Genomic DNA, 144,179 nt, shown 5'->3' on the forward strand with positions numbered 1-144,179 from the left:
ACAGTCATAGGGTTGATGCGGTGGAAGGGTCTCCGCCGCCTTTTTGGAGAACACGTCCGCATACTGTCGATAGTGTTTGGGGAGAGATCAGCGGCAACCTGAACGCACTCCCTCAGTCATCTACCCTCACATATTTACTCCACCCAATAATGGGAGACCGCTGGGTGCAAGGCTCTGGATTTCTGCTGTGCAGTGGCAGGAACCCGACACCTAACACTCTCATTAGGTAGGCTGGTGTGCAGTTGGTGGAATTCACAGGAATGTGATTGTAGAGGTCTACCAGATCTGGTAACTTCTCTGGCCATAGATTCCTCTCTTCCAAAGGCAAGGTCTTCAGTAGAACGATCACCACCTGATTCATCTTTTCACACATGCCATTGGCCTGTGGATGGTACGGTGTTGTCCTGATCTTCTTGCAACCATACAAGATACAGAATTCCTGGAACACTTCTGCCTCAAAGGCTGGACCTTGATCTGTAAGCACTCGCTTGAGATATCGGTGTGGTCGACAAAAGTGCTGTTGGAAGGCTCTGGCTGCTGTCCTGGCTGTTTGATCCTTGACAGGCACGACTACCAGGAATCTCGAGTAGTGATCAATGATGGTAAGAGCATAAACGTAGCCTGAACGGCTTGGGACCAGTTTCACATGGTCCAGGGCTACCAACTCGAGTGGCTGTTTAGTTATTATTGGCTGCAGTGGAGCTTGCTGGCTGTTACGGTCCTTCCGGCGCAGGTTGCATTGTCCACACTCCCAGCACCAATTTTCAATGGCCTTCCTCATACCAGCCCAGTAGAATCTCTCTCGGAGCAAGGCCTCCAACTTGTTCCATCCAAAGTGTCCTGCTCCATTGTGGTACACTTCCAAGACCATTGATGCCTCCCTCTTTGTATTTGTAGCAGCCTGCAGAGCTCCTTCATTACCCATGACATAAAGGGAGTCCCCTGGTTGGTGAGTATCTGTTTTGGAATACCGACCTGACTAAACACATGCACCAGTTCCTTGGCAATCGTCTTGGTGGCCGTGTTACGCAAAGGGATGGCCTCCGGGTAACGAGTGGCATAATCCAAGATGACCAGGATATGTTGGTGACCACGGGCAGACCGTGGAAGGGCCCCAACTAAATCCATCCCAATCCTCTCAAACGGGACTTCAATAATAGGTAGGGGTACCAAAGGGCTACAGAACCGGGATTTAGGTGCAGAGGCTTTGCAGTCAGGACAAGACTCACAATATACACAAACATCATGATGCATGCCTGGCCAAACAAAACAGTGTAATATCCTTTTGGTGGTTTTCTGGACTCACAGGTGCCCTCCCATCACATGTCCGTGGGCCAGGTCCAGCACTTTCCGCCGGTAGGGTTTTGGCACAACTAATCTTTGCACCGTGTCTTCCCCCTTTTTTCTCTATCTGATATAATAAATCATTCTCCAGGACCATGTACGGATATGCCAGCCTAGTGCCAGGTTCTACGGGTACCCTATTTATCATTTTTACATTTGTCCTAGCCTGAGAAAGGGTAGGATCCTTTATTTGCTCGCTATGGAAGTCATCTTTCTGGACTTCCACATCCAGCAAACGGGGAGGTGGTCGGCTGCCTGCCCCCTCCTCTTCCCTGGTCTCCTCCGTATCCCCCGCCATGACTGAAAATGGGAACTGAAGTTCATTTCCAGTAGACTCGTCACTAGAGTCTCTCTGGGGAACTTCCTCCAGGGGTTCGGGACCCACACGTGCCCTGGGAGAGGAATCCTGTACACTGTTACCCTGGGTAAAACGAGAATGTGGAAACCACAAAATATTGCAACCAAAAATCCGTATTGTTGAATATATAAATCACTTTTTTATTAAACAGACAAAATTTGACAAATGAGGGACTTGTGCAAACAGCAAACAAAGTGCAGCAGTGCAAAAACGCGCAGGACTTAGCCACAGTTAAACATAGGCGGTAAACATAACTATTACCAAGATATTCAAGTCTATTTAAAGAGGCATATATTACACCCAAATGGGCTAAGAAGATTTAAATATGGTTAAATAGTGTGAAGGATGAGCTACCATACATCACTAGGACAGCTGCGCATGTCCAATTCAATGATCATCACACTAAGAGAACTAATCCCCATCAGATATTATCCACATGTGCTGTATACATCGTCCGGCTACATGCCAGAAAAAATCTAATACTGCTGCCACAAGGCACGACCGACTATACCATTGAAACACATATTAAACAGAGCAGCTAATTGTTCCTACCACTGAGGGATATATGTACAGCCCACCCAGATGGGGTTAATACCCCGAAAAACCATTACCTCAGAACAGCCTACAGGATTACCGGGCTGTCCGCTCGAGTCCCCGATGCGCGTTTCAGAGCGCTGGGCTCCTTCCTCAGAGGGCGTGGATAACTGGCACATAGTGCACATATTTATATGCGCCTACCGGATGTGCCGCGGATGCGTCGCCCGCATGACTCGCTGTAGATAGCGCCTCCCACCACTGACGCGACCGGAAATATGTGGGCCCACGTAATCCGGCACCCGACACTGGCAGGGCACATCTCACTGCGGGAACAGCAGGCGCGCATGCGCTGCGCTTATGAGACACTGGCGGCCATAATACAAAAGGACAAAAGAGAGGGAAGGTAAACGTACACCAACACTTATAATTAAAATTGAATGGATTAACACCTACTACTCCGGACATACCAGAATGTACCATATGGCTAGACCATAATACATCATCACTCCTGGGAACACAGAAAAAAGACAAGTATAAAGAAAACGCATATACTATGCCCATACTATAAAATCCCACATCTAAGCAACATCCATATGCATTTTTCAAATATACTCACATACAGGTATTGATCATGTATGCAGTACCTTGGTCACCCTATCTCAATAACGTCCATAGATCAACCCCAATCGGGGAGGGGGCAAAGTCCCCAAAGATTAATAGTCCCACACCTATATACCCACCAAATATGGTCATGACCTTATCAAAGATTGGGCTATTTCATGTGATTGACCATGGTAGATAGTATGGTGATCATCCATCAATCAATATCCCATTAGGGGCAAATACATGAATACGTATATCTATACATCTCATTAACAAAAAATATCATAGACCCAACAAAAAATACACTGCCCTGGGACTGTAGCTTCACCTGTGGGGAGCTATTACATCTTTGCTGCACCATACCATCAGTCTCAGCGGATCTGACTGCAGCGTCGGCTTAACATCTCTCTTGCCGAACACCACAGGTGGCGTCACAAACTATTCCATTACACCATTACATTCCCCCATTACTTGGGCGCCCAGGGCCACGGACCGGGTCACTGCTGCTGTGACACATCCCACTGACACCGGCCCGGTTCCGAGTACCCCACAGCCCTGGGAGGGCGACACAATTTGGCGTCACGAACAGGATTACGGAGCCCGGTATCCCAGGGTCCTGTGTGCCTTAGACTGTGTTTGTGCAAAAAGACTGTGTGTGAAATTGGCGCCAGTTGTCACCATTGCCGCGCTGCTTGGCGCGCACGGGAAGAAAGAGGTGGGCCTTCGTGGGCGGAGCCTGCTGCAGAGCACGAAGAAGCGAAGTGCCGCGCGGGAAGAGAGGAGAGCGCGTGAGAGGAGGAGGAGCTGAGGCCTACAGCCCTGAGCGTCGGGCCTGTGAAGCCGCCGCCGGTGAGGTCACACAACCCCCGGCCCTGGCTAACGTTAACTGGGGGGGAGAAGATGTCCGCGCCAAACGGCGATGCAGCGGCAGGCGCCGTTGCTAACCCCGCAGTACCGCCAGGAGGAGCGCCCGCCGCAGCGGTCCCCCATAATGCTGCTATCTATGCCCTACATACCGGGAGCGGCCTGGCTTCCTCTGTACTCGGGTGGGTCACATACCCTGAGTGAATTTAAAGAGAGACTGTGCAGTTTGTTAAAAGTATACTCTCTGTCTGAAAGCCAGAAAGTGAATATCCTGATTGGACAGCTAACGCGTGCAGCACAGAGAGAGGTGAAAGCCTGGCAGGACACTGATAAAGAGACTGTTGCAAAGATCCTGGCCAAGCTGAAGAGCACCTTCGACACCCGCACTGCAGCTGAGATCAAGATGAGGTTCTTTGGCTGTAAACAGAAAGCGCAGAACAGTATCAGGGATTATGCTCTCAACCTGCAGGAGGCGCTGCGAGCAGTTAAGCAAGTTGATCCTGACAGTGTAAAGGAAGAAGATAAACTGTTAAAGGAGCAGTTCGTTGAAGGACTCCTATCCAGTACCCACAGAGGACAGCTGCGCATTATAACCCTGCAAAACCCTGATCTGAACTTTGCTGATTTTAAGGACAGGGCTATTCGGGTACTGCAGGAGTCCACTGACAGCCGTCCAGCTCCCCCTAGGCGCCTAGCGATCACCTACCATCGGGATGCAATATCTTTTCCTTCCATCCCTGTGGAGGCTGATTCACAGACTCTGGATAAAGATCCAACTGAGGAGCTGCGTCTTCAAGTCCAGGAGCTGACCAAAGGGATGGCTGCACTTACCAAAACCATGCAGTCCCTGCAGGTGTCCTCCAAAGACAAGATCCAGCATGCTTCCAGTCCAGAGGATGTCCCGTGGCTCCGGAGGAGGAGAGCCCCGCCACTTCGAGGAAGGAACAACGATCGCTATGACCAGGATGGACGTCCCATTTGTCGTCGCTGTCACAAGGCAGGCCATCTTGCAAGATATTGTCCTTTAAACGAGCAACCCCTGGGGCAGAGGGTCAACCCCTAGGAGTAGGATCCCCAGGCCCAAGGAACTGGAGAGCCAAGTATGTGGGAGGAAGACCAATCCTTCCTGTGGTGATTGACGGCATCCCCATAAATGCTTTGCTGGACACTGGCTCCCAGGTGACCACTATGCTGTACATTCTGTAGAAGAGGTATTGGGCTGATTCAGAACTTACCCGTGGCCCAACTGATGAACTGACAGTAGTTGCTAGTAATGGTCAGTCTTTACCGCAGATAGGATGTAAAGAAATTACTGTTAAAGTGGGGCGGGTAGAGCTAAAGTCTCAAGGTTTAATAGTTGTTGATATTGACCGACGTGAATGTAATACCATGATGACTCTTGGTACAAATGTAATTGAAAACTGTCTGTCAGAGGTTATTGTCTTGTTGCAACAGGTGGCTGAGACTGCTGGTTCCGGAGAACAACGAGTCCTGCAGAAGGAGATCCGAGCCCTGATGCAAAGGCAACAGGTAGAACTCTCTGGCGGAGAGATTGGCAGCGTCAGAGTGAGTGATGCTTTTCCCATTGCAATACCCCCCAGATGTGAAATGTTGGTTTGGTGTAGGGCAGCTATAGGTCTTAGAGGGAGAGATTACCAGGTGTTGGTAGAACCAGTATACTCCGAAAGCAGGCCCACTGTCCTGACAGCCAGAGGGGTGGTTGATGTACGAAAGGGGAGAGTATCTGTACGCCTTTTGAATTGTGGGGAAGAGGAGGCCACATTACCTCGGTACGCCACAATTGCTAAGCTGCTCACCGTTAATAACAACTCTTTGCAGGCAGCAGAACCCATGGCCTCATTCTATCCGGTGGAGGACAATGGCTCTGTGAAGCAGCCAGATGAGTGGTGTCAGCAACTGCAGGTGGGAACTGACTCTACACCTTCATACCAGAAAAATGGGGTTTACAGAGTGACACAAGAGTATGAGCGGGTATTCAGTAAACACCCACTAGATTTTGGGCAGGCAAAGGGGGTTCAACATCATATCCCCACGGGAGTCCATCCACCCATAAAGGAGAGGTACAGACCTATACCCCCAACACAGTACCAGTGTGCTAAGAGTATGTTGAGGGAGATGAAGGAGGCAGGGGTCATCAGAGACAGTTGTAGCCCCTGGGCAGCTCCAATAGTGTTTGCAAAGAAAAAGGATGGTACCATGAGAATGTGTGTTGATTACTGGAAGATTAACAGCATTACACATAAAGATGCCTACCCATTGCCTAGAATTGAGGAATCATTGGCCGCACTTAAAACTGCTAATTACTTTTCCACCTTGGATCTCACCAGTGGGTATTCGCAGGTTCCAGTGGCAGAGGCAGACAAGGAGAAAACCGCATTTACCACTCCAATGGGTCTCTGTGAGTTCAATTATATGCCATTTGGGCTCTGCACTGCTCCAGGAACATTTGAACGGCTGATGGAGTGCTGCCTGGGACACATGAACTTTGAGACGGTCCTGTTGTACCTGGATGATGTCATTGTTTTCTCCAAAACCTATGAAGATCATCTGGAGCACCTGACTGAAGTGTTTGAAGCTTTGTCCAATTTTGGCCCGAAGGTGAAGCCCTCCAAGTGCCACCTCCTGAAGCCCAAGGTGCAGTACCTCAGTCATGTGGTCAGTGCAGAAGGTGTGGCACCAGATCCTGATAAGGTCACAGTTATCCGGGACTGGCCGAAGCCCAGCAACCTTCATGAAGTACGCCAATTCCTTGGACTGGTAGGCTACTACCGAAGATTCATCAAAGGCTTTACTGAAATAGCCACCCCTATGCAAAACCTTCTGGTGGGGCAGTCCAAGAAGACCAAGCAGAAAAGTTCCACCTTTGAATGGACTGAAGAGTTGGAAAGGTCCTTCACCAGATTGAAGATGGCTCTCAAAGGAGATGAAGTTTTGGCCTACCCAGATTATGACAAACCCTTTGTGCTGTACACTGATGCCAGCAACGTGGGACTAGGAGCAGTACTGTCGCAGGTACAGAATGGGAAAGAAAGAGTGATCTCCTACGCCAGCAGGAAGCTGCGCCCCACTGAAAGGAACCCTGATAATTACAGTTATTTCAAGCTGGAGTTCCTTGCCATAGTCTGGGCTGTCACTGAAAGGTTCAAGCACCACCTAGCCTCTGCCAAGTTCACTATCTTCACGGACAACATCCCGTTGACGCATTTAGATACTGGAAAACTAGGTGCACTGGAACAGCGTTGGATGGCTCGGCTATCGAACTATGAGTTTGCCATCAAGTACCGGGCAGGGCACAAGAATGCCAATGCTGATGCGCTGTCCAGAATGCCTAACCTACCAGATGCCAGAGAAGACCCTGAGGCTCTTGAAGAGATAGAGATACCTCCCTTCCACCGGCCACTTGCGGCCCAGCGTGCTCAAGGAGTGAGAAACAGATGGTCTGGCTTGAAGGAGGTCACCCTGAACCCGTTGCCCCATCATGATTGGGCAGAAACACAAGATAGTGACCCTGCAGTCCGCCTGGTGAAAGAGCTGCTGACACGAGCTGACTCACGTCCAGAGTCGGATGCTCATGAAGAAACTCAGCAATTGTGGAAGGAGAGAGGCCGGCTGTTCATTTATGAAGGGAAGCTGTGTCGGAGGAGTATCAACGCCCGCACTCATGAGCTGGTTTAGCAGGTGATAGTCCCAAAGAGAGAGGCATCAATGGTCCTGGAAGCATACCAAAATGGAGCTGGACACTTCGAATGGAAGAAGTTGGAAGTATTGCTCCCAGAGAGGTTCTACTGGGCTGGTATGAGGAAAGCCATTGAGAAGTGGTGCCGGGAGTGTGGACAATGTAACCTGCGCAGAAAGGATCGGGACAGCCAGAGAGCTCCCCTACAGCCAATCATCACCAAACAGCCCCTTGAGTTGGTAGCCCTGGACCATGTGAAGCTGGTTCCTAGCCGGTCAGGCTACATCTATGCACTTACCATTGTGGACCACTACTCAAGATTCCTGGTAGTTGTGCCTGTCAAAGATCAAACTGCCAGGACAGCAGCCAGAGCATTCCAACAGCACTTCTGTAGACCACATGGGTATCCTGAAAGAGTGCTGACAGATCAAGGTCCAGCTTGAAGTGTTCCAAGAATTCTGTAACCTGTATGGTTGTAAGATGATCTGGACAACGCCGTATCACCCACAGACCAATGGCATGTGTTATGAATGAGTCACCGTAGGAGGCAAAAGTAGAAATACAAGCTAAGTCCAGAAAACCAGAGAAGTTGGCAACTATCAGATTGCAGACCCCTGAACCTATCAACACAACTAGCAGTAGCCGTGGGGGGTTCCTACGATGCCCTAGACCCCTCGATCACAGCCGGAGAATTACATAGGCCTAAAGAAAGAAAGGGGAAATCTAAACTGCCCCAGAGCAGACCCCAAAGCAATAGGCAGCCCCCAACATATAATGACGGTGAAGCAAGATGAAAATATTAACACAGACAGAAAGATAGACTGAGCAAAGACGGGGCCCAAAACTACCTAGATAGGAAAGGACAGGAAGGCTGCTGTCTGCAATCTGTCAAAACCCTATCAAAGACATAAGCCAACAAGCTGATATGAAAAAGGCCCTGAAGCAGCTAGGCTTCAAAAACTAAATCAGCACTCAGGTATTTTCAGAAGACAGAGCTAAAGGAATTCAGCACACCCCAGCAGGGAATGGCAGAAATCCAGAAAAACAAAGCAAAACAAAGTCAAAGCACCAAAGCAAAAGGCCGAGCAGCAAACTTAGCTTTAGAGGAGCAGGAATTCAGACTGGTCTCCAAGGATCCCACAGAGAAATCACCCGCAGGGCAGAAGGGCGTCGGCAGCCTTATATCCAGTCAGTAACTCCACTCAGCCAGTCATCATCATCAGCCTCAGGTGTTTGATAATCAGGCTCACTACCTTTTTTTACCAGAAAAGGGAGTTCCTCGGGCCTCAGTAATGAAGGGGAAAATGAACTCACAACAGGCATGTGTGAGAAGATGAACCAGGTAGTGATTGACCTCCTGAAGACTTTGCCCTTGGAGGAGAGGAATCTGTGGCCAGAGAAGTTGCCCGTTCTGGTGGACCTCTGCAACCATATCCCAGTGAACTCCACCAACTGTACCGCAGCCTATTTAATGAGAGCCAGACCTGGTAAACTGCCTATTGACATAGACATGGGAGTCCTGACGCCTGAAGTAGCGTCCCCAGATGATGATTGGGACACGGAGAGGCAGCAATAGTACAAGAGAGTTCAAGAATGCATGGAAAGGAGTCTGGCTCAGGCAAGGCAAAAGCAGGAGAAGCTTTACAATCAAAATGCACCTGCTGTTCCTTTGTCACCGGGGGAGCAAGTCCTGAAAAGGAAGAAAAGTTTGCACAAGTTGGATGATCAGTGGGAAGCTGAACCTTATACCATTCTGCCCTTGAACTTTGATAATACTAAGGTATGCCTTGTGAGTAAAGATGGAGGAGAGACCTCAGCAGCGGTATCAAGAGATTATTTGAAGTTGTGTCCTGACCAGTTGAAGGAAAGGAAAGAGGAACCAGATAACATCCAACCCATAGTGGAAGAAGAGAAGGTCAGCACAGTGCTTGGGGAATTCCCTGCGAATTGGACTAAAGTGAACGATGCTATAGTGGTGCCATTGTTGCTGTTTCCCCAAGTGGTAGCACAGGAAAATGTGACTCAAGAGAATCAGGAAAATCAGGTAGCAGATGCCACACCAGCAGTGGAGCCAGAGAACCCTCGCCCTGCAAGTGATGAACCTGTTATGCCCCTGGTGAGTCTAAGAGTTGGTAGGTGAATGCTACCCAGTTTGCCCACACTAGAGTTACGCAGGTCTACCCGCACCACACAAGGTATACCACCCCTTAGATATCGCATATAGCAAAGTTAATGTAAATGTTGAAATTTTGTAAATATGTAACTGTTTTTCAAGTTTTGTGCCTACAGGTAACCTGTAAGAGTTTCCTTTGGAATTTGTTTCATGGACACTGAACCACAGGACTTGTGTGTGGTCAAAAACTTTTACCATTTGCCCAGGAATGGACAATGGACATTGATGCTGGACTTATTATCATAGGACCATTTTTGAAGCACTTGGTTTTTGTACATTTTTCATTTTTAAATCTTGTACAATTATTATTGTTCAACTGTTTATATGTTATTCATGTTTTCTTTTGTTCAGCCAAGGAGTGATGACTTGCACTAGGGGGGAATGTGGCGCACCCAGGAGTATGGTCGCCACAGTGGCTTTGCCTTCCTCCAGGGGAGGGTAATGCCAGACTTGGAGGCAATGATGGGTCTCTCTCGCAGTCAATCCATACATGCAACACAGTTCCACTCCAGGCCAGCAGGGGGAACTCGGAACCAAGATTAAGGTGAGGAGTGTTCTCTGAGGGCCAGGAGGAAGAGAGTTCAGTTAGTCTGCGGAGGGTGAAGTGTGCAGACGTGCGGAAAGAAGCTGGAGGTGGTTGAGCTAGGAAGGAGAGCTCCCTCAGCTTGAGAACGCACGAGCTGGAGCCTGGTCTCCACGGCTATACGGATACTAACGGTCCTACAGCAGATACCAGAGGAGTATGAGGCTGTAAATTCCCTACTCCCATCTAAGACTTGAGGCACAACAGCAGCTTGGATAGAGAGCCAAGACTAGAGAGGAGTCCCCGAGAGAGGCTACAGCTGTCTGCCGTGCAAGTGAGGTTCTTGGGAACATCTGACAGGAGGAACTCTAGAGTAACTAAGGACTGGAGTGCTTCACACCTCAAGGCGCTAGGAAGGAGACTGCACAGCCCGTCTGTGAGAGAGAATCCTTGAGTTGCTTCCAGGCTAGCCTGCTCCGTTACATCTGTAATCAGGACCCTGGACTGCAGTTATCAAGTAAAGGTGCAGAAATTGCACCCCACTGTGTCTTGTCTGCTTCCTACCCTTACGGCACTGCTACATCACCGTGCCAACCACATCTACACTGCCATGGGACTATAACTTCCCCTGTGGGGAGCTATTACATCTTTGCTGCACCATACCATCAGTCCCAGCGGATCTGTCTGCAGCGTCAGCTTAACATCTCTCTTGCCGAACAACACAGGTGGCGTCACAAACTATTCCATTACACCATTACATTCCCCCATTACTTGGGCGCCCAGGGCCACGGACCGGGTCACTGCTGCTGTGACACATCCCACTGACACCGGCTCGGTACCTAGTACCCCACAGCCCTGGGTGGGCGACCCAAAGCCAGATTGGAGCCTTCAGCCATTGCGCCGGGGAGGTTCAGCTTAACCTCCCTTCGCTCTTCAGGCCTCCTCTCTCCTTCCATCATGGCGTTCTCCCCTTTCTCTTCCTGTCTGGCCTCTTTTCCCGCCACCGGCTCCCGCTCCTCCTTCTGGGGGCGGCGTCTTCTTCCTACTCCTTCATACCATGCCAGTATACGAACCCCTCGGGGGGTGGGCCATGCTGCTGTCACATAGAAGTTCAGACAGGGGAGGCCCAGGACAGTTCGCGGTCTTTTCTTAGGACCACCCATGTTATCATGCCCTTCTTCTCCGCGCTGGCGGTCATTTTTAGCATTCATTTTACAGTCTATCAAATTGGGTCTTTTGCACATTTCCACAAACTGTTAAGTCCAGTAAATCGTAGGCACACAGAACCCGGTGGCACCGGGCTTCGTCATCCTGTTCGTGACGCCAGGTTGGGTCGCCCTCTTAGGGCTGTGGGGTACTTGGTACTGGGCCCGATGAGCTTCAATGGGAGATGTCACGGCAGCGGGGACCCGGCTCGTGGCCCTGGGCGCCCATTGTAAAAAGGGGAAAGTTTATGAATGATTCGTGACGCCACCTGTGGTGTTCGGCAATGAAGATGTAAGCCGACGTTGCAGACAGATCCTCTGGGACAGATGGTGTGGTGCAGCAGTGATGTTATAGACCTCCACAGGCAGGGCTGTAGTCCCCGGGCAGAGTAGGTGAAGTGACACTTAGATGGTGTAGTGTCGGGCGCAAAGGATGTAGCAGTGCTGGGCGGGTTGGCGCAGGAATAAATGGAGGACACCAGGGCATGTAGTTCCAAAGCTTTACTCACAGTCTGTTGCAGGTACAGGTGCCCGCATCCTTGCCGTGTCCTCCGGGTCAGGAGATCATCCCACTTCCAGGCAAGATGAAGTACTCCTTTCCAACACTCCGCCAACATATGTGCCTTTTCTGAACGTCTCCTCTTATAGCGCCTTTGAATGAAGTACTCCTAGTACTGAGTTACACTGGAGTTCCTCTTGTCAGATGTTCCTATGAATTCTACTTGTACGGCAGACAGCTGTAGCCTGCTTCGGGAACTTCTTCTACCTAGTCCCGGCTCACTATCGTTGCTGTTGTGCCCCCAAGTCTTGTGTGGGAATAAAGTGGTGACAACTTCTATTCCTCCGGTGTCTGCTGCAGGACCATTGGTATCCGTACAACCTCGGGGACCGGGCCCCGGCCTTGCGCTGTGAACTTGGGAAGAGTTCTCTCTTCCAACCCTGATCCTTAGTCCTCCTATTCTCCTTACGTTCCGTGCTAATCCTTCTTCCCAATGGAGAATCAAGCTTCCTTTCTCTGTCTCTTTCCTGTGCCAGCAGACCCAGATGACTGTGGCCTGCTGCAGCACTTCCTTCTTCCATCCCTCTCTCACTCACTGAATTAAGAACTGAACTGAACTGCCCGACTGACTCAACTCTTCCCGCTCTTTTATATAAACTAAGCTCCACCCACCTCCCAGCACGTTTCGTGTTCTAAGCAGGGAGCCACCAAGGGGTGCTATGCTATACTCCAAGCAGGGAGCCGCCGAAGGTGCTTTGCTACACTACTTTGTGGTGTGGGGTGCAGGTGTTGGAGTGTGGTCAGGTGTCTCCACCTTACCTGGATGGTGGGGTACCACACCTCAGGAGGAGGTGCAGTACCTCTGTGGCGACTGAACCCTCAGGGGCGCCACACTTGGTCCAGCCCGATTGTGTTAATTCCTAAACCGGATGGCACCATCTGGTTCTGCAATGACTTCAGGAAACTGAATGCGGTCTCAAAATTTGATGCTTACCCTATGCCTCGGGTCGACGAGTTAATAGATCGGTTAGGGAAGGCCCGGTATATTACGACCCTAGATCTAACAAAGGGATATTGGCAGATCCCTTTGGCGGAGGCTGCCAGAGAGAAGACGGCGCTTGCTACACTGGAAGGTTTATTTCAGTATGTGTATATGCCGTTTGGACTGCACGGAGTGCCGGCGACATTCCAGAGACTGATGGATCGAGTCCTGAGGCCACATAGGCAGTACGCTTCTGCCTATTTGGATGACATTGTCATTTACAGCTTGGACTGGGAGACTCACCTCCGGAAAGTGCAAGCTGTGATTGAGGACCTGTGGGGGGCAGGTCTAACCGCGAACCCCAAGAAATGTCACATCGGGCTAGAAGAAGCCCGGTATTTGGGTTATGTAATTGGGAGGGGTATTGTTAAACACCAGCTCGATAAAATTCAAGCGGTTCAGGACTGGCCGCAATCAATTAACAAAAAGCAGGTGCAAGCCTTTCTGGGGATCGCCGGCTATTATCGCCGGTTCATCCCCAATTTTGCAGCCATCTCTACCCCCCTGACTGATCTTACCAAAGGGAAAGATTCCGTCATGGTTAAATGGAATTTAGCGGCTGAAGAAGCCTTCCATATCCTAAAACGGGCACTCTGCTCTCAACCCGTACTGGTGACTCCAGATTTACGCAGAGAGTTTGTGGTACAAACTGATGCCTCTGAGACCTGTATTGGGGCCGTACTGTCACAAGCGAGGGACGGTGTGGAACACCCGGTCCTCTATCTCAGCAGGAAGGTGAATAAACATGAGCAAAAGTATGCGGTAGTGGAAAAAGAGTGCCTAGCCATTAAGTGGGCTATAGAGGCCCTCAAATATTACCTGGTGGGCAGAAAGTTCAGGCTGATCACTGACCATGCCCCTCTCAAGTGGATGCACTTGCACAAGGAACGGAATAGCCAAGTGCCCCTGTGGTTCTTTGGCCTGCAGGCCTACACTTTTACGGTGGAGCACCGCCCAGGGATGCAGATGGGGAATGCAGATGCCCTGTCCTGAGTGCACTGTTTGGCGGGTGTCATTGCTCGACCGGAGTGGTCTGAGCAGAGGGGGGGATATGTGAGAAGCATGGGGGAATCGTGGATGAGGGCAGGTATATCTCACCCAGATACCTTTCCTATGTAGCCTAGTCTGGGCAGTATCTCACCTGATGACAAATGAGTAAGGGGAGGCGGATATAAAAGGACGCCAGGTGGTGTGTTAGGCATGTTTCACACGTCCGTTTTTCAGATCAGTTGTAATTAGTGTTGAGCATTCCGATACTGCAAATTTCGGGTATCGGCCGATATTCGCGGTATCGGAATTCCGATACTGAGTTCCGATACTTTTTGCATATCGAATACCGGAATCGGAAGTTCCCATAATGCTATGAGCCAGTTTGATTTGATTCAGCCAATGACAATCCTCAGAAGCGTGGGCACATCCTGTTAGGCATGTAGGCATGTTAACTAATGGCATGGCTGTGATTGGCTGCTGAAATGATGTCATGATGCACTATAAAAGCCGCCGCCATTTAGGGTTCACTCTGCTGTGAATTCAGTTAGGGACAGGCTGCTGTTCAAGACTCTGAGGGACAGTTAGAGATAGCGATTTTCTATATAATATTGTGCTTTACCCAGGCTACATTATCAATCACTGTAGCTTTCTTTTGCCTTGCAGCGCTGTTCACAGCTGTCTGCAAGGTCTGTGTGAGTGCAGCTCACGCTGTAGAGTGTCCTGCAGCCACCTCTGGTTGTAGGCCGCTCAGCGTGCATCACTGCTTCATACATATTTATTTTTGTTTTTTTGCTGCTCATTTTTCATTAATTCTCCTATTAGTGTGCATCCATCCGTATCCATCTACATTGGTTGCAAACACTATAGGAGTAGACAGCGGAGCATTTCTGCAGCCTTTCAGTGCTAGTGCCCAGTTCTTTGCACTGTTCACGGCTGTCTGTGAGGTCTCTGTGTGTGAGTGCAGCTCACGTTGTAGTGTGTTCTGCAGCCACCTCTGGTTGTAGTCAGCTCAGCGTGCGTCACTGCCTCATACATAGTCCTTTTTTTGTTTTATTGCAGCTAATTTTTCCTGATTTTTTTTTCTCCTATTTGTGTGCTTCCATCCGTATCCATCTATATTGGTTGGTTGCAAACACTATATAGGAGTAGATAGAGGAGCCTTTTTTCTGGCTTGTGCCCTGCAGCCGCAGCCAGATTAGTATTAGCCTATTTTTTGGAGCCTCATCTATTGCATTGTAGGTTACCTTCCTGCATTGTAATAGCTCCAAAAAGTTTGTGATAGTATCGCTTTCACATCTTTGGTCACATCCTTTTTGTTTTTTTGAAAAAAAAAACACGTAAATAAAGTTCACCAAACACTCCACTTGACAGTTGTGTAGGCCACATTAGCTCATATTAAAGTGTAGTCCACACACTTTATAAAATTAGTGTTTCTTATACCTGTTAGCAGCTGTTCAGAAATAAGCACACTAAGCCCCCCTTTGTAGTTTTCCACCCATCTTTATCAGTCTACCAAGATGAAGAAGGCAGGGAGTAAGGCACGTGGGCATGGAGTTTCAGCAGGGAGAGGATGTTGGGATTCTGCAGGGAGAGGACGTGGGGATTCTGTGCCTGCTGCGGGCACCAGTGAGTCAGCATCCCCCAGTTTTACCAGGCAACAGTCCTTTATGCGCAGCTTTGTAGGACCTCGCCGTACCCCACAGCTGCGGGACGAACAAATTGAAGTCGTTGTCGGATGGATGGCAGCTAACGCATCGACTTCAATTACTTCCACATCCTCTCAGGGCCAGAGCACTGAAGAGCAACCATCTGTCTCTTCACCACCTGCCAAATTGCCCAGGCAGTCAGAGAGCCCTGGACAGGAGCCATCCCTACTTCTGCTCTCTGAATCTCTTGGCTTGGAAACACAGGGCCAGCCAAGCAGCATTCTAGAATGTGAAGAAGAGGGAGTATGCAGTGATGCGCAACTGCTTTGTCCTTCTGAATCTGAAGAGGCGGGTGGGCCAGTGCCTATGGTCAGCACACCTCAGTACGCATCAGATGATGAGACTCAGGTGCCACTTTCTAGTGCGTACTGTGCTGGTGAGACTACCCAGGAGAAGCAGGTGTTTGAAGAGGGGAGTGTAGATGATGAGGTCCTTGACCCATCATGGCGTGAGGAACAGGAAAGTGGTGGGAGCAGCTCTGAGGAAGAGATTCCCCGAACGGCCAAAACAGGAGGGAGAGGGAGGGGGCAGACTTGGTTGCCTGTAGCCTCCACTTCGGCACCCGTTAAGAGCATTCCTCTTCTAAAACCCAAAACGGGTGCTCCCAGGACTTGCAGTGCGTGGTCCTTTTTTGACACAGTTGCAGATGACATTTGCTTTGTCAAATGCAAGCTGTATAATCATAAAGTCAAAAGAGGGAAAAGTGTCAGCAACCTCAATACCACAAATATGTGTAAACATGTGCGGACCAAACACGTGGTGGAGTTACAAAGACACACTGAAGACGTAGGCCAACCTACAGCACCACCTACCACCTCTTCAGCTTGTGTTGTAGCCTCTTCCTCCAGCTCACACACAGCTGGTTCGGCTTCCTCACAGGATCGCCATGGAAGAACCTCTGGCACTGTTGTCCAGAGACCCAGTGACATTCCACCCACAGCACCACGTTCCCTGTCATCCTCACACTCCCAGACCACTCTACAGCCATCGGTAGCACAGGCATGGGAGAAAAGGCGGCAATACTCGGCAAACCATCCCCGAGCGCAGGCTCTGAATGCTGGCATTGCAAAACTACTGGCCCTTGAAATGCTCTCATTCAGGCTGGTGGAGACTGACACCTTCCGTAACTTCATGGCATTGGCAGTCTCACAATAGACCATGCCCAGCCACTTTTATTTCAGCAGGCAAGCCATCCCTGCCCTGCAAAAGCATGTGGAGGGAAAACTTAAACATGCGCTACTAAACGCCATCAGTAGCAAGGTCCACCTGACCACCGATGCATGGACCAGTAACCATGGACGATACCTTTCCCTCACTGCCCATTTGGTCAATGTTGTGGAGCCGGGTACAGATCTTGAGAGTGGTGCTGTACGTGTTCTGCCAACTCCAAGGATTGCAGGAATCCAGTCTGTACACATTGACTCCTCCTCATACTCCAGTTCCTCAGAATCAGCGCTGCAGGAGCCGTCACGGTCTACCTCCACATGGACAGTGAACGCTTACCCGATATGAGCACAGCCGTGGCCAAACGTCAACAGACCGTACTGAAATTAATTTCTTTGGGAAATCGAAGCCACACAGCGCAGGAGCTCTGGAATGCCATCAAGCAGGAGAGCGACGTGTGGTTTGTGCCAGCGAATCTCCAGCCAGGCTTGGTGTGTGTGACAATGGCCGAAATCTGGTGGCAGCTCTGGGCCTAGGCAACCTCACTCACATCCCATGTCTGGCACATGTGCTCAACTTGGTCGTGCAGAGCTTTCTGAGGGACTATCCGGATCTTGATGCACTGCTGCACAAGGTCCGCATAGAGTGCGCTCACTTGCGGCGTTCCAGCATGGCAAGATTGCACATTGCAGCTCTGCAGCGCCGATTCCGCCTTCCGGAACATCGCATCATATGTGACCTACCCACCAGGTGGAATTCAACGTTACATATGTTGGAGCGGTTGTGTGAGCAGCAGGCAGCAGTAATGGAGTACCAGCTGCATCAGGCGCAAACAAGTCGCACTGTGCGCCGGTCACACTTAAGCACCACTGAGTGGGCCTCTATGAAGGACATCTGCCACGTTTTGCGTGCCTTCGATGATTCCACGCGGATGGCGAGTGCAGATGATGCACTAGTCAGCATGACTGTCCCCCTTATCTGCCTGCTTCAAAAAACACTGCAAGCACTAAGGGAGGAGGTTTTGGAAGAGGTGGAGGATGAGGAGTCACAAATGCCATCTGCTTCTGGACAGTCTGTGCAACGTGGTTCCTCACAAAGACCTAGGCAGGGGACACTTTGTGAGGAGGATGAGGAGGAGTCAATGGAGGAGGAAGACATCTCTCCAGAGGAGGGAGGTACACAATGCTCTAGTAGTCAGTATGTAGAGCGAGGGTGGGGTGATGCAGAGCAGGCAGAGCTGACGCCTCTAGCAGGGGACAGCGTTTCTTGGGCAGTTGGGAGTCTGCAGCTCATGGTTGATTTCATGCTGCAGTGCCTGAGAAACGACCGCCGCATCGCCCACATTCTCAACACGGCTGATTATTGGGTGTACACCCTCCTAGATCCTCGCTACCGGGACAACTTACAAAGCCTCATAACACCGTTGAACCGGGAGCGTAAAATGCGGGAGTACCAAGACACACTGGTGCATTCCATCATGTTCTCCATTCCACCCGAGAGCAGTGCTGCTGGTGCTTTACAAAGCAGCTCTGTGCGTCGAGGCAGTGGAGGAAGCTCTGCACAAAGAGGGAGCAGAGGCAGCACCTCAGCACAAGGCAAGACCAGTATGGCCCAAATGTGGCAAAGTTTTGTGTGCCCGCCACAAAGGTCTACACCATCACAGACGGCTCCAGTCAGCAGGAGGCAACGTTTCCGTCAGATGGTGACAGACTACATGTCTTGCCCTATCAGTGTACTCCAAGATGGCTCTTCCCCCTTCAAGTTTTGGGTCTCTAAGCTGGATACATGGCCAGAGCTTAGCCAGTATGCATTGGAGGTGCTGGCTTGCCCTGCTGCTAGTGTATTATCGGAACGCATCTTTAGTGCCGCAGGTGGTGTACTAACAGCCCGTCGCACGCGACTATCCTTCGATAACTCTGACCGGATTACTTTTCTGAATTTGAACAAGGCCTGGATCTCGCCGGAATTTGCCAGTCCTCTTCTAGAATAAATAATTGGTTGGCAAAGGTATCCAGGTCTCCTGTTGCGTTCATGTTTCTACCACCTGAACTGTAATCCCTGGGCTCCAACACCGCCAGTTGTTGCTCAGAAGTGCTGTCTGCACAGAGAAAAACACTAGCTCCTGTGTTAGTGGGGTTCAGGAACGCCAGCTGCTCGCCTGCTGTGTGTCCGGCAAAGTCTCCTGCTGCCTCCACATTCATCCCAACATCAGATATTAAACTTGCTCCAATTTGGCCTTAGCCTACTCCATAAATGACCCTGGGCTCCAACACTGCCAGTTGTTGCTCAGAAGTGCCGTCTGCACAGAGAAAAACACTAGCTCCTGTGTTAGTGGGGTTCAGGAACGCCAGCTGCTCCCCTGCTGTGTGTCCGGCAAAGTCTCCTGCTGCCTCCACATTCAAACTACATCAGATATAAAACTTGCTCCAATTAGGCCTCAGCCTAAACCCTGATTGACCCTGGGCTCCAGTAATACATTTCATAATGGCTTTTATAAGGCATATCAAATATGAAATAAGTGAAATATGAATAGCATAATGGCTTTTGGAATCTTGAAAAACATATGAGATACTTAGCACAAAATTTGGCCAAAAGATGTGAGCCCATTCACCAGCGACAAGGTGATCTCAGATTGAATGGGTCCCTATACTGACTGCCTGGTGTGAACTGACCTCTGGCTAGTAACATGCTAAAGCCTGTATATATAGGACGATAGAAACCAAACATGTGATTGAATGCGATTAAAATCACCACTTGATGAAGGGCGGAGTGCTCAGTCAGAAAAATAGTATACAAGTAATAAAACAAACTGACGGCACATCTAGAACTAGTCTGAATAGGTGCATACCAAAATGCAACTTACATATTAAATAGAAAATGGCAGCACACCAAATATGAAATATGTGAAATACGAATAGCAAAATGGCTTTAGTAATACATTTCATAATGGCTTTTATAAGGCATATCAAATATGAAATAAGTGAAATATGAATAGCATAATGGCTTTTGCAATCTTGAAAAACATATGAGATACTTAGCACAAAATTTGGCCAAAAGATGTGAGCCCATTCACCAGCGACAAGGTGATCTCAGATTGAATGGGTCCCTATACTGACTGCCTGGTGTGAACTGACCTCTGGCTAGTAACATGATAAAGCCTGTATATATAGGACGATAGGAACCAAACATGTGATTGAATGCGATTAAAATCACCACTTGATGAAGGGCGGAGTGCTCAGTCAGAAAAATAGTATACAGGTAATTTTAATCGCATTCAATCACATGTTTGGTTCCTATCGTCCTATATATATAGGCTTTATCATGTTACTAGCCAGAGGTCAGTTCACACCAGGCAGTCAGTATAGGGACCCATTCAATCTGAGATCACCTTGTCGCTGGTGAATGGGCTCACATCTTTTGGCCAAATTTTGTGCTAAGTATCTCATATGTTTTTCAAGATTGCAAAAGCCATTATGCTATTCATATTTCACTTATTTCATATTTGATATGCCTTATAAAAGCCATTATGAAATGTATTACTAAAGCCATTTTGCTATTCGTATTTCACATATTTCATATTTGGTGTGCTGCCATTTTCTATTTAATATGTAAGTTGCATTTTGGTATGCACCTATTCAGACTAGTTCTAGATGTGCCGTCAGTTTGTTTTATTACTTGACCCTGGGCTCCAACATCGCCAGTTGCTGCTCAGAAGTGCCGTCTGCACAGTCAACATATGCTCCAGTGTTATTGGGGTTCAGAAATGTCATCTGATCCCCAGCTGTGTGTCCGGCAATTTCTCCTGCTCTGTCCACACTCACACAACTACAGATTTTAAACTTGCTCCAATTAGGCCTCTGTCTCCACTCTGTTTGTAGTCTTTTCCCTGGGTTCCAGCATCGCCAGCTGTTTCCCAACATTGTCTTTGGCACAGGTACTCCCTCCTACCCAGCCTGGTTCCAGCACGCCTGCTGTTTCCGGGTAGTGTTGTGTTGCGGTCGGGTTAGCCGAGTCTATGGTGCCTGCAGTTTATGGGCTTCCTATGTGGGCTGCGGGATCTGGCAACAAAGGTTGGTTCCGTAGTGCAAATAGGACAAGCACCCCCTGTAGGACTGTAGGTTTTGGTAACTGCAGCCGGCTCGCAGCCTTGCAACTTTGTTTTTCATGGGTACCTTCCGCTACCCATCCAGGTTCCAGTACCGTCAGCTGGTTCTCGGCAGTGCCTTTGGCTTAGGTGCCTCCTTCTCGGTATCCGAGTTCCAGCAACGTCTGCTGGTCCTTGGTAGTGCTTTCTAGCACAGGTACCTCCTGCTTAGTAACCATGTTCCAGCACCGTCAGCTGGTGCTCAGTAGTGCCATTGGCTCTTGTTCCTTCTGCTGCCCCTCTGGGTTCCAGCACCATCAGCTGGCCTCGGTAGTTCCATTGACTCTTGTAGCTTCTGCTACCCATCCGGGTTCCAGCACCGTCAGCTGGTTCTCGGCAGTGTCTTTGGCTTAGGTGCCTCCGTCTCAGTATCCGAGTTCCAGCAACGTCTGCTGGTCCTTGGTAGTGCTTTCTAGCACAGGTACCTCCTGCTTAGTAACCAGGTTCCAGCACCTTCAGCTGGTCCTCGGTAGTGCCATTGGCTCTTGTTCCTTCTGCTGCCCCTCCGGATTCCAGCACCGTCAGCTCGTTCTCGGCAGTGTCTTTGGCACGGGTACTCCCTCCTGCCCAGCCTGGTTCCAGCACGCCTGCTGTTTCCGGGTAGCGTCAACGTCACTTTGCCACCAATACGTTGTCCTGTCGTGTTGCGGTCGGGTTAGCCGAGTCTATGGTGCCTGCAGTTTATGGGCTTCCCATGTGGGCTGCGGGATCTGGCAACAAAGGCTGGTTCCGTAGTGCTAATAGGACAAGCACCCCCTGTAGGACTGTGGGTTTCGATAACTGCGGCCGGCTCGCGGCCTTGCAACTTTGTTTTTCATGGGTACCTTCTGCTACCCATCCAGGTTCCAGCATCGTCAGCTGGTTCTAAGCAGTGCCTTTGGCTTAGGTGCCTCCTTCTCGGTATCCGAGTTCCAGCAACGTTTGCTGGTCCTTGGTAGTGCTTTCTAGCGCAGGTACCTCCTGCTTAGTAACCATGTTCCAGCACCGTCAGCTGGTGCTCGGTAGTGCCATTGGCTCTTGTCCCTTCTGCTGCCCCTCCGGGTCCCAGCACCGTCAGCTGGTCCTCGCTAGTTCCATTGGCTCTTGCAGCTTCTGCTACCCATCCGGGCTCCAGCACCGTCAGCTGGTTTTTGGCAGTGCCTTTGGCTTAGGTGCCTCCTTCTCGGTATCCGAGTTCCAGCAACGTCTGCTGGTCCTTGGCAGTGCTTTCTAGCACAGGTACCTCCTGCTTAGTAACCGGGTTCCAGTACCATCAGCTGGTCCTCGGTAGTGCCATTGGCTCTTGTTCCTTCTGCTGCCCCTCCGGGTCCCAGCACCGTCAGCTGGTCCTCGCTAGTTCCATTGGCTCTTGCAGCTTCTGCTACCCATCCGGGCTCCAGCACCGTCAGCTGGTTTTCGGCAGTGCCGTTGGCTTAGGTGCCTCCTTCTCGGTATCCGAGTTCCAGCAACGTCTGCTGGTCCTTGGTAGTGCTTTCTAGCACAGGTACCTCCTGCTTAGTAACCGGGTTCCAGTACCATCAGCTGGTGCTCGGTAGTGCCATTGGCTCTTGTTCCTTCTGCTGCCCCTCCGGGTCCCAGCACTGTCAGCTGGTCCTCGCTAGTTCCATTGGCTCTTGCAGCTTCTGCTACCCATCCGGGCTCCAGCACCGTCAGCTGGTTTTCGGCAGTGCCTTTGGCTTAGGTGCCTCCTTCTCGGTATCCGAGTTCCAGCAACGTCTGCTGGTCCTTGGTAGTGCTTTCTAGCACAGGTACCTCCTGCTTAGTAACCGGGTTCCAGTACCATCAGCTGGTCCTCGGTAGTGCCATTGGCTCTTGTTCCTTCTGCTACTCATCCGGGTTACAGTACCGTCAGCTGGTTCTCGGCAGTTCCTCAGCCTTCTTGTACCTTCTGCTACATTTCCAAGTTCAAGCTTTCGGAAATGGTTTTTGGTTATCACTCTGGATCTTCCTGACGACGACCATGAAGACCACCCCGAAGAAGACGACCACGAAAACGATGACCCTGAAGACGACGACCCGGAAGACCACCCCAAAGAAGACCAAAAAGATGACCCTGAAGAAGATGACCAAGAGGACAAAGAACATGAAGACAACCACCAAGATACAGAACAACAAGAGACAGAAGACCAAGAAGCAGAAGACCAAGAAGCAGAAGAACAAAAAGCAGAAGAACAAAAAGCAGAAGAACATTAAGCATAAGACTAAAAATCAGAGCAAAAGATATTATCTAAATTATAAGAAGAAGAAGACTAAGCAGTGTATGGGGGTGAGTCCATTCCTCCTCGTGGTGCCCCTGGAAAATGCCTGCTGCTGCAGGCCAAACTGAACGCGGACAAATCCTGTTGTAAATATTTTGTGACAGGCAGAACGGAAGGTGTAATCTTCAAACTTTTATAGATAACAACTACAGGAATGCCTGTCACAAATAAGAATATGATGAAGAAAAAGAATAGGAAGAAGATGAAGAAGTAGGATATGAAGAAGAATAATAGTTGAATAAGAAGAATATGAAGAATGTAAAAAAAAAGAATAATAGGAAGAAGGTGAAGAAGAAGATGAATAAGGTGAAGAAGTTGATGAAAAAGATGCCGCTGCTGCTGAGGAAACAACGTAAAATACTTACATATTCAAATAAAAAACACACTATACTCACCTAACATCAAATCCCCGATGCCCTCATCTCATAGAAGTAATCTAAAATAATAAACCAACATATGCTTACCTGTCCGTTGAAGTCTACATAATCCCGAGTGTTCCATGGCGATCTCACGTGTAGAACAGTCACATTGAGGGATGTGACCGTGGAGCGCCCCGCGGGGCCTGGGGGTACTTGGTACCAGGCCCGTCGACTTCCATGGGGGGCGGTGTCACGGCGGCGGCGACCCGGTCCGTGGCCCAGAGGCGTCCAGTAATAAAAATAGGTGAAAGTTGTGTGGTATTTATGTGGTAAAAATGAAGATTAAAGTTATTAGATTGTGAAATACGTGACGCTACCTATGGTATTCTAGTCAGAGGTGACCAGCGCTGCGGTGTTGCTCCTCTGGGATGGATGTTGGGTGCAGCTATGATGTTGTAGCCCACCACAGGTAGGGCTGTAGTCCCAGGGCAAAGATGTTAAATAAATAGTAAAAGTGTCTGTAAACGTTGGGGTGCAGATAAATGAAAGACACAGAGAGGTGCAGTTTCTTTACCTTTTACTGGTAATAGGTTGCAGTCCGGAGTACCATATACAGGTGATGGAATGAGTCCGGCTCGCCTGGAGGCATTCAGTGGATTCACCTTGCCAGGTGGGGATTTAAGACCTTCCTTTCTGCGCTTTGTGTGTGGGTCTCCGCTGTATATAACTATGCTGCGACCCTCTATTTGTGATGGTTTCACTAACCTGTACGGCTGTCAGCGTGAGCCTATTCCACGGGTACCGTCCTTTTCACCATTAGCCCTGGGCTCCTTATCCGCTGACGTGCCCTCAGGTGTTCAATGTGCACAGGAATTTACAATCCCCTGTACTTTCAGATTCGGCTATCAGGGTGTACAGCTCCTGTCAGCCTAGGACTCTGATGTCCCTTTTCTCTTTATTAGCGCATCACTCAGGGGTCTGCTATATGCAGTATTTTAGCTTCCCTAGAGTCTCTTAGTCTCTTCTATTGTCCTTTCCCTCTTCACAGATCAGCTCCCTGTCTTCATCTGACAGGATCTTCCAGAAAGATCTCTTTACCTCACGTCCTCACATTGTCATTTTTCCTCACAGCTCACAGCTGTTTCGTTTCCATGACAACTACCTCAGCTGATTTCTAGCTGACTCACCAACCCCCCCTGCTGGCCAGAATTTATAAGGCATCTATCTCCCTTTTCTGACATGCAGCAGGAAGTTGTGATTAAATCTATGCTGCCTGGCATGCGGGTCCCTTTCTGCCTCCAAGCATGACTTTACCCATTAGAGGGAGGTAATGTCACTGTGACAACCGGACTCTGGGGTGTCACAACCGCTCTTGCCGGCAGCCGGCAATACACTGCAGGAGCGATTACCTCCTGTCAGTGTATCACTGAGCTGCAGTGAGAGAGTTCACCAGAGTTCATCAGCTCTGGTAAAATAAATTAACTTTTTGATGATGATCTAATTTTGTGAGAAGTGGATAGGCACATTCTGTCCCGTGCAAAATAATCCTTTATTGTGGCATCAAGTTACCAACAGCAGGCAGATAAAACCATGGAGCAAGTACAGACGATGATCGTTTCGCACTTACATTGTGCTTCAACAGGTCCTGTTGATGACCTGTTAAAGCGCAATGTAAGCGCGAAACGATCGTCGTCTGTACTTGCTCCATGGTTTTATCTGCCTACTGTTGGTAACTTGATGCCACAATAAAGCATCATTTTGCACGGGACGGAATGTGCCTATCCACTTTCTTCTCTATGGATATGCAGACTATTTTCCTTGGAAGTGGCACCCGTGTTCCCTGATGTGTGTGCAGCTTCATTAACCCGAGGTCATACAGCTGTGCCTTTGTCCTGCTTTTTCTCTTCTATGGTATGTAATTTTATGAGAAGCACTTGTAAATCGGTTGGTGGAGAAGTAACGTTATAGCTCTCAGTATATGGCGATGCAAAAATAAATAATTCTTATAAAAAGCAGATTTTACTGTGCCAAGGTAGTGTAAGACAGCGCTTACTGCATGTGTTGGGGGACACTCGCTTTGCAACAGGATTAAAGCTCACAGGACCGGTTTTCTCACACAAACAGTACATCCGGTTTATTCAGACATCATAAACCGCACCGTAGGCCATGTTACACATCACAGACCTCACATAGTCCATAGCACTTCAAAATGTATGGCTTTACCTCGCAGTCACTAAACATGCCGGACTTCACACTTTGACCCGTTACCGTGGGTGACCGCACGCTGAACAGTTCATTACATATATCAACGGAATAATAATAAACACCGACAGTCTGTTCCAATGGCAGAGACTTCTCTGCCGTTATTATAACCTGCTTTCTGGAGTTACCTTCCTGGAGCTCCTGCTCCACACACTGACATGTCAATGTCAGTCATGGTTCACAGGGAAGCTGCCGAACTGGGATCACTGTCCCAGACAATGCCTTGCTCACCAGGCCACTTGACAGTTCCAGACCCTCAGACAGACAGTAGTTTCCCCAACGCAGTGGCGTCACAGACTCTGCCAGTCCATGGTCTCAACCTGTGCTCTTCAGGAAGTCTGTCCCCTCCTGGGACCTTCCAACACAGAGACCTTTCAGGACCTTAGAACAACAAACATGTGACCCAAACCCTGGTCACATTATGTAGCTGTAACCACCCCCCATAGCTGGGAGTTGTATGTGTGGTTAGCCAGTCCCACCCAAGTCTCCGAATAACCCTGTAAGCCCCTCCCCTCATAAGTAAACAAATGAGTCGCCCTCCCAGGGCTGTGGTGTACTTGGCACCGGGCCGGTATCAGTGGGATGTGTCACAGCGGCGGTGACCCGGACCGTGGCCCTGGGCGCCCAAGTAATAGGAAGATGTGAATGGTAGAATGTAGTTAATGGAATAGTTCGTGACGCCACCTGTGGTGTTTGGCAAGGGAGGTGTTAAGCCGACGCAGCAGACAGATCCTCCGGGACAGATGGTGTGGTGCAGCAATGATGTTATAGCCCTCCACAGGCAGGGCTGTTGTCCCAGGGCAGTGTAGATGTGGAGACACCCAGATGGTGTAGTGTTTGGTGCAGGGGATGTAGCAGTGCCAGGCGGACGGACGCAGGAAGGAATGGAGGACACCAGGGCATGTAGTTCCAAAGCTTTACTCACAGTCTGTAGTGCCCGCTTCTGTGCTGTGTCCTCCGGGTCAGGGTCTCAGCCAACCTCCAGGCAAGAAGGAATGCTCCCTTCCACACTCCGCCAACTTATGTGCCTTTTCTGAACGTCTCCTCTATAGCGCATTTAAGTGTGAAGATCTCTTAGTACTGAGTTACACTGGAGTTCCTCCTGACAGATGTTCCCAAGAACTCTACTTGTACGGCAGACAGCTGTAGCCTGCTTCGGGGACTCTCTACTCCTGAGTGCCGGCTCTCTATCCGTGTTGCTGTTGTGCCCTCAAGTCTTAGATGGGAGTAGTGCATTTACAGCCCACTACTCCACCGGTGTCTGCTGCAGAACCACTAGTGTTCATACAACCTCGGGGACCGGGCCCCGGCCTTGCGCTTAGAACTTCTAGGCAGGGTTCTTCCTCTAACCCATGTCCTCTATGTTCCCTTTTACTCCTACGTTCCGTACTTGTCTTTTCCCTTCTATGGAAGATCAGGATTCTGTTCAATGTCTTTCTCCTCCTTTCCTTTCCCGTGCCAGCTGGCTCAGATCACTGAGGCAGCTGCAGCACTCCTTCCTCGATCCCTCTTCCAGGGATCCCCACTCCTCTCCACGTGGCTTCCTCTCCCAGACTCTCCGTCTGACTGACCTGAATCCTGGAACCGTCCCGCTCTTTTATATGTATTCTAAACTCCACCCACCTCCCAGCACGTCTAGTGTTCCAAGCAGGGAACCACCAAAGGTGCTCTGCTTCTCTCTAAGCAAGGAGCCGCAATGTGGTTTTGCTGAACTACTCTATTGTGTGGGGTGCGAGTGTTGGAGCGTGGTCAGGAGCCTCCAACTTACCTGGATGGTGGGGCACCACACCTTAGGAGAAGGTGCAGTACCTCTGTGGCGACTGAGCCTTAGGGGCGACACATACCCCCTCGTTAAACACAGCACGTCCGCGGGCTGCAAGGTAAACAAAGTTGACAACACAGGAACATACACATTTTTGCAATGCTGAATAAACATTTCTTATACTAAATTTTACAATGTGAGAGGCACTCATTCTTGAACATTGCAAACAGTTCTTAATTAACTATCTAAAATCCTAAGTCAAAGTGCAATTTTCCATACAATACTTAATTCAAAGTGCTATTGTCTGTTATTCACTATCACTTCAGTATTCTTCATCAACACATTTCTTTTCTCTCTTTAGTGCACACTTTCTACTTTCTTTCAACTGTGAGTGACAACCGTGGTGCCTGGTTCATTATCTACATTTTCAATTCTTTATTCAAATCTCTCTGTTCAAATCTATTATCTCTTTATTTAAAACATTCTTATTTCTATATAAAAGCCATTTCCTAGTTACCAATACTCTCATAAGACACATCATTATCAAATACTTCACATTAAACTTTTCAATAATTCTTGTAAGTGCTGGACACCGCTCCCAGCCGGGATCTCTTGCAGTGTCCTTTGATTGGAGTCATGCTCCAAATGAGGTAGACATTATCTTCGCAAAGTGTCCTATGTAAAACCAAGTGAGGGCACCTAAAGAGGTGCAACTATTTACAAGCAAATGTTTTTGGATCACTCCAAGTTCATGATCGCTCAGTTCAATAGGAAGGCTGCCAACAAAACAGGGCAATACTGTGCAAATACCCTCCTGGGCAACGAGAGTTAGCTGTAGGTTACTAGAGCTGGTCCCCTCCTGGGGTTCTGGAAGCTGCTGATTGGGAACTACTACCAGATGTGAGAAACGCATTGGCGGTCTGCAGGTACTCTTCCTCCAGTGGGGTGAAGCTTGCGGCTTTCTGTACCTTTGGCACACCTTGGCACATGGGGGCAGTAGGTGGTTTCTGCCTGCAGATCCGGATGAGATCCTCTGGGACTCGCCTGATGTTCATCGCGTACCAGCCTCTCAGACCTTCGTGTCTGGTAAACGTTACGTGATCTCCCGGGCTCAGGTTCCTGGCAGGGTGCCCTTTTCTCAAATACGGTTCTACGTCTCTCCAGTTGAAAAACAGATCGGAGATTCGGCTAGGGTCATGGATCTTTATCCATGACCCTAGCCGAATCTCCGATCTGTTTTTCAACCGAACCCCCTCTCGTGATTCACGTTCAGGACGTGGCCCCAACCTGCTGCATCTCTAGGACCATAAAGACCGGCACGGACTCACTCCTTCCGGTCCAGATCTGGGCCTAGTACCGCTTGCCGGCACTGCTCTCTCTCCCGGTGTTCAGCTGCCAGTTGCCGGATGGTAGCTTGACAACTAGTCCAGTTCTCATCACGGTCCCACTCCTCCCGGGACCGATCCAGGCTGGTTTGGTACCGCCGCGCCACCTCCAGGGGTTCCGGTGTTCCCCCCGGACTGGTATCCCGGTCCCAGACCAGATCTATCACGACCTGGCCAGCCGCTGCGACCGTGGTACACCCCAGGGCCTTCCCAGGTGTCGGGGCATCGGACGTACCTGGTGCCTCCTGGCGGCGTGGTCTCTGCTCCGGTGCCGGTGTAAGCGGGCCGGTGACAGTGGGTGGTGGTTCCGGGTCCGCGGGGGCCTCCGGTGGGACCTGCGCAGCCGCGTCAGGTCCAGGCGGGAGCTCCTCTTCCTCTGCTCCGGCCTCCGGTGCCTCGTACAAGTCTTCCTGTGGCGGCAGCAAGGGGGTTTCGGATGCTGCCAGTGGTGTGATGGCGGTGGCAGGCTTCACGGAATCTGCCTGGGGAAGCTTCGATGCAGCAGCGGCAGTTACCGCCGGTGTAGGCCCCTCCCGGGCGTGCTGCCAGTTCAGCCTCCACAAGGCCTCCTGCTGCAGTTGCAAGTTGCGCGTCAGCTGGGCAATTTCGTCCTCCAGCTGCTGGCGGTTCATCTCAGCTACTGGGTCGGAGCCTTCAGCCATGGTGCCAGGGAGATCCACTTCCCCGCGCTCCGCAGGCCTCCTTCCCTCTTCTTCCAAGATGGCGTTCTGGCATTCTTCTCCCTCCTCTCTCAGCCTCTTTCCCGCCACTGGCTTCTGCCCCTCCTTCTTGGGGCGGCGTCTTCTTCCAGCACCTCCATACCAAGCCAGTATACGAACCCCTCGGGGGGGTCTGCCATGTTGCTGTCACATAGTAATTCAGACAGGGGAGGCCCAAGACTGTTCGCGGTCTTTTCCTAGGACCTCCCATCTCGTCATGCCCTTCTTCTCCACGCCAACGGCCATTTTTAATGTTCATTTTACAGTCTATCAAATTGGGTCTTCTGCACATTCACAAAAGTTTTAAGTCCAACAAATCTTAGGTGCACAGAACCCGATGGCATCAGGTCTCGTCATCCTGTTCGTGACGCCAAGTTGGGTCGCCCTCCCAGGGATGTGGGGTACTCGGTACCGGGCCAGTATCAGTGGGATGTGTCACAGCGGCGGTGACCCGGACCGTGGCCCTGGGCGCCCAAGTAATAGGAAGATGTGAATGGTAGAATGTAGTTAATGGAATAGTTCGTGACGCCACCTGTGGTGTTCGTTAAGGGAGGTGTTAAGCCAACGCTGCAGACAGATCCTCCGGGACAGATGGTGTGGTGCAGCAATGATGTTATAGCCCTCCACAGGCAGGGCTGTTGTCCCAGGGCAGTGTAGATGTGGAGACACCCAGATGGTGTAGTGTTTGGTGCAGGGGATGTAGCAGTGCCAGGCGGACGGACGCAGGAAGGAATGGAGGACACCAGGGCATGTAGTTCAAAAGCTTTACTCACAGTCTGTAGTGCCCGCTTCTGTGCTGTGTCCTCCGGGTCAGGGACTCAGCCAACCTCCAGGCAAGAAGGAATGCTCCCTTCCACACTCCGCCAACTTATGTGCCTTTTCTGAACGTCTCCTCTATAGCGCATTTAAGTGTGAAGATCTCCTAGTACTGAGTTACACTGGAGTTCCTCCTGACAGATGTTCCCAAGAACTCTACTTGTACGGCAGACAGCTGTAGCCTGCTTCGGGGACTCTTTACTCCTGAGTGCTGGCTCTCTATCCGTGTTGCTGTTGTGCCCTCAAGTCTTAGATGGGAGTAGTGCATTTACAGCCCACTACTCCACCGGTGTCTGCTGCAGAACCACTAGTGTTCATACAACCTCGGGGACTGGGCCCCGGCCTTGCGCTTAGAACTTCTAGGCAGGGTTCTTCCTCTAACCCACGTCCTCTATGTTCCCTTTTACTCCTACGTTCCGTACTTGTCTTTTCCCTTCTATGGAAGCTCTGGCTTCAGTTCAATGTCTTTCTCCTTCTTTCCTTTCCTGTGCCTGCTGGCTCAGATCACTGAGGCAGCTGCAGCACTCCTTCCTCCATCCCTCTTCCAGGGATCCCCACTCCTCCCGAGAGGCTTCCTCTCCCAGACTCTCCGTCTGACTGACCTGAATCCTGTCGCAATGTGGTTTTGCTAAACTACTCTATTGTGTGGGGTGCGAGTGTTGGAGCGTGGTCAGGAGCCTCCAACTTACCTGGATGGTGGGGCACCACACCTTAGGAGAAGGTGCAGTACCTCTGTGGCGACTGAGCCTCAGGGGAGCCACACAAACACTTGTGGAGTTCCAGAGCAACAACATTTCTGGCTTACAGCGCAGAGGACCTCCTCTGCGACGCATATCGGCCATTCACAATACATTAATGTTGGTCACTGTCTCACCATCACAGTTACGTCTCCATGCGTATCCTGAGGAGCACAAACAGCGCCCCCTAGCTGTAACAGGGGTCACTGCCTCACAGTAGCAATACATAATAAAGATATACATGTGATATACTGACACAAAAAATTAAGCCGCCGTATCACTTTACCGCACAGTGAACTGCATAAGAAAGCTATAATTCCCAAACTGCTGTTTATTTGTACATTATGCCTCTCAAAAATAGGTATAAGGGCTCATTCAGATGTCTTTCAATCGCAATATAGGGGGATTCTATGGTACTGGTAGCACAAATTCTCTGTAAAACTGAAATGGAAGAATCACATGAAATGTGTAATTTTCAAACTGTGATCCCTTAGGGTACGTGCACACGCTGCGGAATCTGCTGCGGATTCATCCGCGCAGATTTTGCAAAATCCGCAGGTCAAAAGACCTGCGGTTTATCTTGCGGTTTGGCCCTGTGGTTTCACCATTCCACAATGGTGGAGATAGGAAACCGCTGCGGAATCCGCAGAAAGAATTGACATGTCAATTCTTTCTGCGGTTTAGAAACCACAGATAATCGCGCGGAAAATTCTGTAGCGTCTGCACAGCGGTCTCCATTTCCCATAGGGAATAAAGGTACTGTACACCGCAGCAGAAACTGCTGCGGATCCGCAGTGGCCAAATCCACGGCGGATCCGCAGCAGAATCCGCAGCATGTGCACACACCCTTATGGAGAAGAGAGGGATATACACGTGTTTATCACTAAATTAGAATATCATCAAAAAGTGAATTTATTTCAGTTCTTCAATACAAAAAGTAAAGCTCGTATATTCTATAGAGTCATTACAGAGTGATCTATTTCAAGTGTTTATTTCTGTTAATGTTGATGATTATGGCTTACAGCCATTCACTATATTAGCTCCTAACATTGTTTTATCCACACTTGTATCACTTTTGTGTATTCCATCTCCACTATTGTAATGGGTAAGAGGGCAGTCGGAGTGGGAGTAATTATAAAAGTATGTCAAAGAGCAGATTGATGCAGAAGACAGATCCAGGGTCAGACAGACCGCAAAAGATAAGTGAACGGAGGTAGACAGAAATAGAGGGATGTGAGCAAAGGAATATGCAGCGTTAAGGACATTACATCTAATAACCAGACAGCTGCACGCATACAAGAGAACAGAAGAGACGGTGTAGCCAAATAAACTGACAGAACCAGAAAATAGGATCTATGGAAATGTGCTCTCTCTTCATCGGGTTAATACTTCTTGGAATCCAATGGTCTCTGGTTTACTTGGACAATACGGCTGACACCAAACGTTTCGATGAAAACCAAGCAGACACCGAATTGGGCACCCTGCGACGGAGAATCTCCTCTGGCACGCGTCCTTACAGCCTCTCCCGATCGCCACTGGATTACCACTATTCTCCAAAACCCAAGCACTTAAAAACCCCTCGTCTTCTCCGAATACTAGGATCCTCATTTGATCCATTCTGGATGTCGGTGGACAAACCTGCAGAAAACGATACTAACAGCCAGTTATCTGTGCTCAGCCAGGATCTTTTCGATGGTGCCAGTCGTTACCGTAGGAAGCTTACCCAGGAGGCTCAAAACATCAATTTTGCTTCACTGAAACTTCCGGCAGAACTCTCTGCCAACAGCAGCCATGTTGTACTTGATGAACTGCGGCGCTGGTTGGTGCAGCGAGCAAGCTGCAAGCTAACGTCCACATGGGTGGATCTAGGTTCCGTTTTTTGGCCACGATGGGTGAGGCACACAGACTGTGATGAGAGTAACACTGTATGTTCCTGGCCACCAGGCATGGAGTGTCGCCAGGCGCAGATTACTCATATTAAGTTATTGGCGTGGCACTGTTGGATGCAGGATGCCGGTAAAGGCTGGGCATCCCAGAATTGCATGTGGAGGCAGGTACCTTACCCGGTGGTGGCTGCTTGTAAGTGTGCATGTAGGTAATAATGTGTTAGGTTGCCTGCTGAGGTTATTTGGGGCTGATTTCCCACCGCCATAAAAGGTACAACTGGTACTAAAGTTTTCTGTAAGATCATCAAATAAAGCAGCTTTCCAAACTTTTACTTTGTAAAGTTTTTATATAGGCATGGCTATGAAAGGATTAAATCTGGACAGCATGAGCCCCTGTAGGATGTTTGCTAGAAGTCAGTGAGACAGGCTGTCTGGGATAAAAGTGAAGGTCACAGGGGAACCCAAACAGCTGGCAGTACACAGGGTGCAAGCAAGCAGGGCATGTATGCATCAACTCAAGCCTATCATTCTTTCCTGCATATGACTACAGACATCATGTACTGATGAGGAGAGTAGTCCCTACTAGTGATGAGCGAGCATGCTCGGGTGCTAACCAAGGGTCTTTGGTGTGCTCGAATATATTCCAGTCCCTGCAGCTGCATGTCTCATGGCTGTTTGACAGCTGTAACACATGCAGGGATTTTCTGTTTGTTAGGCAATCCCTCAATGCGTTGCAGCTGTCAAGCAGCCACGAGATATGCAGCCGCAGGGACATGAACATATTTTTTGAGCATGCCGAGCACACAAACACGTTCGGATAACACTGTATCTCAGCACGTTTGCTCATCACTAGTCCCTACTAGAATCAGAGTTGCACAAAGCTGTTAGAGTTTGCAGTAATGCCAATGGGCACAGTCTTCCATGGCAACTAATTGTTCAGGGATCGCAACAGAGGTCCTAAAGGAGCAGCTAGAAGTACAGGTCTATGCGATCTGATAAACATGGATAATAATATATAGTGGTGCAAAGCAACCGAGAAGAAACTGTGTACGTATAAGAGAGCTCTGCGTACACAGCAAGATCCCTGAGAACGGGGTAATATGGCGCTCGACATGTTCATATTTACCTCCGCATGTAGATGCTGTGTATAGACTGTTTTATTCCAAATAGCTTTTATCTAGAATATATGATAATGGTCTATCCACAGAATGTGTGAGCGATGGGGATCCCAGTCCCCAGAGCCCCACAGAATAGCAGTATAATAAGGGTAAGTCGTCTATATCACTGGGAAGAGCTCTTTGAGGCTGTAGCTATACAAAACATATTTGCAGCAGAATTTCTAGCCAAATTATCCAGAGCGAAAATCCACAGTGTGTCACCGTGCCAGCCCCGAGGATGGGAGGTCATGTAATGTCACCCACAGAGGCAGAGAAACCCTGCAGCATAAACTGAGCCGCGCTCCAGATCTGACAGCTGCAGTCTGTACATATGTGCTGTGGATAGTCACTGCAGATTTCACCCTTTGCTGTGCACTGCAGTGTGCAGAGGAATCCACAGCGATATCTGCACTTCATCCAGAAAAGTGGGACTGATTTTTTTCTCACATATCATCCGTATGGCATCTGATTTTTTTTTTCTTGCGCACCTATAGATTTGAATGTGAGTCGCATCCGATTTACCAGGTTTATCCAGTGACATAAATCCTGAACAGGAAAAAAAGTGGCAAAATGGCACTCACCGTCCATTAATATCCTTTATTGGTAAAAACAGATGAACATAGAGTGGAGAAGTGCTGGACGACGGCCGCTTCGCACACACACTGCACTTCCACGGGTAGTGCGCGCAAAACGGCCATTTATTTTAATGCTCAGGATCCAGGACTTACTCTGCTGTTTTCTGTGGCAAGGCACCTACGGTATATGTCCTGATCCAGGTGTCGTACTACAAGTCACAGGAATGCTGCAGCAGTGCTCATCAGTTTCCCTTTTCCAGTGACATAGAGGACTTAGGTCGGGGTCACACTTGCGAGTACGATGCGAGAAATTTGCGTGAGTCTCTTACATCAGTACAAAGCACTGCTGCCGTCACTTGGACCGGAGTGTGCAGCTGCATGTATTTCTATGCAGCTGCACACTCCAGTCCCGAGTGCCAGCGGCAATGCCGGGTACTGATGCGGGAGACTAGCGCAAGTTTCTCGCATCGTACTTGCAATTGTGACCCTGGCCTTATCCATACATACTGCCAGATTCGGAAAAAAATATGCTCATCTACATTGCTCCACTGAATAACATTGGTCAGAGTACGGTCTTTTTTTTTTTTTTTACGGACAGCATTCGGACCGAAAATTCGGTCGGGTGTACAAGCCCTAATAGTGGTGAAAACAGGAGTGGATCAGAATATTGGGAGACTCCATGTGCCACCACATAACCCCACATCATGTAAACATTATGCTGTTGAACCATCATAAAATATTGCCTTGGATTTCACACCCTGTGTTTGCACTGAATGAAAAGCTGTGAAGATCCTGAGCATGCCCTATCTGCTGCTGATTTTCCCCCTTAGGCCAGAGTCACACTGTAAGGTGGCAAGAGTGGTCATCGTGGCAACAGCCTGTACGGTTCCCACACCCTGGTGCCCCACAGATAAAACACAGCGTCCCTTCTTCTGCATGTGCAGCGTGCCGTCCTTTCAAGTTCTGTCATCCCAGCTCCACGTTTCCGAGCTCCACCAAACATCTCAGTCACAGTTCTTTTCCGACAGTTGAACTTTACTAAACGGCAGGGCATCCATCACACTTTCAGCACAGATTTCACACAGGGACATCTTCTGAGCTTTCCCTGCCTTCCGGGCAACCTCTATCTTCCCTGTCAGCTTTGTCTCTCTTCTTCCAGCAATCCCTGCCTTATATCTAGACAATGTATGTCTCATTTGTACTTCCAATGTCACCAGCTCCCTGCCATCCCCTCGTCCGGTTCCAATAGTGAAAGGTGCCAGGAACACCATCTCAGCTACTCCTGCCCTGGTGGTAGACCCTGAATTCTTCTTGGGATTGTCCTTCCTAAGCTGGTACCTTCCTGCACAATCCTAAGCCTGGGGCCCCTCCTCCTATAGCAACTCCATCCCCACAACTGGCAGACTGTCTCCTTCACTGCTCCTTACACCTTGCCCTGGGCAAGGCTGCCCGGGCTCTGCTGCCTAATCAGGAAATGTCCTGACTATATCCCTAAGCTTTGCCCTGCTCTCCTCTAACTCCTCCCTACTGACAAACCCCTATGGTAACTGCGCTAACACTCCTAATCTATTCTATTTCCTATCTCTATGATGCCCCCACTATTCTAATCCAATCTCCATACGGTCCTATACTATCTCCTAATCTATCCAAGTCAGCAGTCTTCCCCATGATAGTGGAGCTACTGAAACAGACTAAGGGACCTTTTTGAACGCTTAGGAAGCCTTTACAGGTGTTTTTTTGTTAATTATTCTAATTTACTGAGATAATGACTTTTGGGTTTTCATTGGCTGTAAGCCATAATCATCAACATTAACAGAAATAAACACTTGAAATAGATCACTCTGTCTGTATGACTCTATATAATGAGATTTACTTTTTGCATTGAAGAACTGAAATAAATGAACTTATTTGATGATATTCTAAGTTTGTGAGAAGCACCTGTATGTGACGGCTTTATTTTTAGAGGGATGAGGAGTTGTTTTCAGTAATGCCACATACAATTTTTTAAGCTGCCGCTTTCACACTTGACTGCGGCATCGGGGGTATCTGTCTTTCATTTTTTGCTGGACTCATAAAATGCTCATTATAGTAGCAGAATTATACCACCATTCTGGAGGGTTTTCACAATAAGTACACCATCTTCGTCAGGTCTAAAAGATCTGATAAGGGATACAGTCGGTATTTTAAAATCCTTCAGCTTACACAATGGCTGGGACTAATTACTGACTGCAAAGTTTATGTCGCTGCTTGTGAACTACATTGCTCTATCACACCATTTTGGCAGTGGGATTTACCAATGCAGATTTTATTGCATTATTATGGCAGCACGGGGTCGGCGCAGCAGCAGACGTCACTCCATACTATACCCTAAGGATATATCATACATCTTTCTACAGCAATACCCAAGTAGTGTGCTACACATGCACAATTTGCTGCACATTTGACACCCTAAATGATTTAGGAGTCCAAATGTGAGGGATCTGCAGAAGAGGCAACTTAGAGAACAGCTGGCAGGAAGCCTATGGGAGGCAGTGTGCAGCAGTGACCGCCAGAGGGCGCCATACGCTTAGCAATCACACTGCAGCGCTATCCATTACACAGCCTTCTGTGAGGCACTCACTAATGCAGGAACCGATGATACACGTGTAGTTTCTGTGTCTGCCCTCGCTGCTGGTAGCAGCCATTTTTAAGAAGCCTCAATGTCTTCACCGCAGTGCCGTCTCCAGCGCAGGAGGCAGAGCGCAGTGTGACCGGCGGTGAGTACCCGTGCCCGGGAGCGGGGGGCAGGCGCTGCTGCGGAGAGAGACGCGCGCTCCGCTCCTGGTTAACCCGTCCTGTGCTGGAGGCAGACGTGTCATGTGTTTGTCACTGACTGTTCCATGTTCGGTATTTAGTCATTAATGTTCCATCATAAAGCTGCAGTCTCCTGCCCTGTTAGGTGATAGACGAGCAGGTCATGTGCTTACAACAACAAAAAGCATGTGCACACAATCAGAGGTTTGGGTGCTGACTATAGGAAGTAAAAAAATAAAGGTTAAAGCACTTTTTTTTCACATGTCCACTAAGTTTGCCATTTTGTTTTTTTATATATTGCCTGAAATATTATTTATCTATTAGTACAATTGTTTTGATGACCTGAATCATTTGGTAACGCCGGCTGCTCCCAGACAAGGTTTAGGTACCTCACATGTATGAGCGGTGACCGGTCGAGAGCTCGAACCGGCAAGGAGAGCGGAAACCTGATGCAGTGTTTATACGGCCATGTTCACACGGTCAGTATTTTATCTATTTTTTAGATACTTTTTGCCTGACCGTTCCGATCTACTGCATCTATTAACAAGCTCGTAGCGTTCGCCTGTCATTTTGCTTGTCTGACCTCCAGCTCCTAGACCTTACTGAGGTGATACAGAGGATATGAGGAGCTGCCATCCATTGGCGCTGGTACCAACAGATAATGACACGTTCTATGTCCGGAAATCATCCAATCGTAGCTGTCCTTTTATTTAGAAGTGGGCCATCCCCTTAGGGTGGTTACATACTGCGTTTGGCACCATTCTGAGGCCCTATTGGGGCTTACATCCGAACCTCCCTCAAATCAAGATTTGGACGTATGCCCCAACGGGGCCATAGACTGTAATGGTGCTGGCAGAGCAAGCATGCGCTATGCCGTGCATCCTGTTTGGGGCATATACGTCTACTGTGGAGGCAGACATCCAGATATATTCTGCTATGTCTGAGTATCCGCCTCCAGTAGGTATACACGCCCAAAAATGATGCACGGCATAGCGCACGTCGACTTCATTGCAATCTATGACCCCATCGGTGCACACGCCCGAATCCAGTTTTTCAGGTGGTCAAATACAAGCCCCTACAGGACCAACAAACGGGTGCTTGAATGCAGTGTGAGATCACCCTTGTGAGTTTGTACACCTTGCTTTCCCTGCACTTACACAGATAATCTAATTCTCTACAGCTCACATAATATGGACGGGCATGAAGGAGACTCCACTGCTCAAGAGCCAAAGAAAAACCTCACACTTGACCGTAAAGTAAAAAGACGGACAAAGAAAGAAGGTGTGAGAGCTTGTAATGATATGAGGGAGATGATGACGCTCAGGGTGAACGACTGGCGGCACCTACCCTTCTCCAACATGGAAGTAATGGAGAAAGGATTTGTAAATAATACTTGTGTCTAAATGGTATTCAGTAGACATAGAGATACAACCTCCGCATATTTAAATGTGAAGTATGAAAAAAAGATTCTTCGTTCTTACTCTTTTTTTTTTTTTTTTTAACTCAGAAAATCTAAAATCGGAGCCTTACATGAGGCGAAAAACAAAGAGTACAGAAACTGCAAGCGAATCCAAGACGCAGAATACAGAATTTGTACCAACAGATCAAAAACCTGTTAAATGTAAGTGCTACCAGCAGGCTCTCCGATCACAGAACCAGCGACATCACAAGACTGGTGACAGTCGCCACTGAGCACCACCAGAGACGATCTCTATAGCAGAGGTGGCCAAATAGTAAGTTATTAGTCATGAGCGAACGTGCTCAGATCACGTGTTATCCAAGTATCCCTGGCGTGCTCGAGTAATATGTTCAAGTCCCCGGCGGCTGCATGATTCACGGCTGTTAGCCTCAATGCATACAGGCATTACCTGTTCGTTAGGGAATCCCCGCGTGTTTTGCGGCTGTCTATCAGCCGTGAATCATGCAGCCGCGGGGACTGGAACATAATGTATGAGCTCACCGAAGATACTCTGATAACCCCTTATCCGAGCACGCTCACTCATCACTATTGGTTTCCAGTTGACTCCAAGAGGAGTAAATTAGGTCTTGATGTCAGGCCACGATTGTGTGTTAGGGTACCGTCACATATAGCGATGCACCAGCGATCCCGACAACGATACGACCTGGTCAGGATCGCTGGTGCATCGCTAAATGGTCACTAGTGAGCTGCCACACAGGAAAATCTCACCAGCGTTGCAGCGGCGGTCGTTACTTACCTGTCAGACGAGGCGATGAAGACGTCCTCCCGCCCGCGTCCATGGTCCAGGCCGTTCTCGCGCGATCAGCGATGAGCAGCGGGGGAGCCGGTCGGAGGTAAGTATCACACATAGCGATATCGCTAGCAATATCGCTGCTGCGTCACAAAATCGGTGACGCTTAAGCGACATCACTAGCGATCTCGCTTAGTGTGACGGGGCCTTTACTAGTTTCTGTAGAGAAAAAGAAGACCCCATTGATTGTGTGTGCCGGCTATCCCTTGTTTCCCAATGAATTGTTTATTGACAAAGCAAATTGGGACTTGTGATATTAACTGGTGTGAGGAATGATCACAGTCTCCCGGATGGCTATATACTGTAGATCAGTGCAGAGGAGATGGATGGTCATAGATTAAAGGCGTTCTCTACTTTTAAAGGAGTTGTATCAAGTTTGGAAGTTATCCCCAATCAATAGTAGGGGAAAGCTTCCTGATCGATGGAGGATGGAACCTCTGGGACCACCATGATCCTGAGAACTGAGCTTGTGACACTGCTCGATCATGCACACCAAAGTGCTATTAATTCTCTATGAGACTGTCGGAGATGGCAGAGCCCTGCGTTCATCTTGTCTTTAGCACTCCCATTAAGAGTGAATGGAGTGCAGTGTGCATGCTCGACCACTGATTCAGTCACGTCGAGCTCCTCAGAGCCCTGATTCTCTCGATCAGTGAGGGTCCCAACCGTCAGATCCCTACTGAATCGGGAAGTTATTGCCTTGCTTAGGGATAACTTTTAAACTTGGTACAACCCTTTTGATGGGCCAGGGCGATGTAAGAAAAAAAAATCGCCTACCTGTCAAATAGGAAGAAACTATTCTGATAGAATATTCTAATAGACTGGGACAGTGACAGCCATTTAACGGCAGTGGTCACGTGACGTTGATACTAGTAGAGGGTTGGGGGATACACTGTGGAGTGCACTGGTCTGGTAGGTGGGTATAGTTTTATTTATTTTTTTGTTACCAAAAATATTTTGTATTTCTTGCATTTATTTTTTATTTAACTTTTATTATCTTGGACTCCTATAAGAAGATATAGCTTTGAAGCGAGTCCAATAATTAACTTACTGTGGCTGCTAACACTTGGGGACTTCATAAAGAGGGCTATATAATACTTTATCCGTGTGGCTGTCCCTGCGGCTGAGGTAGATTTTCTAATTGATGATGATCCCTTTACAGTAAATCTCATTCTAAAAAAGTTTGGAAACTTTCTTTGGTTTTGAAATTGCGAGCAGGTCTCAGCAAAAAGACCTCCGCTATTTTCAACTTCTCAGATGACTATCTTAGTTGCCTTTCCCCCTGAGTGACCGTATAGTAAGGCGTGTTGGCTTATGTGTGTATCTGTCTGTATACTGTAGGTATTACATGTGTATGTACAGAGTACGTGCCCTTTAAATGCCTTGAGGTTTCCTAAAAGTGGACATGATGTAGGCGCTTATTAAGGAGACATGCACTTTGGTGGTTTAAAGCTGATATTGTTTCTTTGAGTAGCGATAGATGAGATTAGAATTGAACCAAAGGATTTGCAGGACCCTGGCCCAAGGGTCACGATGGAAGTCTGTGGCTGCCGCACCAAAGACCTGTGAGTTTCCTTCTCCCTGCTGGCATCCCTGGTGACTCTTTTTACTAGTAAGCCCAGACGTCATGCTGGACCTAATAATTGGAAGAGGCGCATGAGATGCTGGCAGTAGGAGGAGGCTTGCAGGGCTCTCATTATAGTTGAGCAGAAATATTTAGAGGATCCTAGCCCGGACCATGTTGGTAGTCTGTGGCTGCCATATCTGGGTCCTGCAAATCTTTATGCTCCACACTACATGAGACATTCCTGTGTGTCTGGCTAGAGAGAGTGTACAATCAAAGTTGTGAATTTAGTAACAATGTGTCCTCCTTGCCCAATCTTGTGTGATCTTGTTACTTATTTTTCTAATCCACTTTGGCAAAAATCTAACACAGATCATAACAATATTGAATCGTTCTCTCCAAGACAGTTTTGATACTTGAGGCCCAAAAATGTGTATAGAGGTGTTGTTGGCCGTGATGGGGAAGACTTGCTCATATATATTGCACCTTTGTATAAGGATTATTGGGGCTGGCCTGGCTTTCAATAACCATAGATGGGGTAAGGGTCACAGTATTGACACAAAGGTGTTTTTTTTTTTTTTTTTTAATAAGTGTTTTTAAAGTTTTGGATTAGTAACAACCATGATGTGAATTAATATGTTGCTTTTAGTTCTTCCTGAGGTTATGAATGAGAAAGATGGTTCCATTGCTGGCAAAGAGGACAAGAAAAAAGACCCAGATGGCGACAGACCAAAAAGGCGAAAGAGAAAAGATGGTATCTAAATTGATAATATGGAATAGTTTAAAAGGGACCTGTCACTTAGAGATGCTGTGTAATCTATATGATGCACGTCATAGAATTGGAGACACCAAAATGATTGAGCTACAAATTTGTGTGAAAAGTTTTAGTATAACTTACTGTTTATTCATCAAAATCAGCAAATTATTTGTGATGTGTGTCCGTATTCCAGACTGAAGGCTCTCAATATGGCTGATAATGTCTGTAGGGCATGCATTAGAGGGGCAAATTTGGGCATTTGCAATTGCCAAAGACTATGCCAGGTATTGTTTCCCATTTCTGCTCAGGGAAACTGTGCTTCAACTCGCCTATTAAGGGGAGTCAGTCACCCCAAAATGCATTTTAAATGGGCGATACAGCGTTGTAGAGGACTAAGCCCATATACCAACAATACTAGCGCTGTACCTGTTACTGGTACAATGCCTGAGAAGGTAACTTAATTCTCATGCCAACAAGAAGGTTTCGGTGCCCCCTTGGTGTGACCAAGAGTTTGGTGCACTGTTAGGTCTCCTCAGTTGTATATTGGGACCCTTCCACCGCTTCTGATTGACAGTACTCACTTTCAAGAGCAAACACTTCATGCTACTATGGTGTGTGCAGTCGCGTCCCTCATCCTCCCTGCTTCCTTTCTTCTAATGCCACTCACTAAACTAATGCATCCGGAAGTGCAGCTTGAGAAGAAAGAAGACCAGGAAGAGATGTGTGGCCATTGTGTGCACTTGCTGTCGCACACCCGATGGCGGCATTCAGACAGTGTTCACTCTGGGAAGCGAGCGATGTTAAACAGAAATGGAGGAAGAGCTCTAATGTGCAAATGAAGAAGCGTAATGGTCCTCCCAGTCCCTATAGCCCATTTAATATGCATATTGCGGGTGACTGAGTCCCTTGAAAGATCAGTTGTAGCGCCACGGTACAATATATGATGCAATTAAAAACTATAACTAGTACTGCAAAAAAAAAAAAATCTGTTCATAGAAAAATAAATGTTATAACTATGGAAAGTGAGATTGGGGGCAAAAAAAGTTGCTGCCAAATACAGCTAAGTTAGGAACAGGTTGAATAGTCACATGCCCTATCCGTCACAGATTAGCTGTAAAAGTTGTGATCATGGTCACAAGCAGTGGCTATTGTGTTTTGTTTGTTTAAGCGAGCTGTATGAATTGCCAACTAATATTTAGACTTTACTGATAGAGAATATCGGGTTGGATGACAAGCCTAAATCAGGACCCAATAGAAAGCAAAAGTCAAAGAGAAAAGAAACTTCAGTCGAAGTCCGGCAACAGAATACAGACGCTGACATGACACCAGAAACAGGTGCGTGAGTGGAGCATCTAAGTGCTGCCCTGTGCCACTATTAGCCAAAACTGCATCAAAAGATAATTTTGCTCCAAAAAACATTCAGATGTCAGGTCTGGGTTAAGAAATCTTCATTACTGGCACCAATGAGCAAAATAGCAATATTCAATATTCCATTTAGCAGTAGCTCTTGGATGGCGCACATCATCATTGATACATGCTGGGGGAGAAAATGGCTAGAAGGTTGGAGGAGTGTTTAAACTAGGGACGGGGGGGAGGGTATTCCTTTTATAGGAGGGGAAGACAGTGCAGCTAGAGACCTGGGCACAAATAATGAAATTGGGGGTGGCATGGGGGGTGGGGTTAGAACAGTTAATAATTTAAGAAAGAATAGAGGTACAGAGAGATACATAAAGTGCATGTATACTAATGCCAGAAGTCTCGCCAACAAAATGCAGGAATTGGAGTTAATGTTGTTGGAACATAATTATGACATGGTGGGGATATCTGAGACATGGCAGGATGAGAGCCATGACTGGGCAGTTAATTTACAGGGCTATAGTCTGTTCAGAAATGACCGTACAAATAAGTGAGGGGGAGGCGTGTGTTTATATGTAAAATCATCCTTAAAACCCATCCTTCGTGATAATATATATGAATCTAATGAAAATGTAGAGTCCCTGTGGGTAGAGATAAGGGGAGGGGGGAAAAATAATAAATTACTGATAGGGGTTTGTTATAAATCTCCAAAAATAATGGAAGCTACAGAGAATATCCTCATAAAGCAAATAGATGAAGCAGCGACTCAAGGAGAAGTCATTATTATGGGGGACTTCAACTACCCTGAAATACATTGGGGAACCGAAACCTGCAGTTCCAGCAAAGGTAATAGGTTTTTGACTACTATGAGAGACCATTACCTATCACAACTGGTTCAGGACCCAACAAGAGGGGGGGCACTGCTAGACCTAATATTATCCAACAGGCCAGACCGCATATCAAATGTAAGGGTTGGGGGTCACTTGGGTAATAGTGATCACAAATTAATAAGTTTTCATGTATCCTTTAATAAGATGTGTAGTAGAGGGGTTACAAGGACACTAAACTTCAGGAAAGCAAATTTCCAACGGATGAGAGATGATCTTGGTGCAATTAACTGGGACGATATCCTGAGACATAAAAATACACAAAGAAAATGGGAGACGTTTATTAGCATCCTGAATAGGACCTGTGCACAATATATACCGTATGGGAATAAACATGCGAGAAATAGGAGGAAACCACTATGGCTAAATAGAGCTGTAAGGGGCGCAATAAGAGATAAAAATAAAGCATTTAGAGAATTAAAGCAAGTAGGTAGTGATGAGGCATTAAATAAATACAGAAGATTAAATAAATTCTGTAAAAAGCAAATCAAGACAGCAAAGATTGAGACAGAGAGACTCATTGCCAGAGAAAGTAAAAATAATCCCAAAATATTCTTTAACTACATAAATAGTAAGAAGCTAAAAAATGATAGTGTTGGTCCCCTTAAAAATAGTCTGGGTGAAATGGTGGATGAGGATGAGGAAAAAGCCAATATGCTAAATGACTTTTTTTCAACAGTATTTACACAAGAAAATCCCATGACAGATAACATGATCAGGGATAAAAATTCTCCATTAAATGTCACCTGCTTAACCCAGCAGGAAGTACGGCGGCGTCTACAAATCACTAAAATTGACAAATCCCCGGGCCCGGATGGGATACACCCCCGAGTACTGCAGGAATTAAGCACAGTCATTGATGAACCACTATTTTTAATCTTTAAAGATTCCATAATAACAGGGTCTGTACCACAGGACTGGCGTATAGCAAATGTGGTGCCAATATTCAAAAAGGGGACAAAAACTGAACTTGGAAATTATAGGTGAGCTTATCCTCAACTGTGGGTAAAATCCTGGAGGGTTTTCTAAGAGATACTATACTGGAGTATCTGGATAAGAATAACCTTATGACCCAATATCAACATGGGTTTACAAGAGACTGTTCCTGTCAGACTAATCTGATAAGCTTTTATGAAGAGGTAAGTTCCGGACTGGACCAAGGGAATGCAGTGGACGTGGTGTACATGGACTTTTCAAAAGCTTTTGATACGGTGCCACACAAAAGGTTGATACATAAAATGAGAACAATGGGGATAGGGGAAAATATGTGTAGGTGGGTTAAGAGCTGGCTCAGGGATAGGAAACAAAGGGTGGTTATTAATGGAGCACACTCGGACTGGGTCACGGTTAGCAGTGGGGTACCACAGGGGTCAGTTTTGGGCCCGCTTTTTAACATATTTATTAATGACCTTGTAGGGGGCATAGAGAGTAGAATTTCAATATTTGCAGATGACACTAAACTCTGCAGGGTAATTAATACAGAGGAGGACAATTTTATATTACAGGAGGATTTATGTAAACTAGAAGCTTGGGCTGATAAATGGCATATGAGCTTTAATGGGGATAAATGTAAGGTCATGCACTTGGGTAGAATGAACAAGTTGTATAATTATGTGCTTAATTGTAAAACACTGGGCAAAACAGTCACTGAAAAAGACCTGGGTGTATGGGTGGACGACAAACTCACATTTAGTGGCCAGAGTCAAGCAGCTGCTGCAAAGGCAAATAAAATAATGGGATGCATTAAAAGAGGCATAGATGCTCATGAGGACATAATTTTACCTCTATATAAGTCACTAGTGCGACCACACTTAGAATACTGTGTACAGTTCTGGTCTCCGGTGTATAAGAAAGACATAGCTGAACTGGAGCGGGTGCAGAGAAGAGCGACCAAGGTTATTAGGGAACTAGGGGGTCTGCAATACCAAGACAGGTTATTACACTTGGGGTTATTTAGTTTGGAGAATCGAAGGCTTAGGGGTGATCTTATTACAATGTATAAATATATGTGGGGACAATACAAAGACCTTTCTAATGATCTTTTTACTCTTAGACCTGTGACGGGGACAAGGGGGCATCCTCTACGTCTGGAGGAAAGAAGGTTTAAGCATACTCACAGACGCGGATTCTTTACTGTAAGAGCAGTGAGACTATGGAACTCTCTGCCATATGATGTTGTAATGAGTGATTCACTACTAAAATTTAAGAAGGGACTGGATGCCTTTCTTGAAAAGTATAATATTACAGGGTATATCCACTAGTCTCCTTAATATTGCGTTGATCCAGGGAGCTAGTCTGATTGCCGTATGTGGAGTCGGGAATGAATTTTTTTCCCTAATGTGAAGCTTACTGTTGCCACATGGGGTTTTTTTGCCTTCCTCTGGATCAACATGTTAGGGCAAGTTAGGATAGGATATGGGTTGAACTAGATGGACTTAAAGTCTCCCTTCAACCTTAATTACTATGTTACTATGTTACATCCCATCTCGATTAGCTAAATATGTTTTGGAATAACCCTCCACCCCTGACTGTAAATTTGACTATACATTTCTGATGTACAACTACAAATTTGGATTTATCTATGCTGCAGGTGCCTCTGTGTAGTTTTTTTTTATTTTTTTCCCCCCAAACTGGGTAACTCTGTGGCATTATTTTGAAGGAGGCCTCCTGTGGGATGGACACAGCGAGGAGGTTATTAACACCGGTCCCACACATGGCAGAACACAAGCAGGGTACAAGGATGTCTGTACTCGCTCACATGGAGGTTTAAGAAGCCAAGATCTGGGATGCTTTTTAGTCGCTTCTTTTCCTCCCCATTTACATGGATGGGACATAATGAATGGTTACCTTGCTTCCAAAGTCGTGGCTCTGTAGGGTTATAAAAAGTTTGTTTCTTCCCTGCCCACTTTCTACGTACAATAATTACTCAGGACTCTCCCGTGTTAGCCAGTGTAGTGTCCCTCTCAATGATTTCAATTTGTACAGTGAGGACTTGGCTGCAGTTTCTTCTGCCATTAAGGTTAAGTTCACACAAGCGTGAAAACCCAGACACATTTTTTTCTCATTTGTCATCTGTATGCAATCTGTTCTAATACATCAGCAGTTACTATAAATTCACAAGAATAAATACAGTTTATGTTACAGAATTGCAATGTATCCATAACAATCGGATGCTATATGGTGGCTCTGTATGGAATCTGTTTTTTTTTGTTGTTTTGTTTTTCGAGCACCTATGGGCTTGAATGGGTGAGTCTCATCCTGCATAGACAAAAAAAATGCATGCTGTGATTTTATTTTTTTTAACTTAAGAATTCAGTCTGTGAAAAAAATTGCTCATCTGCACTACCCGACTGAATACCATTGGTATGAGTGCTGTCTATTTTTTCACAGACCGCACCCGGACTAGCAATACGGCCATGTGAACGTGGCCTAATTGAGGTCTGCAGCAAAACCCATACAAACGGCTCCTAATCGGGGACTGGTTATCTTGTAAGGAGTAATCCAAACTGGACAACCGTGGGTTTTTGACATTAGAATTTTACACTCTTGGAAAAATTCTAATTCAAGGTGAGATGATCAGATCACACAAAATGATACTGAAAAAATTCAAGGAGGTGAAAAGTATAGATGATGTTATATGTGCACCATATTGTGTCTGAGTTGAATAATAAAAGTTCTAATATTGAATTAACAAACATGTAAACTATTACAAAACCTTGTGATATGGGTTGGGTAAGATTTTTGTAACTGTTCTCTATTCATTTCATCATTTAGATGAGTTCATAATTCAAACATCAGAGAGAAGAAAAAGAGCAGGGAGGAAACCTAATACTGCGACCACCAAGAAAGAAGAGGAAGAAGTCAAGGTGGCTGAGACGGCGTCCAAGCCTCTCCACCTCAGTTTGAGCCCTCACAAGTATGTAGGAGCACATGTGTCCATTCAAGGTATATGAAAGCAAATCTCATTCATGGAGTAACTGACATCAGATTTCCGTACATCTCGTGTACTGTATTTTCTTTTATGAGGGTGCAGGGGGACTGTGGAAAGCCGCGCTGGAGGCCAAACGTATTGGAGCCAGAGCATTTGGTCTGTTTCTGAGGTCGCAGAGAACCTGGAGCAGTAAACCCCTAGAAGAAGAGGCTGCTGAGAAGTTCAGGAGAACATGTGATGAGTTGGGCTTTGAGTCCCGTTATATACTGCCACATAGCCCTTATCTTATGAACCTTGGCTCGCCTAAGCCAGGTATGCCTAGAATTACCATAGTTCTGATACGGGTTTTCTTTATGTGCATGTTTTACTCTCACATTTTATTTAAAGATGTGTTTCAGAAAAGTCGTGCTATGCTGGTTGAAGAATTAGTCCGGTGCCAGAAGCTTGGTCTTACATTATACAACATTCACCCTGGATCCCATATTGGTGAAATGCCAGTCAGCAAGTGCCTGGAACTCATTGCTGATGGGATAAATTATGCCCATTCACAAGTGCCAGGAGTAGTCGTAGGTACACTTCAACTGTGAGAGACAGTCTAAAGATAAAATACATCTAGATCATCACATCACACGGCAGTGGCAACATACTGCCGTGTGATCCCAAATGTATGTGGTACTGTAGAGTAGGCCTCCCGTATCTTTTTACCATTATTGCCTGTCCTACTTCTTTCTGCATTTTCTACAGAGCTTTCTTTTCCATTTACCATTTTAGTTAGTTCTTTATCACCTCATGTCGCCAAGCTGTTTATTATTCTGTCATCTCCCAGTGTTAGAGAATATGAGCTGTCAAGGTAACACGGTTGGAGGTCGCTTCGAGGAGCTGCGGGGAATTATTGACCACATCAAGGATAAGTCCCGTATTGGCGTGTGCCTAGACACTTGTCACGCCTTTGCTGCCGGTGAGTTCTGTGCCGTGTATATCCTGTCTACAGCCTCTTCTCTGTCTCAGTCACAAATGCTGACAGGGTGGTGTTGAATTTCTGTCCTTTAATTTCAGGTCACAATTTGTCAGAAAAAAATGGACTCCAACATATGTTAGATGAGTTTGAGAAGATTGTTGGGCTCTGCTACCTTAAAGCTGTCCACCTGAATGACTCAAAAGGTCAGTCTTTAGACTTTGTCCATCACAAGGATAATGTATAGCCAATGTTTCTTTTCTTTTTTATGTCCACATTGATGTGTCCTGCAACTTGAAGTACATGTACCTCGGGAAGCAGGTGTATGGAGCTGGCTCAGGGGCTGTGTCTGCACCATACATGACGTGTGGTAGCTGTGTTATACAGCCAGCAGCTGCCTCTAACAGCAGCCACCAGAGCTAGCTCCAATTGCTGCTGTTTTAAAAGGAACCTCTCATGTCCCTAAATGTTAATAACTTGCAGATATAGCGTTCATCTGCAAATAGTTACAATGCTGCCTGGCCAGGTGGATACCCAGAGAAAATTAACTCTTTCTCTCCCAGAAACTACTGTCTTTCAGTCATTTGGGCAGTGCAGTGCGGTGCAGTCAGCATTGTGAGTGGCGGCTGTAAGCATGCGCAGGCATTTTTGACAGCTCTTTCTGCAGCGCATCTGTGCAGAGCGAACTGTCAAAGTTCTTGGGCATGCTTACAGCCGTGGCGCACTGTGTGCTGAGCGGTGTCTGCAGCTGCTCTGTGTATGCCCCTATGATTGAAAGCCAGCAGCTCACAGGCGGAAATAGGTTCCATTCCACCAGCTAGCCACACTTTCAGTAAGGTGCCCTAAACCCTATATCTGCAGGATAATCGTGTTTGGTGACATAATGGCTTCCCTTTCACCATTTAGATGCCCCTGTCCTCTTGCTATAACCCACGTATCCCATTATACTCTGGTCCACCACAAGGCAATTGCAAGGTGCTGATGGGGTTACCATGGCAGCTGGGGGCCTACTAAAGGCCTGTCACTGCCATCTTTGTACTCACATGACTCCCTGTGGCTGGGCTTCACAGGAAATCAGTATTTCACTATAGCCACAGTTTAGTACTGCATTATATACTGTAGTATAAGCGGTCAAACAATTGCAGGTTCTAGTTCGCAAGGGGAAGAAAATTATTAAAGTAGAAGATTCAGTGCTGACCTCCTTTTTATATAGACATGCTCCTGTTCTCAAAATGGCTGATAGAAGAGCATGTGACCAGACTATCAAGCTTTATCAAATTGAGAAAAGGCTTTTAAGTGCACGGTGTTCTTGTATGGGGCTGATGGACACGTCTGGTCACATGCTCCTCTCTCTGCGGCCATTTTAATAATATGAACGCTATGTAGTCTTGTAAGGAAGGCTGAACTAATAGTGATGAGTGAATGTGCTGGGATAAGGTATTATCTGAGCATGCTCGTGTGCTGAGTGTCTTCGGCGTGCTTGAAAAATGTTCGAGTCTCCGCAGCTGCATGTCTCTTGGCTGTTTGTTAGACAATCCCTGCATGTGTTGCAGCTGTCAAAAAGCTGCAGAGAAATACAGCCACGGGGACTCAGACATATTATTCAAGCACGCTGAATACACTTGGTTAGCACATGAGCATGATCAGATAACACCTTATCCGAGTACGTTTGCTCATCACTATGTATTGTGGTATGGCTACTGGTCATGTGATTGATGGGCGGTATGTATCACAGAGGTGGGTGGCCCTGTGATGGAAGCCTGAGCTTGTTTGCTCAGCAGATCTACTGCTGATGGTTTTTTTCTATACATTGGGAGGCTTTCAGGTGACTAGGAGAGATGGGTGGGTCCAGTCCCCTACATACCCCACCCAAGGGGTGTGTGTCTGAATACCCAAGATGGAGTCTGTGTGTTGGGAGGGAGAAGGCCTCCTGTGTGTGGCTCCAGACTGACAGTGACGCCAGCGGTGATTGGGTACGGACGTCACGTGTCAACACCGCACGAGAGCCCCAGGGAGAGCAAGTGCCGACACCACGAGAATGGCCCTGGCACAGGAGGTGAATATAGGCTTTATTATTTATCGGGGACAAACCTTTTGATCTAGAAGGGATCGTCCTAGTAGTGGACAACCCTTTTAAGCTCAGCGGTCAGAATCAGGCATTCATTCATTCGGACGCCCACTGGCTTCCTTGCAACACAGTTGTTGAATACTGATGGTTTTCTGTGGAAGCCAGGGGCCTGCTTGAAGGCCCCCATGCCTGTCATAATAATTCTTTTGTGATATCCAGCCAATCCAAAAACTATACATGTTTGATATTGCCATAATCGTTTTACATGCACAATTAACGCTGTAAGAGTGAAACTCAAAAAAAAAAAATGGCAGCACTGCGTTATTTTTCACCATTTCATCGCACTTATATTTTTTTTTCCCGTACACTATATGGTAAAATGAATGGTGTCTTTTTGATACAAGACTCACGCCGCCCCCCCAAATTAATGAAGCCTATATACGTCTATGCCGATGAAAAAATAAAAATGTTATGGCTCATTTTAAGGGGTGATCAATAAATGGAAAAGCAAAAATAAAAATTTGCTGTGGAGGTGAGAGGTTAATGAGAAATTGTGGTTTAATGCAAAAATGAAACTATCAGGCTATGCAGAAAATTTCTGCATGAAAACCGGACTCCTTCCCAGAAAACGTGCGTTTTTTTTCCCGCACGTTTTTTTTCCGCGCCTTTTTTTTATGTGTGTCCCCAGTCTCATAGAAAATAGCTAAAACCACTGACTTTTCCGCAAAATTAATGAGCATGCTGCGTTTTTACTGCAATGCGTTTTTCTCTCTCACCCATGACAGGACCACGGAGAGAGGGGATCCGCCCTTCAGGGACAGGAAAATACCGATAAAAGGGCGGTACCTCTCCTCCGCCTTCAGTTGGGTTCCTGTCCCTGACGGGCGACCCACCGGACGAGCGGTACCTGTATCTGGTCCGGAGCCGACCTGACCGGGGGATGGCAGCGGGGAGGCCCCTGCCACAGCGGGTGCGGTGCCCGAAGCAGTCACCGTTGGGCCGATGCGGGCTGCCAGGTGAGCGGGGGGGGGGATTCGGAGCTCCAGAGAGGAGGTCGGGGCTCGCAGGGACCCGGTAAACGCGGGCAGCGCCATGGAGCAGAGGTGTACCAAAATGGCCGCTGCCCCGGAAGTAGATACCGGCTTCCGGGAATCGGCGCATGCGCAGGAACGCTCTCCCCGGCAGAAGCGGTGCAGGATGGGAGCGGTGACGTCACACGCCGGGAAATGTGAAATGGTGGAGCTGCAAAAACACTCTTGGCTGGAAGCGATCCTATGCATGATGGGGGACAGCGACCAGCACCAGGAGCAGCAGCCCAGGCAGCAGCTTAATCAGCAGCAGCACCACCACCATCATCGACAAAAGGAACGAGACAGGAATAATGGCCGTTACAGCAGTCACTCCATGCAGCACATCAGCCGCAAGGAGCAAATCGCCACCAGGAGATCAGCCTGTACAGGACCTGACTTCGTCTCTCGAATCTGTACCTGCAGCCGCGTACTTTCGGGTGAGTGATCTTCGTGAATGTTTAACATTGTAATAGAATTCCTTTCCCTTATTAGGTAAAGAAAGAGGGGAAAAAGAAGAACAGGGAGTGCCCTACTTGTACTAGTCCCCTACCTATATCATGGGAGAAAAAACTCTGCGAATCTTGTACAAAGGAAGTTCTTTGTCAGGAAACCCCGGATTTCGCCTCTGACCTAAGAGCCGCAATTAAATTGGAGGTTCAGAGTGCCCTTAAATCCCTTAAACACAGGGATAAGACAAAAAAGAAAGACACGATAGTGGCTTCCCAATCTGAACCCTCGACGTCGGGGGAGATCACTTCTAGTACCTCGGAATCCGGCTCCTCATCCTCTGACGAGGAAACAGGGGGACGTCACTGTTTTCCCCAATAAGAGGTAGACATGCTAGTGAGGGCTGTAAGGTCTACCATGTGGGTGTTGGACCCAAGCCCGATAAAACAGTCCAGGTCATAATGTTCAGGGGACTAGGCCAAAAAAAAGCGGAGAGTGTTCCCACTAAACGAAAATGTTCAGGGCCTAATCAAAAAAGAATTGGAGAAACCGGATAGAAAAAACACCACCGTCCATTCCCTAAAAAGGAAATATCCCTTCGATGAAGAGGCATCTACGTCTTGGGATAAAGCCCCGAAGCTCGACGTAGCAGTTGCAAAGGCCTCAAAGAAATTCGCTCTTCCCTTTGAGGACATGGGTACCCTCAAGGATCCCCTAGATAAAAAGGCAGACACCTTTCTTAAAGGGGCATGGGAATCAGCAGGAGGTAATCTCAGGCCAGCTATAGCGACGACATGTACCTCAAGAGCCCTAATGGTATGGGTGGACCAACTTGAGAAGCAACTAAGGGAAGGGACACCAAGGGATACGATCCTGGATTTCATCCCAGTAATAAGGGGAGCAGCTGCCTTTTTAGCGGACTCATCCGCCGACTCGGTACGATTATCGTCCAAGGCAGTAGCACTTTCAAATGCAGCCAGAAGAACACTATGGCTCAAAAGTTGACCTACAGACTAAAATGAAACTGTGTTCGATCCCCTGTGAAGGGAAGTTCCTTTTCGGGGAGACATTAGACGACATCCTCCAGAAGGCAGGGGATAAAAAGGAGGGGTTTCCAATCCTGGGACCTGTAGCATTCAAGAGGCCCTTTCGGAATAGGAAATTCTTTTAGAGGAGACCACCGAGCGAACAAAAGTAGGACGACAGGAGAAGACATAGAGGATTTCTCTTCGGTAACTCATCCCGAGACAAAAAGCCCCCTAAGTGACAGTTTGCCCAGGGTGGGGGGAAGGTTAACCCTTTTCCTTCCAGCCTGGAAGAAAATCTCAAAACCCCTGGATATTAAATCTAATCCAGGAGGGGTTAAGAATAGACTTCCTTTCTCTCCCACCTCAAAATTTCATAGTGACCCAACTAAGATCCAGTACGCAAGAGCAGAAAGCTCTAGAAAGCGAGGTCCTAAGCCTGGTAAAAAAAGGAGTCCTCCAGGAGGTTCCCCTTCAGGAGATGGGCAGGGGGTTCTACTCCCCTCTTTTCCTGGTGACCAAAACTGACGGCACCTTTCGGACAATCATAAATTTAAAAAAATTAAACAGATATGTCAGGAATCAAAGCTTCAAGATGGAGTCAATCAGGTCCACCACCAAAATCCTGTTCCTGAACTGCGTTATGACGGTATTAGATCTCAGCGACAGCGATGCCTATTATCACGTCCCCATTCACAAAGACTCCAGAAAATATCTCAGATTAGCTGTCACAATAAATGGGCAAGATAAAAGAATTCCAGCCTTGAAGTTCGGAATATCTGTAGCTCCATGGGTTTTTACAAAAATAGTAGCGTAAATGATGGCCCATATAAGGGAGCAAGACATAATAATAATCCCGTATCTAGAGGACTTCTTAATAGCGAGCAGCTCTGCTTAAAAATGCCGGGAACAGTGGGACAGGGTGATGGACACCCTACAGAGCCTGGGCTGGCTCCGAAATCTGAAAAAATCAAGACACGAGCCCAGCAGAGTGCAGGAATACTTGGGTCTAACGCTGGACTCAAACATTCAAGAGTGTCGCCTCCCAGACCGCAAGAAGGAGAAAATTGCTCAAATAATAACAAGAGCAATCCAAAATCCCTCCATGACATTAAGGAAAGCTATGTCACTGCTGGGTTCTCTCTCCGCCTGCTTGCCAGCAGTTTAATGGGCTCAGTTACACACGAGAGATCTCCAATGGGACGTTTTAGCGAACCAGTCAGTAGTAGGGGGCCACCTAGAGGGTCGCATTACCCTAAATTCAAAAACTATTCATTCCCTAGCTTGGTGGGGGAACCAAGACAATCTCTCCAAAGGAATCCCTTGGGTAACAAAAACAACACACGTAGTTACCACGGACGCCAGTCCTACGGGATGGGAAGCGCACATGAACAGCGAGGAGGCTCAGGGTGCGTGGGGAAGTCAAGAATTAGAAGCCTCCTCAAACCAGAAAGAAATCTTGGCAGTAGGCCATGCGTTAACACACTTCCTACCCCTGCTCCAAGGTCATCATGTCCGCATATTTTCGGACAATCAAGTCACAGTGGCCTATATAAATCATCAGGTCCCGAGCCCTAATGGACACATCTTCCAAAGTCCTCAAACTAGCAGAAACAAATCTGCTATCTCTTTCAGGGCTACACATCCGGGGCATAGAGAATCAAAGAGCAGACTTTCTGAGCCGCACCCAATAGCGGCAAGGGGAATGGGTCCTAAAACAGTCTGTTTTTCAGCAGATTGTAAAAATGTGGGGGACCCCGGACATAGATCTGTTTGCCGACTTCAGGAACAAAAAAGTGGAAACATTCTATTCCCTAGACCCCAGGGGGAATCCTCTTGCTCTGGATGCATTTATGCTCCCATGGACACAGAGCCTAACATATGCCTTTCCCCCGATCATTCTTATTCCGGCAGTACTGAGGAAAGTCAGGGAAGACGGGACAAGAATGATATTAATAGCCCCCTTCTGGCCCAAAAGAACCTGGTTCTCCTGGCTAAGAATGCTCTACAAAAGGCCTAGAACAGGGTCTGGCGGTCAACACACTACAGGTACAAGTAGCAGCTTTGGGCACCCTTTATAACAAGGATGTGGCAGGTAACCCTTTGGGTGGTACGATTCATTAAGGCGGCAACCAGGTCTAGGCCAATAGCTAGTCAAAGGTCATGGGACCTGAAACTTGTACTGTCCACACTGACAGGGCCTCCGTTCGAACCTATTCACTCAGCATCCCTAAGAATCCTGTCATTAAAAACGGTACTTCTGGTGGCACTAACATCAGCTCGCAGGGTGAGCGATTTTCAAGCCCTGTCAGCGGGGCCACCTTTTACAAAAATTCTAGAGGATAGAGTCATTTTAAAACCTGACCCGGCCTATCTACCTAAAGTGTCATCACATTTCCATAGGCCCCAAGAGGTAGTCCTTCCTCCTTCTGCCCCAATCCTAAGTATAGGGGCGAGGAAAAATTCCACACCCTAGATGTGAAGAGGTGCCTAGTACAGTACTTAGAGGCCACTAAAAAATATAGGAAGGAAGGTTCTCTCTTTGTGTGCTTCCAGGGACCTCGGAAGGGACTCAAAGCATCTAAGAGTACCCTGGCAAGGTGGATAAGGGATGCGATTGCCCTGGCATATTCATCCAGTGGAAATACCATCCCGGAAGGGTTGAGAGCCCATTCCACAAGAGCGATGGCGACCTCATGGGCTGAAAGATCTGAGGTATCGATAGAACAGATCTGTAAGGCGGCCACCTGGTCATCACCTTCAACCTTTTTCAGACACTATCGATTAGATCTAGCCTCTACATCTGACCTGACCTTCGGGAGAAGGGTTCTTCAGGCGGTGGTCCCTCCCTAAGCTACCAATCTCTGTAATTCTCTCCGTGGTGCTGTCATGGGTGAGAGAGAATAGCTTAGTTACTCACCGATAATGGTGTTTCTCGGAACCCATGACAGCACCTGCTTATTCCCCTCCCCTTCACGAGTGTGGTGAGCACATTTTACTGTTTGTAGAGTGTTTCCGTTTAGGCATGGTGCTTCTTTGTAAATAAGCAATATTATAATGTTGTGTATATATTTCTGTTATTTAACTAACTAACCTGGAGACCCTCTGATGCTCTGTAACCAACTGAAGGCGGAGGAGAGGTACCGCCGTTTTATCTGTAGGTTCCTGACCCTGAAGGGCGGATCCCCTCTCTCCGTGGTGCTGTCATGCGTTCCGAGAAACACCGTTATCGGTGAGTAAGCTATTTTCGCGGAAAAAAACGCATCAATATGCACAAAGTGCAAAATGCATTAAAATGAATGGGATGCTTCTTTTAAGCGATTTTTATGCGTTTTTGCCGGTGAAAAAAAAACACTTATGTGGGCACACAGCCTCACAGTTCCTGGTGTTTCCTTAACTATGACCAGTAGGGGGAGTGCTGTCATTATATTTTGGGTTTTTCTTCTGTGACACATTAGCAAACAGTCAGTAACTTACAAGACACCTTTTTAACCTAACTTTCTACAAGTGATGAGAAGTGTTGCAGGGCAGCATGAGTGACTGCTGAATGTGTTGACTTCAACTATCACAATAGTTTAAAAAAAACAAAAAAAAACCCTAGAGAATCAAGTTAAGGTATTTTACAGTATATTCTTTTTTTGTCTTTGGCCAAACATGAGAGTTGAAAACCTTTTATAGACATCATCTTACACCCGCTCTCAAATTCCAGGCTCTCTGGCAGTAATCACAGCACGGGTGACAGAGGGCCTCGCAAGTGAGTATGAGGCCTTACACTGAAAGCAGCAGAAGAGGCACACAGAGCGAGGGCGGTTTTAGCACCGGCACTGTGAACGGAATGAGCGCTGCAGGGAGACAGTAATAGTAGTAGCGGTAGTCCTTTACATCGTATGCTATGCATGGTCCTCTCACCCCCCCAATCTTGGAATGCATGCTACCTCTCGTCCCCCAATCCTGGTATGCATGGCCCTCTCACCCCCCAATCCTGGTATGCATGGTCCTCTCACCCCCCAATCCTGGTATGCATGGCCCTCTCACCCCCCCAATCCTGGTATGCATGGCCCTCTCACCCCCAATCCTGGTATGCATGGCCCTCTCACCCCCAATCCTGGTATGCGTGGTCCCCTCACACCCCAATCCTGGTATGCGTGGTCCCCTCACACCCCAATCCTGGTATGCGTGGTCCCCTCACACCCCAATCCTGGTATGCGTGGTCCCCTCACACCCCAATCCTGGTATGCGTGGTCCCCTCACACCCCAATCCTGGTATGCGTGGTCCCCTCACACCCCAATCCTGGTATGCGTGGTCCCCTCACACCCCAATCCTGGTATGCGTGGTCCCCTCACACCCCAATCCTGGTATGCGTGGTCCCCTCACACCCCAATCCTGGTATGCGTGGTCCCCTCACACCCCAATCCTGGTATGCGTGGTCCCCTCACACCCCAATCCTGGTATGCGTGGTCCCCTCACACCCCAATCCTGGTATGCGTGGTCCCCTCACACCCCAATCCTGGTATGCGTGGTCCCCTCACACCCCAATCCTGGTATGCGTGGTCCCCTCACACCCCAATCCTGGTATGCGTGGTCCCCTCACACCCCAATCCTGGTATGCGTGGTCCCCTCACACCCCAATCCTGGTATGCGTGGTCCCCTCACACCCCAATCCTGGTATGCGTGGTCCCCTCACACCCCAAATCCTGGTATGCGTGGTCCCCTCACACCCCAAATCCTGGTATGCGTGGTCCCCTCACACCCCCAATCCTGGTATGCGTGGTCCCCTCACACCCCCAATCCTGGTATGCGTGGTCCCCTCACCACCCCCAATCCTAGTATGCGTGGTCCCCTCACCACCCCCAATCCTGGTATGCGTGGTCCTCTCACCCCCCCCAGTCCTGGTATGCGTGGTCCTCTCACCCCCCCCAGTCCTGGTATGCGTGGTCCTCTCACCCCCCAATCTTGGTATGCGTGGTCCTCTCACCCCCCCCAGTCCTGGTATGCGTGGTCACCTCACCCCCCATTTTGTGGTATACATGGTCCCCTCACCCCCCAATCCTGATGTGAATGGTCCCCCTCACCCCTATTAAACTGCACACATTAAAAAAAAAAAAACATTTATACTCAACTTTCTTCCCTGTGTCCAGCGCTGTCCTGTTCTGGGCGTGTTCTGGTGTCGGACTCGGCGCCTGCGCATTCCTCGCTTTCCGCCACCATGTTCTTGAAGACACACTGCAGTGTGTGTCGAACAAAATGGCGGCGGTAAGCGCGGACTGCGCAGGTGTCTATTCCGGCGCTACAACACGCCCACTCCAGACACCTGAAGACGCAAGACCCCGCCGGCAACAGCCTCACCGGGTTCGGTAAGGTGTTGCGGGGATCGCGGTATGCGTTCAGTGCTTACGCATTACCGCGATCTCCTGGGGGTCTGCGTCACTCTGAGGGGGATGTGTCACTCTGGGTTCAGACTGCGCAGGCGCGTCGCGCTTACGCAGTCTATAGGGGCTTCAGACAGAATGACGCTTAGCCCGTTATATTATAGATGAAATTTACTGGAATATCATGGTTTTTTTTATTTACTTGGGGGACTACAGGATTTAAGAACGATTGTGCAATTTAGTAGACAATACTTTGAAAAAAAAAAAAAAAATCCCCCTTTCTGACAAGTGTTCTGTTAATGGACTTCTGATATGGCTGTTCAACATCGAGTTCTTCATTTAAAGCAGTTATTGTTGCAGCTCAGTTTTCTTGGTTTTGGATCACCCTGGATGTGTGTTTACTCTATCAGGGTCATGTTTAGGAAAGGATTAGCTATTGTTTAAATCCTTCTTTAGAACCGAAATAGGATACAAATGTTTAACCAGGAAGTATTAAAGGAATACTTCAGCCTAAAATCATAGTCTGCACCCCTATTGCCAATGTGAGCAGACGATTACGTGAAACCGGATGAGACTACTTGGCATGTGACCACAAGCATGTAACTCGCATACATGCCATCATGTCACCATGTTTACACTCTGTGCATACAGGGTATTTATGACCGTGATTGCATCGCCCACTGTCGCCACTCAGCAGTCTGCAGTAACATAGTGACTGAAGACTTTTAAGATGGGAAAACCCCTTTAATGGTACAAATAAAAATGCAAACAATACTATAGTTTGACCTGTTTAAGATGTGTGTGTATTTATGTATGTTATATCCTATTTTAAAGCTTGAATCGGATCTGTTATTATATTTCACAATGCAAACTGCCTACAATATAGAGGTCTTTTTGACCTGAATAACTGATGTACTTGCTTTGAAAATCCACATCATAATGGCTTTATAATCTTTTTTGAAATGTTAAACTTATTCTTCCCCTTTCTATCTTGATTGACAGCTCCTCAGTGTCCCTCCTGGTGGTGAAATCTCCTACTGCTCAGTACAAGCTGCAGCTGTCAGGCTCTGTGGGCAGAGGCTGAATATACTTGGACTCATGAGTAGAGCTGAGCAAAGTTTGGAGTTCGTACCGGACACCCAGTGTCTGGTGCTGAACTCCAAACAAGGACTTCTTTCAGAAGTCCGTTTTGCAGTTGAGAATTCTGGGAGAGAGGCCATTTTACAGCACCAAAGTTTGGGTCCCACAGACTTCTCTGGGGTTTGGGTAGAGTTCTGGTACCAGAACCGAACTTTTGGCTAAAGTTAGGACGAACCCAAGCTTCCACGGGTCCGTTCATCTGTACTCATGAACTATTTTACTCTGTAACTGGACTCCTAAATTGCTCATTTTAATATCAAGATTAAACAGCCACTCTGACATGGATTTTCACAGTAAGTGCACCCACTTCATCAGGTCTAAAAGCTGTATTTTTAAAGTGAACCGATCAGGTCTGATAACACTATTAACTTGCAGATATAGCGTTCATCTGCACGTGAATGGTCTTATGGAGATGCCCGGCCGCTGTACTGAAAATGCCGCACCCAGGAGAAAATAAATTTATTTTCTCCCAGGAGCTGCCGGCTTTTAGCCGTTGCTTAAATAAATCATTGTTTTCGCCCGCACTTTGTTTGTAAACAGGATATATCGTAATCAGGACATATGCTGCTGAGAACAGTGATAGTTTAGCCATCATTCTGTTTGCATCCTGCGGTCGGCCTGTATAAACAGGCTATTAATTGACCATCGGCTCCTACTGATTGACTGATCGACCAGCGTACATCCACCTTCCCACTGCAGCTTCCTATCAGGTATTGATGGCACATCGCTTGATAGCTAGAATAAATTAGTGGCAGCACTACATAGTCGTCATTGTCTACTGTTTGCTCCATGTTTCCAGGGCACTTGTGTGATGGGACAGTGGCTATAATCACTGTCCATGTGGCTGACTGGGAAAAGCTGACAGTGGCACAGTGATTTATTAAGAATTGATGGCAAATCTACAAGTATTTTTAATACCATAATTTCTGTCCTTGTTTCCACTAATAATTTTCAGGTGAAGTTGGCTGTCGGCTTGACCGTCATGAAAATATTGGTAGAGGTCACATTGGAGTAGAGGGATTCAGGAAGGTGATGAATGAGCCACGGTTTAATGAGATTCCCATGATTCTCGAGACGCCTGCCAGGTTGGTGCCTTCTGGCTATATCATCCTACTTACTCTTATAAAAGATATTCGAAGATGTGAATCTGATTTAGCAATGATAGAAGTGAAACTTTCTAAAATATCTAAAGAGACTCTGTCAGCAGTGAATGACTGTTCAAACCAAGCACTGGCGATCTGTGCATAATGGCGAGGCCAATCATTTACATACACCTTCCCGCCTGCTTGGTTTCCAGCTATCTCCGCCCTTCTCCTACCCTATGAAGCCAGAGCTGCCAATCAAATAATGGGGGTCGATGGAAAACAATCAGGTGGGATGGTATATAAATGATTGGCCTCACCGTGAAGCACCGAGCGTCGGGGCTTAGTTTGAACGGTCATTCTGTGCTGACAGTCCTTTTTAAAATACTGTCTGATTTGACTCCTTAAACCTAAAACATTGACTACCATGTGTGACTCGGCTGTACACATAAGTCCATGTATGCAGCACAACCATAGATGTACTATATGGTCACATAATTACTTGGTCTCTCCACTTATGTTGCTGACACAGGACCAATGTGTTAAAAGGGGTTGTGCCCTTTCAGAAAATCTATCTCCTCTGGTGCAGTTTGCTGTAAGAAAAAACATCTGCACCTTACTTGCCATCCCTGGGTCCAGCACAAAGTCTGGCGCTGCTCCCAGTATTGGCTGCGGCACTGACATCACATCACCAGCACAGCTGCCAGTCAGTGAGCTCATCGGCTCTGCCCATGTAGATGGTGTGCTACCAGCCGCTGAGCTCACTGAGACTCGACGCTGGATCTAGGGGCAGATAGTAAAGGAGACAACCCCCTTCAACTATAAATCTGTAAAGAGAATGTGTCATCAGAAAATGACCTACGGTTATATTCCACTTTTTATGTTCAGTGTATTAAGGAAAAATTTTTATTTTTTTTCTCATACTCCTCCAAAAAATCTTGTAATTTATTCACTGGCCACTCAAGCTATTCTACACCCATACATCCTGTTCTTTCAGGAAATAACACATGTACATTAGCAACAATAGACCGACTCTCACCCTATGCAAAGCTTATTGTGAAGGGAGAAGGAGTAGGTGAGCTGTGACATCAGCTATTGTATTTGGATCCTATATTATCCACTGAAGGTATTACCTGTCATTGCAATCCTGCCTCTGCTGATAATGAGACTTCTAAAAAAAATATTCAGTAAAAACTAGGAAGTGTAAATCCAGTGTAGCCCTAGTTAGATCAGTATGAAAATAACAAGATTTATAATAATAAAAAAATACACAAACGCTGACTTAAATAATGGGTAATTTTCTAACAATAAATTCCCTTTTTACAACACTTTAATTTTGACAAGCCCTTCATAAAATGATTTTGCAGTATGCTTTCCTTCATTACCACCTTAGCAGCAGCCAGAAGATACATGGTTTTTGGCACAGGCACACAGTGTCTGCACGCAAAAAAACAATGGGAGGGTGGCATAAATCTGCAGCTGTGATCATTGTAGTCATAGTTTGTGAGCAAATCATTCCAGAAAAACAATGTTGTGACTAAATAAAAGGACTTACATGGGACTGTTTCGTCATCTGTTTTGTATCTTGGATTGCAGAATGACCCTATTCTGATCAGACCCTTATGACCTATGCCGACATTGTCCTACACATGTCTGCGGATGAAACTTCTGTTATCTAAAAAAAAAAATGCTCCGTACATAACATTCCAGAGTTCTACTTAAAAAAAAAAAAAAAATAAAAAATCCTAATAATGTTTAATTTTTCATAATTTCATTTACTGTAAGTACATGCGAGTATGACTGATCTCAGAATACACATCTGTTGTGTTTTTTTTTTTTTTTTAATAAACCATTTCTGTCGTTTGACACATGGCTGCCTCTGTTGATATATACAATACATATCACATTGACTTGAACCTGGGTGAAGAAGTGGACTGGTGTGTGTGTGTGTGTGTGTGTGTGTGTGTGTATATATATACACTCATTGGCCACTTTATTAGGTACACCATGCTAGTAAGGGGTTGGACCCCCTTTTGCCTTCAGAACTGCCTCAATTCTTCGTGGCAGAGATTCAACAAGGTGCTGGAAGCATTCCTCAGAGATTTTGGACCATATTGACATGATGGCATCACACAGTTGGCGCAGATTTGTCGGCTGCACATCCCTGATGCGAATCTCCCGTTCCACCACATCCCAAAGATGCTCTATTGGATTGAGATCTGGTGACTGAGGAGGCCATTTGAGTACAGTGAACTCATTGTCATGTTCAAGAAACCAATCTGAGATGATTCGAGCTTTATGACATGGCGCATTATCCTGCTGAAAGTAGCCATCAGATGCCTGTTCTTAGCTGAGAGGAGTGGTACCCAGTGTGGTCTTCTGCTGCTGTAGCCCATCTGCCTCAAAGTTCGACGCACTGTGCGTTCAGAGATGCTCTTCTGGCCACCTTGGTTGTAACGGGTGGCAATTTGAGTCACTGTTGCCTTTCTATCAGCTCGAACCAGTATGCCCATTCTCCTCTGACCTCTGGCATCAACATGGCATTTCCGGCCACAGAACTGCCGCTCCCTGGATTTTTTTTCTTTTTCGGACCATTCTCTGTAAACCCTAGAGATGGTTGTGCGTGAAAATCCCAGTAGATCAGCAGTTTCTGAAATTCTCAGACCAGCCCTTCTGGCACCAACAATCATGCCACGTTCAAAGGCACTCAAATCACCTTTCTTCCCCATACTGATGCTCGGTTTGAACTGCAGGAGATTGTCTTGACCATGTCTACATGCCTAAATGCACTGAGTTGCCGCCATGTGATTGGCTGATTAGAAATTAAGTCTTAACACACAGTTGGACAGGTGTACCTAATAAAGTGGCCAGTGAGTGTAGATCGTCAGCCTGTGATTTCAGCTCCAGGTTTGATCCTCAGTCCCAGCAGGAAGCTGAACCGCTGATCTCCTTACAAGTATATCCAGTCTGAGATGATGCTGTATAGTCATTAGCGGAGATACCCGAGGTGGGGGCGCATGCAAGTGAGCCGAATCATTCTAATAATAATTAAAAGCACAACATATTAAGTATCAGGTTGTTATGGCGATGGAACGTTAACACTTAACACCTTCACAGCCCAGTAAACAATAAGCATTTTATCTGATTATTGCTACTTAATGATGCGTTTGAACAGTGTTCACACTTCATATAATTAAATAAAAACTAGTTAAGGAAGAGAAGTCTTGGTGCCTATTTAGGCCTGTTTCACACTTCCGTTTTTGACAATCAGTCAAAATCCGCCGTTTTTAAAAAAAAAAAAAACGGATCCGCCATTTTTTTTGGCAGATCCGTTTTTTTCACCATTGAGTTGCATTACCGGCGGATCTTGACGGATGGCCATCGGTTGGATCCGTTTTTTTGCAGATCTGCCAAATTTTTTGCGTCCGCCGACATGCCTTTTTTTGCTGCAGGATCCGCATTTTACAGTGCGCATGCCCGGAGGAAGGAAGTCAGCCAGAAATTTAACCCTGAAATCCTTTCTGGCGGACGGAAAAAAATTTCTCTCTCTCTCTCTCTCTCTCTCTCCCTCTCCCTCTCCCTCCCCAAAAAAACGGTCCGGTGGCATCCGTTCACATCAGTTACCAACGGATCCGCTTTCCGCCATTTTGGCGTATTTTAACTTACACAAAAAAAATGAAGTGTGAAACAGGCCTTAGCCTGTGAATCCCCATGATCATTACTGGCTACTCCAGGACATGCTGTGGTTGTATGATGGACTCTCGAATTGAGAGGTCCGAAAGTCTGGATCGAATAGGGACATCTTATATAGAAGGACACTAGATCTCAGTTTTACCAGTCCAATAACATACTTGGGGCTCATTCAGGCGTCACGTGTGCCACAACTTAAGAGAAATGAATATTCTCCGCATTCCACTGCCATGGGTGTGGAATGCGGTGAATATTCTCATTCCCTTTAGTAGTAGTACATGTGACCTCCAGCAGCCGCAGGAAGGCTGCGGCTGGCACTGTTTGCTATTAAAGAGCAATGAATGCTCACTGCTCTCCGCACACATACTCCTGGCATACAGAGCAGTGAGTATTCCGGCAGCTGCTCTTCGGCTTGCAGGCAGCGCGTGACGTCCCTGCCATGCACTTCTTACAAGCATAAAGCAGCTTCTGGTATCGGAATAAGATGCTGCGAGGGAGCGCCGGGAAGTTAATTGTAATGGCTTGTTTTTTTAATGTTTTCTGCTTTGGCCGGATAAGGCCATACATACCAGGATGGGGATGGGGGCAAGTCATACCAGGATGCTATTAAAGAGAAATGAATATTCATTGCCATCCACGCCCATGAACATGGAATACAGTGAATATTCATTTCTCTTTAGCAGCGGGCACAGGAGTTAGCCGCAGCAGCCAGCTCCTGCCTCCTGTGATCTGCTGCTTTGCCGAAACCGCTCCCCCCACCTCCCCACCACAGCCAGAGGCTATACATCTGGACTAATAAGATGCACCCCCAATTTCCTCCACATTTTTGGAGGAAAAAAGTCCATCTTATAGTCTGAACAATATGGTACATACAGTAAATACTCATAGAATACATAGATATATAGGCATTATTCAGTCGCCATGACTGCACCACGAGAGAGGGGATCCGCCCTTCGGGGACAGGAAACCTACAGACATAAAAAGGGCGGCCCTCTCTCCCGCCTCAGTTGGTTTCCTGTCCCTGACAGGGGACCCCTTCAGACATACCTCTCAGGAGTCCGGATGAAACCCCATGCCCGGCAGGCCGATTCAGGCAGCGGGGGTCCCCTGCCTCGGTCTGTCCGGAGTACTGGAAGCGCTGCACGGCAGGGGGACTGTTGGTGCAGGTGGCAGCAGGTGGAAGAGGCCTTCAGGGGGAGAGCCTGCTTCTGGAGGCCGACGCCAGTACCCGGTAGGTCCAGGCAGTCCCTCCTCGTCCGATCCCGGGGGCGATCGCCTTCGGGGGGGGGCGCGGGCCCGGGGGCATTCGCCGCGCGGCCCGGGGCGTTTACTTCTGCCGGAGGTGGGGGCCGCTGGCTAGCGGGCGCGGACTGGTGACGCTGCCTGGTCGCACCGTATGACGCGCCGAACGGGCGCCGTGGGCCGCGACTGTGACTTCAGGGGTATGCGCCTCTGGGGAGGCTGGGCGGCCGGGGCGCACACACGGCGTGTGCCTGGTCGGGGGTTTCTGGTCCCCGCTGCGGGCTCGGTCGGTGTGGGGGGGGGGGAGCCGGACATCAGGGGGTACTTGGCAGGCCTGGATGAGGGACACCTGTGAGTCCCATAGGGGGCGGTTCTTGGGGTTCGCCGGCTACTTAGGTACCTCAGATCAGCTGCGAGGCACTTCTGGCCCTGTGTTGTTGGAGAATGGCGTCGCAGGAGCGGGCAGAGCCTTTGGACGAGCATCCACAGATGCAGCCTCAGCCTTCAGAAAGACCCCAGCAGCGGTCTAGCAGCAGCAGCCGCTCTGAGAAACATAGGTCTACTCGGAAGGCGAATATTTTCCTCAAGGGAACCTGGGAAACATCAGCTGAAACCCTACGGCCAGCGATCGCTGCCACGTGCACTGCCTGGTCCTTAATAATATGGTTGGACCAGTTGGAAGGGCAGCTTAGAGATAAGGTCCCAAGACAGGACATTCTTTCCTCTCTACAGCCCAGGGAGCGGCGGCCTTCCTCTCAGACGCGTCGGCAGACTCTGTGAAGTTAACCAGATCCGCAGCCCTCTCCAATGCGGCCCGTAGGGCCTTGTGGCTCATATGTTGGCCGGGTGACATGCAGGCCAGATCAAAGTTATGTGGTATCCCATGCGAAGGGGTTTACTTATTCGGTAAAGTGCTAGATGAACTCTTAGGGAAAGCGTTTCTTGCTGTCGCCAGCTTTCTCTATCTGGGAAGACCGCCTTACAGAAGAGACTCCTCCAGATGGTGGTTTGACCGTAGGAGAACAACAAGAGAAAGACCCAGATATGACACCAGGAGAAGAGGTAGGGGGGGTATATGTTTACTACCCCTCGGGACCGTAGCGATCCGAAATGACTGCCGGACCAGGTGGGGGGTTGGTTGTTGTCCTTCTACCCAGCCTGGTCATGTAGTTCAAAAACATGCAAAACACAGGCCGCGGAGACACCATCACATGGTTCTCAACGCAAGCAATGACTAGCGTTGAGAAACATGTGATGGTGTCTCCGCAGTGTTGGATGTTGATCTCCATGAGTTCATTCATCCTCATTTTTCAAGGTCATGTATTTCAAACAGTCCTTGGATACAGAGCATCATCAGAACAGGACTGAGGTTTGAGTTTCAGCAAGCTCCTCGTGAGAAGTTCCTTCTAACCCCCATCCGTTCTTCACCTACAGAACAGAAGGCGTTGGAGGTGGAGATCCAGAATCTTCTCCAGAAGGGTGTCTTGGTGAAGGTTCCTGAGCTACAAAGAGGTAAGGGGTTCTACTCCCCCCCTCTTTCTAGTTACAAAGCCAGACGGCTCCTTCCGCACCATTATTAATCTCAGAAGCCTCAATAAATTCATTGAAATTCACTGTTTCAAAATGGAGTCTGTGAAATTGGCGATTAAATTGGTGTTCAGTGGGTGCTTTATGGTAGTCTTAGACCTTAAAGACGCCTATTATCATGTCCCAATACACGCAGATCATCAGCAATTCCTAAAGGTGGCTGTTTCAGTGGGCGGAGTTATAGGCCATTTTCAATACAGGGCACTTCCCTTCAGGGTGGCGGTGGCACCCCGGGTCTTCACAAAGATAATGGCAGAGGTTATGGCTCATTTGCACCAACAAGACATTCTCGTGATCCCCTATCTAGACGATCTACTAGTTGTGGGGCACTCGGAATCTCACCGCACCACCCAATTAGGGAGGGTAATATCCAGCCTTCAGGGTCTAGGTTGGATCATTAATTTTAAGAAGTCACGTCTGCAGCCCCTAAAAGTACAACAGTTCCTCGGCCTTATCCTAGACTCTGATATTCAAGAGTGTCGGTTACCAGAATCTAAAGTATTCAACATTCAGCGTCAGATACTCAGGGTAATAGACAATCCATCGATTACTCTTAGAGGGGCAGTGTCACTGTTGGGCTCACTTACAGCGTGTATACCAGCAGTACTCTGGGCCCAATTCCACACCAGAATCCTGCAGTGGGACATTTTACACAATACCCGTCAGCTAGAAGGTCGCCTCGAGGGTAGAGTTACCTTATCCAACGATACCATTCAGTCCCTACGTTGGTGGTCACTAATTCCAAATCTGCGTAGGGGAGTTCCCTGGGTAAACCAGATCTCCCGAATTTTAACCACGGATGCTAGCTCATATGGGGGATAGGTGGGTCCAGGGAACGTGGACACCGTCAGAACAGAAATTTTCCTCTAACCTTGAGCTGTTAGCCGTGGAGTGGGCTGTAAGTGCTTTCCTTATGTCCCTACAGGGCGAACACGTCAGAATATTCTCAGACAACCAGGTAACTGTAGCCTACATTAACCACCAGGGAGGAACCCGGTCCAGGCCCTTAATGGATGTGGCGAATCGTATCTTTCAGATCGCCGAGGTTCACCTTCTATCCCTTACAGCCCTCCATATAAAAGGGAAACAAAATCTAACAGCCGATTTCCTAAGTCGCAACAGGCTCAAACAGGGAGAGTGGGCACTAAAGAGGGCAGATCGTACACAGATGGGGGCTCCCAGAAATAGATTTGTTTGCCAGCAGAAGGAACACACAACTCCCTATGTTTTGTTCTCTGGATCCCAGAGAAAACCCGTATGCAGTGGACGCTCTCCTGATCCCGTGGAACTTCGACCTGGCGTATGCCTCCCCCCCCACTGAATCTGATCCCAATGGTACTGAGGAAGATCTGGGAGGACAGGGCTCACATTATCTTAATAGCCCCATTCTGGCCCAGAAGGCCATGGTTTCCTTGGCCGAGGAAGATGTCTGTGTCCCAGCCATTGATTCTCCCAGAGCTCCCGGACCTTCTGTCCCAGGGTCAAGTATATCACCCACGGGTTTCCAACTTACACCTAGCGGCGTGGAGTTTGAGGGGGATCTGCTAAGGAGGAGGGGGTTTTCCCGGGGGTTAGTCAACACCGTATTAAAAAGCAGGAAAGCCTCCACGACTAATATCTACGCCAGAGTCTGGAGAAGATTCTTATCAGTCTCAGGGGCGGAGGTTGGTCAGAAGATCCGCATTGACCAGATATTGGAATTTCTTCAGAAAGGGTTGGAGATGGGTCTAGCCACAAATACGCTTAAGGCCCTTTTACATTTAGCGATGCACCAGCGATCCGACCAGCGATCCGACCCGGCCAGGATCGCTGGTGCATCGCTAAATGATCGCTAGTGAGCTGTCACACAGGCAGACCTCACAGCGATGCAGCAGCGACGCAGCGCACGATGCTCACCTTTCACACACAGCGATCCTGACGTCCTCCCGCCCGCCTCCATGCGTCGCTCGTCGTCACAGCAGGAAGTCTCAGCAGGAAGCGCCCGACGAGAAATGGAGCCGGACATTCTCGCGCGATCAGCGACGGATAGCGGGGGAGCCGGTCGTTGGTAAGTATCACACATAGCGATATCGCTAGCAATATCGCTATAACGTCACAAAACCAGTGACGTTTTAGCGATATTGCTAGCGATATCGCTTAGTGTAAAACCCCCTTTAGAGTCCAGGTTTCGGCTCTAGGGGCATTTTACAACTGCAATCTAGCAAACAATTACTGGGTGGCAAGATTCATTAAAGCAGCAGCGAGATCCAGACCCATTATTAAACATAAGCTGGTTCCATGGGACCTAAACTTAGTTTTATCAGCTCTAATAGAACCCCCCTTTGAGCTTATTGATTCTATCCCCATAAAAACCCTTTCCCTCAAGACTGCCCTGTTGGTTGCCCTAACGTCAGCCAGGAGTGTGAGTGATCTACAAGCCCTCTCTAGGATACCTCCATACACCCAGTTCGGAGAAGATAGGGTCACTTTAAAGCCAGACCCCTTGTATTTGCCCAAGGTTGCCTCAAAGTTCCACAAACTACAGGAAATAGTCCTCCCATCCTTCTGCTCGAACCCCACTAGCCCGACCGAGCAGAAGCTCCATTCCCTTGATGTAAGACGGTGCCTCCATAGTTACATTTCGGCCACAGAACCATGGAAAAGGGACAATGCCCTATTTGTATCTTTTCAGGGAGCTAGGAAAGGACTTAAGTGTCCAAAAACACCCTAGCTAGGTGGATTAGGGAGGCGATTTCTTTTGCTTATACAGCAGGTGGGCTGGAGATTCCGGAAGGCATAAGGGCGCACTCTACTCGGGCCATGGCAACATCCTGGGCAGAGAGATCGGAAGTATCCATCGAGGACATATGTAAGGCAGCCATGTGGTCCTCTCCATCCACGTTTTTTAACCACTATAGATTGGATTTAGGCGGGTGCGCCGACCTCACGTTTGGGAGAAAGGTGCTTGAGGCAGCTATCCCTCCCTAAGTTCTCTTCATCTCTGTAAATCTCTCGTGGTGCTGTCATGGCGACTGAATAAATGCTCAGCTACTTACCGGCAGCGGTGTTTTTCAGGAGCCCATGACAGCACCTTTACATTCCCTCCATCTGCTCTCACGTCTTGGATCAGCACCTTTTCTTTCAGTTAAACGTTAGTCACAGGGGTGAAGAATATTTACTTTGACTGTGTATATATGAATTGCTACTAACCAGGGAGGTCCTCTCATGCTTTGTAATCCAACTGAGGCGGTAGAGAGGGCCGTCCTTTTTATGTCTGTAGGTTTCCTGTCCCCGAAGGGCGGATCCCCTCTCTCGTGGTGCTGTCATGGGCTCCTGAAAAACACAGCTACCGGTAAGTAGCTGAGCATTTCCCTCTGCTGGGTAAGAAAATTATGCGGGAGCCTACGCCATTTTTTTCATAAAAATAATCTTTTACTAATTAAATACATGTACAGTAAGCTGCACACACACTGTACTATGTCACTGATCTGTATATATCTACCTATTCTCTGTGTACATACTGAATGTAATCCATCTCTTCTATCCTGTCGGCTCCTGCTTTGATTTTACACTACGCAGCTGCTGAATTGCCGGCTTTTCCTCTATCTATCTATACATATATATATGTGTGTGTGTGTGTGTGTCTGTCACAGACATCTATATATCTATCTATTCTATGTGTGTATATCTATTCTATTCTTACCTATCAGTGTGATTTTACTGTACAGCCCCATATGAATTGCCGGCTTTTCAAAGGACACCGGTGCATAAAAATCGGACAGCACTCGCATAGTCCGAATGCTGTATTATTATTTTTTTTCTCGCACCCATAGGCTTGCATTGGCAAGTCTCGGCCAAGTCTTGGTGACAATCGCAGCATGATGCGATTTTACACCCACGCCGAATACGACTGAGAAAATAAACGCTAATGTGAGCTGACCCATAGATTAACACTGGGCCGAGTGCTGTGTGATGTTTTATCGGATAGCACTCGTCAGTATTCTACGGTAGTGTGACCCCGGCCTTACAGTGTGATCTGTGCATCTACCTTCATAGCGGGATTCAGAGAGGTGAATAGAAAAACTGGACACAGTGTTATGGAATGAAACTAGTGTGTGTAGCCACGAAACCAGAATCCCATTCATTATAGCAAACATATAAAGAAAGAATATGCCACGCTACCATGAAGGCCAAATGGGAAAACTTCAAACTATAAACTTACCAGCGCGGAGAGCTCATAAGAGAATTGGATGAAAAAGTCCATGCGCTAAAGTACCTCTTTGTTATCAGGTCTTTTGTGCTTGGGCATTTTTTTCAACCAATTCTCTTTTACAAATTTTCCGCGGGGGTGAAATTGTATCTTAATCTTTTCCCGTCTGCCCTTAGAGGTAGGCATATTCTTTGCAGGCTTATGCAACATCTAAACTGTCCTTTCCTGCCAGCTAGGTCTCTGGATAAGTTGTCATTGTGCTTGGTGATGTAAGGTTTTCATGCAGCTGCTTCAGCAAGATAGACCCATGTAGTAAAGCTGCCGGCGCACCGTTTTTGAGTTGATGTTCTTTCCCTAGATTAGAGCTGTGCTGTTCTTGAGCGTTGTCCACTTTTATGTTCTTTGTGCCTCAGCTTGCTTGATCAGGATTAGTCTCCATTAATGACAGCCATCTTCAGCCTCTCCCTCTCATTCTCGACAACTCTTGAACACCTAAGATCAAATATGATTTGATCTGATCTTAGATGCAAAATCAAAAGAGAGGGCCTGGAAATTAACCCTCAGGGCTCGTGCACATGATCGATTCTCTCGTACAAGTGCTATCCGTTGTTTTCATGGGCAGCACTTGTATGTATGATAGTCTATGGGGTGGTGCACACATCCTATTTTTTTTTTTCCTAGAGATGTCCAATTTTGATCCGGGAGGTCGGATCAAAATCAACAGTATAAGTCTATGAAAAAAATTGGACTTCCCTCCGACAACATCAGAATGCTGTACAATTTTCACGAACTGGCAGAAAAGACAAGGTGTAAAAACTTTTTGTTTTCACTCTATGTATACAAGAAAAACTGATGCCAGTCTGATTGGAATAATTGCTCCATTTTTCTTGTATGTTGAGAAATCGGCTGTGTGAACCTCCCCTAATTATCAATACTCCTTACAGCCTGGTGGGCATCAGTGTGGGAAACACGGGACTCCGGTGAAGGCTTTTCTGTTAGAACAAAAGAGAACGCCCTGTTCTAGCCACATGTACAATATCAATTTCCGTCAGTAGGTCCTGTAGCTTTTTATGACTCTGTATGTTCAAAAAGGAGTGTCCCTCCAAAATTAATATTTAATAATCCTTACAGTGTTATACCAGACCTGGCCCCTATAAAAATCATGCTAGCAATGTACCTGTAATGGTACGGTGCCTGAGAAAATTGCGTAAGTAAGGGCAGCCTTCAATGCACTACTTTGGGGGCTTCCCCTTCATTTTGCATGTTGCTGCTGACTGACAGTGTGCGCTGTCTGAACTACGCCCGCTTGTGTAAGCGTGCACTCTGACACCGCCTGAGCCTGATGACACATGCACACAGTGTTATTGTGGGTGGGCACATAGTGGCCAACTGTGTTCTCCTCTCTGGTTCCTCTGTTTGTCCACCATTTGCTACACTAAGACACCCGGAAATATACCGTAACTGGCGAGAAGCTTTAGAGAAGAGAGGGCAGAGAACAAATGCGTGTGGCTCCTGATTTTATTCCATCACCGAGTAGGTGATGGTCACCACTGCCACCAACCTTCAGGCAGCAGGCACCCCGAGAAACAGCACTGACAAGAAGTGGAGGAAGCCCTCAACATGCAAGATAAGGGGATGCAACGGTGCATTAACCCTTTGCGCCCAAGCCCCTTATTTGCCTACAAATTTAACTGAGATCTGACATATTAAACACATGACCAGTCATGGAAGTTTTGTGTTTTCATATTGTCTTTCTTTTTCCCCTAGCCCTGAATTTGAAGACTATTCAGATGAGATTGATCTTCTGTACTCTCTCTGTGAATGAGGACCACAGTAAGTGACATCAAGAGGATGTGAAGGACACGGGTGGTGTGGTGCTCGCTATGCTTCCAGCATGCTTTTCACATACAGTTGATGGATATGTTTATAAGCCCCAAATAAGAGCTCAGCATAGCGCGTGTCTGTAGTGTGAACACGGCCTAATAAACTTGGATCCTGCTGCTTATTACGACTTCTATTATTACAAAAAAAGCAGTGTATGTCTGGGTACTGTTTCTTCATATGATGGGAAACCCTAACAATCTGCACTTTTCTATCGGAAATGGTATGTAAAAGTATGTTTTGTTACAATAGTAGGTATAGGCATCCTACTCTGCATTTATTTTAGCAAAATATATATATTTTTATAGTTGGTAGTAAATAAAAAAAAAAAAGTGGTGTGAATGTATATTGCTGTCATGGAAGTATAAGTAATCACAGAACATTTTTTATCTCCAACTAGGTTGATTTCCAAGACTATTTTAGACATCTCAAGCAAGTATCCAGTGTACAGTTGTTGCTGTTTTTTGGGGCACTCCATTTTCTTTCTCTCGCCATAAATACCTCCTCTGTACTGACAGATTTTTTTTTTCTTGCGTAGAAAAGAGAAAAAATATTTTCCACCATACTTGATAAAGACATTGGAGCTGCTGCTTCACTTCTTCAGCCTTTCCATTACATTTGTTTTAGGATTTTTGAGATACCAAATGATGGAACGTTGTAAACATTTTGCAGCTTTATAACTAATACAATTGTGTAGTAATGTTCCTGCAGGGTTACATTTATATATAACAGGTATTTTGTAATAAAAACTAAAAGCATCTATGTTTGCATGCAAGTTATGATAAGCTGGCTTGTGAGACACATTTACCTATGACAAGCAGCAAATCTGGAGCGGCGCAGAAGTCTCCGGGCAGTTTCTGGAGCTGCAGTTCCTGACATTGATTGTCTAATGCCTTACACAGAGATATTCCCACTACAGGTCTGTCTGCTGTCTGTAGCCATTGTTGCTCTCCCATTCTTCCCTGTCCAGTCTGAAATGCAAAGTGTGCGGACACCGTGTGCCTACATCATGTGACCTGTATTTTTGCTTGTTCCAGTACTTTGTGACTATCTCCATAAGAAACTTTGCAGCATAATTATTACAGAAATATGTTTGCTTAGTCTCAATTCATTAGCCAAATCTATCCTCCGCAAAGACAGGTTTATATTTACAGAGCTATAAGGTATGAAAAAAAAACAAACAGAAAATACGGTATAGGAAATCTAAAATTCAAGTTTGTATTCCATTAAATTAAAAACTAGGATATCCATAGTACAAAGTTAAAATCATGTTCACTCTGACACCGTTTCTGGCCGAAGTATATATTTCTTATATGATTTTTTTTTTTGCATACTTGCCCTCATGTTTGAGTCATCTATTACGTCCCTTTAGATGGAACCTTTAAATAGCGTTTTCTGTGATAACCTGATATACTCTATGATGACGGACATCGTCCAGAAACGCGTCGGTGAACACGATTTTAACTCTGCGCTATGGATATCTTTTTTGTTTAACTGAATGAAATGAAAATTAGAATTTTACATGGTCTGTGCTGATCCATTTTCGCTTGTGCTTTTTTTTTTTTTTGGCACAATTTACTAGTGTTCAGTGGTTGATGGATTGATGCAGTCACTTAGAAGAGCAACCATACCATTCATCACGCGGTGAAGCTTTTCCAATCACCTTTTACGTGTATAAGAGATGTAACATTCTAAAAACTTCCTTTCAGAACATATAGTGGTATGTAAAAGTTTGGGCACCCTGGTCAAAAATTGGATTATAACTCAGAACCTCTTGGTTTGAAATGCATAAAGTCATCCCTATTTACTCCTTACCTTTTTTTGAAAAAGATCAACATGATTTAATAAAGAAAATATTTTATTTTATCCATGGACATGATGCTGGATATTTCTCCTGCCCGCTGCCGACACAGCTCTCCATGCACCGTCCAAGATTAACTCCACAAACAGAATTGAATCTACACTGTGTTCCAAATTATTATGCAAAAATATTTCCTCATATTTTCTCTAAATTACCTATATGAATTGCAGTCATTGTTATTTTCCAGTCATCTAATATTCTAGTATAATTGCAATGTTTTTGAACAAACTGCCTATGAAAACAGTATATTTTTAAAAGTAAGAAATACTCAAAATGCATGTTCCAAATTATTATGCACAGCAGAGTTTAACGTTTTCATTTTGATCAAAAAAATGGTCAATTGTGAAATTATAAGCATTATCAGCTTATTACAAAATGAAATCAAACAGTTTTCAAGTCAAAACTTTATTCTAGGTGATGTTACATTTGCACATAGGACCCCTTGTTGGAAAGAAGCTTCTGAACTCTCTCGTCCATTGAATTTGTCAGTTTTTGGATGGTTTGTTCTTCCAGTTGTTTTGCATGTGGACAGAATACCCTCCCAGAGCTGTTGCTTAGATGTGAACTGCCTCCCGCCATCATAGACACTCCTTTTGATGATTCTCCAGAGGTTCTCAATGGGGTTGAGGTCAGGGGAAGATGGTGGCCACACCATAAGTTTGTCCTCTTTTATGCCCATAGCAGCCAGAGATGCAGATGTGTTATTTGCAGCATGAGACGGTGCATTATCATGCATGAAAATGATCTTGCTGCGGAAAGCACGGTTCTTCCTCTTGAACCATGGCAGGAAGTGCTGTTTTAGAAACTCCACATAGATTATGGAGTTCATCTTTACCCCTTCAGGGATACTAAAGGGGCCGACAATCTCTCTCCCCATGATTCCAGCCCAAAACATTACTCCACCTCCTCCTTGTTGGCGCCTTAGCCGTGTTTTCATGGGGTGTCCATCAACCAGCCATCCTCCACTCCATCCATCTGGACCATCGAGCGTTGCACGGCACTCATCGGTGAACAAAACAGTTTGGAAGTCAGTCTTCATGTATGGTTTGGCCCACTGGAGCCGTTTCTGCTTGTGTGCAGTGGATAGAGGTGGTCGACAGGATGGCTTACGCACAGCTGCAAACCTCTGAAGGACCCTGCATCTTGTTGTTCGGAGGACGTTGGAGGCACCAGCAGCTTCAAAAACTTATCTGCTGCTATGACAAGGCATTTTTGCAGCTGCTCTTTTAACCTGACGCAATTGCCTGTTGGAAAGAGTCCTCAATTTTTCCTTATCAGCACGCACACGTGTGTGCTGGGAATCAGCTACATACTTCTTGATTGTGCGATGATTACGATGAAGTGTCTTGGCAATGTTGATTGTAGTCATGCCTTGACCTAAATACTCCACAATTTGTTGCTTCTCAGCAGCCGACACATCCTTTTTCTTTCCCATTTTGGCAAAAAATGTAGGCTGCTTAATAATGTGGCACAGCCTTCTTAAAGGGAATCTGTCACCCTTTTTTTGGCCTTTCACCTGCTGGCATAGACATCGGGGGCTTATCTACAGCATTCTGTAATGCTGTAGATAAGCCTCCGATGTAACCTGAAAGAGAAGGAAAACACGTTATATTATACTCACAGAGGTGGGCGGTCCGGTCCGATGGGTGTCGCCGTCCCGTCCGGCGCCTCCCTTCTTCATGCGATGACTTCCTCCCATCCTGTAATGCTCCGGCGCACTGCTCTGCCCTGTTGAGGGCAGAGCAGAGTCCTGCAGTGCGCAGGCGTCGGGAGAGGTCTGGCGCCTGCGCACTGCAGAATTCTGCTCTTCCCTCAACAGCGCAGAGCAATGCGCCTCAGCCGGAGCCATTTCAGGATGGGAGAAGAGGACGTCATTGCATGAAGAAGGGAGGCGCCGGACCGGACCGCCCACCTCGGTGAGTATAATATAACGTGTTTTTTGTTATGATTGAGTCACCGAAGGAGGAAAAAACAAAAATACAAGCTAAGTCTAGAAAACCGGAGAGGTTGGTAGCTATCGGATTGCAGACCCCTGATCCTATTCACACAACTAACAGTAGCCGTGGGGGGTTCCTACGGTGCCCTAGACCCCTCGTTCACAGCCGGAGAACTAAATAAGCCGAAAGAAAGGGGAAATCTAAACTGCCCCAGAGCAAACCCCAAAGCAATAGACAGCCCCCAACATGTATTGTCGGTGAAAAGCAGATGAAAACACAGACAGAAAGACAGGTTGAGCAAACGATGGGGCCCAACTAACTAAATAGGAAAGGACAGAAAAAATGCTGGCTGCAATCCGCAAAAATTCTGCCAAAATAATGTCCAACACGTCTGATAGAAAAAAGGCCCTGAAGTCACTAGACTTCAAAATCACTATATTAGCACTCAGGTATATTCTGAAGACTGAGCAAAAGATCAACTTGACCAGAGACAAAAATGGAGCTCAGCCTGTACCAACAAGGGCAGGCAGAACACAAACACTAAGTAAACAGACACAATCTCATGGAAAAATAAGAGAGCAAAAACGTAGCTTTCAGAAGACAGGTACTGAACTGGATTGCAAGAGCTCAGAGCAGAAAGGATCACCAGCAACCCTGCAGGGCATCAGCTGCCTTATATCCACTCAGTGATTCCGGGTGTCCAATCACGCTCCGCCTGTTCAGATGACAGGTTTTTCCAATCCCAATCAATTTTACTACCTCTCTTCACCAGCAGAGGGAGTTCATCATACAACGGTGAAGGGGAAAATGAACTCACAACAGTTTTTCTTCTCTTTCATGTTACATTGGGGGCTTATCTACAGCATTACAGAATGCTGTAGATAAGCCCCCGATGTCTATGCCGGCAGCTAATAGGGGAAAAAAAGGGTGACAGATTCCTTTTAAGTAGTCTTGCCTTTATTTGGACACACCTGCCCAACTAATTTGCACAGGTATCTGCAATTGCTTTCAGTGATATAAAGAGCCCTGACACACATCACCATCAATGAGTTTAAATGACAAAAAAATTCTAACCTTATCACTCCTAAACTCTTTTTGCATAATAATTTGGAACACAGTTTAGGTGAGCTGGATTCCTTTCTCCACAAATTGGACTGGATTAGGGTACCATTCATGTTTGCTCAATCATTGGTTTAACCCCTTTCTGACATCAGACGTACTATTCCGTCCATGGGACCCGGGCCCCTATGCCCATGGACGGGATGGTACGTCTAGCGCGATCAGCGGCGCCCACGTGCTAAGCGCCGCTGATTATCACAGTTGAAACCCGGCACTATGTGTCAGGGGCAGTCACGGACCGCCCCTGACACGTTAACCCTCTGCACACCGTGATCAAACACGATCGCGGTGTATCGGGGGTTAAAGGGAAGCATCGGCAGGGAGGGGGCTCCCTCCGTGCTTCCCTGAGCCCCCCACAGCAGCGCAATGTTCAGCGCTGCTGCGGGGGGCTCTTTCCCTGCAGGTCCCAGGATCCAAGATGGCGACAGGGACCTTCGGGGGCCTGCAGGGAGCTGACTTCCTCAGTGCCTGCAAAGCGCAGGCATGAGGAAGTGTGCGTCTATTCCTGTGACAGATCGCTGACAGTAATTTCCCCCCTGGGACAACCTAATAAAGTTAAAAAATAAAAAAATAATTTAAAAAAAAAATCACTAAATAAAAAAAAAATATTCCCTAATTCATTTTTTGGAAATAAAAAAAAAACAATAAAAGTACACATAGTTGGTATCGCCGCGTTCGTAATGACCTGCCCTATAAAACTGTCCCATTAGTTAACCCCTTTAGCGAACCCCTTAAAAAATAACAAAGCAAAAAATAATGATTTATTATCATACCGCCGAACAAAAAGTGCAATAACGCGCGATCAAAAAGACGCATATAAATATCTATGGTACCGCTGAAAATGTCATCTTGTCCCGCAAAAAACGAGCTGCCACATAGCAGCATCATCAGAGAAAAAATAAAAAAGTTACATCTCGTAGAATAAAGCGATGCAAAAATAATTATTTTTTATATAAAATTGTTTTTATTGCATAAAAGCGCCAAAACATAAAAAAATGACATAAATGAGGTATCGCTGTAACCGTACTGACCCGAAGAATAAAACCGCTTTATCAATTTTACCGCACGCGGAACGGTATAAACGCACCCCCCAAAAGAAATTCATGAAATGCTGGTTTTTGTTCATTCTGCGTCCCAAAAATCGGAATAAAACGCGATAAAAAAAGTCATGTGCCCAAACATGATACCAATAAAAACGTCAACTCGTCCCGCAAAAAATAAGACCTCACATGACTCAGTGGGTCAAAATACGGAAAAATTATAGCTCTCAATATGTGGTGATGTAAAAACTATTTTTACAATAAAAAGCGTCTTTTAGCGTGTGACAGCTGCCAAACATAAAAACCCGCCATAAATAGTAAATCAAACCCCCGTTATCACCCCCTTAGTTAGGGAAAAATAATAAAATAAAAAAAATGTATTTCCATTTTCCCATTAGGGTTTGGGCTAGGGTTAGGGCTGCGATTAGGGTTAGGGGTGTGTTGGGGTTAGGGTTGGAGTTAGAATTGGGGGGTGTCCACTGTTTGGGCACATCAGGTGCTCTCCAAACGCAACATGGCGTCTGATCTCAATTCCAGCCAATTCTGCGCTGAAAAAGTCAAATGGTGCTCCTTCCCTTCCAAGCTCTTCCATGCGCCCAAACAGTGTTTTACCCCCACATATGGAGTATCAGCCTACTCAGGACAAATTGCAAAACAACTTTTGGGGTCCTATTTCTCCTGTTTCCCTTAGGAAAATAAAAAAATTGGGGGCAAAAATATCATTTTTGTGGGAAAAAAATATGATTTTTTTATTTTCATGCCCGGGCGTTATAAACTTCTGTGAAGCCCATGGGGGTTAAAAGTGCTCACCACACATCTAGATAAGTTCCTTAGGGCGTCTAGTTTCCAAAATGGTGTCATTTGTTGGGGGTTTCCACTGTTTAGGTACATCAGGGGCTCTCCAAAGGCAACATGACACCCGCAGACCATTCCATCAAAGTCTGCATTCCAAAACGTCACTACTTCCCTTGCGAGCCCCGACGTGTGCCCATACAGTAGCAGTAGTTTTCTCCCACATATGGGGTATCAGTGTACTCAGGACAAATTGGACAACAACTTTTGGGGTCCATTTTCTCCTGGTACCCTTGGGAAAATAAAAAAAATGGGGACTAAATGATCATGTTTCTGGAAAAAATACGATTTTTAACTTCTGTGAAGCACTGGGGGAGTTCAAAGTGCTCACCACACTTCTAGATAAGCTCTTTAGGGGTCTAGTTTCCAAAATGGGGTCACTTGTGGGGGGATTCCACTGTTTAGGTACATCAGGGGCTTTCCAAACGCGACAGTGTCCGATCTCAATTCCAGCCAAAAAAGTCAAATGGCGCTGCTTCCCTTCCGAGCTCTGCCATGCGCCCAAATAGTGGTTTACCCCCACATGTGGGGTATCAGCGTACTCAGGACAAATTGCACAATAACTTTTAGGGTCCTGTTACCCTTGGGAAAGTAAGAATTGAGGGTGAAAAGATCATTTTTGTGGAAAAAATATGATTTTATAATTGTACGGCTGTACGTTATAAACTTCTGTGAAGCCCTTGGGGGTTGAAAGTTCTCACCAAACATCTAGATAAGTACCTTGGGCGGTCTAGCTTCCAAAATGGGGTCACTTGTGGGGGGTTTCCACTGTTTAGGTACATCAGGGGCTCTCCAAACGTGACATGGCGTCTGATCAGAATTCCAGCCAATTTTGCATTGAAAAAGTCAAACGGCGCTCCTTCCCTTCTGATCTCTGCCATACGCCGAAACAGTGGTTCCCCCCACATATCAGGTATCAGCGTACTCAGGACAAATTGCACAATAACTTTTGCAGTCCATTTTCTCCTGTTACCCTTGATAAAATAAAAAAAATTGAACCTGAATTATTTTTTTTTGTGAAAAAAAGTTCAATGTTCATTTTTTTTTTTAAATATTCACAAAATTCCTGTGAAGCACCTGAAGGGTTAATAAACATCTTGAATGTGGTTTTGAGCACCTTGAGGGGTGTAGTTTTTAGAATGGGGTCACTTTTGGGTATTTTCTATCATATAGACCCCTCAAAGTGGCTTCAAATGTGATGTGGTCCGTAAAAATGGTGTTCCAAAAATGAGAAATTGCTGGTCAACTTTTAACCCTTATAACTTCCTAACAACAAAAATTTTGGTTCCAAAATTGTGCTGATGTAAAGTAAACGTGGGAAAGTATTAAGTTACGTACCGGTAACGGTATTTTTCGGAAGCCCATGACAGCACCACGAGAGAGGGGATCCGCCCTATAGGAACAGGAAACCTACAGATACAAAAAGGGCGGCACCTCTCCCACGCATCAGTTGGATTACAGAGCTTGAGAGGCTACCATGGTTAGTACACAACATATAATATATACAACCTATCTACCCTATTTACCAGAATTATTTTATACCATCTCCCCCATAAGGTGACTTTATGAACAATCTTCTAAAGGAGTGCACCCCTATATGTGAACAAGGGAGGGAACTAAGGGTGCTGTCATGGGCTTCCAAAAAATACCGTTACCGGTACGTAACTTAATACTTTATTCGGACTCCCATGACAGCACCACGAGAGAATTACAGAGATGTAAACTAACTTAGGGAGGGACTACAGCCTGCAGCACCCTTAGCCCGAAGGTGAGGTCTGAGGAGGCCCCCATGTCTAACCGATAGTGGTTAAAGAAGGTGGAAGGAGATGACCAGGTGGCCGCCTTACATATTTGATCAATTGATACTCCAGATCTTTCTGCCCAGGATGATGCCATGGCCCGAGTGGAATGCGCCCTCAGATTCTGTGGAGCTGGCCCGCCACCTGCTGTGTAGGCAAGAGAGATAGCCTCCCTAATCCACCTTGCTAACGTGCGTTTTGATACTCTGTATCCTTTCCTGGGACCTTGGAAGGATAGGAATAATGCGTTTTCCTTCTTCCAAGGATCCGTGGCTGCTAGATATGTAAGTAAGCACCTCCTAATATCTAATGCCTGAAGTTTCTGCTCTTTAGGGTTGGTTGGATTAGGGAGGAAGGAAGGCAGAACTATCTCCTGTGTCCTGTGGAATTGTGTTGCTACCTTGGGAAGGTATGCTGGATCTGGCCTTAGGATTACCCTATCTTGTAAGAACTCTGTGTAAGGGGGCAATCTGGAAAGTGCCTGTATGTCGCTCACCCTACGTGCGGATGTTATCGCTACCAGAAATGCTGTCTTAAGAGATATAATCTTTAGTGAGGCAGAATCTAAAGGTTCAAACGGACTTTCTGTCATGGCTGTAAGGACTAAGTTTAAGTCCCACAGCACACATCTCTCTTTGTGTATAGGTCTCGATCTGGCCGCTGCTCTGATGAACCTTGCTACCCAATAATTTTTTGCAATATCACCTGCAAACAGGGCCCCTAAGGCTGAAACCTGCACTTTTAATGTACTTGTGGAGAGACCCAATTCGAAACCTTTCTGGAGAAATTCCAGAATATGTTTCGTGGGAATTCCGTCTCTGACGTCAAAGTGAAAGGTGGACAGGAAACGTTTCCAGGTCCTAGCATAGATGTTAGTGGTAGTTAATTTTCTGCTCTTTAGGAGGGTGTCAATTAAGTTCTTGGAGAACCCTCTATCTTTTAATAGTGACCTTTCAAACACCACGCCGTCATATGAAGTCCCGCTACTTGTGGGTGGCTGACTGGCCCCTGGTAGAGGAGATCCGGAAGGTTCGGCAGTACCCAGGGATCGCATACCGACATGGTCCTCAACCATGCGAACCAGGTCCTCCTGGGCCAAAAGGGGGCAATTAGTATGACTTTTGCCCGATCCTCTCTGATCTTCTTGACTACCAGAGGAAGAAGATTCAATGGCGGGAAGGCGTATGCCAGAGAAAAATCCCATCTTATCAGGAGGGCATCCACCGCCAGGGGATTTTCCCTGGGGTTCAGAGAGCAGAACGATCTTTCTTTTCTGTTTTCTCTGGTGGCAAAGAGGTCTACCTCTGGCTGACCCCATCTGCGGACAATCTGGTGGTAAATATCTTTGTTCAAAGACCATTCTCCTTGTCTTAGAGCCTTGCGGCTTAAAAAGTCTGCTCTTACGTTGTCCTTTTCGCTGATGTGGAGCGCGGTTAAAGACAGAAAATTTCTCTCTGCTATCTGGAGGAGCCGTTCTGTTATCTGCATTAGCGCGCTGGAGCGGGTTCCACCTTGGTGGTTGACATATGCTACCGCTACTTGGTTGTCCGAGTGTATCCTCACATGATGGCCCTGTAGATACATAATGAGTTTTTTGACTGCCCGTTCTATCGCCAATAGCTCTCTCTGGTTGGATGAGATTTCAGAATCAGAATCCCACTGTCCCTGTAACACTATGTCCCCCATATGGGCTCCCCAACCAAAGGAACTTGCGTCTGTGGTTATAATACGGGTTATCTGTGTTATCCAGGGCACCCCTGATGCTAGGTTCTCGCTATCGAGCCACCATCTCAGTGATGTAACAGCTGAGGGGCTTAGCAACATTCGACCTTGTAAGGAGCCTTCCAGGGCCCTGCTATTAACCTAGACGTCGTTTTGAAGGGCTCTGGTGTGGAATTGTGCCCACCTAACTGCTGGGATGCATGAAGTTAGAGAGCCTAACAGGGACATGGCCTGTCTGAGGGTCATAGATGGATTATCAATTGCCCGAAGAACCTGCTCCTGTATCTTTTGTAATTTATCTAGTGGCAGCAGGCACTGCTGAGTCTCTGAATTTAGTAATAGGCCTAGAAACTTCTGTATTTTCGAGGGCTGGAGTCGGGATTTCTCGTAGTTTAAAATCCATCCGAGGTTTTGTAACCTGGATCTAGCTTTTTCTATCTGGGATCTACAATGACCCACTGATTTTCCCACAATCAAGAAATCGTCTAAATATGGAATGATTAAGAAGTCAACCTCCCGTAAATGAGCCATAACTTCGGCCACTATCTTTGTAAATACCCTGGGTGCTGCCGAGAGACCAAAGGGAAGGGCTCTATACTGTTGACGCACTGTGCCATCTACTGAAACTGCCACCCTCAGGAACTGTTGGAAGTCTGTATGGATAGGTACATGATAGTACGCATCTTTCAAATCTATGACTGCCATAAAACAACCTTTAAACAATATTTTTATTGTTGTATTAATGGACTCCATTTTAAATGTACGATTAATCAAAAACTCGTTAAGGGAACGAAGGTCTATAATCGTTCTGAATGTCTTATCAGGTTTCTGGATTAGAAACAGGGGAGAGTAAAACCCTCTTCCTCTTTCAGCTTCTGGAACCTCTACCAGGACATTTTTTTGGCATAGGCTCAAGACTTCCGCTTCTAAGGCCGCTTGTTCGAGATGAGAAGATCTTAAGGGGGTTAGTTTAAAGGTATCCCGCGGGATCTGGGTAAATTCCAATCTAAGCCCGGTGGATATTACCTTGCGCACCCAGTCACTATTTGTCACTAATATGTGACCATGCCGGGAAGAAGGATGACAGTCTACCCCCCCACGGGAATTGCTAGTCATTGATTTGGTCTCTTGATCTCTCGACGAGCGTGTGAACATATAGCCCGTACCTCTTCTCCTTCTGTCTTCCCATCTGGGGCGATCTCTAAAAGGCGAAGAGTTGCGCCTTCTCCCCTGGGCGAATCTCCTACCAAATGGACGACGGTAGGACGCAGACGAAAGGTTTGGGAATTTTTTCTTATCGTCTCCCGCCTTCTCAAGCAGCTCGTCTAGGACAGCGCCGAACAAATATTCGCCCTCACATGGAATCGCACAGAGCTTTGCTCTGGACTGAATGTCTCCCTGCCAGCACTTTAGCCACAGGGCATTAGAGAGACCTGCTGCTCTGGCGGCCATTCTCACTGCATCCGCTGAGGCATCTGCTAGGAAGGCTGCTCCCTCTTGGATGGTCGGTAGGGCCCCAAGAATTGTCTGTCTTGATGTACCCTGTTTTAGTTGTGACTCCAACTGGTCCAACTAGACCATCATGGACCTGGCCGTGCACGTTGAAGCCACTGCTGGTCTTAAGAACCCGGCCGCCATTTCCCATGTGTTTTTAAGGAAAGTATCAGCCTTTCTGTCTAGGGGATCTTTAAGGGATCCCATGTCCTCAAAGGGCAGCGAGGATTTTTTCGATGCCTTTGCGATGGCTGCGTCTAATTTGGGGGCTCTGTCCCACGTATTCACTGCCGGATCGTCGAAGGGGTATCTGCGTTTGAGGGCTGGTGGTAGGGACCCTCTTTTATCTGGCTTTTTCCACTCTCTGTGGATCAGATCCTGGATTTTTTGATTTAACGGGAAGACTCTCCGCTTCCTCTGTTCCAGCCCACAGAACATGACATCCTGCATGGACAATTGGGGCTTAGGCTCCTCTACCTCCATTGTCCCTCTGACTGCTTTGACCAGCTTGTCTACCCGGTCAAGAGGCAGACAAAATCGCCCCGAGTCCTCTTCTCCTGAGGAGGACGAGGGAGATGAAGCCTGGGAGTCTCTGCTTTTTCTCCACTCTACCGAGGAATCCGACTCCGCCAGGACCTCGCCCCTTAGACTTTCCGGCTGGGATAAGGACTTTAGGGTTTCCCTCATTTCTGCCCTGACAATGTCCCTTAAACTCGCCGCTACCGCGGGCGACTCTTCTGCCACTGTCTGCTGAATACAGGGGGGCACAATTTTTTGAGGCACGCGTCCGGTAACGGGCATGCACAGAGTGCGCATTCCCTATGTTTGGTCTTACTTGTAGCTTTTTTCCCCTAGAAAAAAAAAAAACACAGAAGGGGGGTCCCGTCACTGAGTGAACTTTCACGAAGATCACTTACCAGTGCCACAATCAAGTACCGGAGAATGAGGGGGATTTCTTTCAGCCGATGCTACTGTCTGCCTGGAGGAGCTCTTACGAGTGGACTGGTCACTTCGTCCCGGCCGCTCATTACTGTCACGGGACACTTTCTTTTTCTGTTTGACCTGCCGAAGGTCATCCAGGGGCGGCAGTGATGTTTGCCGCTGCTGTCGCCCTTGCTTCTGCCGCTGCTGCTGCTCTCGATTACTCTCCATTACCACTGCTGCTGCTGTACGCTGCTGCTTGTAATAATGTGGCCAAGGCAAGGTACCCTGCCGGGGTCCTGCCTAAATACCCCTCCTCCGGTCAGCAGTATCTATGCCGCGCCCCTCCCCCCCCTTAACAGGGCTCACTACCCCAGCTGGCGCCGGACCCGGTCCGAAAGCCGACGCCATCGGTGTTTCCGATGGGCGCCGCCATCTTGGAGCCTTCGCGCATGCGCAGTGGCACGCTGACCCGGAAGCGCATCCTCCGCCCGCCCCCTGACGTCACCGTTACCTCGGGAAAGACCGGAAGCCACGCGGGACGCCCGGGAGCCCCGGAAGCAGCGCCACCCGGTCACAGCCCCCTGCAGCCGCGCTGCCGTCGTACCTGCGCCGCCGGAGCCGGGAACCCCCGGGGGGAAAATACTTACCGGCGGCGGCCTAATCCCGGAGACGGACATCCTCCGGACGCCGCTCCCTGCTGCACACGCCACCGCCGTGACACCCATCCTGGGCCACCGTGGCGTCCTCCAGGAGATCCGCACCAGGCCGAGGTAGGAGACCCCCTCGCTACGGGTATCGGCTGGCCGGCCTGGGATCCGGTTCTTCTGTAGGATCCCGTCCCCTCAGGAACAGGAAACCAAACTGATGCGTGGGAGAGGTGCCGCCCTTTTTGTATCTGTAGGTTTCCTGTTCCTATAGGGCGGATCCCCTCTCTCGTGGTGCTGTCATGGGAGTCCGAATAAATGTTAGTTATTAAGTTTTTTGTGTGCCATATCTCTGTGATTTAAGGGCATAAAAATTCAAAGTTGGAAAATTGCGAAATTTTCAAAATTTTCGCCAAATTTCCATTTTTTTCACAAATAAACGTAAGTTATATGAATTAAATTTTACCACTATCATGAATTACAATATGTCACGAGAAAACAATGTCAGAATCACCGGGATCCATGGAAGCATTCCAGAGTTATTACCTCATAAAGGGACAGTGGTCAGAATTGTAAAAATTGGCCCGGTCATGAACGTGCAAACCACCCTTGGGGATGAAGGGGTTAAAATGGTCTTGGAGCGTAAAGGATTTCTCTTCTACTTGGTTCGGGGATACATTTCTACATTTTACCATTGATCGGATCTGCCAATTTGTTCATCCGTCTGGAACCAAATTGTATCACTATTGTTTTAATTTGGGGAGTGATAAATGGTTAAAATGTAATTTACATTGGAAGGAATATTCCTGATTTTGAATAAAAATTACTTGCACATGAGCTCTAGAAAAATACTTGGCAGGTTTCTTATGGCTGCAAAAAGCTTATCCATAAAAAGCATAAAAGTGACCCAGTTTGTCTACAGAGCATCATTGCCGATTTTATTTATACAAAGATATATACAAGTTTAGATGCCAAATATATTGGATTATCAGGAAAGAGACCAAGATATAAAACAAGGAAAACCACCCCCTTATCTAACCCACATTTCCTGTGTCTGATTGTCTGTACCAGCAAATGTTATGCATCATCTTCAAGAACTCTACTGTCGCTGCACCCCCCCCCAGAAGAGCAATTTTAATGCCCTCTTGGTTGGCCGTCTCACAGGCTTCACTCCTCGCCCAATTCTGGAATGAGTATTAATGGCATGTAGAGTAAATTCAGATTGAACCTGTCCTTCCCTCAGTTCACGGCTTGGTCAATGTGTCATTAGAGTCCTGGCATTAAACTGGCATTGGGAGACTCAGCTTCTTGCCACGAAGAACTGTTTAATGAGACAAAAAATTATTCATATTTATTGAGCAAAATATATCTAAAATATAGTCTATATAAATAAAATATATATATTTCTGTAAATTAATTACATTAGTATCTGCCGACAAATAGGAATCAGATAGTTTCTATGACCTGATTTGATACAGTGTACTATCATTTCAGCCTCATTCAGCCATCTGTTTTTTATTATTGTATGTGAAAAAAAAAGGGCCGATGTGCTAGACCAAATTTTCATCAGTGTTTAGTCGGTGTGTCATTTTTTTCGCACCATCAATAAAGTGTAATGCTTTTCCAACCTATTGCAATATTAAAAACGGACAGCACACGGATTTTCCGACTTCTAAGTTTGATTTTGATCTGTAACTCGCATCAAAAACGGTTTGGGAAAACCCCCCAGACCCACCGACTATCACAGGTACATGTTCTATCCATGAAAATCACAGAACACATATGAAAAACAGACGTCTGAACGAGGTCTTGTAGGCTAGTTTGCTCCCCCCAATTTAGGATTCTTACCCTTAGTGATGTAGAGGTAGAAAAAGTCAAAGTAGAAGATGGTCTGCACAACTCCTGACACCACGGCGATCTGGTCATAGAACTTCTCTGTGTGGTAGCGCCAGATCCAGTTGGCCAAGTAAAGCACACGATATAAGCCCAAACAGAAGAGGTAGTGAGTGGTGATGGATTCTGCTTCTCCTGTCTTACTGATCATAAAGAGCTGGGGCAGAATTGCCACAGATTCCAGGTAAATCGAAAAAGTCCAAAGTATCTAAAAGAAGCAAACATATATTATAAATATAGCAAAAGATTTTGTCAGCAAACTACTCAAATGTCACAATTTTCAGAGTAAGGTCTGATTAAGGCTACGGTGACACTATCAGTATTTGGTCAGTATTTCACATCAGTATTTGTAAGCCAACACCCGGAGTGGGTCAGCCATGCAGAATTGGTGCACTTGTTTCTATTATACCTTGTCCTCTGATTGTTCCTCACCTGGTTTTGGCTTACAAATGCTGAGAAAAAATACTGAACATACACTGATAATGTGGCCGTAGCCTTACTCTAACTTGATGTCTGCATAGATAAAAAAAAAAATGGAATAAAATTTCATGAAAAACAATGGTGATCACAAAGACCTATCCTGTGTATGTAGACCATCCATATTTTAGGCCCAGACAAGTCATTTTGCCACAGCTACTATAAGGAATACAGTGTTGACAGCAGTTTAAACCCCAAATCTTAGCTTTAGATTATGCCCAGTCCCTGGTGGCATTACTTGAGAAGGAACACTCTTTTTAAAGTCTTGGATAGCAGTAAAAGTTTAATTTCCTTGCTCTGTGTGCCATGTAATAGAGAGGGGAACTGAAAAGACAGAAAGATCCCAGTCTATTAATGTCCATTCCTTCCTCTGTTCAGCCTCAGGGGGCAGTCAGATGGCCGGCCGCATTGCTCGCACTGACCATGCCTCCCCCGACCCGAGAACGACAGCTGCATATGAGCCAGTGTTGGGCAGAACAGGCTGGTAGTTAGCAATGATCTGCCTTTCATGTCTTAGGCCCATGAGAAAAAAGTAAAAATGTAGTGGATAACCCCTTTAAAGGGAATCTGTCGTCCGTTTTTTGCCACCTAATCTGAGAGCAGCATAAAGTAGAGTCTAGAGACCCTGATTCCAGCAATGTGTCTTACTGGTTTGCTTAGTGTAGTATTGATAAAACACTATTTATCAGCAAGAGGTTATCACTGGAGGACCTGTAAACCTGTGGCCAGGTAGTTAAGCATATACATGAGCTCTGTATAGCTTTGCCCCCTCCAAAGATTGACAATTTTCTGCCTGTGCAGTGTACACGTGAAGCAGCCAATCAGTGGTGTGGGCGGGATTATACAGAGCTCAGCACTCAGAGCTCTGCTAGATCTCCAGTCGAGGAAACAGTGATTTTATCAAAATGACAGCAAGCAGCCCAGTAAGTGACAAATTGCTGGAGTCAGGGTCTCTGAACAAAAAATAGGCTGCTCTCAGATGGAGCAAAAACCTGGTAACAAATTCCCTTTAGGGTGAGTGCACACGCTGCGGATTCTGCTGCGGGTTTTTTCCCGCGGAAACGCAGGTAAAACCGCAGGTAAAGTGACCTGCGGTTTTGCTGCGGTTTGGCCTGCGGTTTTGCCCTGCGGTTTCACACCTCTACTATGTTAAAGGTGTGAAACCGCAGCAGCTTTTCCGCAGGTAAAAAACCACAGCGTGAGCACTGCGGTTTTGAAAACCCATAGGCTAACATGGTAAAGTACCATGTCTGCGGAACTGCTGCAGTTCTGCAGGGCCAAAACCGCTGCGTGTGCACATACCCTTAAGAGAAAAGGATCAGAGGTTTTCGGTTATTGAGTAAATATTGATGTTTTATCTTTGCAAATAAACTTAAATATTTAACAAAGGAAGTCTGACCCTGATAATCATAGGGGCAGTGACGCTCACTGGAGGGCCGTGGACCCTTTATTGTTTACCCATGCACTGTGGCTTGCGGGCTGTAAGTTTGGCTATGCTTAGGCCATGTGCACACGCTGCGGTTTTTGCTGCGGTTCTGCTGCGGTTTTGGCTCTGCAGAAATGCAGCAGTTCCGCAGACATGGTACTTTACCATGTTAGCCTATGGGTTTTCAAAACCGCAGTGCTCACGCTGCGGTTTTTTACCTGTGGAAAAGCTGCGGGGTTTTTTCCGCAGCATGTCAATTATTTCTGCGGATTCTGCTGCGGTTTCACACCTTTAACATAGTAGAGGTGTGAAACCGCAGGGCAAAACTGCAGGCCAAACCGCAGGTCACTTTACCTGCGGTTCCGCGGGAAAAAACCCGCAGGTGAATCTGCAGTGTGTGCACATAGCCTTAGTATTACAATGCAGCCCCATTTAAATCAGGGGTGCAACCCCAGACACTGAGGCAAATAAGGAGAACACTGCGTGTATCGGGGCGTATGTTTTGGGGAAAATGTGTCAGTTTAAGGGTGTGTGCACACGCTGCGGTTCCGCAGCGGTTTTGGCCGCTGCGGGTCCGCAGTTTTTGCTGCGGTGTACAGTACCATTATTCCCTATGGGAATACAAAACCGCAGTGCAGACGGTGCGGATTTTTCTGCGCGGTTTTCCTGCGATTTTGAAACCGCAGAAAGAATTGACATGTCAATTCTTTCTGCGGATTCCGCTGCGGTTTACCATCTCCTCCATTGTGGAGATGAAAAATCGCAGGGCAAAACTGCAGAGCAATCCGCAGGTAAAACCGCAGGTCTTTTGACCTGCAGATTTACCTGGGGATTTTACAAAATCCGCGCGGCCAAATCCGCACCCCAATCCGCAGCGTGTGCACGTAGCCTAAGAAGTTGTCATGTAACGTTTGTCAATGAACAGAGGCACTTTGTTGTTTTTCCCAAGGACTGTATGAACCGTGCCCCATCACAGTGTATTATGTAGGTATCCTTCCCTGGAAGTATTGCTTTGGGGTATAATACAGGGGCATGGCACAGAGCACCTACAGGTTCTCAGGGTTACATGTACGCCCAGCCATGGCAGATTTGTGTGTTTGAGCCCCATGTTTTATTCGACAGACTGGAGGAGCTATTTATGCTGAAATATAGAAGGCCCTATAGGGAGATAATGTAACTCTGAGATTTGGTTCTGCACCAATCTCACCTTCCAACTAGCAAACATCAGTAACACCTTAGTCAATACTTATAAAGGTCACGAGTCTGATACTTGCAGGATAATCACTGTACACTTTCCATAGTGTGTGATCCTATGTAATACAACTAAAAGCTCAACACAATGAACATGATTTAAGAAAGGCATTTTACACTTTCAGAAGACTTTCTAATCAGGTTCAGTTCCTTGTTTGACAGTGACTTCACGTCGACAGCGCTGCAGCCAATCTATGAACTAGGCGGCTTATGCTGTCTACATCAGCAGAGCTCAGTGATTGGTTGCAGCTCGGTTGTCCTTAGGTAGATATACTTTTTTAGATTTCTTCAACAGCTGAAAGGCTTTATAATTCTATAGTACAGACTGCATTTGGTGCACTTGTGATTACAGATGAGCGAATTTGTTCGGATTCGGTTCCGAATACAATTGGCGGCAAATATTGTATTTGCAATGTTTGTTGAACACAGCTGAACATCATTAGAGTCAATGGGAGTAGAAATTACCGAATACGTGCGAAACCGCCCATCAAACATAAATTCGACACGAATATGGCAAATTCAGATTCAGCAACCGATTCCGAACAAATTCGCTCATTTCTACTTGTGATACAATTTTTTCAGCTGATTGTATGGAATAGTAAGGCTATGTGCCCACGTAGCATTTTAAAACGCTCACTAAAAACCAGACTCCTTCCCAGAAATCGCGCCTTTTTTTCCCGCGCGATTTCACCGCGATTATGATCGCGATTTTGCCGCGATTTTCGCGTGCGATATTCAAGCACTTTCCAAGCGATTTGAAGCATCGCTTGGAAAGTGATTGACAGGTTGGTCACACTCGTCAAACATAGTGTTTGACAAGTGTGACCAGGTTTTTACTATTGAGGCTGCCTATGCGGCATCAATAGTAAAAGATAGAATGTTAAAATGCTAATAAAATAAAAAAATAGGGGTATATTTACCTTCCGGCGTCCCGCGCTGCATTCCCGGGCCACAGCGTTCCCAGTAATGCCTTGCGAGACCTGTGATGACGTAGTCTCGCGTTGCTATAGCGATCTCGCGAGACCACGTCATTACAGGGCCGGGAATGCAGCGCGGGATGCCGGAAGGTAAATATACCCCGATTTTTTATTCTTTTTTTTACAGGGGTATGGTACCCAGGGCCTGGAGGACAGTCTCCTCTCCTCCACACCATGGGTACCAACCGCACATGAGACGCTTAACTTCCCGCATGGTGGGCATAGCCACATGCGGGAAGTAAGCGATTCTCATGCATTCCTATGGGTGCGGAATCGCGGCAATTCTTTGCGATTCCGCACAAAAGAATGAGCATGCTGCGATTTTTTCCGCGATGCGATTCCGCCGCGGAAAAAAGCGCAGCATTAGCACAGCATGTGCGGAATGCCATAGGAATGCATGGGGGGCGTTCTGTACACGATTTTTAAGCGTTTTCGCGCCGAAAATCGCGGCAAAAATGCTTAAAAATCGCTACGTGGGCACACAGCCTTATACTTTGTTTCACTCATTTAAGAATAAAAAAAAAGACAATTTGTGTCGGATGCGATATTAAACTATTGGAGACAGCGTTCCTGCAGTTTCGGATTTCGTCTCTTACCTCCAATGGTGTAAACTCGTAGTTTTCCAAGAAGGAAAGTCCAATAACGGGCACCAAGAGAAATTCCAGTCGGAAGGTATCGTTCTCACTATCGTACGTCTTTCGAAACCTTATGTAGATTAGATAAATTGTGATATATGCACAAAGCAAGAACACAATCTGTGAAAAAAAAGAGATATGTGGTGTTAAAGGCCGTGGTCGGCTTATAGGAGTTATCCACTACTTACTGCTGATCGAGCCATCAGTATCTATCTGATTGGTGGGGGTCTCACATCTGGCACCCCCTGGTGGTGGCTGGATGTAAAAACTACACATTGTTCTAGCTTCATGACATTTTTACACCTGGATTGTTTTTTCTGTTCCCCTCTGAGAGAAATTGATCCCACTCTGATCAGACTCTGATTAGCATAATTGGACCTTTTTTCTCAGATGTACCTTTTCACTGCCATCTGTACTCCAAATGAGCTCCTTACCTGGGTAACCGGACACTCTGACTGATGATCAGAGGATTTTTAATAAAAGGTGAATTGAAAAGTTGCTTGTTTTTCCAAGTGCTTTGCAATTTTACCCGTAGAAGCTCACTAGAGCGAAACGGCCATTGTCACTCGCACGCTCCATCTCCCAGTGAACATGCTGTGTACCTCTTGCTTCATAAAGTATGGACTTTTACTGGTGAGAGCCACCTTACTTTTCTTCAGCGTATTCAGCATTCATACTCTTTTTTTTTTTACGCGGTGAGCACCCGTAGTGTTGGTTCGCATGTGCGGGTCATGGTGTAGTGAACTATAATGCACCTTGCACATTTGGTGTTCAGCCCTCTTTTCTCTTGCATTGCAATTAATATTTCTATTAGGAACATTTGGTAACTTTGCAGGGAGCAAACCTCTTCTTACCTTCATCACTGTGTTATAGGCAGATATGAATGTGGTCAGCAAATCCAAGTAGCGTGTTGTAAACACCAAAGCGAACAATAGCTGACTTTTCCCTGATATACCTGAAATACAAATTAATATTAGGTCTAAACTTTTCAGCCTAAAGAGGTTTTCCCATATTAACATTTATCACCCATTCATCTTCTGAATGGAGCAGACATTGCACATGGACAATGCAGCACTATTCAGGATCTATAGGACTTTTGGAGACGGCACAGTACAACGATTAGTTATCTTCGCCAGTCCCATTGAGTTTGAATTGAGCAGCATCACCCAGTTCTGGTCTTGCTCCATTTAAATGGGGGACACTGTACGGACCTCCATTCTTGTGCCCAGCAGTCTCCAACTTACACTTGTGAAAAATGTAAAAGGGTTTTCTACTTTCAGGAAAGTGGATTCCAAACTCTCTACCAACCAGAGCAGCCGCTCACCTCCTGGGTCCAGCTCTGGCTCCACGATGCTGCTCACGTTTCGGTGTTTTGGCTGCACTGGTGACGTATCGTTGACAGCACACATCACCAATGTAGACAATTTTTGACCTTAGTGGTCATGCTGTGGTGGACGGTTAGAGCTGCTGACAAAACTCCCTTTAATTGTGGTACTGCAGTTCAGATCATATACACTTCAATGGGACTGAGGTGCAAAAACAGACACAAACTAAGTCCGGGTGTTGTGTTGATAAGGAAAAACAGCCATGTGTATGTAATCATGGACAACCCCTTTTAAGGCTTATTTTCAATATTTCAGCTTATGTAAAAATAAAAAACAAATATTCAATCACTTATAGTTCAGTGTTTCTAAGAAAGTTGAGTAAGTTACTACCCAACTTTTTATATCTGGCTAGATAGCCACTGGCTTTGAAAGTGCATTAACCCATCTCTTTTATGAAGAACTCGGACTAACAAGCAGACATCTACAAATATGCACTGTAAAATTGTTAAAGGGGTTGCCGGGACGAACATATTGATGACCTGTCCTCAATATCAGATCAGTGGGGGTCCGACTCTTGTCACTCCCACCAATCAGTTGTTATTTACTATGGTGTGGGCTAGATGGAATTAATGTATTGGGCTGGAACAATGCGACTCTGTACATTGTTTAAAACTGCAGGTCAGATACTATTCACGTGAATAAAAAGTAGGTGCAGAACCTGCGAGTGGCAGCGCAGCAATGCACCCATTTGGAGGAAACTGGAGGATGCATAGTCTGGATGGACCTGCTGTGGATGGGAAGGTTGGGGAACGGCAGCGGTAGAGCAGTGGGTCACAGGAAGCAGGAGCCGGCTGATGCGGCTAACACCTGTGTCGACTGCTAAAGAGAAATAAATATTCATTGCTCTCCACGCCCATGGGAGTGGAGAGCAGTGAATATTCATTTCTCTTTAATAGCGGACACACTGTTAGCCGCAGATGCCGGCTTCCTGCAGCTTCTGGGCTCTGAAGTGCGCTCGCTACTTAAGGGAATGAATATTCACTGCTCTACAATCGCCTATATGTAGCAGAGCCGATAGAGTTGTGGCAGCTTCTAGCCTCCCATGGAGGCTATTGAAGCATGCCAAAATTAAAAAAAAAAGTTTTAAAAATATGAAAAAAAGAAAAAAATTGTTTAAATCACCCCCCTTTTGCTCCATTCAAAACAATAAAAAAAAAATCACACATACACATATTAGGTATCGCGGCATTTAGATTCGCTCAAACAATAAGAAAAAAGGATTAACCCGATTGCTAAACGGCGTAGCAGGAAAAAGAAATGAAAACGCCAGAATTACGTATTTGTTAAAATACAATAACGGGCGATCAAAAGATCGTATCTGCACATAAATGATATCCTTAAAAACATCAGCTCCGCATACAAAAAATAAGCCCTCACCCAACCCCAGATCACGAAAAATGGAGACGCCACGGTTATCGGAATATGGCGCAATTTCTTAATTTTTTCCCGTTTTTGAGTGCACGACATGCTAAAACCAATGATGTCTTTCAAAAGTACAACTCGTCCTGCAAAAAATAAGCCCTCATATGACCATAAGGAAAAATAAAAAGGTTAAGGCTGTGGGAAGAAGGGGAGCGAAAACCGAAGAAAACTAGGGTCATTAAGGGGTTAAAGGCTCTGTCAGCACAGAATGACTATTGAAACCAAGCAGAGGCACTCAGATTATCATGGCGGCCAATCATTTATATACACCTTCCCACCTCCTTGTTTTCCATCAATCTCCAACCTTCTCTGGCTCTATGAAGCCAGAGCTGTCAATCAAAGATGAGGGGGGTGGAGAATGATGGAATACAAACAGGTGGGAAGGTGAATGTACATGATTGGCCCCGCTGTGAAGCACCGAGCGGCAGGACTTAATGATTCTGCACTGACAGAGTCCCTTTAAGGGTAACTTGTCACATTGAGAAACACTATATGCAGATATAGGGTTAATCTGCAGGTAAATGGGATTTAAAGACTGGTTAGCTGGCTTAATGGGAAAGTGTTGGCTGCAGGGAGAAAATGAAGCTTTATTCTCCCTTCTGTCAGTCGCTTCCTGTGATGGGGTTGATGCAAGAAGGGAGTCATTACAGTCACCGCTAACTACAAAGTGAATGTGCTGTAATAACATCCTGCCACTGTGATTGTGACATCGTCCAGGGAGCCCAACCTTAGGTCAGGCTTCAAGGAACGAATAACATGGCAGCAACACATGACAACCCATCAGTAGCCTGCAACTGAGTCACAGGAGGCTGATGGGAGCAGGTGACTGCATGCACCGGGCCATCGTGCCATCTAAATGTCGCTGTCAGTGATTGACAAGTGCATTTAGCGGCAGCAATCGAGGCGAGCTCTGATCACTGCTGTTACAGGCAGACGCAGGCTATGTATCACAGCCGACATCTGCCTGGTATGGAGCAGGCTCAGCTCCTGAACCTGCTCCATACAATCATAAGGTGACAGTTATGTCAAGGTTAGCAAATTCCACTTGTCAGTTCCTGAACATGGAAAGACAAATGGAATTCACTAACACGTGAAAGAGCCATAATAGATTTATTGAAGTACTTCTACAGCTGGATGCAGCAGTGAAGGGGGCGCAGAGTGATGTCACTTTTACCAGACGCGGCTGTGGCCGTGTCTGCTAGCTGTGATGCGGCCGTGCATGCGGCCCCGGCTGTTCTCCTGTTCCCATGGCCCAGCCCGCCACTGTTCTGTGAGTTGCGACTGTCAAGCTGCCCGCGACCTATATTCTTTTATTTATTTATTTTTCTCTTCTACCCTCTCTTGCTCTTCTGCAAGGGCCCACCGAGGATTTCCCCAGCACCCTGTCAGACAAGTCTGACCCTGGGGCCGTGCATACCAGGATGGGGAGGAGGGGGCCGTGCATACCAGGACAGGGATAAGGGGGCCGTGCATACCAGGATGAAGATGAAGGAGCCATGCATACTTATACTCGAGTCAATACATGTTCCCAGGTTTTTGTGGTAAAATTAGATGCCTCGCAGCTTATACTCAAGTATATATGGTAATTGGAATATACTGTATATATTTTTTTTTCTGCTTGAATGTAAGCTTCCTTCCAGACTCCATAAACTGTTGAATTAACTGGTTTCCTATGAAACTGGCCAGCGTTTGTGAATACTTCCATGTATAAGAGAGGTACAGGGCGTGTTTGTGCTATTTATAGCCAAAAGTGTTGGCACCCTTGAAATTGTTCCTGAAAATGAAGTATTTCTCCCAGAAAACTACTGCAATTACACATGTTTTGTTTATATAGCAGGAGATCCAGGAACACCGCACTGCTGACACATAAACATAAAAAAGCTAGACTGCAGTTTGCCAAAATGTACGTGAGTAAGCCATAATCCTTCTGGGAAAGCATATTGTTTGACACATCATCATACTATTTGCCAAAAAATGAAATGAAGCCTACAAAGGAACACAGTACCTACAGTCAAAAATGGTGAAAGTCCAAAGATGTTTTGGGGTTGTTTAGCTGCGTCTGGCACTGAGTGCCTTGTCTGTGTGCAAGGCATCATGAAATCTTCATATTATCAAAGGATTTTGGGTTGCAATTTAGTGTCCAGTGTCAGAAAGCTGGGTTTATGTCCTAGGTCATGGGTCTTCCAGCAAGACAATGACTGAAGTACCCAGAAATGGATGGAAACAAAGCAGTGGAGAGTTCTAAAGTGGTCAGCAATGAGTCTGGATCTAAATTCCATTGAATACCAATGGACAGATATTAATGGTGATAGGAAGCGATTCATTGGAGTTATTTATTACAAAGAATGTGCAGGCAAATAGTAAGTTGAGGGTGCCAACAAATTTTTCTGGCTCATTTTGGGGGGTTTATGTTAAATTATGTCTAATTTCCTTTTTTTCCCTCAGTTTTTTTGTGTTCCAATTTACACAAAAGCAGTAAACGTGTATAACCGAATATGTGTAATTGCAATAATTTTCTGGGAGAAATACTTCATTTTCTGGAACAAATTTCACTGTACCCTCCCCGGCCCTACTGCCCACTGTCACCTCTGTCTCCGCTGTCTGCATCTGCGGTGAATGCATTGGTGGAGAATGGGCCACCGACCCCTTCTTTCACCAATCAGCGTGTGAAACAGCTGATGTGATGACATCATTTCACTGCGTCAGCTGTGTACACTGTGGAGAGTCAGTGCATCGGAGACAGGAGCATAGCAGCGGGGGAAAGGAGCGAGGTGAGTATGTGGGGGTGTTTTTTTTCATGTGTATCATTGTATGAGATGCTTGGCTGGAAAGGGGGAGGCTATGGGGTTCTCCTGCTGGACATGAAGAGGCTATGGTGGTCAGTGCTATATATGGGAGGCTATATGAGGCTTGTTTTGGACATGTGAAGGCTATGGGGATCTCCTGCTGGACACGGGAACCTATGGTGGTTTACTGCTGTATATGGGAGGCTATGGGTGGCTTGTGCTGGACATATAAAGGCTATGGGGGTCTCCTGCCGGACATGGGAAGCTATGGTGGTTTACTGCTGTATATGGGAGGCTTGTGCTGGCCATGGGGATGCTGCAAGGGGCTCCAGCTGGACACGGGGACGCTGTGTGGGGGCTCATAAAATATATAGAAGGGGCTTTGTGCTGGCTCAAACGGTATATAGGGGATGTCAGCATACTTAATTCGGCTCAATATTCAGTAATACTATTAATATAAAATAATCATAATTACTATGTTAATATTAATATTGAGCAGAATTAATTTCAGCCTATTAGTTCGGCCTCCACAACAGTCTGTCATGTGGCCCCTTGGGAAAATTAATTGCCCACCTAGAAAATACACTTCAGCATTCATCTTTAAATTCTAATATGTAAAGGTGCTCATTTTGTGTAGTTTGTCAGTAGTTTTTACAAGCTAAAGTTTCAACTTGTGTTCCCTCAAGGAAATATGAATGCAAATGTGGTTACATTACAGACCTAAGCCTGTTATGCGGGGCCACATCTGCCCGCTGGGGCTGTCACACAGGAATGCATTCAGTTTAAGAACATATAAACTTTTCTTGGCTATTGCTACTTTTTTAAGTTCTCAAAGTTTTGTGTACTGCTGTGCAGGAGTGCAACAGTCGTGTAAGAGCAGTCAACAGATGATGACGTTCATACACAACACTAGCTTGAGGCTTCCATATATTACAAAGCGAAAAAAAGAGTTCTTCATCAGTACAAAGGCGGAGACAAAGGACGGAGGACGTGTACAGAGGAATAATTAAGACTTATACATCTCTTCTACGTTATCTGCGTCTGATGAAAAACATTAAAAAGTTCCTGCAAGAAAACTGAACCTGCAATGAACCACAAAGGATATTGTACTTTGCCCCCTGGCTGCCATTTGTATTTAAAAAGTGTGATTAGACCCGTGCTGGAGGGGTCCTGACGACGCCAATTTCACCTGGTTGTGCATCCTTCCACGCACATTCAGGTGAAGTGTATTGCGGCACAGAGACCCACAGGCTCCCTGCACTACAATACACGCCGCCAGTCAATCAGAGGCCGTCAGTGACGTCAGCTTACCAGTGACGCGTGGTGCATGGCAGTGACGTCATGCATTGCCCGTGCTGGTACACTGAATTCAGCTGCTGGCTCCTGCGCCAGACACAGAAGAGAACGCTGTGCGGTATGGGAGACGAAGAAGGGAAGAATAACATTTGTTTCTTTTTAAAATATGTTGGAAAAGAACGGAAGGGCCCAGGATAGGGGACATTATACCAAAATAGAGACACTATACCAGGATAGGGGACATTATACCAAAATAGGGACACTATACCAGGATAGGGGACATTATACCAAAATAGGGACACTATACCAGGATAGGGGACATTATACCAAAATAGGGACACTATACCAGGATAGGGGACACTATACCAAAATAGGGACACTATACCAGGATAGGGGACATTATACCAAAATAGAGACACTATACCAGGATAGGGGACATTATACCAAAATAGAGACACTATACCAGGATAGGGGACATCATACCAAAATAGGGACACTATACCAGGATAGGGGACATTATACCAAAATAGAGACACTATACCAGGATAGGGGACATTATACCAAAATAGGGACACTATACCAGGATAGGGGACATTATACCAAAATAGAGACACTATACCAGGATAGGGGACATTATACCAAAATAGAGACACTATACCAGGATGGGGGACATTATACCAGAATTGGGACATTATACCAGGAAGGAAGGAAACAGGTTGGGGGGAAAATGTTATAGAATGGGGCTCAAGATGGGCGGCATTATTACCAGAAGGGTCCAGGATGGGGGAAATTATTCCAAGAAGCCAGGATGTGGGACAGTACACGTATGTCTTTATAGGATCTAGAATGCTACAAGGCCCTATACACTTGACCAACATGCAGTTCTGGGCCCAGGTCCAAATTTTACATCAGGGACCATTGGACTCTAGTTATGCCACTGACTGTACAGTACTGACCCTTCCCAGGTCTGGCGCCGAGTCTCTTTGGATGCTCCCTGCACTTATGTCACGTTGACAGCGCTGCAGTCAGTGAGTTGAGCAGATCTGAGCGACTGCTGTCAATTGAGGTGAAGCGGCTAAACTCACAAGTTGGCTGCAGTGCTCGCAATGTAATTTTAGCGCTACAGACAACAGGGGTAGAGGTGGACACTTAGCATTGGACCAAGATATGGTGAGTAAAGCAGGGTGTATTTGTTTTTGTTTTTTTTATAGAGACTGCAGCTGGAGCAGAGTGGTTTCCAGAAACCAGAAAACCATTTTGAGGGGAACTTGACCCACTGAATGAATATACAGGAACTGAAATGGATATACATTATTTATTTATTTGTTTGGTTTTTTTTTAAGGAAAGAATTCAGTTTCCGTCTAACCTATATTTTTTACTCTAAATTCCTGCAGTTTCTGAGCTCAGGAGTCCAGTAGGTGGTCCTGACCAGTGACTGGCAGTTATTTGTAATACAGGGAAGGCTGTCACTCAGTAGGACCACCCTCTAGACCTCTCATGTTAGAAAAAGCAGGAATTGAAATCAATAGAATATAAATTATACTGAACCATTTCCTGCAATCCTGTGTATCCATCTGTCCAGCTTCTGTTCTAGAACCCACTCGCAGATTGGACATAGGATTACCATGGCCCGGCCCCCAGTACAGTCATTGTACATATCCCACCATTTCCAGATGTAAGAGCCATAGTTTTGAACTAGAGAAATTCACCGGTTCTGCTAATGAAAGTGATTTTAAAGAGTTATTCCCAAAATAGCAAGTTATCACATAATAAGGCATACAGAAATTTGCTGATGGCCAAAGGCTCGACCATTTCGATCTCCCATTTTCCCAACGATGGGGAAAGCCGAACATGTGCACCTCTGCTCCATTCAAGATCAGATCCTGCAAAGCCCAATACTCAGTCAGGACCGAAGAGAGTCACAGAGGACTGACTCCCAGCAACCAGAAAGTTATTCCCTATCTTAGTGCTCATTCAGACGACCGTATAGATTGGTCTGAGATTGGACCACAAAGCACAGACTGGCTCAACCCGAGTATTACAGCCTCATAGAAATACATGAAGTTATCATGATTGGTTCAAGAGAGCCACGGCCAGTCCGTGCATTCACGCTTGTTTCAGGAGAGCCGCGGCCAGTCCGTGCATTCACACTTGGTTCGGGAGAGAGCCACGACCAATTTGTGCATTCACGCTTGGTTTGGGAGAGAGCCACGGCCAGTGCGTGCAGTAACGCTATGTTTGTGAGAGCCACGACCAATTTGTGCATTCACGCTTGGTTTGGGAGAGAGCCACGGCCAGTGCGTGCAGTAACGCTATGTTTGTGAGAGCCACGGCCAGTCCATGCATTCACGCTTGTTTTGGGAGAGCCACGGCCAGTCCGTGCATTCAGGCTTGTTTCGGGAGAGACACGGCCATTTCATGCAATCACACTTGGTTTGGGAGAGGCACGGCCAGTCCGTACATTCACACTTGGTTCGGGAGAGAGCCACGACCAGTTTGTGCAATCACACTTGGTTTGGGAGAGAGCCTCGGCCAGTCCGTGCATTCAGGCTTGTTTCGGGAGAGCCGCGGCCAGTTCATGCAATCACACTTGGTTCGGGAGAGGCACGGCCAGTCCGTGCATTCACACTTGGTTCGGGAGAGAGCCACGACCAGTTTGTGCAATCACGCTTGGTTTGGGAGAGCCACGGCCAGTCCGTGCATTCACACTTGGTTCAGGAGAGAGCCACGTCCAGTTTGTGCAATCACACTTGGTTTGGGAGAGAGCCACGGCCAGTCCGTGCATTCACGCTTGGTTCGGGAGAGCCACGGCCAGTCTGTGCATTCATGCTTGTTTTGGGAGAGCCGTGGTCAGTCCATGCATTCACGTTTGGTTCGGGAGAGGCACGGCCAGTCCGTACATTCACACTTGGTTCGGGAGAGAGCCACGACTAGTTTGTGCAATCTCGCTTGGTTCGGGAGAGCCTCGGCCAGTCTGTGCATTCAGGCTTGGTTCGGGAGAGCCACGGCCAGTCCTGCATTCATGCTTTGTTCAGAAGAGCCTCGGCCAGTCCGTGCATTCAGGCTTGGTTCGGGAGAGCCACGGCCAGTCCGTGCATTCAGGCTTGGTTCGGGAGAGCCACGGCCAGTCCTGCATTCATGCTTTGTTCAGAAGAGCCTCGGCCAGTCCGTGCATTCAGGCTTGGTTTGGGAGAGCCTCGGCCAGTCCGTGCATTCGGGCTTGGTTTGGGAGAGCCACGGCCAGTCCGTGCATTCAGGCTTGGTTCGGGAGAGCAACGGCCAGTCCTGCATTCATGCTTTGTTCAGAAGAGCCTCGGCCAGTCCGTGCATTCAGGCTTGGTTTGGGAGAGCCTCGGCCAGTCCGTGCATTCGGGTTTGGTTTGGGAGAGCCACGGCCAGTCCGTGCATTGTGGTCCGATCTTGGACCAATTTACATGGATGTCTGAATGCTCCCTTATAGTTAGGGAGTAACTGGCTATTTTGGGAATAACCAATCATCAATTTGGATGTTTTTTTTTTTTATTTAAATGCAGTAGCTCCTCCAATTGTTTCCGTTCCACTGATCCTGGAACGGTTTTTCGTTTTCTTCTGTGCCCCTCCATTCCATAGCTTTGCCCCTCAATAATACAGATGCAAATTTTCCCTTCAACCAACTGGGCTTCTCTGTGGGCGTGGCCGTGTTTTGATTGGCCACCACCACAGGAGAAAAAGCAGACGCCCACAGAAAAGTTCTATGGGACTCGCCCAGTTGGTTGATGGGAAAATTTGCATCTTTGTTATAGAGGGGCATAACTTTGGAATGGAAACACACAGAAGGAAAAGGAAAACTGTTCTGGAATCAGTGGAGCAGTGACAATTAGAGGACGGACGGGGTTTAAATACAAAAAATCCAGTGTCAGATGCCACAAGAAGCGAGGAATGGTGTGACAGTGATGGATTGATGATTCTGGACAGGAGATCACACAGAAAACAAAGTTTACACCCCCTCAATGGAAAGCCCAGAACTCACCGGCACAGGACTTGGTCTTCCACATTTTCACCAGCAGGATGATGATCGCCAGTAAATGGCACAAGTCTCCTAAAATCCTGAACACGTTCATTGTCCCAGCAAGTTACCAGACTGGTGACCAGTAATAACCAGAGCCAGCAAGTCAGTGCCCGGCCGGAAACTTGCTGCAGCCCGGGACAAAGCAGTGAGCGGAGCTCGGGGGGCGCAGGGTGCCCGGAGATCGGCGGCGCGGTGCGGCTCCACAGCTGGCGGTGACGTGGCTGCTGTGTGTGTGGACACCGGGGCACTGCATGCTATGGGAGGAGGAGATGGGCTGGGAGGCTGCACATCACCCAGGACGGTTTAAAGGGGCTGCAGAGAGAGTACGCCGACCAAAACTGCTCTCCCCTCACCCTGTGTGTGCCACGTAAGGGCCTGAGGGACCAGGTGGCGGCACAAACACCGAGAAGTTACCTCGGCACCCAGCAGTGCCAGAGCCCAGATACCCCAATATTAGGAGAAAAAGGCTTACTCCACTGAGGTGTAATATAGGCCATATTATTAGTGAGGGACACAAGTATGGAGCGCTCCCCCAAACCTCCCAAGTGTAATATAGGCCATATTATTAGTGAGGGACACAAGTATGGAGCGCTCCCCCAAACCTTCCCTGTGTGATATAGGCCATATTATTAGTGAGGGACACAAGTATGGAGTGCTCCCCCAAACCTTCCCTGTGTGATATAGGCCATATTATTAGTGAGGGACACAAGTATGGAGCGCTCACCCAAACCTCTCCAGTGTGATATAGGCCATATTATTAGTGAGGGACACAAGTATGGAGCGCTCCCCCAAACCTCCCCAGTGTGATATAGGGCCATAATATTAGTGAGGGACACAAGTATGGAGCGCTCCCCCAAACCTTCCCCGTGTGATATAGGCCATATTATTAGTGAGGGACACAAGTATGGAGCGCTCCCCCAAACCTCCCAAGTGTAATATAGGCCATATTATTAGTGAGGGACACAAGTATGGAGCGCTCCCCCAAACCTCCCCCGTGTGATATAGGGCCATATTATTAGTGAGGGACACAAGTATGGAGCGCTCCCCCAAACCTCCCAAGTGTAATATAGGACCATATTATTAGTGAGGGACACAGGTATGGAGTGCTCCCCCAAACCTCTCCAGTGTAATATAGGGCCATATTATTAGTGAGGGACACAAGGATGGAGCGCTCCCCCAAACCTCCCAAGTGTAATATAGGCCATATTATTAGTGAGGGACACAAGTATGGAGCGCTCCCCCAAACCTTCCCCGTGTGATATAGGCCATATTATTAGTGAGGGACACAAGTATGGAGCGCTCCCCCAAACCTCCCCCGTGTGATATAGGGCCATATTATTAGTGAGGGACACAAGTATGGAGCGCTCCCCCAAACCTCCCAAGTGTAATATAGGACCATATTATTAGTGAGGGACACAGGTATGGAGTGCTCCCCCAAACCTCTCCAGTGTAATATAGGGCCATATTATTAGTGAGGGACACAAGGATGGAGCGCTCCCCCAAACCTCCCAAGTGTAATATAGGCCATATTATTAGTGAGGGACACAAGTATGGAGCGCTCCCCCAAACCTTCCCCGTGTGATATAGGCCATATTATTAGTGAGGGACACAAGTATGGAGCGCTCCCCCAAACCTTCCCCGTGTGATATAGGGCCATATTATTAGTGAGGGACACAAGTATGGAGCGCTCACCCAAACCTCCCAAGTGTAATATAGGACCATATTATTAGTGAGGGACACAGGTATGGAGTGCTCCCCCAAACCTCTCCAGTGTAATATAGGGCCATATTATTAGTGAGGGACACAAGGATGGAGCGCTCCCCCAAACCTCCCAAGTGTAATATAGGCCATATTATTAGTGAGGGACACAAGTATGGAGCGCTCCCCCAAACCTTCCCCGTGTGATATAGGCCATATTATTAGTGAGGGACACAGGTATGGAGCGCTCCCCCAAACCTCTCCAGTGTAATATAGGGCCATATTATTAGTGAGGGACACAAGTATGGAGCGCTCCCCCAAACCTTCCCCGTGTGATATAGGGCCATATTATTAGTGAGGGACACAAGTATGGAGCGCTCACCCAAACCTCCCAAGTGTAATATAGGGCCATATTATTAGTGAGGGACACAAGTATGGAGCGCTCACCCAAACCTCCCAAGTGTAATATACGCCATATTATTAGTGAGGGACACAAGTATGGAGCGCTCCCCCAAACCTTCCCCGTGTGATATAGGCCATATTATTAGTGAGGGACACAAGTATGGAGCGCTCCCCCAAACCTTCCCCGTGTGATATAGGCCATATTATTAGTGAGGGACACAAGTATGGAGTGCTCCCCCAAACCTCCCAAGTGTAATATACGCCATATTATTAGTGAGGGACACAAGTATGGAGCGCTCCCCCAAACCTCTCCAGTGTGATATAGGCCATATTATTAGTGAGGGACACAAGTATGGAGCGCTCACCCAAACCTTCCCCATGTGATATAGGGCCATATTATTAGTGAGGGACACAAGTATGGAGCGCTCACCCAAACCTTCCCTGTGTGATATAGGCCATATTATTAGTGAGGGACACAAGTATGGAGCACTCCCCCAAACCTTCCCCGTGTGATATAGGCCATATTATTAGTGAGGGACACAAGTATGGAGTGCTCCCCCAAACCTCCCAAGTGTAATATCGGGCCATATTATTAGTGAGGGACACAAGTATGGAGCGCTCCCCCAAACCTTCCCCGTGTGATATAGGCCATATTATTAGTGAGGGACACAAGTATGGAGCGCTCACCCAAACCTTCCCCATGTGATATAGGGCCATATTATTAGTGAGGGACACAAGTATGGAGCGCTCACCCAAACCTCCCAAGTGTAATATAGGGCCATATTATTAGTGAGGGACACAAGTATGGAGCGCTCCCCCAAACCTTCCCCGTGTGATATAGGCCATATTATTAGTGAGGGACACAAGTATGGAGCGCTCCCCCAAACCTCCCCAGTGTAATATACGCCATATTATTAGTGAGGGACACAAGTATGGAGCGCTCCCCCAAACCTTCCCCGTGTGATATAGGCCATATTATTAGTGAGGGACACAAGTATGGAGCGCTCCCCCAAACCTCCCCAGTGTGATATAGGCCATATTATTAGTGAGGGACACAAGTATGCAGTGCTCCCCCAAACCTTCCCTGTGTGATATAGGCCATATTATTAGTGAGGGACACAAGTATGGAGCGCTCCCCCAAACCTTCCCCGTGTGATATAGGCCATATTATTAGTGAGGGACACAAGTATGGAGTGCTCCCCCAAACCTCCCAAGTGTAATATCGGGCCATATTATTAGTGAGGGACACAAGTATGGAGCGCTCCCCCAAACCTTCCCCGTGTGATATAGGCCATATTATTAGTGAGGGACACAAGTATGGAGCGCTCCCCCAAACCTTCCCCGTGTGATATAGGGCCATATTATTAGTGAGGGACACAAGTATGGAGCGCTCACCCAAACCTCCCAAGTGTAATATAGGGCCATATTATTAGTGAGGGACACAAGTATGGAGCGCTCACCCAAACCTCCCAAGTGTAATATACGCCATATTATTAGTGAGGGACACAAGTATGGAGCGCTCCCCCAAACCTTCCCCGTGTGATATAGGCCATATTATTAGTGAGGGACACAGGTATGGAGTGCTCCCCCAAACCTCTCCAGTGTAATATAGGGCCATATTATTAGTGAGGGACACAAGTATGGAGCGCTCCCCCAAACCTTCCCCGTGTGATATAGGGCCATATTATTAGTGAGGGACACAAGTATGGAGCGCTCACCCAAACCTCCCAAGTGTAATATAGGGCCATATTATTAGTGAGGGACACAAGTATGGAGCGCTCACCCAAACCTCCCAAGTGTAATATACGCCATATTATTAGTGAGGGACACAAGTATGGAGCGCTCCCCCAAACCTTCCCCGTGTGATATAGGCCATATTATTAATGAGGGACACAAGTATGGAGCGCTCCCCCAAACCTTCCCCGTGTGATATAGGCCATATTATTAGTGAGGGACACAAGTATGGAGTGCTCCCCCAAACCTCCCAAGTGTAATATACGCCATATTATTAGTGAGGGACACAAGTATGGAGCGCTCCCCCAAACCTCTCCAGTGTGATATAGGCCATATTATTAGTGAGGGACACAAGTATGGAGCGCTCACCCAAACCTTCCCCATGTGATATAGGGCCATATTATTAGTGAGGGACACAAGTATGGAGCGCTCACCCAAACCTTCCCTGTGTGATATAGGCCATATTATTAGTGAGGGACACAAGTATGGAGCGCTCCCCCAAACCTTCCCCGTGTGATATAGGCCATATTATTAGTGAGGGACACAAGTATGGAGTGCTCCCCCAAACCTCCCAAGTGTAATATCGGGCCATATTATTAGTGAGGGACACAAGTATGGAGCGCTCCCCCAAACCTTCCCCGTGTGATATAGGCCATATTATTAGTGAGGGACACAAGTATGGAGCGCTCACCCAAACCTTCCCCATGTGATATAGGGCCATATTATTAGTGAGGGACACAAGTATGGAGCGCTCACCCAAACCTCCCAAGTGTAATATAGGGCCATATTATTAGTGAGGGACACAAGTATGGAGCGCTCCCCCAAACCTTCCCCGTGTGATATAGGCCATATTATTAGTGAGGGACACAAGTATGGAGCGCTCCCCCAAACCTCCCCAGTGTAATATACGCCATATTATTAGTGAGGGACACAAGTATGGAGCGCTCCCCCAAACCTTCCCCGTGTGATATAGGCCATATTATTAGTGAGGGACACAAGTATGGAGCGCTCCCCCAAACCTCCCCAGTGTGATATAGGCCATATTATTAGTGAGGGACACAAGTATGCAGTGCTCCCCCAAACCTTCCCTGTGTGATATAGGCCATATTATTAGTGAGGGACACAAGTATGGAGCGCTCCCCCAAACCTTCCCCGTGTGATATAGGCCATATTATTAGTGAGGGACACAAGTATGGAGTGCTCCCCCAAACCTCCCAAGTGTAATATCGGGCCATATTATTAGTGAGGGACACAAGTATGGAGCGCTCCCCCAAACCTTCCCCGTGTGATATAGGCCATATTATTAGTGAGGGACACAAGTATGGAGCGCTCCCCCAAACCTTCCCCGTGTGATATAGGGCCATATTATTAGTGAGGGACACAAGTATGGAGCGCTCACCCAAACCTCCCAAGTGTAATATAGGGCCATATTATTAGTGAGGGACACAAGTATGGAGCGCTCACCCAAACCTCCCAAGTGTAATATACGCCATATTATTAGTGAGGGACACAAGTATGGAGCGCTCCCCCAAACCTTCCCCGTGTGATATAGGCCATATTATTAGTGAGGGACACAAGTATGGAGCGCTCCCCCAAACCTTCCCCGTGTGATATAGGCCATATTATTAGTGAGGGACACAAGTATGGAGTGCTCCCCCAAACCTCCCAAGTGTAATATACGCCATATTATTAGTGAGGGACACAAGTATGGAGCGCTCCCCCAAACCTCTCCAGTGTGATATAGGCCATATTATTAGTGAGGGACACAAGTATGGAGCGCTCACCCAAACCTTCCCCATGTGATATAGGGCCATATTATTAGTGAGGGACACAAGTATGGAGCGCTCCCCCAAACCTCCCCAGTGTGATATAGGCCATATTATTAGTGAGGGACACAAGTATGGAGCGCTCACCCAAACCTCCCCAGTGTGATATAGGCCATATTATTAGTGAGGGACACAAGTATGGAGCGCTCACCCAAACCTTCCCTGTGTGATATAGGCCATATTATTAGTGAGGGACACAAGTATGGAGCGCTCCCCCAAACCTTCCCCGTGTGATATAGGCCATATTATTAGTGAGGGACACAAGTATGGAGTGCTCCCCCAAACCTCCCAAGTGTAATATCGGGCCATATTATTAGTGAGGGACACAAGTATGGAGCGCTCCCCCAAACCTTCCCCGTGTGATATAGGCCATATTATTAGTGAGGGACACAAGTATGGAGCGCTCACCCAAACCTTCCCCATGTGATATAGGGCCATATTATTAGTGAGGGACACAAGTATGGAGCGCTCACCCAAACCTCCCAAGTGTAATATAGGGCCATATTATTAGTGAGGGACACAAGTATGGAGCGCTCCCCCAAACCTTCCCCGTGTGATATAGGCCATATTATTAGTGAGGGACACAAGTATGGAGCGCTCCCCCAAACCTCCCCAGTGTAATATACGCCATATTATTAGTGAGGGACACAAGTATGGAGCGCTCCCCCAAACCTTCCCCGTGTGATATAGGCCATATTATTAGTGAGGGACACAAGTATGGAGCGCTCCCCCAAACCTCCCCAGTGTGATATAGGCCATATTATTAGTGAGGGACACAAGTATGCAGTTCTCCCCCAAACCTTCCCTGTGTGATATAGGCCATATTATTAGTGAGGGACACAAGTATGGAGCGCTCCCCCAAACCTTCCCCGTGTGATATAGGCCATATTATTAGTGAGGGACACAAGTATGGAGTGCTCCCCCAAACCTCCCAAGTGTAATATCGGGCCATATTATTAGTGAGGGACACAAGTATGGAGCGCTCCCCCAAACCTTCCCCGTGTGATATAGGCCATATTATTAGTGAGGGACACAAGTATGGAGCGCTCCCCCAAACCTTCCCCGTGTGATATAGGGCCATATTATTAGTGAGGGACACAAGTATGGAGCGCTCACCCAAACCTCCCAAGTGTAATATAGGGCCATATTATTAGTGAGGGACACAAGTATGGAGCGCTCACCCAAACCTCCCAAGTGTAATATACGCCATATTATTAGTGAGGGACACAAGTATGGAGCGCTCCCCCAAACCTTCCCCGTGTGATATAGGCCATATTATTAGTGAGGGACACAGGTATGGAGTGCTCCCCCAAACCTCTCCAGTGTAATATAGGGCCATATTATTAGTGAGGGACACAAGTATGGAGCGCTCCCCCAAACCTTCCCCGTGTGATATAGGGCCATATTATTAGTGAGGGACACAAGTATGGAGCGCTCACCCAAACCTCCCAAGTGTAATATAGGGCCATATTATTAGTGAGGGACACAAGTATGGAGCGCTCACCCAAACCTCCCAAGTGTAATATACGCCATATTATTAGTGAGGGACACAAGTATGGAGCGCTCCCCCAAACCTTCCCCGTGTGATATAGGCCATATTATTAGTGAGGGACACAAGTATGGAGCGCTCCCCCAAACCTTCCCCGTGTGATATAGGCCATATTATTAGTGAGGGACACAAGTATGGAGTGCTCCCCCAAACCTCCCAAGTGTAATATACGCCATATTATTAGTGAGGGACACAAGTATGGAGCGCTCCCCCAAACCTCTCCAGTGTGATATAGGCCATATTATTAGTGAGGGACACAAGTATGGAGCGCTCACCCAAACCTTCCCCATGTGATATAGGGCCATATTATTAGTGAGGGACACAAGTATGGAGCGCTCACCCAAACCTTCCCTGTGTGATATAGGCCATATTATTAGTGAGGGACACAAGTATGGAGCGCTCCCCCAAACCTTCCCCGTGTGATATAGGCCATATTATTAGTGAGGGACACAAGTATGGAGTGCTCCCCCAAACCTCCCAAGTGTAATATCGGGCCATATTATTAGTGAGGGACACAAGTATGGAGCGCTCCCCCAAACCTTCCCCGTGTGATATAGGCCATATTATTAGTGAGGGACACAAGTATGGAGCGCTCACCCAAACCTTCCCCATGTGATATAGGGCCATATTATTAGTGAGGGACACAAGTATGGAGCGCTCACCCAAACCTCCCAAGTGTAATATAGGGCCATATTATTAGTGAGGGACACAAGTATGGAGCGCTCCCCCAAACCTTCCCCGTGTGATATAGGCCATATTATTAGTGAGGGACACAAGTATGGAGCGCTCCCCCAAACCTCCCCAGTGTAATATACGCCATATTATTAGTGAGGGACACAAGTATGGAGCGCTCCCCCAAACCTTCCCCGTGTGATATAGGCCATATTATTAGTGAGGGACACAAGTATGGAGCGCTCCCCCAAACCTCCCCAGTGTGATATAGGCCATATTATTAGTGAGGGACACAAGTATGCAGTGCTCCCCCAAACCTTCCCTGTGTGATATAGGCCATATTATTAGTGAGGGACACAAGTATGGAGCGCTCCCCCAAACCTTCCCCGTGTGATATAGGCCATATTATTAGTGAGGGACACAAGTATGGAGTGCTCCCCCAAACCTCCCAAGTGTAATATCGGGCCATATTATTAGTGAGGGACACAAGTATGGAGCGCTCCCCCAAACCTTCCCCGTGTGATATAGGCCATATTATTAGTGAGGGACACAAGTATGGAGCGCTCCCCCAAACCTTCCCCGTGTGATATAGGGCCATATTATTAGTGAGGGACACAAGTATGGAGCGCTCACCCAAACCTCCCAAGTGTAATATAGGGCCATATTATTAGTGAGGGACACAAGTATGGAGCGCTCACCCAAACCTCCCAAGTGTAATATACGCCATATTATTAGTGAGGGACACAAGTATGGAGCGCTCCCCCAAACCTTCCCCGTGTGATATAGGCCATATTATTAGTGAGGGACACAAGTATGGAGCGCTCCCCCAAACCTTCCCCGTGTGATATAGGCCATATTATTAGTGAGGGACACAAGTATGGAGTGCTCCCCCAAACCTCCCAAGTGTAATATACGCCATATTATTAGTGAGGGACACAAGTATGGAGCGCTCCCCCAAACCTCTCCAGTGTGATATAGGCCATATTATTAGTGAGGGACACAAGTATGGAGCGCTCACCCAAACCTTCCCCATGTGATATAGGGCCATATTATTAGTGAGGGACACAAGTATGGAGCGCTCACCCAAACCTTCCCTGTGTGATATAGGCCATATTATTAGTGAGGGACACAAGTATGGAGCGCTCCCCCAAACCTTCCCCGTGTGATATAGGCCATATTATTAGTGAGGGACACAAGTATGGAGTGCTCCCCCAAACCTCCCAAGTGTAATATCGGGCCATATTATTAGTGAGGGACACAAGTATGGAGCGCTCCCCCAAACCTTCCCCGTGTGATATAGGCCATATTATTAGTGAGGGACACAAGTATGGAGCGCTCACCCAAACCTTCCCCATGTGATATAGGGCCATATTATTAGTGAGGGACACAAGTATGGAGCGCTCACCCAAACCTCCCAAGTGTAATATAGGGCCATATTATTAGTGAGGGACACAAGTATGGAGCGCTCCCCCAAACCTTCCCCGTGTGATATAGGCCATATTATTAGTGAGGGACACAAGTATGGAGCGCTCCCCCAAACCTCCCCAGTGTAATATACGCCATATTATTAGTGAGGGACACAAGTATGGAGCGCTCCCCCAAACCTTCCCCGTGTGATATAGGCCATATTATTAGTGAGGGACACAAGTATGGAGCGCTCCCCCAAACCTCCCCAGTGTGATATAGGCCATATTATTAGTGAGGGACACAAGTATGCAGTGCTCCCCCAAACCTTCCCTGTGTGATATAGGCCATATTATTAGTGAGGGACACAAGTATGGAGCGCTCCCCCAAACCTTCCCCGTGTGATATAGGCCATATTATTAGTGAGGGACACAAGTATGGAGTGCTCCCCCAAACCTCCCAAGTGTAATATCGGGCCATATTATTAGTGAGGGACACAAGTATGGAGCGCTCCCCCAAACCTTCCCCGTGTGATATAGGCCATATTATTAGTGAGGGACACAAGTATGGAGCGCTCACCCAAACCTTCCCCATGTGATATAGGGCCATATTATTAGTGAGGGACACAAGTATGGAGCGCTCACCCAAACCTCCCAAGTGTAATATAGGGCCATATTATTAGTGAGGGACTCAAGTATGGAGCGCTCCCCCAAACCTTCCCCGTGTGATATAGGCCATATTATTAGTGAGGGACACAAGTATGGAGCGCTCCCCCAAACCTCCCCAGTGTAATATACGCCATATTATTAGTGAGGGACACAAGTATGGAGCGCTCCCCCAAACCTTCCCCGTGTGATATAGGCCATTTTATTAGTGAGAGACACAAGTATGGAGCGCTCCCCCAAACCTCCCAAGTGTAATATACGCCATATTATTAGTGAGGGACACAAGTATGGAGCGCTCCCCCAAACCTTCCCCGTGTGATATAGGCCATATTATTAGTGAGGGACACAAGTATGGAGCGCTCCCCCAAACCTTCCCCGTGTGATATAGGGCCATATTATTAGTGAGGGACACAAGTATGGAGCGCTCACCCAAACCTCCCAAGTGTAATATAGGGCCATATTATTAGTGAGGGACACAAGTATGGAGCGCTCCCCCAAACCTTCCCCGTGTGATATAGGCCATATTATTAGTGAGGGACACAAGTATGGAGCGCTCCCCCAAACCTCTCCAGTGTAATATAGGCCATATTATTAGTGAGGGATACAAGTATGGAGCGCTCCCCCAAACCTTCCCCGTGTGATATAGGCCATATTATTAGTGAGGGACACAAGTATGGAGCGCTCCCCCAAACCTCTCCAGTGTAATATACGCCATATTATTAGTGAGGGACACAAGTATGGAGCGCTCCCCCAAACCTTCCCCGTGTGATATAGGCCATATTATTAGTGAGGGACACAAGTATGGAGCGCTCCCCCAAACCTTCCCCGTGTGATATAGGGCCATATTATTAGTGAGGGACACAAGTATGGAGCGCTCACCCAAACCTCCCAAGTGTAATATAGGGCCATATTATTAGTGAGGGACACAAGTATGGAGCGCTCCCCCAAACCTTCCCCGTGTGATATAGGCCATATTATTAGTGAGGGACACAAGTATGGAGCGCTCCCCCAAACCTCTCCAGTGTAATATAGGCCATATTATTAGTGAGGGACACAAGTATGGAGCGCTCCCCCAAACCTTCCCCGTGTGATATAGGCTATATTATTAGTGAGGGACACAAGTATGGAGCGCTCCCCCAAACCTCTCCAGTGTAATATAGGGCCATATTATTAGTGAGGGACACAAGTATGGAGCGCTCCCCCAAACCTTCCCCGTGTGATATACCCCATATTATAAGTGAGGGACACAAGTATGGAGCGCTCCCCCAAACCTCTCCAGTGTAATATAGGGCCATATTATTAGTGAGGGACACAAGTATGGAGCGCTCCCCCAAACCTCCCCAGTGTAATATAGGCCATATTATTAGTGAGGGACACAAGTATGGAGCGCTCCCCCCAAACCTTCCCCGTGTGATATAGGCCATATTATTAGTGAGGAACACAAGTATGGAGCGCTCCCCCAAACCTTCCCCGTGTGATATTGGGCCATATTATTAGTGAGGGACACAAGTATGGAGCGCTCACCCAAACCTCCCAAGTGTAATATAGGGCCATATTATTAGTGAGGGACACAAGTATGGAGCGCTCCCCCAAACCTTCCCCGTGTGATATAGGCCATATTATTAGTGAGGGACACAAGTATGGAGCGCTCCCCCAAACCACCCCCGTGTAATATACCCCATATTATAAGTGAGGGACACAAGTATGCAGTGCTCCCCCAAACCTCTCCAGTGTAATATAGGGCCATATTATTAGTGAGGGACACAAGTATGGAGCGCTCCCCCAAATCACCCCCGTGTAATATACCCCATATTATAAGTGAGGGACACAAGTATGCAGTGCTCCCCCAAACCTCCCCAGTGTAATATCGGGCCATATTATTAGTGAGGGACACAAGTATGGAGAGCTCACCCAAACCTCCCCCGTGTGATATAGGCCATATTATTAGTGAGGGACACAAGTATGGAGAGCTCACCCAAACCTTCCCCTTGTAATATAGGGCCATATTATTAGTGAGGGACACAAGTATGGAGCGCTCCCCCAAACCTCCCCCGTGTGATATAGGCCATATTATTAGTGAGGGACACAGGTATGGAGTGCTCCCCCAAACCTCTCCAGTGTAATATAGGGCCTTATTATTAGTGAGGGACACAAGTATGGAGCGCTCCCCCAAACCACCCTCGTGTAATATACCCCATATTATAAGTGAGGGACACAAGTATGGAGCGCTCCCCCAAATCTCCCCAGTGTAATATCGGGCCATATTATTAGTGAGGGACACAAGTATGGAGCGCTCCCCCAAACCTTCCCCGTGTGATATAGGCCATATTATTAGTGAGGGACACAAGTATGGAGCGCTCCCCCAAACCTTCCCCGTGTGATATAGGCCATATTATTAGTGAGGGACACAGGTATGGAGCGCTCCCCCAAACCACCCCCGTGTAATATACCCCATATTATAAGTGAGGGACACAAGTATGCAGTGCTCCCCCAAACCTCTCCAGTGAAATATAGGGCCATATTATTAGTGAGGGACACAAGTATGGAGCGCTCCCCCAAACCTTCCCCGTGTGATATAGGCCATATTATTAGTGAGGGACACAAGTATGGAGCGCTCCCCCAAACCTTCCCCGTGTGATATAGGCCATATTATTAGTGAGGGACACAGGTATGGAGCGCTCCCCCAAACCACCCCAGTGTAATATACCCCATATTATAAGTGAGGGACACAAGTATGCAATGCTCCCCAAACCTCTCCAGTGTAATATAGGGCCATATTATTAGTGAGGGACACAAGTATGCAGCGCTCCCCCAAACCTCCCCAGTGTAATATCGGGCCACATTATTAGTGAGGGACACAAGTATGGAGCGCTCCCGCAAACCTTCCCCGTGTGATATAGGCCATATTATTAGTGAGGGACACAAGTATGGAGCGCTCCCCCAAACCACCCCCGTGTAATATACCCCATATTATAAGTGAGGGACACAAGTATGCAGTGCTCCCCCAAACCTCTCCAGTGTAATATAGGGCCATATTATTAGTGAGGGACACAAGTATGGAGCGCTCCCCCAAACCACCCCCGTGTAATATACCCCATATTATAAGTGAGGGACACAAGTATGCAGTGCTCCCCCAAACCTCCCCAGTGTAATATCGGGCCATATTATTAGTGAGGGACACAAGTATGGAGCGCTCCCCCAAACCTCCCCCCCCAGTGTGATATAGGCCATATTATTAGTGAGGGACACAAGTATGGAGAGCTCACCCAAACCTTCCCCGTGTAATATAGGGCCATATTATTAGTGAGGGACACAAGTATGGAGCGCTCCCCCAAATCTCCCCCGTGTGATATAGGGCCATACTATTAGTGAGGGACACAAGTATGGAGCGCTCCCCCAAACCTCCCCCGTGTGATATAGGGCCATACTCTTAGTGAGGGACACAAGTATGGAGCGCTCCCCCAAACCTCCCCCGTGTGATATAGGGCCATACTATTAGTGAGGGACACAAGTATGGAGCGCTCCCCCAAACCTCCCCAGTGTAATATAGGGCCATACTATTAGTGAGGGACACAAGTATGGAGTGCTCCCCAAAACCTTCCCCGTGTAATATAGGGCCATACTATTAGTGAGGGTCACAAGTATGGAGCGCTCCCCCAAACCTTCCCCGTGTAATATAGGGCCATACTATTAGTGAGGGACATAAGTATGGAGTGCATCCCCAAACCTTTCCCGTGTAATATAGGGCCATACTATTAGTGAGAGACACAAGTATGGAGCGCTCACCCAAACCTTCCAAGTGTAATAAAGGGCCATATTATTAGTGAGGGACACAAGTATGGAGCGCTCCCCCAAACCTTTCCCGTGTAATATAGGGCCATATTATTAGTGAGGGACACAAGTATGGAGTGCTCACCCAAACCTTCCCCGTGTAATATACGCCATATTATTAGTGAGGGACACAGGTATGGAGCGCTCCCCCAAACCTTCCCCGTGTAATATACGCCATACTATTAGTGAGGGACACAAGTATGGAGCGCTCGCCCAAACCACCCCCGTGTAATATACCCCTTATTATAAGTGAGGGACACAAGTATGCAGTGCTCCCCCAAACCTCCACAGTGTAATATCGGGCCATATTATTAGTGAGGGACACAAGTATGGAGCGCTCCCCCAAACCTCCCCTGTGTGATATAGGCCATATTATTAGTGAGGGACACAAGTATGGAGTGCTCACCCAAACCTTCCCCGTGTAATATAGGGCCATATTATTAGTGAGGGACACAAGTATGGAGCGCTCCCCCAAATCTCCCCCGTGTGATATAGGGCCATACTATTAGTGAGGGACACAAGTATGGAGCGCTCCCCCAAACCTCCCCCGTGTGATATAGGGCCATACTATTAGTGAGGGACACAAGTATGGAGCGCTCCCCCAAACCTCCCCCGTGTGATATAGGGCCATACTATTAGTGAGGGACACAAGTATGGAGCGCTCCCCCAAACCTCCCCAGTGTAATATAGGGCCATATTATTAGTGAGGGACACAAGTATGGAGTGCTCCCCAAAACCTTCCCCGTGTAATATAGGGCCATACTATTAGTGAGGGTCACAAGTATGGAGCGCTCCCCCAAACCTTCCCCGTGTGATATAGGCCATATTATTAGTGAGGGACACAAGTATGGAGTGCTCACCCAAACCTTCCCCGTGTGATATAGGCCATATTATTAGTGAGGGACACAAGTATGGAGCGCTCCCCCAAACCTTCCCCGTGTGATATAGGCCATATTATTAGTGAGGGACACAATTATGGAGCGCTCCCCCAAACCTCTCCAGTGTAATATAGGGCATATTATTAGTGAGGGACACAAGTATGGAGCGCTCCCCCAAACCTTCCCCGTGTGATATAGGCCATATTATTAGTGAGGGACACAAGTATGGAGCGCTCCCCCAAACCTCTCCAGTGTAATATAGGCCATATTATTAGTGAGGGACACAAGTATGGAGCGCTCCCCCAAACCTTCCCCGTGTGATATACCCCATATTATAAGTGAGGGACACAAGTATGGAGCGCTCCCCAAAACCTCTCCAGTGTAATATAGGGCCATATTATTAGTGAGGGACACAAGTATGGAGCGCTCCCCCAAACCTCCCCAGTGTAATATAGGCCATATTATTAGTGAGGGACACAAGTATGGAGCGCTCCCCCAAACCTTCCCCGTGTGATATAGACCATATTATTAGTGAGGGACACAAGTATGGAGCGCTCCCCCAAACCTTCCCCGTGTGATATAGGGCCATATTATTAGTGAGGGACACAAGTATGGAGCGCTCACCCAAACCTCCCAAGTGTAATATAGGGCCATATTATTAGTGAGGGACACAAGTATGGAGCGCTCCCCCAAACCTTCCCCGTGTGATATAGGCCATATTATTAGTGAGGGACACAAGTATGGAGCGCTCCCCCAAACCACCCCCGTGTAATATACCCCATATTATAAGTGAGGGACACAAGTATGCAGTGCTCCCCCAAACCTCTCCAGTGTAATATAGGGCCATATTAGTGAGGGACACAAGTATGGAGCGCTCCCCCAAATCACCCCCGTGTAATATACCCCATATTATAAGTGAGGGACACAAGTATGCAGTGCTCCCCCAAACCTCCCCAGTGTAATATCGGGCCATATTATTAGTGAGGGACACAAGTATGGAGAGCTCACCCAAACCTCCCCCGTGTGATATAGGCCATATTATTAGTGAGGGACACAAGTATGGAGAGCTCACCCAAACCTTCCCCGTGTAATATAGGGCCATATTATTAGTGAGGGACACAAGTATGGAGCGCTCCCCCAAACCTCCCCCGTGTGATATAGGCCATATTATTAGTGAGGGACACAGGTATGGAATGCTCCCCCAAACCTCTCCAGTGTAATATAGGGCCATATTATTAGTGAGGGACACAAGTATGGAGCGCTCCCCCAAACCACCCTCGTGTAATATACCCCATATTATAAGTGAGGGACACAAGTATGGAGCGCTCCCCCAAATCTCCCCAGTGTAATATCGGGCCATATTATTAGTGAGGGACACAAGTATGGAGCGCTCCCCCAAACCTTCCCCGTGTGATATAGGCCATATTATTAGTGAGGGACACAAGTATGGAGCGCTCCCCCAAACCTTCCCCGTGTGATATAGGCCATATTATTAGTGAGGGACACAGGTATGGAGCGCTCCCCCAAACCACCCCCGTGTAATATATACCCCATATTATAAGTGAGGGACACAAGTATGCAGTGCTCCCCCAAACCTCTCCAGTGAAAAAAAGGGCCATATTATTAGTGAGGGACACAAGTATGGAGCGCTCCCCCAAACCTTCCCCGTGTGATATAGGCCATATTATTAGTGAGGGACACAAGTATGGAGCGCTCCCCCAAACCTTCCCCGTGTGATATAGGCCATATTATTAGTGAGGGACACAGGTATGGAGTGCTCCCCCAAACCACCCCAGTGTAATATACCCCATATTATAAGTGAGGGACACAAGTATGCAGTGCTCCCCCAAACCTCTCCAGTGTAATATAGGGCCATATTATTAGTGAGGGACACAAGTATGCAGCGCTCCCCCAAACCTCCCCAGTGTAATATCGGGCCATATTATTAGTGAGGGACACAAGTATGGAGCGCTCCCGCAAACCTTCCCCGTGTGATATAGGCCATATTATTAGTGAGGGACACAAGTATGGAGCGCTCCCCCAAACCACCCCCGTGTAATATACCCCATATTATAAGTGAGGGACACAAGTATGCAGTGCTCCCCCAAACCTCTCCAGTGTAATATAGGGCCATATTATTAGTGAGGGACACAAGTATGGAGCGCTCCCCCAAACCACCCCCGTGTAATTTACCCCATATTATAAGTGAGGGACACAAGTATGCAGTGCTCCCCCAAACCTCCCCAGTGTAATATCGGGCCATATTATTAGTGAGGGACACAAGTATGGAGCGCTCCCCCAAACCTCCCCCGTGTGATATAGGCCATATTATTAGTGAGGGACACAAGTATGGAGAGCTCACCCAAACCTTCCCCGTGTAATATAGGGCCATATTATTAGTGAGGGACACAAGTATGGAGCGCTCTTCCAAATCTCCCCCGTGTGATATAGGGCCATACTATTAGTGAGGGACACAAGTATGGAGCGCTCCCCCAAACCTCCCCCGTGTGATATAGGGCCATACTCTTAGTGAGGGACACAAGTATGGAGCGCTCCCCCAAACCTCCCCCGTGTGATATAGGGCCATACTATTAGTGAGGGACACAAGTATGGAGCGCTCCCCCAAACCTCCCCAGTGTAATATAGGGCCATACTATTAGTGAGGGACACAAGTATGGAGTGCTCCCCAAAACCTTCCCCGTGTAATATAGGGCCATACTATTAGTGAGGGTCACAAGTATGGAGCGCTCCCCCAAACCTTCCCCGTGTAATATAGGGCCATACTATTAGTGAGGGACATAAGTATGGAGTGGATCCCCAAACCTTTCCCGTGTAATATAGGGCCATACTATTAGTGAGGGACACAAGTATGGAGCGCTCACCCAAACCTCCCAAGTGTAATAAAGGGCCATATTATTAGTGAGGGACACAAGTATGGAGCGCTCCCCCAAACCTTTCCCGTGTAATATAGGGCCATATTATTAGTGAGGGACACAAGTATGGAGTGCTCACCCAAACCTTCCCCGTGTAATATACGCCATATTATTAGTGAGGGACACAGGTATGGAGCGCTCCCCCAAACCTTCCCCGTGTAATATACGCCATACTATTAGTGAGGGACACAAGTATGGAGCGCTCACCCAAACCACCCCCGTGTAATATACCCCATATTATAAGTGAGGGACACAAGTATGCAGTGCTCCCCCAAACCTCCCCAGTGTAATATCGGGCCATATTATTAGTGAGGGACACAAGTATGGAGCGCTCCCCCAAACCTCCCCTGTGTGATATAGGCCATATTATTAGTGAGGGACACAAGTATGGAGTGCTCACCCAAACCTTCCCCGTGTAATATAGGGCCATATTATTAGTGAGGGACACAAGTATGGAGCGCTCCCCCAAATCTCCCCCGTGTGATATAGGGCCATACTATTAGTGAGGGACACAAGTATGGAGCGCTCCCCCAAACCTCCCCCGTGTGATATAGGGCCATACTATTAGTGAGGGACACAAGTATGGAGCGCTCCCCCAAACCTCCCCCGTGTGATATTAGGGCCATACTATTAGTGAGGGACACAAGTATGGAGCGCTCCCCCAAACCTCCCCAGTGTAATATAGGGCCATATTATTAGTGAGGGACACAAGTATGGAGTGCTCCCCAAAACCTTCCCCGTGTAATATAGGGCCATACTATTAGTGAGGGTCACAAGTATGGAGCGCTCCCCCAAACCTTCCCCGTGTAATATAGGGCCATACTATTAGTGAGGGACACAAGTATGGAGTGCTTCCCCAAACCTTTCCCATGTAATATAGGGCCATACTATTAGTGAGGGACACAAGTATGGAGCGCTCACCCAAACCTCCCAAGTGTAATATAGGTCCATATTATTAGTGAGGGACACAAGTATGGAGCGCTCCCCCAATCCTCCCCCGTGTGATATAGGGCCATACTATTAGTGAGGGACACAAGTATGGAGCGCTCCCATAAACATCCCCCGTGTGATATAGGGCCATACTATTAGTGAGGGACACAAGTATGGTGCGCTCCCCCAAACCTCCCCAGTGTAATATAGGGCCATATTATTAGTGAGGGACACAAGTATGGAGTGCTCCCCAAAACCTTCCCCGTGTAATATAGGGCCATACTATTAGTGAGGGACACAAGTATGGAGTGCTTCCCCAAACCTTTCCCGTGTAATATAGGGTCATACTATTAGTGAGGGACACAAGTATGGAGCGCTCACCCAAACCTCCCAAGTGTAATATAGGTCCATATTATTAGTGAGGGACACAAGTATGGAGCGCTCCCCCAAACCTCTCCAGTGTGATATAGGGCCATATTATTAGTGAGGGACACAAGTATGGAGCGCTCCCCCTAACCTTCCCCGTGTGATATAGGCCATATTATTAGTGAGGGACACAAGTATGGAGCGCTCCCCCAAACCTCTCCAGTGTGATATAGGGCCATATTATTAGTGAGGGACACAAGTATGGAGTGCTCACCCAAACATTCCCCGTGTAATATACGCCATATTATTAGTGAGGGACACAAGTATGGAGTGCTCCCCCAAAACCTCCCCAGTGTGATATAGGCCATATTATTAGTGAGGGACACAAGTATGGAGCGCTCACCCAAACCTCCTCAGTGTGATATAGGGCCATATTATTAGTGAGGGACACAAGTATGGAGCGCTCACCCAAACATTCCCCGTGTAATATACGCCATATTATTAGTGAGGGACACAAGTATGGAGTGCTCACCCAAACCTTCCCCGTGTAATATAGGGCCATATTATTAGTGTGGGACACAAGTATGGAGCGCTCCCCCAAATCTCCCCCGTGTGATATAGGGCCATACTATTAGTGAGGGACACAAGTATGGAGCGCTCCCCCAAACCTCCCCGTGTGATATAGGGCCATACTATTAGTGAGGGACACAAGTATGGAGCGCTCCCCCAAACCTCCCCCGTGTGATATAGGGCCATACTATTAGTGAGGGACACAAGTATGGAGCGCTCCCCCAAACCTCCCCAGTGTAATATAGGGCCATATTATTAGTGAGGGACACAAGTATGGAGTGCTCCCCAAAACCTTCCCCGTGTAATATAAGGCCATACTATTAGTGAGGGTCACAAGTATGGAGCGCTCCCCCAAACCTTCCCCGTGTAATATAGGGCCATACTATTAGTGAGGGACACAAGTATGGAGTGCTTCCCCAAACCTTTCCCGTGTAATATAGGGCCATACTATTAGTGAGGGACACAAGTATGGAGCGCTCACCCACACCTCCCCAGGGTAATATAGGCCATATTATTAGTGAGGGACACAAGTATGGAGCGCTCCCCCAAACCTCCTCAGTGTAATATAGTCCCATATTATTAGTGAGGGACACAAGTATGGAGCGCTCACCCAAACCTCCCCAGGGTAAAATAGGCCATATTATTAGTGAGGGACACAAGTATGGAGCGCTCCCCCAAGCCTCCCCAGTGTAATATAGGCCATATTATTAGTGAGGGACACAAATATGGAGTGCTCCCCCAAACCTCCCCAGTGTGATATACGCCATATTATTAGTGAGGGACACAAGTATGGAGTGCTCCCCCAAACCTCTCCAATGTAATATAGGACCATATTATTAGTGAGGGACACAAGTATGGAGCGTTCCCCCAAACCTCCCCAGGGTAATATAGGCCATATTATTAGTGAGGGACACAAGTATGGAGCGCTCCCCCAAACCTCCTCAGTGTAATATAGTCCCATATTATTAGTGAGGGACACAAGTATGGAGCGCTCACCCAAACCTCCCCAGGGTAAAATAGGCCATATTATTAGTGAGGGACACAAGTATGGAGCGCTCACCCAAACCTCTCCAGTGTAATATAGGGCCATATTATTAGTGAGGGACACAAGTATGGAGCGCTCCCCCAATCCTCCCCAGTGTGATATAGGCCATATTATTAGTGAGGGACACAAGTATGGAGCACTCACCCAAACCTCCTCAGTGTGATATAGGGCCATATTATTAGTGAGGGACACAAGTATGGAGCGCTCACCCAAACCTCCCCAGGGTAAAATAGGCCATATTATTAGTGAGGGACACAAGTATGGAGTGCTCCCCCAAACCTCTCCAGTGTAATATAGGGCCATATTATTAGTGAGGGACACAGGTATGGAGCGCTTCCCCAAACCTCCCCAGTGTAATATATGCCATATTATTAGTGAGGGACACAAGTATGGAGCGCTCACCCAAACCTCCCCAGTGTTATATAGGGCCATATTATTAGTGAGGGACACAAGTATGGAGCGCTCACCCAAACCTCCCCCAGTGTAATATAAGCCATATTATTAGTGAGGGACACAAGTATGGAGCGCTCCCCCAAACCTCTCCAGTGTGATATAGGGCCATATTATTAGTGAGGGACACAAGTATGGAGTGCTCACCCAAACATTCCCCGTGTAATATACGCCATATTATTAGTGAGGGACACAAGTATGGAGTGCTCCCCCAAAACCTCCCCAGTGTGATATAGGCCATATTATTAGTGAGGGACACAAGTATGGAGCGCTCACCCAAACCTCCTCAGTGTGATATAGGGCCATATTATTAGTGAGGGACACAAGTATGGAGCGCTCACCCAAACATTCCCCGTGTAATATACGCCATATTATTAGTGAGGGACACAAGTATGGAGTGCTCACCCAAACCTTCCCCGTGTAATATAGGGCCATATTATTAGTGTGGGACACAAGTATGGAGCGCTCCCCCAAATCTCCCCCGTGTGATATAGGGCCATACTATTAGTGAGGGACACAAGTATGGAGCGCTCCCCCAAACCTCCCCGTGTGATATAGGGCCATACTATTAGTGAGGGACACAAGTATGGAGCGCTCCCCCAAACCTCCCCCGTGTGATATAGGGCCATACTATTAGTGAGGGACACAAGTATGGAGCGCTCCCCCAAACCTCCCCAGTGTAATATAGGGCCATATTATTAGTGAGGGACACAAGTATGGAGTGCTCCCCAAAACCTTCCCCGTGTAATATAAGGCCATACTATTAGTGAGGGTCACAAGTATGGAGCGCTCCCCCAAACCTTCCCCGTGTAATATAGGGTCATACTATTAGTGAGGGACACAAGTATGGAGTGCTTCCCCAAACCTTTCCCGTGTAATATAGGGCCATACTATTAGTGAGGGACACAAGTATGGAGCGCTCACCCACACCTCCCCAGGGTAATATAGGCCATATTATTAGTGAGGGACACAAGTATGGAGCGCTCCCCCAACCCTCCTCAGTGTAATATAGTCCCATATTATTAGTGAGGGACGCAAGTATGGAGCGCTCACCCAAACCTCCCCAGGGTAAAATAGGCCATATTATTAGTGAGGGACACAAGTATGGAGCGCTCCCCCAAGCCTCCCCAGTGTAATATAGGCCATATTATTAGTGAGGGACACAAGTATGGAGTGCTCCCCCAAACCTCCCCAGTGTGATATACGCCATATTATTAGTGAGGGACACAAGTATGGAGTGCTCCCCCAAACCTCTCCAATGTAATATAGGACCATATTATTAGTGAGGGACACAAGTATGGAGCGTTCCCCCAAACCTCCCCAGGGTAATATAGGCCATATTATTAGTGAGGGACACAAGTATGGAGCGCTCCCCCAAACCTCCTCAGTGTAATATAGTCCCATATTATTAGTGAGGGACACAAGTATGGAGCGCTCACCCAAACCTCCCCAGGGTAAAATAGGCCATATTATTAGTGAGGGACACAAGTATGGAGCGCTCACCCAAACCTCTCCAGTGTAATATAGGGCCATATTATTAGTGAGGGACACAAGTATGGAGCGCTCCCCCAATCCTCCCCAGTGTGATATAGGCCATATTATTAGTGAGGGACACAAGTATGGAGCACTCACCCAAACCTCCTCAGTGTGATATAGGGCCATATTATTAGTGAGGGACACAAGTATGGAGCGCTCACCCAAACCTCCCCAGGGTAAAATAGGCCATATTATTAGTGAGGGACACAAGTATGGAGTGCTCCCCCAAACCTCTCCAGTGTAATATAGGGCCATATTATTAGTGAGGGACACAGGTATGGAGCGCTTCCCCAAACCTCCCCAGTGTAATATATGCCATATTATTAGTGAGGGACACAAGTATGGAGCGCTCACCCAAACCTCCCCAGTGTTATATAGGGCCATATTATTAGTGAGGGACACAAGTATGGAGCGCTCACCCAAACCTCCCCCAGTGTAATATAAGCCATATTATTAGTGAGGGACACAAGTATGGAGCGCTCCCCCAAACCTCCCCAGGGTAATATAGGCCATATTATTATTGAGGGACACAAGTATGGAGTGCTCCCCCAACCCTCCCCAGTGTGATATACGCCATATTATTAGTGAGGGACACAAGTATGGAGTGCTCCCCCAAACCTCCCCAGTGTGATATATGCCATATTATTAGTGAGGGACACAAGTATGGAGCGCTCCCCCAAACCTCTCCAGTGTAATATAGGGCCATATTATTAGTGAGGGATACAAGTATGGAGCGCTCACCCAAACTTCCCCAGGGTAATATAGGCCATATTATTAGTGAGGGACACAAGTATGGAGCGCTCCCCCAAACCTCTCCAGTGTAATATAGGGCCATATTATTAGTGAGGGACACAAGTATGGAGTGCTCCCCCAATCCTCTCCAGTGTAATATAGGGCCATATTATTAGTGAGGGACACAAGTATGGAGCGCTCACCCAAACCTCCCCAGGGTAATATAGGCCATATTAGTAGTGAGGGACACAAGTTTGGAGTGCTCCCCCAAACCTCCCCAGTGTGATATACGCCATAATATTAGTGAGGGACACAAGTATGGAGTGCTCCCCCAAAATTCCCCAGTGTGATATACGCCATATTAGTGAGGGACACAAGTATGGAGTGCTCCCCCAAACCTCTCCAGTGTAATATAGGCCATATTTTTAGTAAGTGACATAAGTATGGAGCGCTCACCCAAACCTCCTCAGTGTAATATAGGCCATATTATTAGTGAGGGTACACAAGTATGGAGCGCTCCCCCAAACCTCCTCAATGTAATAGAGTCCCATATTATTAGTGAGGGACACAAGTATGGAGCGCTCACCCAAACCTCCTCAGTGTAATATAGGGCCATATCATTAGTGAGGGACACAATTATGGAGCGCTCCCCCAAACCTCCCCAGTGTGATATAGGCCCATATTATTAGTGAGGGACACAAGTATGGAGCGCTCCCCCAATCCTCCCCAGTGTGATATACGCCATATTATTAGCTAGGGACACAAGTATGGAGCGCTCCCCCAAACTTCCCCCGTGTGATATAGGCCATATTATTAGTGAGGGACACAAGTATGGAGCGTTCCCCCAAACCTCCCCAGTGTAATATAGGCCCATTTTATTAGTGAGGGACACAAGTATGGAGCGCTCCCCCAAACCTCCCCAGTGTGATATAGGCCCATATTATTAGTGAGGGATACAAGTATGGAGCGCTCCCCCAATCCTCCCCACCTCCCCAGTGTGATATACGCCATATTATTAGTGAGGGACACAAGTATGGAGCGCTCACCCAAACCTCCCCAGTGTGATATACGCCATATTATTAGTGAGGGACACAAGTATGGAGCGCTCCCCCAAACTTCCCCCGTGTGATATAGGCCATATTATTATTGAGGGACACAAGCATGGAGCGTTCCCCCAAACCTCCCCAGTGTAATATAGGCCCATTTTATTAGTGAGGGACACAAGTATGGAGTGCTCCCCCAAACCTCTCCTGTGTAATATAGGGCCATATTATTAGTGAGGGACACAAGTATGGAGCGCTCACCCAAACCTCCCCAGGGTAATATAGGCCATATTATTAGTGAGTGACACAAGTATGGAGCGCTTACCCAAACCTCCTCAGTGTAATATAGGCCTTATTATTAGTGAGGGACACAAGTATGGAGTGCTCCCCCAAACCTCCTCAGTGTAATATAGTCCCATATTATTAGTGAGGGACACAAGTATGGAGCGCTCACCCAAACCTCCCCAGGGTAAAATAGGCCATATTATTAGTGAGGGACACAAGCATGGAGCGCTCTCCCAAACCTCCCCAGTGTAATATAGGCCATATTATTAGTCAGGGACACAAGTATGGAGTACTCCCCCAAACCTCCCCAGTGTGATATAGGACCATATTATTAGTGAGGGACACAAGTATGGTGCGCTCCCCCAAACCTCCTCAGTGTAATATAGTCCCATATTATTAGTGAGGGACACAAGTATGGAGCGCTCACCCAAACCTCCCCAGGGTAAAATAGGCCATATTACTAGTGAGGGACACAAGTATGGAGCACTCCCCCAAACCTCCCCAGTGTAATATAGGCCATATTATTATTGAGGGACACAAGTATGGAGTGCTCCCCCAAACCTCTCCAATGTAATATAGGACCATATTATGAGTGAGGGACACAAGTATGGAGCGTTCCCCCAAACCTCCCCAGGGTAATATAGGCCATATTATTAGTGAGGGACACAAGTATGGAGCGCTCACCCAAACCTCCCCAGGGTAAAATAGGCCATATTATTAGTGAGGGACACAAGTATGGAGCGCTCACCCAAACCTCTCCTGTGTAATATAGTCCCATATTATTAGTGAGGGACACAAGTATGGAGCGCTCCCCCAATCCTCCCCAGTGTGATATAGGGCCATATTATTAGGGACACAAGTATGGAGCGCTCCCCCATATCTCCCCAGGGTAATATAGGCCATATTATTAGTGAGGGACACAAGTATGGAGCGCTCCCCCAAACCTCCCCAGTGTAATATACGCCATATTATTAGTGAGGGACACAAGTATGGAGCGCTCCCCCAAACCTCTCCAGTGTAATATAGGGCTATATTATTAGTGAGGGACACAAGTATGGAGTGCTCCCCCAAACCTCCCCAGGGTAATATAGGCCATATTATTAGTGAGGGACACAAGTATGGAGCGCTCCCCCAAACCTCCCCAGTGTAATATACGCCATATTATTAGTGAGGGACACAAGTATGGAGCGCTCCCCCAAACCTCTCCAGTGTAATATAGGGCCATATTATTAGGGACACAAGTATGGAGTGCTCCCCCAAATTTCCCCAGGGTAATATAGGCCATATTATTAGTGAGGGACACAAGTATGGAGCGCTCCCCCAAACCTCCCCAATGTAATATACGCCATATTATTAGTGAGGGACACAAGTATGGAGTGCTCCCCCAAACCTCTCCAGTGTAATATAGGGCCATATTATTAGTGAGGGACACAAGTATGGAGTGCTCCCCCAAACCTCTCCAGTGTAATATAGGGCCATATTATTAGTGAGGGACACAAGTATGGAGCGCTCACCAAAACCTCCCCAGGGTAATATAGGCCATATTATTAGTGAGTGACACAAGTATGGAGCGCTTACCCAAACCTCCTCAGTGTAATATAGGCCATATTATTAGTGAGGGACACAAGTATGGAGCGCTCCCCCAAACCTCCTCAGTGTAATATAGTCCCATATTATTAGTGAGGGACACAAGTATGGAGCGCTCACCCAAACCTCCCCAGGGTAAAATAGGCCATATTATTAGTGAGGTACACAAGTATGGAGCGCTCCCCCAAACCTCCCCAGTGTAATATAGGCCATATTATTAGTCAGGGACACAAGTATGGAGTGCTCCCCCAAACCTCCCCAGTGTGATATAGGACCATATTATTAGTGAGGGACACAAGTATGGAGCGCTTCCCCAAACCTCCTCAGTGTAATATAGTCCCATATTATTAGTGAGGGACACAAGTATGGAGCGCTCACCCAAACCTCCCCAGGGTAAAATAGGCCATATTATTAGTGAGGGACACAAGTATGGAGCACTCCCCCAAACCTCCCCAGTGTAATATAGGCCATATTATTAGTGAGGGACACAAGTATGGAGTGCTCCCCCAAACCTCTCCAATGTAATATAGGACCATATTATGAGTGAGGGACACAAGTATGGAGCGTTCCCCCAAACCTACCCAGGGTAATATAGGCCATATTATTAGTGAGGGACACAAGTATGGAGCGCTCACCCAAACCTCCTCAGTGTAATATAGGCCATATTATTAGTGAGGGACACAAGTATGGAGCTCTCCCCCAAACCTCCTCAGTGTAATATAGTCCCATATTATTAGTGAGGGACACAAGTATGGAGCGCTCACCCAAACCTCCCCAGGGTAAAATAGGCCATATTATTAGTGAGGGACACAAGTATGGAGCGCTCACCCAAACCTCTCCTGTGTAATATAGGGCCATATTATTAGTGAGGGACACAAGTATGGAGCGCTCACCCACACCTCTCCAGTGTAATATAGGGCCATATTAGTGAGGGACACAAGTATGGAGCGCTCCCCCAAACCTCTCCAGTGTGATATAGGGCCATATTATTAGTGAGGGACACAAGTATGGAGCGCTCCCCCAATCCTCCCCAGTGTGATATAGGGCCATATTATTAGGGAAACAAGTATGGAGTGCTCCCCCAAATCTCCCCAGGGTAATATAGGCCATATTATTAGTGAGGGACACAAGTATGGAGTGCTCCCCCAAACCTCTCCAGTGTAATATAGGGCCATATTATTAGTGAGGGACACAAGTATGGAGTGCTCCCCCAAACCTCTCCTGTGTAATATAGGGCCATATTATTAGTGAGGGACACAAGTATGGAGCGCTCACCCAAACCTCCCCAGGGTAATATAGGCCATATTATTAGTGAGGGACACAAGTATGGAGCGCTCACCCAAACCTCCTCAGTGTAATATAGGCCATATTATTAGTGAGGGACACAAGTATGGAGCGCTCCCCCAAACCTCCTCAGTGTAATATAGTCCCATATTATTAGTGAGGGACACAAGTATGGAGCGCTCACCCAAACCTCCCCAGGGTAAAATAGGCCATATTATTAGTGAGGGACACAAGTATGGAGCGCTCCCCCAAGCCTCCCCAGTGTAATATAGGCCATATTATTAGTGAGGGACACAAGTATGGAGTGCTCCCCCAAACCTCCCCAGTGTGATATACGCCATATTATTAGTGAGGAACACAAGTATGGAGTGCTCCCCCAAACCTCTCCAATGTAATATAGGACCATATTATTAGTGAGGGACACAAGTATGGAGCGTTCCCCCAAACCTCCCCAGGGTAATATAGGCCATATTATTAGTGAGGGACACAAGTATGGAGCGCTCCCCCAAACCTCCTCAGTGTAATATAGTCCCATATTATTAGTGAGGGACACAAGTATGGAGCGCTCACCCAAACCTCCCCAGGGTAAAATAGGCCATATTATTAGTGAGGGACACAAGTATGGAGCGCTCACCCAAACCTCTCCAGTGTAATATAGGGCCATATTATTAGTGAGGGACACAAGTATGGAGCGCTCCCCCAATCCTCCCCAGTGTGATATAGGCCATATTATTAGTGAGGGACACAAGTATGGAGCACTCACCCAAACCTCCTCAGTGTGATATAGGGCCATATTATTAGTGAGGGACACAAGTATGGAGCGCTCACCCAAACCTCCCCAGGGTAAAATAGGCCATATTATTAGTGAGGGACACAAGTATGGAGTGCTCCCCCAAACCTCTCCAGTGTAATATAGGGCCATATTATTAGTGAGGGACACAGGTATGGAGCGCTTCCCCAAACCTCCCCAGTGTAATATATGCCATATTATTAGTGAGGGACACAAGTATGGAGCGCTCACCCAAACCTCCCCAGTGTTATATAGGGCCATATTATTAGTGAGGGACACAAGTATGGAGCGCTCACCCAAACCTCCCCCAGTGTAATATAAGCCATATTATTAGTGAGGGACACAAGTATGGAGCGCTCCCCCAAACCTCCCCAGGGTAATATAGGCCATATTATTATTGAGGGACACAAGTATGGAGTGCTCCCCCAACCCTCCCCAGTGTGATATACGCCATATTATTAGTGAGGGACACAAGTATGGAGTGCTCCCCCAAACCTCCCCAGTGTGATATATGCCATATTATTAGTGAGGGACACAAGTATGGAGCGCTTCCCCAAACCTCTCCAGTGTAATATAGGGCCATATTAGTGAGGGATACAAGTATGGAGCGCTCACCCAAACTTCCCCAGGGTAATATAGGCCATATTATTAGTGAGGGACACAAGTATGGAGCGCTCCCCCAAACCTCTCCAGTGTAATATAGGGCCATATTATTAGTGAGGGGCACAAGTATGGAGTGCTCCCCCAAACCTCTCCAGTGTAATATAGGGCCATATTATTAGTGAGGGACACAAGTATGGAGCGCTCACCCAAACCTCCCCAGGGTAATATAGGCCATATTAGTAGTGAGGGACACAAGTATGGAGCGCTCCCCCAAACCTCCCCAGTGTAATATACGCCATATTATTAGTGAGGGACACAAGTATGGAGCGCTCCCCCAAACCTCTCCAGTGTAATATAGGGCTATATTATTAGTGAGGGACACAAGTATGGAGTGCTCCCCCAAACCTCCCCAGGGTAATATAGGCCATATTATTAGTGAGGGACACAAGTATGGAGCGCTCCCCCAAACCTCCCCAGTGTAATATACGCCATATTATTAGTGAGGGACACAAGTATGGAGCGCTCCCCCAAACCTCTCCAGTGTAATATAGGGCCATATTATTAGGGACACAAGTATGGAGTGCTCCCCCAAATTTCCCCAGGGTAATATAGGCCATATTATTAGTGAGGGACACAAGTATGGAGCGCTCCCCCAAACCTCCCCAATGTAATATACGCCATATTATTAGTGAGGGACACAAGTATGGAGTGCTCCCCCAAACCTCTCCAGTGTAATATAGGGCCATATTATTAGTGAGGGACACAAGTATGGAGTGCTCCCCCAAACCTCTCCAGTGTAATATAGGGCCATATTATTAGTGAGGGACACAAGTATGGAGCGCTCACCAAAACCTCCCCAGGGTAATATAGGCCATATTATTAGTGAGTGACACAAGTATGGAGCGCTTACCCAAACCTCCTCAGTGTAATATAGGCCATATTATTAGTGAGGGACACAAGTATGGAACGCTCCCCCAAACCTCCTCAGTGTAATATAGTCCCATATTATTAGTGAGGGACACAAGTATGGAGCGCTCACCCAAACCTCCCCAGGGTAAAATAGGCCATATTATTAGTGAGGTACACAAGTATGGAGCGCTCCCCCAAACCTCCCCAGTGTAATATAGGCCATATTATTAGTCAGGGACACAAGTATGGAGTGCTCCCCCAAACCTCCCCAGTGTGATATAGGACCATATTATTAGTGAGGGACACAAGTATGGAGCGCTTCCCCAAACCTCCTCAGTGTAATATAGTCCCATATTATTAGTGAGGGACACAAGTATGGAGCGCTCACCCAAACCTCCCCAGGGTAAAATAGGCCATATTATTAGTGAGGGACACAAGTATGGAGCACTCCCCCAAACCTCCCCAGTGTAATATAGGCCATATTATTAGTGAGGGATACAAGTATGGAGTGCTCCCCCAAACCTCTCCAATGTAATATAGGACCATATTATGAGTGAGGGACACAAGTATGGAGCGTTCCCCCAAACCTACCCAGGGTAATATAGGCCATATTATTAGTGAGGGACACAAGTATGGAGCGCTCACCCAAACCTCCTCAGTGTAATATAGGCCATATTATTAGTGAGGGACACAAGTATGGAGCTCTCCCCCAAACCTCCTCAGTGTAATATAGTCCCATATTATTAGTGAGGGACACAAGTATGGAGCGCTCACCCAAACCTCCCCAGGGTAAAATAGGCCATATTATTAGTGAGGGACACAAGTATGGAGCGCTCACCCAAACCTCTCCTGTGTAATATAGGGCCATATTATTAGTGAGGGACACAAGTATGGAGCGCTCACCCACACCTCTCCAGTGTAATATAGGGCCATATTAGTGAGGGACACAAGTATGGAGCGCTCCCCCAAACCTCTCCAGTGTGATATAGGGCCATATTATTAGTGAGGGACACAAGTATGGAGCGCTCCCCCAATCCTCCCCAGTGTGATATAGGGCCATATTATTAGGGAAACAAGTATGGAGTGCTCCCCCAAATCTCCCCAGGGTAATATAGGCCATATTATTAGTGAGGGACACAAGTATGGAGTGCTCCCCCAAACCTCTCCAGTGTAATATAGGGCCATATTATTAGTGAGGGACACAAGTATGGAGTGCTCCCCCAAACCTCTCCTGTGTAATATAGGGCCATATTATTAGTGAGGGACACAAGTATGGAGCGCTCACCCAAACCTCCCCAGGGTAATATAGGCCATATTATTAGTGAGGGACACAAGTATGGAGCGCTCACCCAAACCTCCTCAGTGTAATATAGGCCATATTATTAGTGAGGGACACAAGTATGGAGCGCTCCCCCAAACCTCCTCAGTGTAATATAGTCCCATATTATTAGTGAGGGACACAAGTATGGAGCGCTCACCCAAACCTCCCCAGGGTAAAATAGGCCATATTATTAGTGAGGGACACAAGTATGGAGCGCTCCCCCAAGCCTCCCCAGTGTAATATAGGCCATATTATTAGTGAGGGACACAAGTATGGAGTGCTCCCCCAAACCTCCCCAGTGTGATATACGCCATATTATTAGTGAGGAACACAAGTATGGAGTGCTCCCCCAAACCTCTCCAATGTAATATAGGACCATATTATTAGTGAGGGACACAAGTATGGAGCGTTCCCCCAAACCTCCCCAGGGTAATATAGGCCATATTATTAGTGAGGGACACAAGTATGGAGCGCTCCCCCAAACCTCCTCAGTGTAATATAGTCCCATATTATTAGTGAGGGACACAAGTATGGAGCGCTCACCCAAACCTCCCCAGGGTAAAATAGGCCATATTATTAGTGAGGGACACAAGTATGGAGCGCTCACCCAAACCTCTCCAGTGTAATATAGGGCCATATTATTAGTGAGGGACACAAGTATGGAGCGCTCCCCCAATCCTCCCCAGTGTGATATAGGCCATATTATTAGTGAGGGACACAAGTATGGAGCACTCACCCAAACCTCCTCAGTGTGATATAGGGCCATATTATTAGTGAGGGACACAAGTATGGAGCGCTCACCCAAACCTCCCCAGGGTAAAATAGGCCATATTATTAGTGAGGGACACAAGTATGGAGTGCTCCCCCAAACCTCTCCAGTGTAATATAGGGCCATATTATTAGTGAGGGACACAGGTATGGAGCGCTTCCCCAAACCTCCCCAGTGTAATATATGCCATATTATTAGTGAGGGACACAAGTATGGAGCGCTCACCCAAACCTCCCCAGTGTTATATAGGGCCATATTATTAGTGAGGGACACAAGTATGGAGCGCTCACCCAAACCTCCCCCAGTGTAATATAAGCCATATTATTAGTGAGGGACACAAGTATGGAGCGCTCCCCCAAACCTCCCCAGGGTAATATAGGCCATATTATTATTGAGGGACACAAGTATGGAGTGCTCCCCCAACCCTCCCCAGTGTGATATACGCCATATTATTAGTGAGGGACACAAGTATGGAGTGCTCCCCCAAACCTCCCCAGTGTGATATATGCCATATTATTAGTGAGGGACACAAGTATGGAGCGCTTCCCCAAACCTCTCCAGTGTAATATAGGGCCATATTAGTGAGGGATACAAGTATGGAGCGCTCACCCAAACTTCCCCAGGGTAATATAGGCCATATTATTAGTGAGGGACACAAGTATGGAGCGCTCCCCCAAACCTCTCCAGTGTAATATAGGGCCATATTATTAGTGAGGGGCACAAGTATGGAGTGCTCCCCCAAACCTCTCCAGTGTAATATAGGGCCATATTATTAGTGAGGGACACAAGTATGGAGCGCTCACCCAAACCTCCCCAGGGTAATATAGGCCATATTAGTAGTGAGGGACACAAGTTTGGAGTGCTCCCCAAAACCTCCCCAGTGTGATATATGCCATAATATTAGTGAGGGACACAAGTATGGAGTGCTCCCCCAAAATTCCCCAGTGTTATATACGCCATATTAGTGAGGGACACAAGTATGGAGTGCTCCCCCAAACCTCTCCAGTGTAATATAGGCCATATTATTAGTGAGTGACATAAGTATGGAGCGCTCACCCAAACCTCCTCAGTGTAATATAGGCCATATTATTAGTGAGGGTACACAAGTATGGAGCGCTCCCCCAAACCTCCTCAGTGTAATAGAGGCCCATATTATTAGTGAGGGACACAAGTATGGAGCGCTCACCCAAACCTCCTCAGTGTAATATAGGGCCATATTATTAGTGAGGGACACAATTATGGAGCGCTCCCCCAAACCTCCCCAGTGTGATATAGGCCCATATTATTAGTGAGGGACACAAGTATGGAGCGCTCCCCCAATCCTCCCCAGTGTGATATACGCCATATTATTAGTGAGGGACACAAGTATGGAGCGCTCCCCCAAACTTCCCGCGTATGATATAGGCCATATTATTAGTGAGGGACACAAGTATGGAGCGTTCACCCAAACCTCCCCAGTGTAATATAGGCCCATTTTATTAGTGAGGGACACAAGTATGGAGCGCTCCCCCAAACCTCCCCTGTGTGATATAGGCCCATATTATTAGTGAGGTATACAAGTATGGAGCGCTCCCCCAATCCTCCCCACCTCCCCAGTGTGATATACGCCATATTATTAGTGAGGGACACAAGTATGGAGCGCTCACCCAAACCTCCCCAGTGTGATATACGCCATATTATTAGTGAGGGACACAAGTATGGAGCGCTCCCCCAAACTTCCCCCGTGTGATATAGGCCATATTATTATTGAGGGACACAAGTATGGAGCGTTCCCCCAAACCTCCCTAGTGTAATATAGGCCCATTTTATTAGTGAGGGACACAAGTATGGAGCGCTCCCCCAAACCTCCCCTGTGTGATATAGGCCCATATTATTAGTGAGGTATACAAGTATGGAGCGCTCCCCCAATCCTCCCCACCTCCCCAGTGTGATATACGCCATATTATTAGTGAGGGACACAAGTATGGAGCGCTCACCCAAACCTCCCCAGTGTGATATACGCCATATTATTAGTGAGGGACACAAGTATGGAGCGCTCCCCCAAACTTCCCCCGTGTGATATAGGCCATATTATTATTGAGGGACACAAGCATGGAGCGTTCCCCCAAACCTCCCTAGTGTAATATAGGCCCATTTTATTAGTGAGGGACACAAGTATGGAGCGCTCACCCAAACCTCCTCAGTGTGATATACTGCCATATTTTTAGTGAGGGACACAAGTATGAAGCGCTCCCCCAAACCTCCCCAGTGTGATATACGCCATATTATCAGTAAGGGACACAAGTATGGAGCGCTCCCCCAAACCTCTCTAGTGTAATATAGGCCCATATTATTAGTGAGGGACACAAGTATGGAGCGCTCCCCCAAACCTCTCTAGTGTAATAGAGGCCCATATTATTAGTGAGGGACACAAGTATGGAGCGCTCCCCCAAACCTCTCTAGTGTAATATAGGCCCATATTATTAGTGAGGGACACAAGTATGGAGCGCTCCCCCAAACCTCTCTAGTGTAATATAGGCCCATATTATTTGTGAGGGACACAAGTATGGAGCGCTCCCCAAAACCTCTCCAGTGTGATATAGGGCCATATTATTAGTGAGGGACATAAGTATGGAGCGCTCCCCAAAACCTCTCCAGTGTAATATAGGCCCATATTATTAGTGAGGGACACAAGTATGGAGCGCTCACCAAAACCTCCTCAATGTAATATAGGCCACATTATTAGTGAGGGACACAAGTATGGAGCGCTCCCCCAAACCTCCCCAGTGTGATATACGCCATATTAATAGTGAGGGACACAAGTATGGAGCGCTCCCTCAAACCTCCCCAGTGTGATATACGCCCATATTATTCGTGAGGGACACAAGTATGGAGCGCTCACCCAAACCTCCTCAATGTAATATAGACCACATTATTAGTGAGGGACACAAGTATGGAGCGCTCACCCAAACCTCCTCAATGTAATATAGGCCACATTATTAGTGAGGGACACAAGTATGGAGCGCTCCCCCAAACCTCCCCAGTGTGATATACTCCATATTAATAGTGAGGGACACAAGTATGGAGCACTCCCCCCAAACCTCCCCAGTGTGATATACGCCCATATTATTAGTGAGGGACACAAGTATGGAGCGCTCACCCAAACCTCCTCAATGTAATATAGGCCACATTATTAGTGAGGGACAGAAGTATGGAGCGCTCCCCCAAACCTCCCCAGTGTGATATACGCCATGGATCAATCATGTAAATGGCACTCTTCTGATCAGCGTTTGTTCCGCGTATCAGCTTATTGTGATCCTATTTGCTTGGTTACGATAATTGGATCACAGGTAAGGAGAAGATGGACAACAACATTTCTCCATTCTTTGAGTCTGCAGAAATCAGACTGCACTCAGATGACATTCGAGTGCAGTCCGGTGTTTTCCATGCACCCATACACTTGCCAAAAAAATTCTAGATCAGCACTGTCTTCTCCTTTCTTCCAACTGCACCTTTAACCCTATCCCACCTCTTCCCTCCCTAATCCTCCCCTCTTTTGAATTCCACTCTTTTCCATCTACTCTCCCTCCAACCTCCAAGTGGCCGTCATATATCGACCTCCAGGCCCGACCACTGCCTTCATTGACCAATTCTCTACCTGGCTTCTTCACTTTCTTTCAACTGACATCCCCACTGTCATAATGGGTGACTTCAACATCTCCACTGATACCCTTCGGTCAGCAGCCTCCATACTCCTGTCCCTTACTTCATCCTTTGGACTTACTCAGTGGTCCTCCTCAGCCAGCCACACAGACGGACACACATTAGAGTTGGTCTTCACCCGCCTCTGCTCTCTAACTTCACCACCTCCCCTCTCCCTATATCCGACCACCATCTACTCACTTTGTCATCCCTGTCCGCCTCTCCTGGCACCCATGTCCAGCAACATGCGCACCCCCGCTGAATCCTTGCACACTTAGACACCCACACGCGCTCTGACTCTATTCTACCACTGGCATCCAAGACACAGACAGTGCCACTGCTTTCTACAATGCCACTCTCGCATCAGCTATTGACACGGTCGCCCCTCTCGTTCATGGCAGAATGTGACGTACCAACAGACAAACCTGGCACAATAACCCCAATAAAAAGCTCTTGCAAGTGTCCAGGGCTGCAGAGCGGCGTTGGAAGAAAACAAATTCGCAAAATGACTTCACTGCATTCAAACAAGCAACACTCGCTTTCAAATCTGCCCCCACCTCTGCTAAACAGGCCTACTTCACAACCCTCGTATCTTCCCTATCCTACAATCCCAAACAGTTATTCAAAACTTTCAACTCCCTCCTCCGCCCACCACTGCCCCCTGCAACCTCTCTCATCTCTGCTGAGGACTTTGCCACACACTTCAAAAATAAAATCGACCAAACAAGGCAAGTCTTCATTGTTCAACCACCACAACCCCTTTGTATACCATATCAATGCCCAAACCCCATAACCTCCCTCTCCAACATCACTGAAGGGGAGCTTAATCGCCACTTCTCCAAATCGCACCTCACAACCTGTGCACTTGACCCCATCCCATCCCACCTCCTCCCCAACCTCATCACCACACTTATCCTATCCCTAACCCACCTCTTCAACCTATCGCTAACGTCCGGTACCTTCCCTTCTGCTTTTAAACATGCCACAATCACGCCTATCCTTAAGAAGCCAACCCTCGACCCAACCGCTATGTCCAGCTATCGCCCAATATCACTGCTCCCATTCGCTTCCAAACTCCTGGAGCTGCACGTCCACGCTGAACTTTCCTCCCACCTCTCATCTAACTTGCTCTTTGACAATATACAATCTGGTTTCTGCCCCCATCAGTCCACTGAGACAGCCCTGACCAAAATTACTAACGACCTACTTACAGCCAAAGCCAACGGACAATACTCTATACTCCTGCTTCTACACCTGTCCTCTGCATTCGACACAGTTGACCACTGCCTCCTACTACAGATCATCTCCTCCTTTGGTATCAAAGACCTCGCCCTATCCTCGATCTCATACCTTTCAAACCGCACATTCAGCGTCTCCCACTCCCACACTACCTCCTCATCCCACCCTCTCTCTGTTGGAGTCCCCCAAGGCTCTGTTCTAGGACCCCTACTCTTCTCAATTTATACCCTTGGCCTGGGTCAACTCATAAAGTCCCATGGATTCCAGTACCACCTTTATGCTGGCGACACTCAGATCTACCTCTCTGGCCCAGACGTCACCTCTCTGCTGCCCAGAATCCCGGAGTGTCTATCAGCCATATCCTCCTTCTCCTCTCGCTTCCTCAAGCTCAGTGTGGACAAATCTGAACTCATCATCTTTCCTCCATCTCACAGATCTTCCTTACCTGACCTATCTATCACAATTAATGACATCACGCTTTTCCCCAGTAGCGGAAGTCCACTGCCTTGGAGTAACCCTTGACTCTGCCCTGTCCTTCAAACCGCACATCCAAGCTCTTTCTACCTCCTGTTGCCTCCAGCTCAAAAATATTTCCAGAATCCGTCCTTTCCTCAACCCTCAATCTACTAAAATGCTGGTGCACACCCTCATCATCTCCCACCTCGACTACTGCAACATCCTTTTCTGTGGTCTCCCTGCTAACACCCTCGCACCTCTCCAGTCCATCCCTAACTCTGCTGCCCGACTAATTCATCTCTCTCCTCGCTACTCCTCCGCTTCTCCCCTCTGCAAATATCTTCACTGGCTTCCATTCCCTCAGCGTATCCAGTTCAAATTACTAATACTGACCTACAAGGCTATCTATAACCTGGTTCCTCCATATGTCTCTGAACTAATCTCCCGATACCTTCCCTTACGTAATATCCGGTCCTCCCAAGACCTCCTTCTCTCCTCCACACTTATTCGCTCCTCACCCAACCGCCTCCAAGACTTCTCCCGAATAGCCCCCATCCTCTGGAATTCTTTGCCCCAACATGTCCGACTATCAACCACATTCAGATCCTTCAGACGGAACCTGAAAACCCACCTCTTCAAGAAAGCCTACAGCCTGCAATGACCCCGCTACCTCCTCACCACTACCGCAGATATCACCTCAACAACACCGGAACTGCTGCAACCCACCAACCTACTGTCTCCTTCCCCACCATCCTGTAGCATGTAAGCCCGAAAGGACAGGGTCCTCTCCCCTCTGTATCAGTCAGTCATTGTAAGTTTGTTTACTGTAAGTGATATCTGTAATTTGTATGTAACCCCTTCTTATGTACAGCACCATGGAATCAATGGTGCTATATAAATAAATAATAATAATAATATAACATTGGTTCGGGTGCTATCCTATAAAACATCGGCTAACACTCGCCCAGTGTATACACTCGTGTGAGCGTGCCCTTACGATGTGTTTTTACAAGATTTTGGGAACTTTTTTTTTGCTATATTAGAAAAATTCTATATAGAAACTTGTGGGAGAAAATTGAGAATTTTGCAAACTGTGGTTCAAAACTACAGTTCCCAGCATGTCCAGACTCCTATAGGTACTTCTGCTCCAAAGAACACAATACAAATTCAAAAAACAGAAATTCTGTATATATAGATACAGTTGTGGCCTAAGGTATTGACACCCCTGCAATTCTGTCAGATAATACTCAGTTTCTTCCTGAAAATGATTGCAATCACAAATTCTTTGGTATTATTATCTTCACTTAATTTGTCTTAAATGAAAAAACACAAAAGAGAATGAAGCAAAAAGCAAAACATTGATCATTTCACACAAAACTCCAAAAATGGGCCAGACAAAAGTATTGGTACCCTCAGCCTAATACTTGGTCGCACAACCTTTAGCCAAAATAACTGCGACCAACCGCTTCCGGTAACCATCAATGAGTTTCTTACAATGCTCTGCTGGAATTTTAGACCATTCTTCTTTGGCAAACTGCTCCAGGTCCCTGATATTTGAAGGGTGCCTTCTCCAAACTGCCATTTTTAGATCTCTCCACAGGTGTTCTATGGGATTCAGGTCTGGACTCATTGCTGGCCACCTTAGAAGTGCTTTCTCTCAAACCATTTTCTAGTGCTTTTTGAAGTGTGTTTTGGATCATTGTCCTGCTGGAAGACCCATGACCTCTGAAGGAGACCCAGCTTTCTCACACTGGGCCCTACATTATGCTGCAAAATTTGTTGGTAGTCTTCAGACTTCATAATCCCATGCTCACGGTCAAGCAGTCCAATGCCAGAGGCAGCAAAGCAACCCCAAAAATCTGGGAACCTCCGCCATGTTTGACTGTAGGGACAGTGTTTTTTTCTTTGAATGCCTCTTTTTTTCTCCTGTAAA

At 47.2% G+C, this 144,179-nt stretch overlaps 3 protein-coding genes across 7 annotated transcripts; 2 read left to right on the plus strand and 1 right to left on the minus strand.

The window, feature by feature from the left end:
• Positions 1 to 32,358: 32,358 nt before the first annotated feature.
• Positions 32,359 to 33,362, plus strand: LOC141052242 (noggin-like). Its single transcript, XM_073549425.1, has one exon. The coding sequence runs from the start codon at positions 32,503 to 32,505 to the stop codon at positions 33,244 to 33,246; it is 744 nt and encodes a 247-aa protein (XP_073405526.1). The 5' UTR covers positions 32,359 to 32,502; the 3' UTR covers positions 33,247 to 33,362.
• Positions 33,363 to 37,284: 3,922 nt separating this feature from the next.
• Positions 37,285 to 74,829, plus strand: LOC141052300 (probable endonuclease 4). Of its 5 annotated transcripts, none has more exons than XM_073549499.1 (13): positions 37,285 to 37,521; positions 38,739 to 38,839; positions 39,066 to 39,179; positions 42,042 to 42,146; positions 43,362 to 43,484; positions 48,167 to 48,337; positions 48,426 to 48,635; positions 48,711 to 48,893; positions 49,150 to 49,281; positions 49,380 to 49,484; positions 61,354 to 61,483; positions 73,956 to 74,021; positions 74,470 to 74,829. In XM_073549499.1, the coding sequence occupies exons 2-12, from the start codon at positions 38,749 to 38,751 to the stop codon at positions 74,011 to 74,013; spliced, it is 1,422 nt and encodes a 473-aa protein (XP_073405600.1). In that variant the 5' UTR covers positions 37,285 to 37,521; positions 38,739 to 38,748; the 3' UTR covers positions 74,014 to 74,021; positions 74,470 to 74,829. The 5 variants fall into 5 exon arrangements, with proteins under 5 accessions (XP_073405600.1, XP_073405602.1, XP_073405603.1 ...); XM_073549498.1 differs by lacking the exon at positions 37,285 to 37,521 and adding an exon at positions 37,907 to 38,037; XM_073549501.1 differs by lacking the exon at positions 39,066 to 39,179 and having other exon boundaries at positions 37,288 to 37,521.
• Positions 74,830 to 88,372: 13,543 nt separating this feature from the next.
• KDELR3 (KDEL endoplasmic reticulum protein retention receptor 3) lies at positions 88,373 to 105,348 on the minus strand. The gene is made up of 5 exons (XM_073549503.1): positions 105,020 to 105,348; positions 94,975 to 95,075; positions 94,082 to 94,240; positions 89,310 to 89,562; positions 88,373 to 88,782 (listed from the first exon to the last, which is right to left on the minus strand). The coding sequence occupies exons 1-5, from the start codon at positions 105,108 to 105,110 to the stop codon at positions 88,742 to 88,744; spliced, it is 645 nt and encodes a 214-aa protein (XP_073405604.1). The 5' UTR covers positions 105,111 to 105,348; the 3' UTR covers positions 88,373 to 88,741.
• Positions 105,349 to 144,179: the final 38,831 nt, after the last annotated feature.

Source organism: Dendrobates tinctorius, unplaced genomic scaffold (assembly GCF_039654945.1).
Source record: "Dendrobates tinctorius isolate UK_male_01 unplaced genomic scaffold, ASM3965494v1 ptg000159l, whole genome shotgun sequence".
Taxonomy (NCBI): domain Eukaryota; kingdom Metazoa; phylum Chordata; class Amphibia; order Anura; family Dendrobatidae; genus Dendrobates; species Dendrobates tinctorius.

Bases quoted from the DNA above. Each gene is read 5' to 3' on its own strand.
- LOC141052242 (XM_073549425.1), top strand. From the start codon at position 32,503: ATGGAAATGTGCTCTCTCTTCATCGGGTTAATACTTCTTGGAATCCAA.
- LOC141052300 (XM_073549498.1), top strand. The intron at 38,840-39,065 runs GTGTGAGAGCTT...TTTTTAACTCAG, and splicing joins AAGACGGACAAAGAAAGAAG to AAAATCTAAAATCGGAGCCT. The intron at 49,485-61,353 runs GTCAGTCTTTAG...AATAATTTTCAG, and splicing joins CCACCTGAATGACTCAAAAG to GTGAAGTTGGCTGTCGGCTT.
- KDELR3 (XM_073549503.1), bottom strand. From the start codon at position 105,110: ATGAACGTGTTCAGGATTTTAGGAGACTTGTGCCATTTACTGGCGATC. The intron at 95,076-105,019 runs GTGAGTTCTGGG...TTTGTATTTCAG, and splicing joins GAAGACCAAGTCCTGTGCCG to GTATATCAGGGAAAAGTCAG. The intron at 94,241-94,974 runs GTAAGAAGAGGT...TTTTTTTCACAG, and splicing joins CCTATAACACAGTGATGAAG to ATTGTGTTCTTGCTTTGTGC.